The sequence below is a fragment of the Rhinolophus sinicus genome, chromosome 2 (genome assembly GCF_057876585.1).
Source record: "Rhinolophus sinicus isolate RSI-liver-muscle chromosome 2, RSI-T2T, whole genome shotgun sequence".
Taxonomy (NCBI): domain Eukaryota; kingdom Metazoa; phylum Chordata; class Mammalia; order Chiroptera; family Rhinolophidae; genus Rhinolophus; species Rhinolophus sinicus.
This window is the reverse complement of record NC_142502.1, coordinates 157,826,766-157,970,944: the sequence shown is the minus strand read 5'-3', so window position 1 is coordinate 157,970,944 and position 144,179 is coordinate 157,826,766. Positions and strand designations below refer to the sequence as shown.

Sequence of the window (144,179 nt, the reverse complement as noted above, 5' to 3'; positions counted from 1 at the left end):
ATGGATCTCTCCTTTTGTCATGTTCTCCCTCCTTATTTTCTCCTTTCTCCTGTAATTGCCATAATAAGGGACTGAACCTTTGGAGGGTTTTAAACTTTGTTTGTTAAAGGAAAAAACTTTTCTTTCAAATGAAATTATTATGCATCATTTTATTGCATCCTGTGAATGGAACAACCTGACCCATTTCCCCTATAGTCTTGGCTGCCAGAACACTCAGTGCTAATTTTGGGGACCAATTAGAGTAGGTAATTCATCCCAGGTTCATCTGGTGCTCCTAGCAGGTGTCTGCCCTGGTGTTCATTTTTATGTTTTGTATCTTGTTGGATCCCCAGTTTAAAGATCATAAGCAATCTTTGTGCTGGGCAAAAAACTTTCATTGACCTGGAGTAGTCGGGAAATCTAAATATTATTTCCGGTTCTACCTGACTGACCAGTTCTAGCTTGAGCAAGATATCCTCTTTCTCTAGTCCTCGATTTCCTCATTTGTGAAACATGAGGCTGTACCTCTCCCTGTCTCTCAAGCTTTGCCTGTTACATCATCACCTGGGGCTCTCATTAATTATACAGATTCGTTGGAATGGAGGAGGGAGCTGGAATCTGTATCTTTAAACCCCAGTGGATTCTTCTGGCAAATATGAAAAACACTAGCACCATATGGCTGCCAACGTTCTATGCTATGATCTATATAATTTACGTAAATAATTCTTTAGAAAGAAGATGCAGTGTGATGATTTTGCAATTATATGTCTTGTATTTACTGCATATCATTTATTATGATCCTCAGTTTTCATTGATAAACATGCAAGGGCACACTTTGTATTTCCCTTTGCAAAATCAACACCCCACCCCCACCCCGGGTGCTTGCTCCTCATGGGGCTTTCTGTTGGATTTTCACAGGCTTGGGCCCTCCCCACTCCTGCTTGTGGAGGCGATGCTTCTTTGGGAGCTCAACAAATGTTTCATCAGACACTTGCGTGCCTCTCTCCCTGGCCACCCTCCCTTGGTTGTTTACTCAACTGCCACCAATCAGTGAGAACGTCCATGGGGCAAATACCATAGCTATCTTCCTTTTCTCCCACTTTTTCTCCTCAACACTCATCACTATCTACCTACCAAATATTTTCCTTATTTGTCTTGTTTGTCGTTGTCTCCCCTACTAGAATACAGCTCCTAAGGGCAGGGATTTTTGTCTGTTTTATTCCCTGCTATAGTGCCTGGGCTAGTATATATTAGATGCTCAATCAATATTTTTGGAATCAATGAATGAAATGCTTGCTGAGTGAATAAAATGAATAAATGAACTTCCAGAAAAGGTCCCAGTGTTTGACCCCAAGAAACAGCCCCTCCAACTCCATGCCAGGCTCCAGGCTTCTCGCAACTGTGTTCCTGGCCTCTTGGTTCATGCACACACTAGGCACATCAGAATCCTATGACTGAGTCACCTCTTGGGTGACTGGACATTGCTCAGGCCTGCCTTGCTCCTGTGGGATTAGCCCCTGGGCACACCAGCCTCCACAGGCCCTTGTCCATCTAGCTCATAGCTCACTTCTTAATGCCTGACCCTGACTGCGTCCTTTCACACAGCTCTTCCTCCTCCCTATCTTTCTGTCCCTTTCCACCAGGACCCAATGAGACCTTTGTCACCTTTGCTCCAGTCTGGGATTGTCCAACTCCAAGCCACACCCTCGAACCTTGCTCTAAAAACAGAGTGTTCTTATTAAAAAGAGGGGAAATAATGCATGCTGGGATCCATTTCTCACCTAGAGGGGTGAAACGAATGGAGTCACAGGACCGTGAGGCAGGTAAGATTCATCAGGGGCCTTTAATTTGGGGCGCTTGCGTTGAGGCCCAGAGAAACTGGTTCAGGTGCTTGGCGTTATTCTATTATAATCTACCTCTGTGATGTTTAATATAAGTGAGTCTTTGAACAGGGGGAAATAGCTATGCATGCTTACTACAGAAAGTTTAGAATAAACACATACACAAAAAATAGAACAGCTATATCTCACGCAAAATGCTTAATGGTGCCAGGTATTGTTCTAAGTGTCTTTATACTGATTTTCACAACCTGTAGAAGCCGCCTCCCATGCTGGGGTTCCCTGCTTGGCTGGCCATCCCTGGCCACACCCATCTGCTCACAGGTGCAGGCTTCTTCAGTTGCTCCATACTCACCAGCTGCAGTAGCAGTATATTTGCATGTGGCCCCATGGGGGCTACTACAGAGAATGGACAGAACTCTCACTGGCAGGGCTGCTGACAGAAGAACCACCTGAGGTCCTGACCCATCACTACCTTTAGAATGACTTTGGACAAGTCCTTTGAGACAAGTCCTGTCTCTCATGGGAATACTAGTTTTTCCTGTGATTCTAAAGGAGTGGTATACAAAACCGCCCGGATAGTTTACATGCCATATAACAGACAGTTCCTGAGATGACCAAAGGCAAGAATAGTCTATGTAGAACATGTTTACAATGTTCAAAGGGCATTTGATGGCTCGCGATTAGGAGAACACACACAGGCAGACCAGCTGATACCAAAGGTGCCTCAGTCATGGAACAAGAATAGGCCAAACGCATACTGATCAGAGAATTTACCTGACATGCAAACTCTGAGTAGGTAGGTTCTATGTGACATTGGATGGGGGAAAGCCGGAACCCTGAGCGTGAGGCTGAGACTGGGCTGCAGTCAGGAGAGTCTGGGCTGAGAGCAGAATCCCCATTCTCATCTGATCCAAGGGAACTCAGTTCCATGATCCTAATCTGTCTAAAACCTGGGAGACACACCCGTCCCTAGTCTTGTCTCTTTAAACCTCAGAATAAGAAGACCAAACTGAGAAATAAGAGAAAAGGGTAGGCCAAGGCTGGGGTGCTCAAAACCAGGCTGTGGGTCCTGCCAATTTCCGCATCTGAACCTGGTCAGCCCAACCAGCCCAGGGTGCTCAGATCAAGCCACTCACTGGTCAGCCTCATGGCTTTTTCTTGGTCTAATGCCCTGTGGTTTTAAACTGCCAGCTTCTGCAACAGGAAGAAGAAAGTACTGTATTTCTCCTGAGCTTCAATAAGCTCTTAAAACAATGTTGTTTCTGTTTCCAATGATGATACCCTGAAATGACCTGCCTATCCCTGCAGCTTCTCAGCTTCTTATCTCTGAGTCAATAATTAATTGACCAACTAACCTTCTTGGAGACACCCCTGAAGACTCAGCGCTATGTTGGGAGTATGAGGATACCCAGAGATTTACAACCCTGTCTGTCCCTGATCTCAAGGAGTGTAGCATCCAGACGGTGTTTGAGTCACCTTGAAGCTCACCAGGGACATGGGGGGAAAAAATGGGACAGGAAATGCCTTCCTCAGAGCAAAATACCACCCCTGATGACATTTGCCTGTATCTGGAAATGTTTACACAGGGATTGCCACATAAACTTGCCTGTTCAGGTTGTATTGTCCTTGCACATTTCCAAGGGCTGAGAAAGGGAAAGTGAGGAACTTGAATGAGTTCCTACTATGGGTCAGCCCAGTGCCAGCCGCTTCACAGGTGTAATTTCATCCTCACAACCAGCTGGTGGGAAGTATTATTATTCCCACTCTGCAGTGGGATTACTGCAGTTCTGAGGAGCGCTGACGTGCTGTGGCTGATGGGGCTGAAGCTGAAAGTTCAGGTTTGTGAGCAAGTGTGTGTGTGTGTGTGTGTGTGTGTGTGTGTGTGTGTGTAGGCAGGGAGTAATTAAAGTAGCAAGGCAGAGTCCAGCTCATGAAGGACGTTGGGTGCTGGCTAAGGAGTGGGACTTTCTCCTGGAAGCTACAAGGCGCCACTGAAGGACAACAGTGAGAGTCAGCTGATCAAATCTGCAGGAAAGCTCTCTGGCAGCATTTTCAGGGCTGGTGGGATGGAGGAGGAGGGATTGCAGAATGAGACCAGAAGAGAAGGCTCTGGAAGGGCAAATCTGTTGTTCCTCTCCTCCCCTCCCGCTCCTCCTCATAATAGTGGTCTCTGGGTTCAAATAAATTATTTTAATAACCCAATTTTAAATGTTAGACCCAAGTCAGTGGCCCCTATATTAATTTAGATAATTAAAATCGTCTAAGTTGAGCCAGCTGACAGAGAAGCTTATGCTGTGGCCAACTGTCCTGGTAGGTGGCTGCATGAGATCTTGAAAACGTCTTAATCTCTACGATCCTCTTTACATCATCTGTAAAACAGATTTCATCATCCCTCTCCGCGTGATTATAGCATTAGAGTATTCAAAGTGCCTAACACACCATTGGCACTCAGGAAATGCCGGCTGCTGTCATCACTTGCACCTGGTAGCTCCGTGTTGATGGCTCACTCCAGCCTGGCTCTTCTCTATGGAACAATAGTGCCCTTTAGTGGCTAAATGGGGAATGACAAGTCTGCCAGGTGCCAGAGCCCTGCTTCTGCCCCAGTGCCACCCCACATCACACAGGTTAGCAGTCTCCTTCCTCCTACACAGGCAGAGCTGACAACAACTCAGACCCACCCAAATACACCTCTTAGGAGACCCTCAAGCCCCTTCTCTGATTAGCCGGTGACAGGTTCCTGCATCCCTGTACTGGAGGACCTCAAATCCAGTGGGTTCTGAACCTTGGGCCAGGAAGACAGCACAACCTTGAGTAGCCTGGGAACAGTTTTCTAGACATGGCTATGACCTCCAACCCCCTCCTACCCCACCCTCTAGAATAAGGTGAGTTGAAAGCAAAATGCCAGCGGCACAGCCAGGCAGACCTCAGCAAAACAAGGAAGGAAGCCATTCAACAAACACCTACCGGGCACCACCCAGGCCCCTGGCTCCATAGATGGCAGATATGATGGCCAGCAAAAACAAAGCCCTGCCCTCAGGTCGCTGACTAGTGGAAAAAGGATATTAACCAGACAATCCCAGATGCATAATTACAGACTATAACAAATATATGAAGGTAAGGTTCAAGGTACTAACACCACCCAGGACAATATAACATTGCCCTTGGTGTTCCTATGAGCCTCAGAAGCACTGGTTGAGGTGCTGCCCCTCGGCTCTGTGCACATAGCATACACTTAAATGTTCATTGCTTTTGGAGGTGGGCCGATGTGGCTCTGGGCTGTCTAACCCTGTAGCTGGTAGATAGGAGTCAGGGAAGTCACCAAGGCATAGGGGTCAGGAAATCACTAAACAATGAATAGGCATTAGAAGTGCTGGTTTAAAAAGAAAAAGAAAAAAGCATTCCCAGAAGCAAGCATAGCATGTTCAAAGGTCCTGAGGTTGGATCCCATGGGGCACACAGAAATTGAGAATAGTGGAGGTAACATTACAGCAGTAGGCAGGGGCCAAGCCATTAGTTACTGGGGGCCATAATCAGGAGTGTATCCTTGATTCTAAGAACAGCAGGAAGCTATATTTAGTGCTCCTGCCTCCCTGCACTCACCCACACCCCTCCCCCCACACACACAGAAGCTCCCTCTTGCTGCCTTCCTCCTCTCCTCACTGACCAGGGTGCCTCTGCAATGACTTTTCTGACTTGAACCTTTTTCCCCCCCTCCCAGTAGCACCCTATCAAATTGTGTCTGAGATTTTTTTTCTCCCTCCCTCCCTTCTTTCCATAGTAAAATCCTGTTAAATACAAACTGGCATTTAAAACCATACTCCCATAATAAGCTGCAAGAATTTCTTGCCAGCCCTGTATGCCCAGCCCTGTGCTAAGCTGGGCCTGATAGAAGAGAAAATATGCTCCTTCTGTACCCCTAAGGGGCTTCTCATCTTGTCCTAAAGCCAGAGACTAGCTCTCAGCTAGCTGAACTATTCCATTCTAAGCCCTATAGATGGGAAAAAAACCACTTAAATGCTCCCTCTCTTTCTGAATGTTCAGGTCCTCACGCAGGATTCAGTCTGGTGGCCAGTTCATTTGGTGAATGGCGTAAAATACCCAAGAAAAGGCCACTAGACCTGGTTTGTAAACTGATCTGGCCCTTTTTTATACTGTGTGTTCTTAAACAAATTTATTGACTTCTCTGGGCTTTAGTTTCTTTATTAATAAAGTGGGGATTACAAGACTTCTCTGCCCATCTTGCAGAGGATTTGTGAGGATCAAAAGAGACCAGGTGTGGTCCTGAGACAGGTGCCACCCGTGGGGACATTTTCATCAGCCCACAGTGAGATGTAAAAAGTAAGGACAATGGAAGGAGGCTTTTACAAATGTAGATTTCTTCAACTTGAAGGACTGGCCTTTATTCTGAGACTGTGTCCTTTCTTTGCCTTGAAATTACTTTTACTTTATTTTATTTATTTTATGAAATGACACTGGGAGATTTTTTTTAAATGTTTTTACTTGACAAAAATTCAAAAGGTTACTATTCAGTTTGGGGGGAGCTTATTGGTCTGTAAAACTTCCAAATCCTTCTGAGTAAGTGAACCAGAAGGCCCTCTGCAAACCACAGCTGCTACTCTTACTGTTTTCCTTCGCTGTCCCACCTCCTAGACTCCTGGCCACAGCTGGTATCCCTGAGGATGGGCTTCTCTTCTGGCATTAAAAGCACAAATTCTAGAATCAGACTGTAGGGCTTCAATACTGGTTATGCTACTTTCTAGCTATGTAGGATTTTGGACACATTGCTTATGCTCTCTTGTGCTTGAGTTTCCATGTCAATAACATGTGTGTAATAACAGTGAAGATTAAATGTAGGGCACATAAGCAGCACGTGGCACATACATGTAGACGCTTAATGAATGGGAGCCATGATTGTTATATAATTTTTCTTCCCAGCTCCAGTTCACCAGGTCACTGCTGCCTGGGCCAAGTCTTAAGCCTTATGCCCTCTGCTTCTTTTTCTCTATGTTTAAAAGACTTTCCAGATCTGCATTTAGGGGCCAAGAAGGCATTGGCTTCTGGAAAGTTCTTGAAGGGGAAACATATAGGAGTGTCCTTAATAAGCAGAAAGAAGAAAGGGGATTTTAACTGCCTTTTCTTTTTCATCTGAAAATCTGCCCACAGACTTGCAAAGGAGGAATTACTTGCAGGTTCTCAGCAATCATTTGCCACAGCTAAGCCAGGAAGTGAACTTGAAAGCCAAGAACTTGGGAGAAGTGCCTGTTTGGCAGAGGCCAGGCGTTTTGGGTTGTTTGTTTAAGGGAAACGTTCTACTTCAGTCTTCCTTTTTCAGGACACAGACTCACAAACCTTTCCCCTCCTGCACATATGTGTGCTCTCGGCTGTTTGCTGAGATGACATGGCGGCATTTATCTCTCTTGTGATTGTGCTGGAAAGTGCACGCACCTCGACGGCTTTCATTCCAATAAGAGAGAACTCGCAGCTGGCCCTGCGCTGGGGCCAGCCCATCCAAATTTCAGCAGGAGAAGACAAAGAGGCACAGCCCTGGGCTTCTGCAACAAGCTGAAAATCTCAGCTGGTTCCCAACTCCACACACCTAAGAATCAGTGCCCAGAGCCATCTGGAGAGACAGGAAGAGGTAACGTGCTTTTGTTCTTGCTTAGAGCTTATGGTATCTGTCATAATGGGAAACTGGAAGTCTGTAAGCAAAGGAGTTTCCATATTTCTTTTATAATTTGAACAAGATAAGTAATGAACATCTTAGTTGGGGCTTTGCTTTTTGTTGTTGTTAGACTATATTCTCATCCCTAAGTGCTCTAAAATCATGCAGAGGGTTTTGCCTACCAGGGTTGCTTTAATCCAGGTCTGGCACCCTTCATCCATGGTACCCTAGGTTCTACCATCCTCCCTGCAATGCCTGCAACCCCAGCTCAGTGGCCAGAAGGCTCAGTCAGACCATAAATGTCCCCAGGAAAAAAGAGGAAACAGGTGTAGCACAACATTATATGCAGGAGTCCTGAGAGGCACCCTAATTGGACTGCTCTTCCCACCTGCAATTTTCTTCCTGCAGTCTCTTCATAATCAACTGCTACCCTTAAAGCTGAGCCCACCTGAAGACCCCACAAAGAGGGGGTCCCAACCTCCTCTGAAGCACATAGCTCCTTCCTTTAGGGCCCCTTCTGAGTGCCATGCTCTGGTTTATGGAACAAAACGCATCTCCAGCTTGTTCAACGCAGAAAACAGGCCTCCTCATTCCCTGATTCTTTCTCAATTCCATCAGGAGATTGTTACGTGGTTATGGAAAGAGAACAAATTAGCAAAAGTTGGCATGTGCATAACTCCCTCCTCTCTTGGTTTGTCTCTGTTTTCTCTGTGCCCTGGCTGGACTGTGGAGCTGAGCCAACTGCCATGACCCACACAGGGAGGGGACATATGACTCTGGCCTCCCCAGTGGAGGCCCTAATAGATGATCTAATAGGGCCTGGAGCATGTAAGAGCAGTGGTCGTGCTGCGCACGGATATTTATTTCTCTCCAGGAGTTGAGATACATAGCCAATTGAATTAATTATTAGATAGAAATGATTCCCTATCCCCCAAGTTACTCTCTTATTCTTTCTGACCCTGTCAGGGAAGCAGCCTTCAAGAGCCACAAACCAGGCAGTGGGACTTCAACTGCAATGAATAAGAAACTGTTGAACATGTTCTTTGTTGAATTCAACACATTGTTTGAGACTGTACTATGTGCCAGGGAATGTTCTAGATGTATCTGTGAACAAACAGATGAAATCACCATCCTTATGGAATGACCTTTCTAGAGGAGAAAGGCAGACAATAAACAAATAAATGAGTATATGATTTAGAATGCCTGATAGTACTTTGGAGGAAAATAAGGTTGGGAAATGGAATGAAGGGAGTAAGAGAAGGTTTGGAATGTCCAACAGGGTGGTCAGGAAATGATTCATTGACGAAGTGACACTTGAGCAAAGGCCTGAAAGACAGGAGAGATCAAGCCCTGCAGATAGCTGGGGGTAGGGCTTTCCAGGCAGGGAGAGAGCAGGTGCAAAGGCCCAAGGGTAGGGGCAGGTCCCGGTGATAGAGAAACAATGGGGAGAACTGAGTCAAAGTACTTGGTGCCCAGGCCTGTGCTTGGCCTTCAGAGTAATTCAACAATCCAGTCTGTGGCCTCAAAGAGGCAATGAGCATCTAAAGGCCACAGAGCTAAACTAAACTAAAAATAAACTAAAATAATAGCACACCTGGAAAGACGGCGTCCCCATGCATGCTGTGTGAATTCAGAAGAGAAAACTCGGTGCTGGAGCAGGCAGAGAGGGCTTCAAGGAAGAGACCAACTGGAGAGGCATTGACAGGCCGGCAGGAAGGAAGTGTGGACACAGTGCATGTGGCAGGGCATTCTGATTAAGTATCAGCCACATTCTCTATGCCCCGGGCAACTTGGAATCATTGCAGCTTTTGGAGACAAATTAACACAGGTTCACAATGTGCAGGCGTTTCCTCTTAGGAGGACAAATTCTGTATCAAGCCTTCTGTCTTTCCTCATTACCAAGGTCCTGGACAGTTGGAACATATTCTAAATATCAGCATGAAAGCAGTGAGTGGGAGTTGTGGGAGACAGGAAAGACTGACCAGCAGAGGAGACTGGACTGCCCAGGGCAGCCTCTGAGTGAGATTCAGAAGCTGCCCACCCCACCCCCACCCAGAACACTCAAGGACTCTCTAAGCCACAAATTTTTCCTGCTTAGGCTTTGCTTCCTTGTCCTAAGGCAAACAACCCTAGGAGGATCATATTTTGAGCCCATCACACACTATGCCCTGTGGGTTTTCTTAGTTTGTTGTTGTCTGCATTTATGCATGTATCCATCAATTCATTCAGCAAATATTTGTTGTCAGTAGCTACCTGTGTGACCCTCCCACCCCACCCCAGAGAAGTTCATCTGTTCCTAGGAAAACTTAATAAATCATCTTTAATAAGAACCAGTAACTTGAGATGCCATATAGACAGAACCAGAAAGAAGATCCCTCCCCTTTACTATTGCCAAGGCTAGCTCCTTGATTTATGAATGTCAGTGCAAAATTAAAATACAGGGTCCCTTTCAAAAAGGAGGGGGCAAGTGCCATTAAAAGCACTAACATATGAATTTTTTTCCTTTCTTCCATGGTCTCACCCTCTCTTGGTGTTTCTCATTTGCTATTTAATATTATGCTTCGTCGGGCCCAGTGATATTTGTAGGATGAGCACACACCCTCACAGGCATTAGGGTGAGGGTGGGCTGCCCCTTGACTGCACAGCCCACCAGCGCCAGGGTTCCCCTTCTGGCCAGCCACCAAACTGACATGCCATGCTCCAGGCAGAACCCGGAGTGGATGGGAGAGCCCTGAAGGATGAAACCTCTGTGCCAGGACATTCTCAGGATCTGGATCAGGGGTGGGTGAGAAGCTCAGCTCTGCTGCCACCCACCAAATGCTCTGTGGCACTGATGACGCAGCAGAGGGACGGCTGCTACCATGCCTCTCCCTGAGGTCCTGCTGGACATAATGCTCAATGGCAATTCTCCCTGTGCCCTTACCCAGACCCCTAGTAGGGGTGGAAGAGGCAGCAGTGCAGGGCAAGGGCAGGGAAGGGGAAGCCAGCTGGAGCCAGGGAGCAGGGACCCATCCCAAGGATGCCAGGAGATGGTGAGAGGCAAGACCATGCATGAGCGAGGCCCCAAGGCCCCAGGGCCTGCTTCATCGTCCCATCAGACTTCACTTAGGAAACAAATTCAAAGATAACATTATTAAGAATGGTGAAAATATTCTTAAAATTCTCTTCAATAATTCTTAAAATGATTAAAGGTAAAAGTATCAAGGTAGTGATCCCAGAGCGTTAACCCCCGGTGCAGGACCCTTTCGAGAACGGAGCCCTTCTGAGTATGGGGCCCTGTGTGACCGCAGTGATTGCATACGTGTGGCTACAACTTCCAACGCACACGTCGTCCTCCTTAGGTCCTTGGCAGTCTCTGGCTCCCAGTTTCTCCTATCAGAGCTGAGATGGGTCCTCAGACAGCATTAGGGGAGGCCTGGGGATCCCCACTGTGGTGATAAAAACATCAAAGAAGGCCTAAGGAGTAATGGTTGAGCATCTTCAGATACAGAAGACTGCCTCTTTATCAGCTTCTTCCAGATGGTAAAAAAAAACCTCAGAGTCTTGGGGTCTGGTTTGTTTCTGTCAGAAATAACAATTTGCATTTTATTTTGCTTTGTAAAACTGGATATGCTGCCATTTACCAGCCTCTGAAATCAGACCCATGTTTCATGTTTCCCAGTGTGCTTTGAGAAAGGTCCATAAACCTATAAACACTATTTTTTTCTCCCCAAGATGAAGTACAACCCTAATACTTAATACCACTGATTACTGGAGAGTCATGTTGAGAATATCTTCACTTTTAGGCTCCATTTCTCATCCTAAGGGACTTGGATATGCACCCACACTTCGTTATGGAAGGTTTTGAAGGCCTCCGAAGAAAATGAAAACAGATTTTGAGTTCATCATTAGAAAGGAATCGAGAGAATATACTAGCAAAGTTTTCACTTTGATTTCAGAATCAGTTTGTAGAGCTCCAGAGTCACAGAAATGAAAAACAAAATCCCCTAAGCATGGTAGCTTGTTTTGATAACCAAACACAACACCAGGCAACAGAGAGCATTTAATTTGAGTTATTTGGTCATACAAGCGTAACTGAATAAATAGCAAATCTCTGCTGGGCCCCTTTTTCCTATGTCTGCACAGAAACTGGCATCAGCAGGGCTTGCAACTGTAACAGAGTCGAGAATCAGCAGGGCCAGGGACACCGCCAACAGTGTAGCAAGAATGTTCCTTCAAAGGGCGTTTTGGACAAGAGACATTGTAGGGCCAGGAGCCAGCAAGAAGAGCATGACCAACTCTCCCTGGTGCCCACAGCCCCAGACCACGCGCCTCCACCTGAGAGCACTGCAATCTCTGTGACGGATGCTTTGGGAGGGGGCCAAGGTCCTGTGGTCAGGTGGGTGGGACTCAGAACCATTGTTCATTGAACATTTATGCCAAGGTGACCTAATTTGCTAAGCACAGGCTAGAGAAGCTAGATATACCTGTTTAAATTCAAAGCTCTAGACACTAAGGGATGTTTTCTGAGGGGACAAGGTAGGTTGAAAATCATTCCATCTTTGATTTGCCTCCCACCTCATGCTGAGAGTCAATGCCTCAGTCTTTCCCAGATGTGGGATAGGACTTGGGAATCATTCTTGTCTTTGAGGAGCTATACCACGCTATAGCCAGCAGAGGGCAGTACTGCGGTTCAGAGGGGGGCAGTTTGAGAACTAGAGAATTTGAGCCCTCTTGGGACTCCCTACCCTCTTCATTTCCTTAGTGACTTGCCCAGAAGAAAGGCCTTGTTGTCTTCTGTTTCCTAATTCTGGGAAACCATAAAGCCATTCTGAAATCATTCTGTTGCTGTTGTGAGGAAAGTAAAACCGATTTCCTCATTGAGATAGCTTTCAGCAAAATTATACCGTCCTAGATGCTCCACCCAGGCCAAGGGAACTCGACTTGCTTTGTCTCCTTCAATGTCATGTTTACATATTCTCCCCCTACTTCTCTCTCTCTCTCTCAATCTCTCTCTCTCTCTCTCTCCCCTTCCCTCCCTCCCTCCCTCCCTCCCTCTCCTCATTGGTCATTTTAGGCTTGCTCTTCAGTTCTGTAATGCAAGGCTTTGCTCCCATTAAAAGGAATGTCAGGCATCAGTGAGCAAGTGGGGAAAACTTTTCAAGAGGTAGAGAGCCTTCCCAGCATACCTGACATGAATTGTACCTTGAAGGCAGGTCAAACCAGTAGGCAGAGTCTGAACCTCAGCCCCTGAAACACAAGCGGCTTTCACCAGCAGCTCTGCCTCTTAGCCTTGGACGCAGATCTCCATGGTAGTGACAGTCGTGGCTTCCAAACTCTGCTAATCATGCCTGTAACTAAGCGCAATGTAAATTTGCCTTATGAGTGCCAGAGAATTTCTTCTGTAGGACATGTCTTCCTTCACCCTAACCCAATCCACAACACGCCAAATCTTGGCCGAAGCTCCGTGCTGGTGTCTGCCTCTTCCTCTGCCTCTGGGCTCCTCCGGGCACCAGTGCCCTGTCACAGGCTCAGACAGAATCGTAAGGTGTGCTTTTTCCCAGTGTGCCTTCCTCAGATTTCACCTCTGCATCTCTCATCTGGGAGGGTACGGATATCTAGAAGCCCTACTAAGGAAAAGGAAAACTCACCGTTCGTGACACGGTATTCACATTTAGCAAGGGAAAAACAACCCAAAGGAATTGAGTTCTGAAGGTGGGACTCCTATCTTTGAAGGGAGACATATTTAAGTGGAGGGGACTAGACCACCATCATCGCATAAATAGCTGCCTCTTCACCCCTCGCTGAAGCCAGCCTTGACTCTAACCAGAAAATACAGAGCCAAACACACCCAGGCAGTTTTGGTAAGCAACGACCTCTGCCAAGCACTGTTTCTTTCCCCAGAGGCCCAGGTGATCTCATCGCAGAGGCCACATTCTCTGCCATCTGTTTCAAGTACAGAATCACCTCTGATAATCTTTGTAGGTGAAAACCAGTCTATCCTGAGCAGCTCCTATATACATGTATTCCATACTGGGTGAAGCTCTGAAGAGGACACTATTAAAGAATCCACAATCACTCATGGAGCTTTCACCTACCTCCTCCCAGGAGCTAGCTTTCCTCTCCACGTTTTTCTCATGGACTTTTTACGGGTCATTTTAATGGTCCCACTCCATTGAGCAACACTGCATGCCTAGAATGATGATGTCAGACTTCATTACACACTCCCATTACAAACTCTGGCATGTAATATTTACCTACGCACTGGCTCTCACCAAGGAACTCAAAGCCATTTTTGGGCCCCGTCTCATTAGCTCCCACAGGAGCCCTGAAGGTAGAGGAGAAGATGTGGGGCCCATCATTCTCTCTGGGAACAAACAGACTGGAAGAAACTTCCAGGCCTTCTCTGGTATAAGAGAAGAGTTTCCCAAATTTAGTCATGGCCACCGATCTGTGCTTTATAGACAATATTTTGAGTTGATAATCCTTGAGCCATTTTGTGAAATTTGCATGTGCCAGATGACAGTCCTCACTCAGGAACCAGTGTTTTCCTACTGAGTTAAGGCAAATTAAAACTGAATTCTGTGGCAAGAAGTCACAGAGGGAAAACAACAGATTTCCTCCTTCGGATGGCTTTGAGCGAAATTATGCCATCCTAGACAATCCCCTGCCCTTCAGCTATTAAAAGCATGCCTGAATGGTCATCCAGACCCCAGCCTTCGTAAGCCCCAGGGAATTATAGGGCTTACGTTAATTCCCCATAGGGTCTCATGTTAAACATAGAAATTAGAAGAACTTAAAAAAAAAGAAGAAGAAAAGAAATTAGAAGAACCTAGGCATTTTTATTAAAATGGCAATTCATTATCATCCAGACACATTAGGAAAGGTAAGAACCCAGATGTTGTCACTGCATATTTGGGGAAACAAAACAAGACATGAGTGGCTGGGAGACTAAGGGCAAGCACATTGTGAGTCACACATGCTCAAGTTGTACCAACGGCTGTGGGAATGAAGCTCTTTTATCCCTGCAGTGGGTGGAATTGTCCCTCAAAAGGTACGTCCTAACACCCTGTAACTGTATATGTGACTAATTTTGAAATAGAGTTTTTGCTGGTGTGATCTAGTTAAGATGAGGTCGTACTGGAGTAGGAGGGCCCTAATGCAGTGGCTGGTATTCTTAGAGAAAGAGGGAAATACAGAAACAGAGAGAGAAGACTCACAGGGGAAATGCCATATCACAATGGTGGCAGTGATTGGAGTAATACAGCTATAAGCCAAGGAACACCCAGGATTGCCACAGTCACGGGAAGATGGAAGAGACAAGGAAGGATCCTCCCCTGGGGCCCTCTGGGAGCATGGCCCTGCTAAGACCTTGATTTGGGACTTCTAGCTCCCACAACCGTGAGAAAATAAATGTCCATTACTTTAAATCACCAAGTTTGTGGTACTTTGTTACAGCAGCCCTAGGAAACTAATCCAATTCCTAAAACTTCCTGATGTCCCCAGTCTTGACAAGTAAAAACAAAAACAAACAAAGAAAGAAAATGTCTAGGGCCCAGTGTGAAGTGAATGGCTGACTGCAAGGCTGTACGTTTACAAAATAAAGCAGCCTCGGGATCTAAGCGCCATGAAAGCAGGAACTGGTTGGACTGGTTTTTCTCACGGTGGCCTTAATCCCAACCAGGTCAAATTTTAAAGTTAATTGATTCAGTGAGTAAGCCTGAGACAGAGGCCCTGTGCTAGGCCCACTGGGGAAAGTCAGATGAGTCAGAGGTCCTCTGTCTTTGAGGAGCTCTTTGGAAGAGGACTCGCCTCAGTATAAGGTGTAATAGAATAGGTGGTTAGTTAGGCTGCCAGTAACAGGTTGTAGGGGCTCAAAATCAAGAGAGTGATTCATTCTATTAATACCTAGAGGAGAATCAGCACAGAGGAGGGGGAGACATTCACCAAATAATGCCCAGAGGAGAAGCTGGTTTTATGTGTTGATTATAGAGATACGCAGAGGAAAGCAAATCCGCAAGGAATGCTGATGTTTTGCTGGGCAGTGTTTCACCAGTAATTACGGAGCAGGGCTCCCTGCTCTGTGGAGAGATATAAAGCTGGGTAGCCCCTGCTTGAGCAGGGAGCAGTTCTCTAGAATTTTCTCAGAATCTCCTCTTTTTCCTTCCGGTTCTCCAGTTGGGGCTGGTGTTCACTACCACTTGCTGCAGAGGTGGAGGAAGGTGGAAAAGGTCAGAGAGGATGAGGAACTGCTAAAGATCTTTTTATCAACCAGTAAGCTGATGCTATAAGAAGGAAGAGAAGGCCCATGTTTAACATTTGCCGGATTCAGGGTGAGAGGATATAGCCTGCATGTGCAAGCTCCATCCATTTGCAAAAAAGGACACCCCTGGCTCCACTTGGGCCTCTCCAGTGGCAGAACCCACAGTCTGGAAAAGGGACCCAGAGGAGAGGCTATGTCAGCACTGAAATCAGACATGACTTTTGAGAAAGGAATTTTGGTGACTGAGTACCCAGAATGGGGTCTAGAAAGGAGTTGCAGGCTCCAGTGGGCATATTCTCTTGGCCCTGTTGACCCTTAGCCCAGGGGAAGGGACATGGCTGGAACAGGCCTAGAGCAGGACCTGCTAAAGCCTGGGACCCTGAGCTGACTGACCCTTAGATTTATCTGAGTCTAAGGTAGAACTGAGAGGGAATGCTCTTAAACTCAACATGAAGTGGTATTGTCTTCCTTGGTTTTGTTCTGGTAACTTGATCAACTAATATGAATCATCACAAAAGCCTGTGTGAAGAATTTCAGGGAAGGTAACTTGTCTAAGGCAGTGGTTCTCAACTGGGGCAATTTTGCCATCCAGGGACATGTGGCAATGTCTAGAGACATTTTGGTTTTCCCAAATGAGTGATGCTACTGGCATGTAGTGGGTAGAGGATGTCGCAAAATATCCTGTGATGCTGTCCTACAGGGCAGCCCCCTGCCACAGACAATGATCTGGCCCAAATATCACTAGTGTGGAGGTGTGATAAGGGAATTTTTAGTGTCTTGAGCATGCGCCTCTGGACTTGCCTGCTGCAGGATGCTGAGTCTGGAAAGTATAAACATCACAAACAGTCAGGGCTCCTAAAGGAAGACTGAGAGTGACTGCTTTCAGAAAAATGGGCATCAGTAGAAAAGCAACTTGATTGTGAACTTGGGTCTATACTCTTTGCTTCAACAAAGCACTTGGGGCCCAGCAATTGGCCGTACCAAGCTCCTTCCAGACCAGCCTGCACCATCTATCCCTTTTTCTTGTGCGACTTTGTTGCCCACCACACCCACCGTCCCTGTGTTTTTAGTTTTCACAGGGGCAAAATCTCCAATGCTTAAACTCATTGTCTGAGTTTCTTTGCAGCTGAATATTATGCCTCATAGTGTCTGGTTTTCTTTTATCAGTCTCCATGCCTCAGGACAGAGTTTGGACTTGGGTCTGTGTGGTCAACTGAGCAGCCAATATCATCTTCCCAGAGCCACCAGGGGGTCTTGGAGGGATGCTTTGGGCAACATTTTCCCAAATGTTTCTGGCCTCCCTCTAGCCCAGAGTAGAAAGTACCGGTCAGGACGTCCTAAACACCAACCCCCTCTACCCTTTCCCCAGGTTCATGACAACTTTGTAAGCTGAGCATACCATAATCACTTAATTCTTCTAGATATAAAATAACCAGTAGTTGTGTCTACTATGAGCCCGTGAGTGAGAAGAGTTATTTACCTGTATATTACCCAAGCTGACTCCAAGATTTAACATCTCAGTCAGGAAAGGGAGAAAAGTGATAATGAAATATTTGCCGTGCAATTTTGATGTAGGTGATGTTGGATCTGCTGGTGGTTTCTGAGTGTGGGCCGGGATCGTGTCTCATGAAGCAGAAGAATGGAAACACACACCAGGAAGAGGCAAAAAGTTTTTTTGTTTTTTTTTTAAAGATTTTATTGGGGAAGGGGAACAGGACTTTATTGGGGAACAGTGTGCACTTTCAGGACTTTTCTCCAAGTCAAATTGTTGTCCTTTCAGTCTTAGTTGTGGAGGGCGCAGCTCAGCTCCAGGTCCAGTTGCCGTTGCTAGTTGCAGGGGGCACAGCCCACCATCCCTTGTGGGAGTTGAGGAATTGAACTGGCAACCTTGTGGTTGGGAGCCCACTGGCCCATGTGGGAATCGAACCGGCAGCCTTCGGAGTTAGGAGCATGGAGCTCTAACCGCCTGAGCCACTGGGCCGGTCCGAGGCAAAAAGTTTTAAAAAGAGGATAGTTTATTAGAGGCAGGAGAAGAGGTTGCAGCTCCAGAGCAGGAGGGGGTCCCGAATGGGAGGTGCCCCATTACTGAGGCAAAAACTCTTACATTTATACCTTCCCTTGCCTGCTTGGGGAAGGGGAGCTGTTTGGAGAAGGGAACTTGTTTGAAGAAGGGAATTGGCGCCTTCTAATGAAATTCGCCTATGATGTTTGTTCTGCTTGCCCATCCGAAAGGAATTAGCAAACTAACCCACTCTTCATCAGATCTGCTCCATTTGTCAGGCCAAAATGAATTTTATGATTAACCTCAAGGCCTTGTTACATTATGTCCTGGAGCAAAAGATTTCAAAACATGAAGTTTTAGGATATGGCTGTCTTTCTTTATTCCATCAGGGACCTCCCTGTCTACCTAGGGACACGCTAACGCTCCTGTATCAATTTCACCAGAGTAAAAACCATGTCCCAGGGAAGTAACTCTTTATACTTAAGTTATTTGGGTGGTGTGTGAAGGAGACTTTAAGAAGGTAGTATCATCAGAGAAAGGGAAGGAAAGGATTCAAGTGACTGGTTGTTTTTAAAAATACCTCGATCTTGTGTGTTTTCTACAAATAATTGGTAAGCCTATCTTTCAAGATCTGAGAAGTACTACTGAGCATCAGTTTTAGGGAGAAATAGAATAAAGCTTGCTTTATGCAGTAAGACTATATTAGCTGAATGTCACTTTTTTAAAAAGTTTCCACTGACCTTAAAAACGTTGAAATCTAAGAAACTAGATTCTGGAGTTCGAGGTTGGAGAAGTCCCAGGGTTGCGGACACACAGCCCCATCAACAACGTAAACGGGAGGAGAAAGAAAAAATTAGGACAACTGCCTGAAGTACTATGAATCCTGATCCAGGCAGGGAGTCCAGGAGACTGCCAGGAACAAGGTCCCCTCTGGGCCACGTGATCTTTCTCTGGCCTTCCCAGAGGCTTGGAGACAAAGGAGAGGGGTGGAGACTTGGGGACAAAGAGCAAGAGCAGCAGAAATTAGCCCTGGGGTGAGAATGCTACCGGGTCTGAGTTTCTGTCTTTGTTTTTTGATCTCGCCCCAGGGAAGTTAAAAATTAACCCAAGCTCATAAAAGGACTCCCCAGTAAGTAAAGGAACCTATGAGGACCTTTAAGAGCCTGTGCTCTTCCAGTTTACTCTCCATACTGAGATCGGAGAGCAGAGGAAAAGGTTTTCACGAGAAGATTGAGCCCCCAGCCTGTCCTTTCAGGTCTCTTTCCTTCCTTTCAGGGTTTCCCCTTCCACTCCCCACTTGGACCTCTGGGCCAGCCTCCTCTCCCTGCTTCTGTGTTGGCATTTATGCCTTAAGTTGCTGTGCCTATGTCTGGGCTATACGCCTTGTGGAGGAGAAAACTGCTCATTGGAAAATGAGTGTCACCAAGTAGCCAAATGGTGGGAAAGATCTTTTGTTGTTGTTACTTGATTGTTTACAAAAATGCAAATACCATAGTAATGAGGCCAGTCTACACACGTGAAAAGCAGGATAGAGATTCAGGTCCCTGCATAGTCATGGAACCCATTTTCTCTGGGTACAAAAAACTATATTCTCTAGCTTCACATTTTTGATGATTTCCATCATTTGGAATGTTTGAGTTTCTCTCTCTGGCATACACACACACAGAGCTAGATGCAGTTTAAAATCAAATCTCTCTTGAACAGTCTATGAATATAAATTTTGGAGAAAACGAATAAAAATCCCCATTCTATAGTTCAATGCGAGTTTATTTGCCTCGTCGTTTTACTAGTGGTTTCATCTTGGCTCCTACCTCCTTCTCTCTCCCTCCAATATCTCTTCTGGATGAAGGAGAGGAATCTTGGAGTGGCAGCCTCTTCTGATCCTTTTCCAGTCTTAGAGTGGGGACGCCCATGGATGAGGCCAGTCTCTTAAAAGTGGCCCGGTAGGCAGATACAAGGGAACAGCATATCATATGTGTTCCTTAATTGTTTATTAGTTTGTCATTAGCTCTAAAGGCACCAGTTTGCTTTTCATTTTTTTCAAATTGAGATATAATTCACGCACAATGAAATGCACAGATCTTAGGGGTACAGTTCAAGAACTTTTGACAAATGTGTATACGTGTGTAACTCACACCTATATGAAAATAACATTTTCATTACCCAGCCCCCGCCCCCCCAATTTCCTGTGCTCTTCCCTGGTCACTCCTCTCACAACGCAACCCTTGTCCTAGGCAACTTTGTTCTGATTTTTATCACTTTAGACTAGCTTTGCCTGTTCTGCGATTCCATACAAATGGAATCATCCAGTATGTACTTTCAATCTGCCTTTTATTGCTGAGCATAATGTTCTTGAGATTCACCTCTCTGTAGTTTGTTTTTGAAAGGAACCAAAATTTTGCCACCCTGAAGCTGCTTTTTGGGATATTAACTTTAAACTGTTTATTAAGAAACAAGCTTCCGAAAGAACCTTTGACCATCTCCCCCCGCATCCACCCGCCCCCTTCTCCCCCTTTCCTGCCCATGAGATTCAGATCGAGAAACCTGTTTCAGGAAGGAAATCCTAGAATGCTGCCCAATTTGAATTAAATATGGTAAATAAGAGGACCTCAGGCAGGTGCCTGTTAGCTAGATACCCACTGTGTCCTATTGTTTTTGAGTTGCCTCGCAAGAATTTGCCGGCCCTGGCTGTTCGGCTCGCCTCACCTACCTGCAAATCACCCATTCTCACTTCCGAAATCTAATACCCCTCCCCCACTTTCTCCTTTGTCCAAAGGTCTTATATCTCCAATGTTGCCTCATTGTCTTTGGAATTTTCATTCTTATGTGAATTTCCCATGCACATGTATTACGCACTTGATTTTCTCTTGTTAATCTGTCTCTGTTAATTTGATTATTAGCCCAGCTAGAAGAATTTAGAAGGTGGGAGGAAAAGGATTAACTACTTTTTTAGCCCCCACATTTTAAAGGGAGTTTTGACAACAAAACCCCACAACTTACTGGGTACCCTCTATAGAGAGTCTGATGTTTGGCTCTGTGCTTGGTGTTGGAAGCTTGTGGTGGCTTAGTTCTGTGTCAGCTTAGCTGAGCTGTCTATTCCATGTAAATGTTGGTTACAAGAGAAATTTGCATGGCATTTGGAAGATGTAAATATAGCAGCCACCATGTTTTTAATGCTCAGAGGGTCCACCAGGCACTGAGGCAGTTTACAAGCTCTGCTAGTGCACTGCGGAGGCAACACCCAGAACTGCAGTTCTTCTAGCTCCCACCATAACTCCTTTAGCTTCACCAGCTGGGTCCAGTGCATGTGGCTCCAGGTGAAGGGTGCCAGCGTCTCCTTCAGGGCCCTCAGAGCATCAAGGTTGGAAAATCAGACCTGGGTTTTAGTTTGTCCTCATGAGTTCCCGTTTGTCCTATCTCTCATTCAAGCCCAGCTTTCTTTTCTGATTGCCACTATGGTGACTTCTGGTGACTGAAGGCTAGACAGTAGTTCAGAGGCAACGGTCTTGCTGTCTTCCACCAGTCCCCAAAATTGCATCATTCTATATAATCCCTATAATAAATTCTTTACTGTATATCCTTCATAAAGTTTCTGCTTCTCTGGTCAAAGCCTGACTGATTCAGGAAGGACTAGAAATCAACATCCATCTGGGCAATGCATCCCACATGAAACCGAGCCTCCTACCTCCTTAGATTTGGAACCCAGCGGTCCCCTTTGGTGATCCTGCTGCAGCTACATCCTGGACAATCAGAACCCCTGGGATTGCTCCCCTTTATCTCCCAGTACAAATTCTTGTTCTTCCAATGTTCTTACTCCCTTTCCCTTCGTGCACCTGCTCCTGGACCTCATCTAGACTGCCTACCTTTGACTTCTCCCTTTTATGTCAGTCCATCGCCTCCTTCTGGCTTCTATGTATCTCTTCTCGCGTCTACATCTCATAGAATATCACCTGCCAGCAGTTTCAGTGCTGTTTAAAAATTCTCCAAACTTGGAAACAAAGCAAGAGAATGAATGCGTATAATTTCTTTCTCTTTTTTTGTATTTATTTTTGTTTTTATTTTTCAATTACAGTTGACATTCAGTATTATTTTATATTAGTTTCAGGTGTACAGCATAGTGGTTACACATTTACATAATTTACGAAATGATCCCCCCCATAAGTCTAGTACCCACCTGACACAATACATAGGTGTTGCTACATTATTGACTATATTCCCTATGCTGTGGTTTACATCCCTTTGACTGTTTTATAACCACCAATTTGTACTTCCTAGTCCATTCACCGTTTTCACCCAACCCCAACTGCATGTACTTTCAATGTTTAGCGTGGCTTAACAGGCTTACCCAAGATTATTTTGTTACCTAGAAGAAAGAATCCAAGTTTGACTTTGCTGTTTGCTATTGATTGCAGCCCAGACACTCTGAAGTCACGTTAGCTTACAGTTTTTTGTTCAATAGAGATGCAAGTGACTTCTGTCCAGTGGCAAAGACAAACTATGGTTTTGTTGCCCTATAGGACATCATCTAGTTTTATATCTAACTTAGAAAATGTATTCTAACATTGCCTTTTATTCTTTTTTTGCCTCTAAATACCCAATTTCTTGATGCTCTTGGGACAATCTTCACCATTTTACTGGTTCACTCATTAGCTGATGAATCTTTGACACACTCACTTTATATTTGTATCAGAATCACATTTACATTTTTGAAAATAAGATTGGACAGTATTGTCCATTTGAACATCAGCTCTGCAAACCATGAACCCTATATGCCTCCAGCTATTTGACTGAACTGTGCTTTGATGTGATTTTCCTCCAACAGCCAGATTTGGATAAGGTTACTTATGGTTGCTCTGCAGAAGCTTCGTCAACTACCTCTCTTTCCTATATCTTCATTTTCTTCCTTGTCTTCTTCCCTCAACCACCAAGTGCGCTCAAATTTTGCCCATTTTGAAAATATATCACTCTTGAGCTGAGAACATCCAAGCATAGGGGCAAACACTGTGGTTATTGCTTGGGCTATCGCACTCTCAAAACACTGGCCTTGCTTCTCTGGAGTGAGAAGAGCCAAGATTTAGGTAACAAATTAGCAGAGAAAGAGGAAAGACAGGTCTGTTTTGGTTTTTGATTTTAGTCACCCCTAGCACAAGTAAAAGTAGTTCCTCATATTTTTTATCTTTGCTTACTGGATCCTTCTAGAACCTGAGTTTTGAGGCCAAAGCCTCACTTATAGCATTGCGTTCCTTTGCTAGCCATACACCCCTGGGTATGATTTCTTATGAGGACCTTGTATTGCCTTAAAATGCCCCTGGTCATTCGTGGAAAGTGGAGGAATTTCTGAGACTCAGAAAAGTAAAGAAGCTGAAAGGTTTTATTAGAGACAGGATGCCAGTGGCAGTGTCTCGATTAAGACAGCTGCCCCTACTTCAGGTGAGCTTTTTCTTCCATAGGAATGGGGGAGCCGGTCAGGCCGGTTTGAGGGCTGACATCGTGACATCGTTTCCTGGGGTCTGGTCTGTTTGAAGGTAATGTTACCTCCAGATTCTGAATTCAGACTCGGCCTGGGGCTTTATGTGTCACCAGTAAAAACTGCAAGGGAGTTGCAAATTGGATTCTGGTCAGATGCCTGGGGATTAAGAAATTGCTCTTTTTTTCACTCATCGAACCTTCATTCATTCAATAATTTATTCATGCATCACATATTTATTGCGTACATAAACAACGAATTGCATTAATTGCTGAAGATATAATGGACAACAAAGATCTAGTCCTTGCTTCACGGGATTCACAGTCTGGTATGAGAGATGGACATTATTCAAATCATCTTCAAACACTAAATTGCATGTGTACAAAGCATGGCAACAGAGAGCTGCTTAGAACTCTAGATGGATCTGACCTTCCTGTAGGGTCAGTAAAGTCTTCTTTGAAGAGACAACGGTCATGCGGAAGTTTGCAGGATGAGTAGGTATTAATTAGACAAAATTGAAGGGGCAGAACATTTCGGACAGCGGGGAGAACATGGGCAAAGTTCTGCAGGGGTGGGGAGGAGCGAGGGAGAGCACAGTGAGCGTGCAGGAGGAGGACGAACAAGACTAGAGTGGCAAGGATTTGGTGAGGCTGGTCAGGCTGCAGGGATCACACCATGCAGAGCCTTGGAAGTGTTAGAAATCAGGGTTTCATCCTTAGAACAACAGGAAGCCACTGGAATGGGGGTAGGGTAACAGATTTGTGTTTTGGAACGTACCTCTAGATGTTGTGTAAAGAATGAGTTGGGAAGGGTACATGAGCGGATGTAGGAAGGGGAGGCTAGTTGAGACCAGGATTCAGGTGTTCCTGGGTGCCCTCATTAAGTATACTTTCATCTCACACCATTCATCCCCATACTCCTTCATCCATTTCTCTGTTCCTCCTTGGTGGTCTCAGAATCCCCTGTTTCTACCTCTACTCCAGCATTCATTTTAGCGTATTATTATTGTCTCTTTTATTAACATAAACACTTCTCAATGGCAATGACTATGTCTCCTTCACTTCTCTCCCTTTCTCACCTTCTTTCCCCCTTCCCCCAGTATTTTTAGCCTAATGCTTGATACATAGTAGGTTCTCAATTAAATGTAGACCTGAAGTGTATCTTCCTCCAGTTTTTACTCCAAGGTCAGGGAAAGTCTGTACACATTGCCTCTACCTCTTTATCTCCCATTCATTCTCACCTACTGTATATTCTGCCCCACAACACTCCACTAAAACTTCTCTTGCAAAAATTGCTACAACCTTCTAGTGGCCAACCACGATGGACAATTTCAGTTCTTGCTTTAGCTTAAACACTGCTCATTAGTTTCTTTGAACTGTTCTCTCCTTTTTGACAACTTCTCTGCCCTAGTTTCTGTAACCCCACTCTCCACCGTTACTTTAACCCTTTAATTGTTTCTTCTCAATATCATTTAAAGACTCTAGTTCCTCTATCTATCCTTTAAATATAGGTGTTCCCAGAAATCCAGTCTCAGCTTTCTTTTCTTCTCTTCTTGGATGATTAATTCATACATAACTTACAATTTCAATTGTGACCTTAAATACTAATAACTCTAATATCTGTCCATATATTCATCTGAAAACTTTTTTCTTCGCTTTGGATATGTGACTTCAACAGTGTACTAAATATGTGTACTGAGATGTACAACAAGCACCTCAGACTCAAATACAGACTCATCCTCTCCTTAGACTCTACTGCCCAACCAGCTCCCTCCCCTTCAATCCTCATTTCTGTAAATGGTACAACAATTTACCTTGTCACCATGTCCAGAAAACTAGAGTCCTCCTAAATTGCTCTCTTTTCTTATCTCCAACATCCTGTTGACTCTACATCCCAAGTGCCTCATAGGTCTCTGTCCTCTTCTGCAAGACCTCCGCCCCAGCAACGTCAGTTGAGGCCCTTGTTTACTCTCTGCTTTTATATGGTCTCCCTAGCTCAGTCTTCTGTCCCTCTTATCAGTCCTCTATATCACTACCAAAGGAAGTTATCCACATGCCTGACCACGTCACTTCCTGGATTAGTCATCACTTAGATAAAATCCAAACTCCTTTATCATCTGGCCTTTACTTTCAGCCTCATCTCCCTATATGTACCCTATACTCTCACTATATTCAACTACAATACTTGTAGTTTCCCAAACTTGTCACACAGTTTCTCCGTCTTTAGACCTTTATATAAGCTGTACCTTCTGCTCCACATGCTCTTTCCCCACCTATTGGCCTGACAAATTCCTGTTCATTTTCAGGACAATTTGGGCAGCCCTCCTCTGTAGTCCTCTCTGTGCTCTCATAGCACCTGGACATTTCTGTACCATACCACGTATGTTCTGTTGCAGTCATCTTGACCTGCCTGAGTCCTGGACTGTGAATTATTTAAGCAGACTGACCCTGTCTCTTTTGTCTTAAGATCTTCAGTGCCCAACACTGTGGATAATCCAGTAAATGTTGATGATGGATGATTAGGTGAAAAGAAAGCCTCTTCAGTCAAGAAATTGACTATTGGGTAAATAAAGCTAGTATGTAAATAAAAATGGAAAAGGAATATAGAGCTATGTGCAAGTGAATGGAAATTAATAAAATGCCATTAGACTAAGATCAGGACTTAACTGATATGACAGGCATCATGAGTCTATTGATAAAAGGTGGATGATTCATTGAATGATATTGAAAAATTAATTATTTTTAATGTATTAATTTAAAATCCTGACCTCATGCCATGCCTCAAGATTAAGTCCAGATGAATTAAAGAATTACTGTAAATAATAAAATCATTTTTTAAAACTAGAAGAAAAGTGTATCAAATAGTTATTTGCCTTCTGGATGGGAAATCTCTTTCTAAGCATAACAACAATGGAAGAAAAAAACCTAAAAAAGACTAATACACATGACTATATAAAAATATAAATCTCCTGCAAATAAAAAATATAAAATTAAAAGTCAAGCAACAAACTGGGGGAAAAAACTTACGGTTTATAAATATGACAAAGGATTTCACATAAGTGCTTATAAAAATTGATTTTAAAAACCGCTGAGATTTCAATAGAAAATAAGCAAAGGACGCCTATACGTAATTTAAAGAAAATAAATTATAATGGTTAATAAACAAATTACCATAATTTGTTATCAAAGAAATGCAAATTAAAACAATGGTTAAATACTGGGTTTTTTGCCCATCAAATTGTCAAAAATTTTAAAGATAATGATAGTCAGTGAAAATAAAATTCCAATGAGCCACACACTCATGGGCAGCAGAAGTTTAAACAATAAGTTTCAGGGAAGCAATTTGTAAATAAGTATCAACAGGCTAAAAATGCTCACATCCTCTTACCAATTAATTCCATTTCAAGAATCTACTCTATGAAGAAAAAAGAGGTGTAAGTAAAGGTTTATTTGTAAATGCAGTTATCTTATTATCTCATATAATAGTGGAAAAATAGAAGCAATCTAAATGTCCAACAATAAAGAAATTACAGCTTAATTATAGCATATTCATACAAGGAATACTATGGAATAATTTTTTAAAAAATCATGTTTCTGACAAATAATTAATGACATGGAAAATATTTATGACATAATGTACATTAAATAATCGGTGTATAAAACTATATACCGGGCCGGCCCGGTGGCTCAGGCGGTTAGAGCTCCATGCTCCTAACTCCGAAGGCTGCCAGTTCGATTCCCACATGGGCCAGTGGGCTCTCAACCACAAGGTTGCCAGTTCAATTCCTCTAGTCCCGCAAGGAATGGTGGGCTCTGCCCCCTGCAACTAAGATTGAACACGGCACCTTGAGCTGAGCTGCCTCCTGGATGGCTCAGTTGGTTGGAGCGTGGGCTCTCAACCACAAGGTTGCCGGCTCGACTCCGGCAAGGGATGGTGGGCTGCGCCCCCTGCAACTAGCAACGGCAACTGGACCTGGAGCTGAGCTGCGCCCTCCACAACTAAGACTGAAAGGACAACAACTTGAAGCTGAACAGCACCCTCCACAACTGAGATTGAAAGGACAACAACTTGACTTGGAAAAAAAGGCCTGGAAGTACACAGTGTTCCCCAATAAAGTCCTGTTCCCCTTCCCCAATAAAATCTTTAAAAAAACAAACAAACAAACAAACAAAAACTATATACCATGTGATCCAACTTTTTAAAAACATAAATGTTCTATAATTTCTAAATATGAATATAAACAAATATTCTAGAAAACTAAATAAATATATATGTGGAATCATGGTTGATTATGGTTTTCTTCTTTTTTTTATGGTTTTCTTCTTTATGCTTCTAGATAGTCCTCTGAGCATATGTTATTTTTATCCTTGCAAATCAGTTTTGTTCTTTTTTTGACAATGTAGGTTTGAAGGGAAGCTAACGTCCATATGAAGATGAGGTCCATCAAGTAAATCTGACTGCTCCACAGGTACTTGTGGGTAATGCCATGTTCACTTCTAGCCTTTCCATCCACTGCAGATTCGTAAGTTACCAGCATCAGTTAGAAAACTATGCTTCTGCCAACTGGGCATGTATCTTTGGGAGAGCTAGCTCATGGAGAAGTGGTATAGTACCACTTCCAGCTGGCTCTGCCACTCTCTATCACTCTCTCTACTCTTGGGAAGCTAGCTTACCTGACTGCTATACATGTATTTATAATATAAAATGGAGGCAGTAGTGGTAACACTTGACCCCAATTTCAAAGAATGAAGATCCCCTGCAAAGATGAGTCCCCAATTACAGTAAGTCCTCATTTAACATTGTCAATAGGTTCCGTGATTTTAAGGAAAATGATGTATAATGAAACCAACTTGACCATAGACGAATTGATATAAACAATTCATTGCAATTGATACTGCATCTCATCAATGTTATAATGAAACAGCTCTATTCAAACACCTGGTATACAAGTCTTTTGGAATCACATCAGAAGTTATTAAGTGCCAGAGTTATCTGATAACACAAGTAAACGTTTTTCTCAGTTTTCATGACTTGGATGTAAATTTTAGGGTTGATAAAGCATTCAATAAGTTAATGCTAGCTATGATGTCACAAATTATTGAAATTTTGTAAGTTGAGATCCAAATGGTTGCAATTTGTTAAAACTGGACTTGCATGAGAAATTATAATACAAATGATGCTTAATTATTAGTCAAAGTGTTCTCTCCACTGAAATACTTACTCATTGGTCTACCACGAATGTGTTCAAATAATAATTACTTTCTTTGATGTTTAGATCTGTATCCAGACTGAACTCTGGAGCCCTGAAAAAATTAAGTTCTCCTGAAAGATTCTTCTGGAGATTAATTTATGGACTCCCTAGACCCCAGTCTCAAAATGGATTTGAACTCCATGGTGTATCTTTCTCCTAAAAAGCTCAATGTTGTATTGTACCCTTGTAGTATTGTCTAGTGTTAATATACAGCCCTTTAATTTTTTTTTAACTTTTATTTATTTCAGTGTGTTTTTCTAGGACCCATCAGCTCCAAGTCAAGTAGTTGTTTCAGTCTAGTTGTGGGGGACGCAGCTCACAGTGGCCCATGTGGGGATTGAACTGGCAACCTTGTTGTTAAGAGCACTGCGTTCTAACCAACTGAGGTATCTGGCTGCCCCCAGCTCTTTAATTTTTAACTTCACCTGTATGTCTGATCTCTCCCAACTGGACTGGAGGTTCTTGAGGGCCTATGTCTTTTACTTCCTAGACGCCATTAAAGCTTAGCACAGAGTTGCGTAACTTAAGTTAAGTAACTTAAGTGCTTAGTAAAGATGTATTAAATAAACATGGTATAAATTAATCCCATGCCAGCCAGCCCTGGGCTTCCGTGGAATGATTTGATACCCCACTGCCTCAAATACCTCCCTCAGTGACATGCTTCTGTGCCTAAGATTCCCACCATCACTTGGCTCTTTTGGGTGAAACATTGTCTCCAGAAGGTCTACATTAAAATGTAAATATCTAACCTGGGAAGTGTCACTGGTTAGCACATTGTCTTTAACAGGTTCCTGGCAGAGAGCTTGGGCCCAGGATTGTGTCCAGGGAAATAGCCAGAGAACCTAGGCTCCCACTTTGGGGTGTGGATTAGGTAGAGCACCCCAATGACAGCTGTGGCAGATGAGGGGTGGAGTATGGAGCATGAGTCCACTGGGCTAGGCACCTGTGGGGTGGGGCAGGGGAATGCCTACCTGGGCTAGCAAGCATCTTGATACAACCAGAATTGATATGTAGCATAGAGCTTTCACAGGCTAACCAAGTGCTGTTGGTTATGAACCAAATATTCAAGTGAATGGATTCCCTTTTGACCAAGGTGGACAAATGACTGATCCAAGGTTACGCTCAGAGCATTGTCTGAGTGGTGACTAAGAGCCAGGCTAGCACTCTTTGCAACCTGTTCTACTTTCAGAAATAACTGTTAATCTCATTGTAATTGCAATGAAAACCAAAGCAGCGGAGCAGAGAGAAACAATTTCTGGTGTAAGTAGAGGGCTTCATTAACTCAAGTTCTCATCTGGAATTGCCCCCCAAAATCATGGGGGGATGGATTGATGTTGTATGGCCCTTGACCCACAATCAATATAGGTTCTGAATCCTCAGTGATCTGTACATAAACACACCTACGCCCACATGTGATATACCTATGCCTAAGTGCCTCTGGGCATATAATTCCAGGATTTGTTTCTATAAATTTCTTGCTAGCATGATGGGCAGGAGTCAGAAGTCAGCAGCGTCCCAAAGTAAGTGGACAGTTCATGGCCACCACGCTGGGTCCTCTCTCCTCTACCAACCCCCAGCAGGAAGTAGACAGCGAAGTTCCCTATGGTTACAAGGGCTTGGCCACTTTATTACTTTCATTCTATGAATGTTTTTACAAGTCATAAGCAAAGTACAAAATATTTTATAGCCTTTCAGATAGAAAGTATGACACATTTCAAAGAATAAAGGCCCCCTACAAAGATGAGCATCTAATTACGAGCTCCTTTGGGAATCAATAGAAAGTTATTAAGTTCCAGAGCTTATCTGACACACAAACATTTCTTTAAGTTTTGACTATTAAGATACAAATTTTCGAGTTAATAGCCCTGCAGCTATGTGGTGTGAGAGAGTTTAGGTCTTGCAGTTAGTTGCACAGACCTAGTGTCAGCTATTCACCTAGGATCTGAGGTGTTGCCTAACTTTGCCTAATAGTTCTCTCGTTTGTAAAATGGAAATAAGTGATATAGTCTCTGTGAAGATGAAATACGATAATGTGAAGAAAGCACATTGTGAGTGCTTACAAAGTATTCATTTTCCCTTCTCTTCCATTCTAAATGATCAGCTGAATTAACTACTAAGGAAGATTTCTGACCACTAGCCAAATAGGGCTTTGAAAATCCTCAAGGTAGAGAGTCTGAAAAATAAGTTTCAAAAAAGAAAGCAGTCTGTTTCATGAACATTTACAATGGTCTAGAACTGGATGGTATCCAGACCGATCCTTGTTTTGTTGATTCTATGGACTGGGGTTATCTGTGTCGGTATTTATCTTACCACTGACATTAGAAACTCCTAGAGGGAATGTATGGGGACCGAGAATGCTAAGAACCTGTCTTGCTGAACCCGAATCTCCACAGGGCTACCCTGGTTTGATTGTTGATGAAAACGGAATCATTTTACCCCTCACCTCCACCAATTAGTCCTGAAATACCATTCTCCTTAGCTAATTTTGGATTCCCTCGGGCTTACTCAGGCCAACTTTCACATTTTTGCCCCCATGTTATGCCCAACAACACACATCACACGAACTTACCTGTCCTTTCCGACAGACTGTTTCTATAGGAGTGAACCAGCTTGGGCGACAAGCCAAGATATGCCTGTGTCCTTATCTATACTTGACACAATTCCACTGGTTAGCAATCTCCATTCAATGGACCCTCTGTTTTCTCCTACAAAACCTTCTTTACTTAAGGACAGAAGCAAACCGTAATATCCTCATGTCAAGATGGCTCTCTAACCCTTCACCAGTCTGATATGCTCTGAGCTACTTTTAGCATTTAAACCCACATGCTATGTTTTTCTGGGCTGTCTTTTGGACCACATTGGAGATAGAAACTTGGTCCCTGACAGTGCTCCAACTGTGTAAGTGACTCAACTCACCACCCAGTCGCTGCTAGCTATATTCCAGCAAGTTCTGTCAGCTGCAGACCATGGAGGGAAACGCTAATGGTAGATTTGCTTTCTGTAGGACTTTATATCATCATCACTATTGCCACTGGTACCACCGCTGTTATAACCTGCTGCTAGTTCACCTAATGCGTCCTGCACGGAAATGGAAATGTGGTCATTCTCAGTTCACAAGACTTCCCTACAGACTCCTGGAAAGTTCCCCTCCCCCCCCCCCCCCCGCCTTTTTTTTTTTTTTTTTTTCACAAACAAGGAACCAACAAAGAAGTGACATATCTCCCACCCCACTTCCCGTATCCATATTCTTTAGTTCCTTCTTCTTTCAGTTCCTCCTACCCATTCACAACAATCGTTCTCCCTCTTACTCACTCACTCCTCAGTGAATGCTGATCCTTAGCACTAGGACAGGGGACAACCCAGATTCCCAGGAGCATTATCAAGTTCCGTACATTCTGAGTCAGTATTGTACACAGTAATGTGCATTGCTCATGGCTCAGCTGGACTGTGACACTTGATAACTAACTCATCCTGAGTAAGAGTACCAATGATACTAAGTTTGTGACATTTAGTTCATTCTTATCACACACTCTGATTTTCTAGAGACATCTCAAGCGTCCCTATGGGGACACACAGATAATTCCAGAAAGGAAAGCGATCTAAGTATGTATTTTTCCTTTGTCGTTTCCTTATCATGCCTTGCAAGGCACCAATGCAGTAGTTCCCAACAAGCAACATGAGAACCCATGTAGACAGCCCTGTCTGGCTCTGTCCAGTGACCAGGAGAAGGAGTTTCCTCACAGTTGTATAGCATAATCGGTTGCTTCGGAGATGTCATTAAAAAAACAACACTGAAAAAAGCTCTCAGAGTTCATCAGAGCTATTGTATACACTGTAAATGACCCATCATAAAGACCCACCCCTCTCTGATCCTGATAAGGCAAAGGTTAAGGTCCGGATCTATTTACCACATTCTATTTCCTTCTGTCTAAGACAGAACACAATCTTTGGAACCAACTGGTTCTTCTCTCTGCTGGCTCTAAGAACAATATTCTTTTTACCGTGTTGAATGGTTAAGTCATGCACAAAGTAGATGCCCACTAGATTGAAGAAGACTTGGAACTGATGGGTCCTGGAAAAAAGCACACTGACACCCACCCCACCCCCAAAGAAAAATAGATGCCCAACAAATATTAATGATCATGATTCAACCATTCAGGTAGTCATTAAGCTAAACACATCACCCCCAGCCCCTACTTTACTATATCCTCCCAGAGAATGTACTTCTGCCCCTCTCTACAAAGTCTGCTACCAGCTCTACACTGTGCAGGGGAAGGTAGTCATCCTGGAGCTCCTGGACCTTCCTACTAACTCTTCAAAACCCACAGAGCTCAGTGTCATATCCCATCTCTCTCCAAGGGCCTATGTGCCTCATATTCCCATTTACCTCAGTCACTGACAGGATGAGCCTTCTAGGTCACCCGAAATCAACACTGGATACTCATCCCAGTTCCCCTGAGTTCATCATCTAGTCTGAAGAAACCCCTCCCTGCCCTCCCCAAACTCTTCCACTGTGCCCTTTGCAACTCCAGGTCTGTCACCATCAAAAGTCCTGGTAACCCCTCCAACTCCCGGCAGTAAGTGAACCTGGCTGCCCCTGAGTACCCCATTTTCTGAGTATTCCTCTCAGGTAGAAGCTGGTTTTACTTTTTGCCTCATATCCTAGGCACCTCAGGGCCTGGGGGGGGGGGGGTAGTAGGTGTTCTGCTTGCCATTTCTAAACGATTTCTTTTTTTTTTTTTTTAATTAAATTTATTGGGGTGACAATTGTTAGTAAAATTACATAGATTTCAGGTTTAAACGATTTCTTTACGTTCCTCCTTCTAAATATCTGGCTCCTTTGCAGCCCTGAAGCCCTTCCGCTTTCAACCACCACATTTTGCTCCCAATGACCTCCTTTCTGTTCTTCTAGTTTGTATATAGTCCACATTTTTCTATCTTATCTACAGCACTATTGAATTAGGTCAAAAATCAAGGTAAGGTATGCTATTATTTAAGGCAAAGCTTTTAATCAGAAGTGGTACTGTGTTCCCTGAAGGGTTGGAAATGTATGGAGGCCTTTTGGGGGTTTTTCCAAATGACTGAGGGGATTGAGTGGGTAGAGGTAATCTCCTTGAAACATTTTGAAGAATAGTCTATCCAAAATTCCAATAGTGCCCCATGTTGAGATATCTACTCTAATGTATTCTTGTGTCCGTAAAAAGACTTGTGCAAGACTGTACATGGCAACTTTACTCATAACAGACAAAACCTGGAAATATCCCAGGTGTTCATCAATAGGAGCATAGATAAACTGTGGCATATTCATACAATTAAATACTGTTCAGCAATAAAACAGAAAAAATTATCAACACATGCAACATGATGAATCTCAAAAACAGTATTAAACATTAAGAACATTATGCTGAATGAAAGAAGCTTTACAGGAAAAATTACATACGGTTTGATTCCATTTATATGGAAGTGCTAGCAGGACATGCTACATAATTTCCAGGGCCTAGTACAAAATGAAAAGGTGGGCCCCTTGTTAAAATATTATGAATTTCAAAAAAAAAATTATGAATTTCAAAATTATTACAGCAGAGCATTGTACCAAGTGTGAGTCCTTTCTAAGCATGTGGTCCCATGTGACTGCACAGGTTGCATGCCCAAGAAGCTGGCCTTGAGTGCTAGAAGAGTCAAACTGACTTATGGTGGAAAAAAATCAGAATTAGCATTGCATCTGAACAGAGCAGGTATTGAAAGGAAAGGGAAAGGGGCTGGCCCGGTGGCTCAGGCGGTTAGAGCTCCATGCTCCTAACTCCGAAGGCTGCCGGTTCAATTCCCACATGGCCCAGTGGGCTCTCAACCACAAGGTTGCTGTTTCAACCCGCAAGGGATGGTGGGCTCTGCCCCCTGCAACTATGAACACGGCACCTTGAGCTGAGCTGCCTCCCGGATGGCTCAGTTTGTTGGAGCGCGGGCTCTCAACCACAAGGTTGCCAGTTCAATTCCTTGACTCCCGCAAGAGATGGTGGGCAGCGCCCCCTGCAACTAAAATTGAACATGGCACCTTGAGCTGAGCTGCCGCTGAGCTCCTGGTTGGAGTGCGTCCTCTCAACCACAAGGTTGCGGGTTCGATTCCTGCAAGGGATGGTGGGCTGTGCCCCCTGCAACTAGAAAACGGCAACTGGACCTGGAGCTGAGCTGCGCCCTGCACAACTAAGACTGAAAGGACAACAACTTGAAGCTGAATGGCACCCTCCACAACTAAGATTGAAAGGACAACAACTTGACTTGGAAAAAAGGCCTGGAAGAACACACTGTTCCCCAATTAAAAAAAAAAAAAAAAGAAAGGAAAGGGAAAAATAGAACTTTCTAGAAATGATGGTTATATTTGTCTTGATAAGAGTCTAGATCATAGATGTATGCATTTGCCAAACTCATTTAATGTTACACTTAAAATTTTTTTTATTTTTATTGTTTTACTGCAAAAGGAAAAAAAACGCTAAAAAACACAGATCTCTAGTTAATGATATACATGCTGAAATAGAGAAAAGTGTGTACTGAAATTTGCAATTGACTTAGAAGTGTATCAAAATAGTAAGATAGATGGGTAAATAGATGGATAGGTATGTGGGAAAGCAACCACAGTAAAATGTTAGTGGTATTATATAGCTGGTGGGCATACAGGTGTTCACTGTAAAATTCTTTTGATTTTTCTTTATGTTTGAACACTTTTATTATATAATATTGAAAATAAAAGCTGTGTACATCTAATAACAGAGTTTCAACATACATGAAGCAAATCTGATAGACCTAAAAGAAAAAATAACTTATTCACAATAGATTTGTCTATAATATCTACCACTATAGTTGCATATTTCAATATTCTTCTCTCAATAATTGATAGAAGAGATGCAAGGAGGATTGGGGGGGTGGGTGAAAAAGGTGAAGGGATTAAGAAGTACAAATTGGCAGTTACAAAATAGTCACGGGGATGTATAGTATAGGGAATATAGTCAATAACATTGTAATAACTATGTATGGTGCCAGGTAGCTACTAGATTTATTGGGGGGATCACTTCATAAGTTATATAAATGTCTAACCACTATGCTATACACCTATAATATAGAATGTCAATTGTAATTGAAAAATTAAAAATTAAAAAAAAGAAATAGACACAAAATCAGAAGGAATATACATGACCTGAACAACACCATCAACCAAGTAAACACTCCACCTAACAAAATACTTATTCTTTACAAATGCACATAGAACATTCACTAAGATAGACCATATGCTGTGTCATAAAACAAGTCTTAATGAATTTCATATTGAAGTCACCCACAATTTGTTCTCTGGCACCAGTGAAATTAAATTAGAAATAAATAACAAAAAGATATCTGGAAAATCCCTAAATATTTGGAAATTAAACAACAAACTGCTTAATAACCTATGAATTAATGAAAATCATAAGGGAAACTAGAAATTATTTTTAATTGAATGAGGATTATAGTATAACAAATAAAAATTTGTGGGCTGCAGCTAAAGTTGTTCTTAGAGCAGATGTTACAGGTTTAAATGCTTATAAGAGAAGAAAGGTCTAAAAATCATTGATCTAAGCTTTTAACTTAGGAAGTAAAAAAGGGGAGAGCAAATTAAATCTAAAAGAAGCAAATAGAATCAGAATTTATAACAAAAATAGCATAGTTTGACCAAGTGAATTTTCCCAGGAATGCCAGCTTAGTTTAACATTCAAAAATCAATGTAATTTGCCATATAAACAGAATAAAGAAGAAAACCAATATGATTATCTCAATAGAGGGAGAAAAAGCATTTGACAAAATTTAACACACCTATTTGTGATAAAAACAAAACAAAACACAAAACTCTCAGGAAACTAGAAATAGAAAAAAATTTCAACCGGTAAAGGGCAGCCACAACAAAACCTGCAGCTAACACAATATTTAGTAGTAAATAATTGAATGTTTTCACCCTAAGGTCAGGAATAGGACAAGGGTATGTATTTTAATCACTTCTATTCGATATTATACTGGAGATTCTAGTCAATGCAATAAACAAAATTTTAAAAAAAGAAGGAAAAATTTCTTTGAAGATGACATGATTGTGTACATATCAAATCCTAAGGAATCCACCAAAAAAACAAAAACGAAAAACCTACTAGAATTAATAAATTTAGCAAGGTTGCGGGATACTCACTCGTATAAGTCAATATATAAAAATAAATTGTATATGTGTATATACTAGTAATGACCTATTGGAAAATAAATTTACAGTAACATCAAAAGACAAAATGTTGGGCCGGCCCGGTGGCTCAGGAGGTTAGAGCTCCATGCTCCTAACTCCGAAGGCTGCCGATTTGATTCCCACATGGTCCAGTGGGCTCTCAACCACAAGGTTGCCAGTTCAATTCCTCGAGTCCCGCAAGGGATGGTGGGCTGTGCCCCCTGCAACTAGCAACGGCAACCGGACCTGGAGCTGAGCTGAGCCCTCCACAACTAAGACTGAAAGGACAACAACTTGAAGCTGAACGGCACCCTCCACAATTAAGATTGAAAGGACAACAACTTGACTTGGAAAAAAGGCCTGGAAGTACACACTGTTCCCCAATAAAGTCCTGTTCCCCTTCCCCAATAAAATCTTTAAAAAAAAAAAAAAAGACAAAATGTTTATGGTTAAATTTAACAAAACGTGTAAGATCTTTACACTGAAATGACAAGACATTTTGAGAGAAGTTAAAGTGAGATCTAAATAACTGGAGACATAGGCCATGAACATGAACTAGAAAACTCAATATTACTAAAATATCCTCCCAAAATTGATATATAGACTCAATGTGATCCCAATCAAAATCCCAGCAGACTTTTTTGGTAGAAATTAGTAAGCCTATTCTAAAATTTATATGTAAATACAAAGGACCATGAATAACCAAGACAACTTTGAAAAACACCCACAACACTGGAGAACTCCTACTACATGATTTCACGACTACTGCAATCAAGACAGTATAGTAATGTTGATTGAAAGGACAACAACTTGACTTGGAAAAAATCCTGGAAGTACACACTGTTCCCCAATAAAAGTCCTGTTCCCTTTCCCCAACAAAATCTTAAAAAAAAAAAAAAAGACAGTATAGTAATGTAACAAGGATAGACATATAGATCAATGAACAGTAGAGTCAGAAATAAAACCCACACATATATAATTAACTGATTTTTGATAGATATGTTGACCTTTAACAAATAGCCAGATATTTCTCCAGCAAAATGGATTTATTAAGAAACAGCAAAGAATTGCAATTCCAGGCATGCTGTCTAATGGTGAACCACGAGCAAGTCCAGAGAAACAAAGGAAAACCTCTTTTATGGACTTGCAAAGGGGAGTCCACTGAAGGAAACTGGAAGTTTGATGTACAGCAACTTTTCATTGACTGAGTTATGGCAATCTCCCATTGGTTCAGCTGTTATTGGGGAAGGAAGGTAGTAATGTAGTACCTTTCACTTCCCGTCCAAGATACAAGGTATGTCTCTTCCTGTTGGGGTCAGTAGTGTGTGTTGAATGACCAGTGTGTGAGACTTTTCTCTTTTAACCTCCCAACTCCATTTTAAATGAGGTTTCTGTGTATTAATTTTCACAGGTGGCAAGGTAATTCAACGGAGAAAAGGTAGTCTTTTCATCGTATGGTGCTGTAACAACTAGTCAGAAATATGGGTTAACCCCCCCCCCGGGAAACTTTGACTCTTATATCATACATAAAAATTAACTTGAAATAGATCATAGATCTAAAAAGCTAAAACTATAAAAAGTTCTAGAAGAAAACAGTGAGGAGGAGCCAAATAAGAAGTGGGATGATTTCCACATAAGCAATAATATGGAGAGATGTGGGGAAGGGAACTTTGTAAGAGAAAAATAATTGCCTTCCATGGTAGGAAATGGATTGATACCATGTGAAATTGGGGGGAAAACAGCTGAAGAAAGCGGTTACCTCTGGAGGAAGAGCAATCAGGAATGGGAAAGGAGCTCCCATTTTTTATTTTAAAACTTGTAGTATTATTTGACTTTTACACTATGTACGTGCATTTGATAAAAGTAAAATTTTCCTGTATTATTTTTAATTATAATACATATTAATAATACATGTTAATCTTTTAAACAGAATACTAAGTGTTTATTATGCACTGCTTTATATTTTATAAAAGAATTTCAAGTGTAGAAAGATGAAAAAGGGTTTTCTCATGATTGAGGGGTTAGAACTTTTGCTTTTGGAGACAAAGTTAATTTTTAATGACAAAATGACACTTGAAAAAATTATACATACATGTGTGTATATATGTATATGCATATATAATATGTTGCATACATATATATAATATGTACATACATACATATATATTAAGGTGGATTCTGAATATATAAAAGTGAACCATTTTATAAACCTGAAACAAAGTCATAATAACCCCCAGAGAGTGCATCCTATGAAACCAGGTTCTTTAGAATATGAGAAGAGTTGATGAACAAGTAGAATAAATATCAAACTCTTAACAGTGATTTCTAGGAGAGGAATTTGCTGGGTAGTGGTCAAGAAGAGCTTTCATGCTTCATTCTGTATAAAGTACTTTTATTTTCTACTTCATGTATTACTTATGAAATAACAAAAATTTTAAGAATTAGTAGCCCCTTATAGTAAATGTTTACACATTACACTTTCCATTAGCCATCTGCAAGAATAACATTCATCCCACTTAAATTTTCATTAAATTTTACCTATTTTTTCCTCCCTATGTCTGTCTCTCTATCTCTCTCAAATCTATGTGGAAACTATACTATAGGATATTGACTAAGTAATTTTCTTTTTTAAATTTTATTGGGGAATATTCGGGAACAGTGTGTTTCTCCAGGACCCATCAGTCATTGTCCTTCAATCTAGTTGTGGAGGGTGCAGCTCTGCTCCAAGTCCAGTCGCTGTTTTCAATCTTTAGTTGCAGGAGGCATAGCCCACCATCCCATGCAGGAATTGAACCAGCAACCTTGTTGTTGAGGGCTCGTGCGTGCTCTAACCAACTGAGCCATCCAGCCGCCCCAACTAAGTAATTTTCTTAAATAGCATCCCTAATTGTTTAAGACACATAATACTAACTTTTGTCCAGTACTGTTTACATTTAACGTTATGATTTAGATTTAGAAGTATTCCTTAACACTCAAGAGAAAGGTCATAACCAAAATCCCTATTGTCAAATTTTGACTGTCAAAATTAAAAAGCAACATCTATAAAATTTGGTGATAATTATAGGAATATACTTGAGTATGAAATCTTCCAAAAATATTAAGAAATGGTCTTAAATATAGCACTGGAACTACAAAAGATTCACAATCATAGCATAAAATGAGTAATTTTGAGCAATGAGTGACAAATTGAGAAGGTGTTAAAAAGAGCTATAAAAATAAATGTCGTGGATGTATACTCAGATACTATGAGTCAGAACTTAGTGTGGCATTTTGTCATTTATTTAATAATCATGTTTACTCAATTCACTTTATTACAATGAATAATTTAATAATTAAACAGCTGTCAAATTTATAAGATGAGGTTCTTCTTAATTAGGTAACAGATTTAGATGCAATGGAATATCTTGCAAGAAAAGCCACAATAACCAGTTAGATTTTTCTTGGAAAAAGTATGCATAGTTTTAGGCTGGCTGTGTGCAACTTCCTGAAAGCAACCCAAACGCAGAAAGCAACAGAAAATTTGGTTGATAACCTGTTCCTGATTTGATGGTACTATTCTTTTCACTTAAACACATTGCTGAACAGATCACAAAGTTCCAAAACTAGGTCTAGCAACTCAGATTTACAGATTTAAATGTGATAGAATTTCCTTAACATGTCAGTAATAAAATAGCTTATTTAATGTCCAAGTAAAATTCAAATTATACAAGTACTTACTGTAACAATTTACATTAATCAATATTGCAAGAGGAGAGTACAATACACTTAAATGATTGCTCAATAAAAGCATAACTTTTGACTAGATATATATACTTGTAAAAATTAATCAAATTTAGTTCAATCTTAAAATTGCTTTTTCATCCTTCCTCTTTTGAACTTACTCCAATGGTTTCTTAACGCAGACAAGGTTTTTAAAGACATTATAATGATATTACAGCTAACAAAAAATTAGACACTAAATACTGTAAGTTATTAAATACTTTTAGTCACTAGTTATTTTAAGACTGTAATAATAGCGTGTTGTGATTTGAATTCATTTACACTAATATAAATTGTCCTCCGTTTCTACTTTCCTGTCTTTTCAAAACCAATATTGTTCTCTAACATTAATCAAAACCAGAAGAATCTCAGTTCCCAGTATTTGGCTCAGTGAAAATACCTTACATCTTCAGGGGCTAAAAATGCTTATTTTCAAAAGGGGGAAATAATAGAGAATAATTATAAAGAACACATGAATTTGTCATCCCCGAAGAGCGAGGGAGATTTTTTGTTCTAGTTTCAATGGAGTACAATTAAATTGCCAGGTAAAGCTCAAAGGTCGTCTTTTTTATTGTGGTTCGATGGTGCTCCGCTTCTCTTTGTATTCCCTTTTAGCTTCCACGTTCCTTTTCCTAGCCGCCCCACTCTTTCCTCCAGGCCCCCCTTCTTGAAGGTTTCACAGTCGTGCTCCCTGGGTAAAAGGAAGTTGCAGTATTTTCAAACCTTCTTCGGGCCACCAAGGGTGCCCGCAGGCTCTCACCGGAGGAGCCCACCTCCTTTGTGCCCCCACCAGACACAGCAGGAAGAAGAACCAGGTAGCCGCGCGGGGCGGGGCGCACACCTGGGCAGTGGGTGGCGCCCCGACAGCAGCGCTGGGGTGGGAGGAGGGGAGCCTGCTCCCTCTCTACCCTCCGCCCCTAAGGCGGTGACTCATCGCGCAGAACCCGCGGGCAGAGGTGAGCAGCCCCCCGCCTGCGCCGGGAGGCGGGGCCTCAGGTCCGGCAGGTCCGCGCCGCCCCGCCCCGCTCCCAGAGTGCGCAGTCCCTCGGCGAGCTCGCGTCGTCTGCCTGGTACGGGGAGCATCCTGCCACAGTCCCCTCGACGAGGACTCGCGCGTCCCACACCTCGCCCCTCCCGGCCTGCTAGTGGGCTCCCGAGGCCCCACTCTTCCCGCGCGTTCTCCCGTGAGCTGTGGCCCGCCTCGCGACCCCCTCCTCGGCGCGCGCGCTTGGCATGGCGCCCCCTCAGGTCCTCGCGTTCGGGCTCCTGCTCGCGGCGGCGACGGCGACTGTGGCCATCGCTGAGAAAGGTGCGGAGCAGAATTGTGGGGTTGGCCCCCGGCGCATGGGACGAAGACTGGGGAAGGGGCGGGCGGCCGCGTTTTCCCGCCTGGAGACTGGACGGCGCCCGGGAGGCGGCGGGAAGGCGCCCACTCTTGCCGGCGGGAGGGAGCATCCTCGCTTGGTCGCTTTGCACTCCTCTCTAGGGAAATGGCCCGAGGTAGGGGCAGAGGGGCAGACTAGGGACGGAGTGGCCACGTACTGGGATTCTTCGGCCTCTGAGTGTGCGACAAGGTCCGGGGCGCACTTGGGGATCTGGAGTGGCCGAAACCAGCTCGGGCCAGGGCGGGAGTCTGCGACGTCGGCCTGACGGCCTGCTCCTCCTGGGGTATCTGCGGCGGGCCCCGCTTGTCCGTCTTAGGTGGGGACTTGTGGTTGCGGGGAGGCCGCCGGGCCCGCGACGCATCTGCGCCGGCGAGAATCTCCTCCTGGACCTTGACTTCGGGGCGTGTAGATGTCTTCCTTTTTCTAAAGATCATATAAGTAATGCCAGTTTTATTGTAGGGAACCTGGAAATACTTATAACCTTAAAGAGTAAAAAAACTATAATCCCGCCACTTCAACAGAATCCCGTAGTTAATAATTCGGTATATTTTTCTTTCGTATATTGCTCTAAACATTGTCCTAAACCTAAACACGTAGTTTTTTTTTAATATCTCGATCCCTCCTCCCATCCAGATTTTTCCCGTTTTCTTTTAGTCGTGAAAAACACGATTTAAGTGGTGACAGAAGGAATCTGTTGCTTGGAAAATCACACCATTATTCAAAAGTCAGACATGTAGTTTGATTCCAGTTTTTCTTACTCTGGGATAAACATCTTGGTTGCTATCTCTTATTTATAAATTTGTAAGATGGTGGCTAGAAGTGACATGGCAGTTGGCCAAAGCTTTCTGGAAAGGCTTTTTATATCTTCACCAGCAGGGCAAGCCTAATTCATTACACTTTCAAAATAATGCAGTTTAACCAATTCATGATGTTCTAGTTTCAGTCGGGGGCTGTATACTTAAATTGCTTTCAAATGATGATAGCTGCTATAGCCATGCATTCAGAGAAAGTCTGTACCTGATTGGCCTGTTTTAAATTTCACATTGGGCAGGAAAAGTGTGCTTTGAGCAGGTGCAGTGTAGTGCTGCTTAAGCTTTTAACTCCTTGAGGACAGCCACTGTAGGGACAAAGAGTTAGTCAGGCTCCCTCCCCCGGACAGCTACTGACCCTGACCAGCCCGCTGCTCCTATAAGATAGGTCATAGGTCGCACAGGCACCCTGGGGATGGGATATCGATGTGACAGCCACTATACTTTCCCCTTTTGTGAACCCAATATTGAGTTTAGTGCTGGTCAGATTATATAGATGGTCCCTATTGATTATATAATTTAAATGGAAAAATTAAAGCCAACTTGGGACAAGGGATCAATATTAAAATTCTTAGCTAGACAAATAAAAGGAATTAGGTGGACTTGCCATTTTGAAGTTAAAGTGAACTTTTGAGATAGTTAAGGATATAATTTCTACTGACATCAATACTCAGGATGGGCAGCTTAGTATCACTTTCAAAATTGGGTGCCAGGGTTTAGTTTAATTAGGAAACCCACATACAGAGGTGCCCCCTAATTCGAGAAACCATAAGTTTTCTAAGATACAGTCCGAGGGTTAAATATGTTCCCATTAAGCCCAAAAGTAAGCCTCTTTATTAAGAAGATGGGGATGGGGGTGTGAAGGAGGGAATGTGAGCTATTCACAGATCCTAGAATTGGAATTGTTGATTTGGGGAAAAGAGTAACTGACAGGCAAGGGTTTTTCTTCATAGGAAGGAGGGAAGCATCTGACACTGGGCGTATCATAAAGGCAAAGCTGAATATGATGTTTTGAGGGCTGTATTCTTGGTTTTAAAAAATCAAAATGGGAAAGCATGCAAATTAAACTGTATATAATACATACAAACTATTTAGCATAGTGTCAGCCACTCAAATTATAGAAAAAATACTCAGGACCACTTTTTTAAGGCTTTGTATCCCTGTAACTTGGGCATTATTGTCAAAATATAATTTAGCTGGGACCCACGGTTGATAGTTGGATTCACATTTTAAAGTGAATTTTTAAAAAAATTTTTTCTAGAATGTATCTGTGAAAATTACAAATTGACCACAAACTGCTCTGAGAACATGCATGGAGAATGCCAGTGTACTGCAATTGGTACACAAAATTCTGTCATTTGCACAAAACGTGAGTAGAATATCCTCATTGCCTTTAAACTTTATTTTGAATTATATTTCTTTAATGGATGTGTTTTGAGTTGGGAAGCCGTTAATTGGGCTCAAGTCTGAATTTTGTCAAAATTATCTCATACCTGAAGCTTCATGAATCTTTAGAAACTGACTGTGGAACATGTAAGTCTACAATAACCTTTGGCCCTGGGAGTTTAGAGTTAAATTAAAATTATTTTTCCTTAAGCATAAAACTGCAGTTATTTTTCAGTTTGACATTACGCTTTCTTTGCAGTGGCTAGCAAATGTTTGGTGATGAAGGCAGAAATGAGTCACTCAAAGTCTGGGAGAAGACCGAAACCTGAAGATGCTATCCAGAATAACGACGGACTCTATGATCCTGAGTGTGATGAGAACGGGCTCTTTAAAGCCAAGCAGTGCAATGGCACCACCACGTGCTGGTGTGTGAACACTGCTGGCGTCAGAAGAACGGATAAGGACACTGAAAAATCTTGCTCCGAACGAGTGAGGACCTAGTGAGTTGAGCTGCCTGTATTACTTGTTTTCAAATTTGTTTAATTAAACTTACTTTTGAATATGTAATTCAATTTCATGATTTGGAATTCGAAAGATAGAAAAGGGTGTACAGTAAAAAGTCTCCATCCATCTCAATCCCACCGCTACCCAGTTTACCTCCATAGAACTGATGTCGCCAGTTTATTCCATAACCTTCCAGAGATATTTTATGAATTTACTGGCAATGTATTTTTTCTTATGGTAGCATACTAAACACAATTTTCCTTTTTATATTTTTATTTAACACTGTGCAGTATTTTACAGTTGGATTAGTATGAAATGTATATGAATGATTTAATCTACTTGCTCATTTATTGTGTTTTAAAGGGAAATAGGGTTGTCTTAGGGATTATGTAATGAAAAGGAACAGAAACACACTCTCAAGCTAGCATAAGACTAAAGGACTAAAAACTGGAAAGGCATCAAGACCAAGGCAGGCACACTTTGCACTTCTGTCTTCTGGAACCTTGAGGTGATTTTTCTGTTTCTCAGTGCCTTTCTGTGTCTTCACTTGAATGTGGCCCAACATGATCAGCTAAGCCTTGATTTGACATGACTTTGTGTGTTGTGGCCAGAGGCCAGCGGGTCAGTGTTAGAAAGGGTGTTTCCTCCTGGATGAGTTCTTTATGAAAGATGTGTGAGGGCCAAGGAAGAAATTAAAGGCATATCTATTGCATAAATCTTTCGCTGTTTACTGTAATTTCACTTGGGAGTTTTATTATTAGCTTATTAGGAAAATAATATAAAAGTCTGAGTTTTTATAGTCAGTCAACACAGTCTTTTTACTTTACAGCTGGATCATCATTGAACTAAAACACAGAACAAGAGAAAAACCTTATGATACTAAAAGTTTGCAGATGTAAGTGCTGTTCAATGTGTTATATTTACACAGTTGGTGCTCAACTCTTCCATCCCACACCATTAGAAAACTAAAACAAGTCTCAATGCTTTTTAGTATTTCTGAAAAATAAGATACTATACAAAATATTTTTAACCTTATTTTGAAATGGGATTACAAGAATAGTATAGATTTCTGTAATATCCTTCACTTAGATTCACAAATGAACATTTGCCATATTTTCCTTTTTTATATGTGTATGCATATGTGTATACTTTCTATATTTAAGCAGTATAAATATTTTTTTGCCAGAACCATTTGAGACCAAATTGTAGACACCATGCATGCCCCTTGACCCCTAAAGACTTTTGTGTATTTTTCTTAGAAACAAAGGGCATTCTCTTACATAACTAGTATACACTTAATCAAATTCAGGAAATTTATTGTTATACCATATTGTGCCAGTTTTCCCAATATTGTCCTTTGTAACAATTTTTTATTGTCTAATCCAGGACCCAGTCTAAAATCATGTATTGGCATTTAGTCATCATGACTGTTTAGTCTGTTTTAATATGGAACACTGTTTTGGCCTTTCTTTGTCTTGTTTTATTGAATGTCCCTCAGATTTGGATTTGTCTGGTGTTTTGTCATAATTAAGTACAGGTTATGCGTTTTTGACAGAAAAACCACTTAGGTGATGTTATGTCCTCTGAAGTACTTCACATCAGGAGGCACATGTCAGCTTATCCCTTTACTAGTGATGTTAACTGTGGTTAAGGTAGTGTCTGCCAGGTTTCTCCACTGTAGAGTTACCATTTTCCTTTTTTTTAAATTAATAAATATATAATCTGTGGGCAGATACTTGATACCCTGTTTCTAATCAAAGTCTAGCATCAATGGGTGATTCTAGCCTGAATCAATTATTAAGATTGTTGAAAAATGGCATACCATTTTAAACAAGTTTGGTTAATGATGATTCCAGACATTGAGCTATCTGCTTAAAAAGTAGTGCTTAATGTTGTGTAGTACAACCACTTTTTTTAAAAACATGATTTTTAATTATTTATAGTGCACTCAAGGAGGTAATCACAACTCGTTATCAACTGGATCCAAAATATATCACAAATATTCTGGTAAGTTCTCTCTTTTTTTAATTTAGTAAATGAGCTTTAGCAGAAAGTTGGTGGAACAGCAGTATAGTTTGGGTCTGATTTTTGGTGGTAAAGATTAAACTGCATTTGAGTAATAGTTTCAGTTTTGGGCACTTGATAAAGCAAATTCCCTATTTTGTTTTCCTTCCATACCCTTTGAAAACTTCAGTTTATCCTTAAAGAAACCATAGTATCTTTTAGTATCCTTAACACATGCCAGTCTTACGTGGAAACCGCTCTCTATGATTGCTTTTGACACATACATACTTTAGGGTGCTACCTAGCCCCCGTCTTCTCGTTTTAAGGAGCTAGCTAGTCCTTAACCAATTAGTCCTTCCTTTTTCAACTCTGGTTGAAACATGCTTGAATAGTGTGATGGAACGCTTTCAAGGCAGTAGGAATTTATTCTTAAATTCTTCTAGATTAAAACTGATGTCATTTTTTAAAAGACTTTGGAAGGAATATACTTTTTGTTTTCTAAAAGCGGAACATGGTAAATGGATACTGCATTTCGGATTGCATTTTAGTTTTGAAGTAGTTCCAACTAAATGTGGTGTTTTAATAGTTTGTTTTAAAATCTTTTCAGGAAAAAAAAATTCTTGAAAAAATATGCAGTGTAATTGTCTTTGTTTGCATTGCTGTCTTATTTTCTTTGGATAGATTTAAAGACCTTCCAAAGATTTTTAAATTATTAGTGATAAACTCAATTATCTACTAACGGAAAGGAACACTGACACATGTAGATTACAGAAAATTACACTGAATATTCTGCTTATTGAACAAAGATATTTTCATACAAATTTGGTTATGTTACTATTAATTTATATTTTTCAATTCCCTCCCCAACCAGTATGAAAATGATATTATCACTATTGATCTGATGCAAAATTCTTCTCAGAAAACTGAGAATGATGTGGACATAGCTGATGTAGCTTATTATTTTGAAAAAGATGTGAGTATAATCTTCCTCATTTTATTCCTGTGTTTAGAAATGTAATACCTAACATGCCTCAATGGATTCAAGATCTTTCATCATCTATTTCTCTAGATCAACCATATCTCTATTCCCCAAGTGGTTCTTGTGCTGCAATTAATGTCTTCCCTATCACTGACATGTACCTTTCTTACACGTCTTTCTTGTTTGTATATTTATGCCTTTAATCAAATTGTTCTGCCTAGAATATCTTCTCGTAATTCTTATCTATTACCTCCTTGGTAGTTACTTAGTTTGTATGTATAGCCTTTCCCTATTAACTGTTTCCATGAATAAGAGGCTGTGTGAGAAATGCTATGTAACTGCTGTGATAAAATAGTTTGTTTAATCTTTAATATATTATGGGGTGGGACAGAAGGAAGAATAAGTAAAATAAGATTTGCCATGTGTTTGTATTGTTGAATCTAGTGATAGGTACATGGGACTTCATTATAGTAGTCTTTTTACTTTTGTATATGTGTGGAAATTTCCCAGTATGTTTTTACAAGTTTCAGTGTATGAGATTGTTATCACTAAAACCGTAAAGATTCTTGGCAACAGTTCTTTTGGTTTGTAATTGGCGTGTAATTCTGTGTGGCCAGGTTTTCTTAAATATTTTAAATTGTTTTCCTTTTTCTCAATATAGGTTAAAGATGAATCCTTGTTCTATTCCAAGAGAATGGACCTGAGAGTAGATGGGGAACAACTGGATCTGGATCCTGGTCGAACTGCAATTTACTATGTTGATGAAAAGCCACCTGAATTTTCAATGCAAGGTCTAAAAGCTGGTATTATTGCTGTCATTGTGGTTGTGACAATAGCAATTATTGCTGGAATCGTTGTGCTGGTGAGTTAGAACAAGTGAAATTTTATTTAAGGGTGTTATACATTTGCAAGAAAAGGTGACAATATGAAAAGGCTACATTCATTTTCCAAAACATACTAATAAAACAAAAACCTTCATTTTTTTTTTATAATTCTCTATAGTGAGTGAATCTATTGGTTTTCTGGCCTCTTTTTATAAAACAGCCATGAAGGAAGGAAGGATACTAATCTGAGAAAACCTTGTAGCTGAGCCCTTCACATATTTTAAAACAAGATATGTTGCCATCAAGTTGAATTGAAACAACAGAACACAGATTAGCATAGAAAGGAGTTAAAAGTGATAAATGTGAAGCAGCAGTTCTAAATAAAAGATTAGCAAATTACATTTAGCAGCGCTTCAGAAGAAGAATATCACCTGAGTAAGAAGGGTTTATTCTAGAAATGTAAGGATGCTGCAGCATCAGAAACTCTTACCAACATAACAGAATTCAGAAATAGATTTGAGGATATGTGGGAACTCATATTTTCAGTTCAATGGAGTTACCACACTTGGCTATTCATCTGGAAGAAAACAAGAGTTGAATTCCTATGTCATCCCACCAGGGCTGACCATATTGCCTAACTGTGTGTGAACTGCACGTCCTGGAGCACAGTGATGTGAAAGGAGTTGGGCAGTGCACCTGTGTTGAAATACAAATTCCAGATGAAGTATCATTAAAAATGTAAAAAAAAAATAAATCTCACAATTAATTTAGGAAATATTTATATAACCTTGGGTAAAGGAAACCAAGTAAAGCAAGAAATCTGAAATCTGAAGGAAAAGATAATGTATTTGATGTCATTGAAATTAAACCTTTTGTATGGCAAAGATACTGTAGAGTAAGAAATATCATTGATAGGCTGGGGGAAAATACTTAACATGTATAAAACAAAAAAGGGTATCATATATAATACTGTGTTTACCAGAAAATAAGACCTAGCCAAACCATCAGCTCTAATGTGTCTTTTGGAGCAAAAATTAATATTAATATATTATACCCGGTCTTATTTTAATATAATATACCGGATCTTATTGTACTATAATATAAGACTGGGTCTTATATTAATTTTTACTCCAAGAGACACATTAGAGCTGATTGTCTGGCTAGGCCTTATTTTCAGGGAAACATGGTATATGAGTATAAAGAATTCTTAACAAATTGATGAGGAAAGTAAAGAAAAAATGGTAACAGGTATGGACAGGCAATTTATAGAAGAGGAATTCCAGATGGCAAATGAACACATGAAAGATTAATCGTAGAAATCTAATTGTCCTGTATAAATGAAAGCACAACTACATAAAGAAGCATGGTCAAGGTTATATATTGCAGTGTTGCTAGTGAGGGTGAATCTGGAAACAATCTGAGTGTACATCAGGAGAATGGATGAGTAAGTTGTGGTACATCCATGCTATGGAATAATGTAGCTATTAAAAAGGATGAATTCAGTGTATAGCTTTTGAGCTGGTAGAGTTCCTATGACGATACAGGTTGTCCAAAAAATATTGCATGATCCCGTATGTTTATATATGCTTGCATTGGGATGGAACAAGATGTGGAAGAATGCACACCAAGCAGTTAAATTTCATTCAAGATAATTCATTTTTTTCTCAGTAAATTTTTTTCTTTTTGGTTTGTTTCACTAGTTGTGGTAGACTTTTTTTTTTTTTTTTAGTTTAGTAGTGGATTTTAATTTAGTCAATAATGTCTGTAGATAGATTTTAAAATTAAATTTGTTTAGATAGGAATTAGGTCCATTAAAAGCATATATGTCAGTTTAGACCAACTTTTTGTTTGGGTAGCAATCCTAAAATAGTAATCTTTTTCCTTCCATTTAGGTTCTTTCCAGAAAGAACAGAACGGCAAAGTATAAGAAGGCTGAGGTAAATGGATTACTTAGTAAAAAGGCCCTTGTTTAATCTCTTACTCCTGATAATCACTGTAAATTCCTAGGTACTGGGGTACATTTTTAGTATGGTCCTTAGGGTGCACCCTTGCCTAAGTTCTTTTAGAGGCATACTCTAGTGGAGTCACATTAGAGAAGAAAGTGTGACTAATGACCTGATTTATTTATTGTGTCTGCCAGTGAAATCATAATAATTAAAAACGAATTTATTTGTGTCTTAGTAAATCTGTTGCATACTAACTAGTCACGTCCACTAGAGTGAAATTAAAGTGTGAGATTGCTAGTGTGTTTCAGTCACTTGGAATTTGATATGAACACACTTGTCCTTGAACCCTATCAATAATATTTTCAGTATATTCTCCACTTACTGTATATTTATGTGTTTATTTATAACTGTATATGTGCTATTTACTGATGTTTTACCAAAGAACACAGAAATATAAAAGAATATTGAAAAAAATCTAGAAAATTTTAACATCTTGCATTACATAGTTGATCATCTAGCTTACCTGGATTGGTGACCACACGTCTAGGGGACTATCCCTGAACTGAATCATAACAAAGTCAGAATGACAATGTAGTGTTGTGGGTAAGAGCAATATAGACCCGGGTTTGACTACTTTTTAGTGGGGCAAGTTATCTAACTTCTTTAAGCCTCCATGTTTCCTTATCTGTAAAATGGGGATAGTAGTACAGACCCATTGTGAAGGTTGAACAAAGTAATCTTTGTCAAGTGTTGGTCCTATGCCTGCCACAGACAAAATGTTTGCAAACTGGTAGTTGTCACCATGTCTCAGTTCTACCTATAACTAACTGTGATCTGGAACTAGTCACTTAATTCTTCAATTTCCTCATCTATAAAATACAAGATTGATAATAGAAAACGAATTGGTTCCTCCTAAATGTAAAAATGGTATGCATTTAATAAAAATTTTATCCATTTTTAAAGATCCAGTTTACCTGCTACCTTCCCGTCTCTTTAGCCATCTTATCTCTAAATAGCAGTTTAGATCGAGCGCTCAATGTGTGCTTCCTTGTAATATAACTTTTTAAAGAAAAGTTTAAATAAGTCTCATAGATGTGGAAGAGAATCATCTTGCTTTCCTCATTAATGTTTTTTTTTTTTTTAACTTTACAGAATGAGCAAACGATTGGGAAATTATTTAAATTTTTTTTCTCTTTTCTCCTCCATTTCAGATAAAGGAGATGGGTGAGATGCACAGGGAGCTCCATGGATAACTACTGTAATTTGAATAGTAACTACAAGAAGGGAAATTAGCAAACGGACTCAGATTACAAATATATGAGCATGGGACAAAGAAATCTCTGAGGACTAATATTTTGTTAGTTAACATATATTTGTAATAGTGAAACCTGCACTCAAAATATAAGCAGCTGAAATTGACTTTACCAATCTTAAAATTTGACCACAAGTGTCATATATATATAGATCTGATATCCCAGAATCTGATTGTCCTAGAACTTGGACGGAATAGTTAAAATTATTTATACATAACATTGAAGAGTGTGCATTAAATATGCTTTTACAGTAGAGTTTGAGTGACTACTGTCTCATCCATTTGTGATTGAAAGCTGCCTTCCTATTTACGTTGAGTTGTGTATATATATGCCTTTTTTATGAACTATGAAATAAAAATTTTAAACCTGAATTTCCTAACTTTATTTGAATTATATTGAATCAACTTTCATAGTATACATGTAAGATATTAGGTTAAGAAATGCTCTGAATGCTAACTACAAATTAGAGTTTTGCATAAGTACTAATCATGTATATTTAATATAGTGTGTATAACCTATAATATGTAACTTCAACGCAGAAAATTCAGTTTTATTCTAAATGAATCTAAGGTTCTGTTTTAGACAAATGGGCATTTTGGGAAACCTTAAGGCAGAATTGATGGAGAACGTTGTAAACCATGAATTCTGTGGTTGGCTGAGTTAGAAACACCAGTTTTTCAACATCTTATGTGATGAATAGTTACGGTGCAAATAACATTTTATATGAAGTTAAAGAAATGATTTCCTTTTGATAGGAATATTTTGAAGACACTATGAAAAGAACACTAAAGAAAATATAAAAATAAAATATAAAAAGATTTAAATATGATTTTTATCTCTACTGTAGTAGGTAGAATTCTAGGATGGCCCCCAAGATTTCATATCCTTTCATACCATATTAATATATATGCCATATGTAAACCCCTCCCTGAGAGTATGGGCAAGGCCTGTGAATATGGGCTGTCACAAGATTAAATTACGTTATATGGCAAAGGATTTTGCAGATGTAATTAAGAACCCTAATCAGTTAAAAAGATCTCTGTGGGTGGGCCTGGCCTAATCAGTGAGTCTTCTCAGCATGTCTAAAGGTAACAGACAAGCAGCAGAAACCACAGATGTACTATTAGCCTTAAAGCAGACTACCATGTTGTGGAGAGGGGCCTATCAGCAAACAGCCCCAGAACAACAGGAACTGAATTCTGCCGAATACCAATGAGCCTGGAAGAGGACCCCAAGTCCAGATGCCATGACAGCCATGGCAGATATCACTGCAGTCTTGAGACCCTGACAAAAGGACCCAGTTATATGCTTGGACTCTTGACCCATGGAAACAAATATTAAATGTTTATTAAGATGCTAAATTTGTGGTAATTTGTTACACAGTGATAAAAAATACTAGCTAGTAGTAAGTAATGAGAACTTTAAAGACAACAGGAATAGTGGCTATAAAGGGGCAGCCACTCCCTCTAGGACAGAGCACCCAAAGAAGAGACCTCTACTGCCCCCAAAGCCCACACGCTGAGCCCCAGACCTTGAAGGAGAGGCATTGTGCCTCTGAAGAGCAGAGAAGTTCTGCCCGTGTGGTCCGAGGAGCACAGCACTTGGGTGAGTGGTGTAGTCCTGTTTCACAACACGAGATGAGCTGGTCCCCAGTCTTGAGACTGGAGGACATATCCTATATATTCTTTTATCTTCTCAGTACCTGGTTGCTGAGACAAAAACTATACAGGGCACAATCTCACAAAATTAGGCTTTAAGACGTGTATTTAAAAAGTTTTGTGATGAATTATTTCTTGTAGGTTGAAACTTTCTGGTGTCTATAAGAAGCTCATGGGCAAGGATGTTAATTTTGAATTCCCAGTTTCAGTTGTAGACAAAAATGACAAAATATTCACAATAAAAAGCAGAGAAGTTGCTGTGGTGCGGCACTGGCAGAACTTGGAAATCAGCCCTCTAGGGCAGGAGTCATCAAATGACAGCCTGCAGGCTGGCCCATCACCACCTGTTTATACAGCTAGTGACCTAAGGATGGTGTTTGCATTTTTAAATGGTTGGAAAAAATCAGAATTATTTGTGATATTGTGAAAATTATATGGAATAAAAATTTCAGTGTCCATAAAGTTTTATTTTTTACATGAGGTGTGTGGCTTTTTCCAACAACAATGGCAGCGTTGATGGATGGCTGGCAAAAACCTGAAATATTTACTGTTCTTTATAGAAGAAGTTTGCTGTCAGGTGCTCTAGGGTGCTGGGAGAAGCTACTCATACGGAGGTGCCTCACCAGACACCAAAGCCACTCTATAAAACTGCCTTTTAGAGTTGGGGTGTGGGGCAGGTGCTCAGGGAAGCTGCGGGCTGCTGTCCTTTGCAGGAGCAGCGTTGTGCTGGAGAAGCCACCCAGGAGATGATGGAGAAGCCCTAGGTCTGCAGGAATTGGGCACTGGGGAAGCCACCGGAGCTGCAAGAGAACACTCTCCTCTTCCAGTGTCTCTCCAGCGCCCTCTACTGACAAAGCTTCAGATTCATTTTCACAGAGTGGGCAAAAGGCGAATTTGGAGCTAATGGGTACGTCAATAACTAACTTGCACACTTCAACCCAATGCCCTCTAGTTTCTGTCCTATATCTTCTAAAGTTACTTTTGTTGGGGAGCATTTGAGATCTTGCTTCCTGGTGTGTCATCAGCTTGGCTTAAATAAACTATTATAACAATTCAAAAAAATAAAGTTATTCTTTTTAAGGGCGACACTGACCTGCTAATTGCCAGTGGCCGTTTTCACCGAGTGTTTTCAACATTTGATCTCTCCACAGCTTATTACCATATTGACTACCCCATTTCCTACCCCAGTATGTTGCTTAAAATTTTCTTTGGCTTTATTGGCATTAGTCTTTCCCGGCTGTTTTCCTCTTCTCCTGACTGAATTAGCAATGTTCTCAGGATTTGTCCTCTTTTTCTTCCTGGAGGATTTCATCCATTCCCTCGCCTTAGTTACCATCTAGGCCTAGATGATAATAGAAATACCATCACCATTTTTGCCCTTCATCCTGAGTTATACACTATACTATGTTTCACTTCACTAGCCTGGAATGGTCTGATTACCTTCCTTCACAAACCTAGTTTGTCTCTTGTATTCTCAGAATCAGTTAATGACATCACTACCATCTAACAAGCCCAAAATTCTTTTCTTTCTGTTACCTTCTCTGTTCCTTTAGTCATCAGATCCTGTAATTCTCCCTCAGAAATAATTCCCTTCTGCCTTCTCTTACACATTTTCACTGGTCTCTTTGCCAACAATCTATTCTATCCCAAACCATACATTGCTTCCAGAATTATTTGCCAAAAGCTGATCAGACCATTTTATAAAACATGAAATCTACTCCTCTCCCCTGCCAGAGGGGCATACAAGGCCTTGCACAGTCTGGCCCTGTAGCGGGTGTTCTTTCCCCTTCTGGCTGTCCCTTTTCAATTTGGGGAGAATTCTCCTGTGTGTGGTATTGGTGAGAGACACTTCTCTACTTCCCTCTGTAGATGTTTAAGAGTGGAGATCGTCCCTCTGTTCTGAGTATCCAGGGCACAGTCACATCCATGTAAGACTTGGAATCTTGTGATAAAAAGAAGGAAGAACAGTTGAGAAAACACTCATGGACACCAATGGGGTGAGACCAATGGCAGCCATAGGAGTGTCCCAGGGGTGACATCCTAGCCCTGGTTGCTCTGTGTGGCCTCCCTTGGTCCTCCTTCCTCTCTACTGCCAATATCCCGCTCCCAAACTTTACCTAAATTGCCTGGATTAATGTAATTTTTGCCTTTCCCACAACCAACCTCTTCCCACTCTCAATCCCTCTGTATATCATCCTCCAGAACAACTATAATCTGATCACAATCTACCTTATTTCCCACTATACCCTCTACTTAGTCGAAGCCCGGCTTAAGATCCCCTTCTTTCCCGAAGCCTTTCTTAACACTTTCGCTTCAGCTCTTTCTACTTCTTTCAACATGAAGAGGATCACGATATGCCCCCCTGAAATATGCCACTTTGGCATAAGGATTATTTTGAGCTGAAAGCAATTGAGAATCAGCAGGTGCAGGAAGGGTTCTCTGCCCTCCCCTTATCTGTCTAAAAGCAGGGCATAAATTTCCCTCGTGAAGGTGTTTCCCCTTGTACCAAGGGCGGGAAGAGCAATTTATCACCAGAGATGGTGAGTCCACACGGAGACGAATTTACATAAGCAGACCTTACTAAAATAGCCCTATCTTCCATTAATTCTGCCATGTATTTCTAGTTACTTCCCCACAATTTATCATCCCTTGAACTCTAAATCCTCTTCCCTTTGTTAAAAAGGTTATATAAGCCCCTGAGTTAACTGCTTCTTTGAGATTTACTTCTTTTCTGTGAACTCCTGTGCACATATTAATAAAAATTATATGATTTTTCTCCTCTTAATCTGTCTTATCAGTTTAATTCACAAGTTCCTAGTCACCGAACCTAAGAAGGTAAAGTTTTTTCCTCTCCAACAAATGCAACAGTTTCAGTAGATACAACATAATCTCACAAATCTTTCCCACCACCCTAAAACGTCCCTTCCACCACTTTATAAATTCCCACTGACCTATGGCCCAAAACTGTATAAATATTCTGAAGAGGGGTGTCTAGCTCACAACCTAAAGTGGATTTTTTTCAACGTTGTTCATTTTTAAAGACCAGAATAAAATCCACTGCCCTCACCTAGATTAACACAAATCCCTTCCCATAAGGCCCTCCCCTGTAAACCCTGTCTTTCTTAAACTGCCTTAAGAGGCTTATGTTTTGACATTCTCTATAGCTCTTCACATTACTTTGAATTGTCCGATAGTGTTGTGTGTCTGGGTACTGACTCTCCAGACAGATCAGGGCAAGTGTGGGCATTCTCTTTATTTTTAGAATTAATAGACTCAATTGATACATAAATGAATAAGTAAATGAGAGACAGATATAGTCTGGGTGGGGGTAACTGTGATGATAAACAGTATAAAGGTTGTTTACAAGATTAAAAAATACTTTCAAAATTATTACCTCATTTGCTCCCCACATGAACCCTGGAGGTAGATATTCTCATTACCATGTTGTTTCCCTTTGAATTCACTATTTAGAATGTGAACTAGGAAAGGGGAGAGATGGAATTGATGTAGGATGTTGCTTAGTGAATGCGCGGTTGGTTTGTAGTCTCGTGGAGCCAAAGACTGGAGACATGGACCAGGAAGCGGCAAAGAGATGCACAGGAAGATAATTTATTATAGCAAGCAAAGAGTTACAGCTCCTGGGGCCAGCCAGTGGCTCAGGTGGTTAAAGCTCCGTGCTCCTAACTCCGAAGGCCGCTGGTTCGATTCTCACATGGGCCAGTGGGCTCTCAACCACAAGGTTGCCAATTCAATTCCTCGAGTCCTGCCAAGGGATGGTGGGCTGTGCTTCCTGCAACTAGCAACTAGCAACTAGCAACGGCAACTGGACCTGGAGCTGAGCTGTGCCCTCCACAACTAAGATTGAAAGGACAGCAACTCGACTTGGAAAAAAAAGGTACCGGAACCTGGGATGCCCACTAGCTAAGGCAAAAGCTTGTGTTTATATACCTTTATTCTACCTGGGAGAGGGATGTTGGGTTGTGGGTGCCTATGGATACAATGTTTCCCAGACTCGCTCTATTGTTTAGGTTGGGGGAGGCCTTTGAAACAAACCTATTTGTCCCAGAGGGTGATTGATGACATTTTTGTCTTGGTACGGTTGTCGTGGTACCGTTGCCCTGGGTTCTGTTTTTGTTCTGTTTTTGCTCAGTCTACCAAGGAATTTCTAACTGCTTGATTTCATAGTAACTTACCTCTCTCAGAATGACACCGAAGGTCAGGTTATCATATAGAAGTGGTTATTATGAGGTACAGCTTATTTGTTTACATATTTTTTGCACACCTATATGTGCCAGGCCCAATGGCACAGAGGGTTAAGCATACAGAATCTGGAACAAGACTGAACCTCTAGTTCTATTACTTACTAGCTCTGTGATGTTAGGCAAGCTACTTTACATCTCTGAGTTTTAGTTTCCTTACTGTAAAATAAGAGTACTAGTTCCCAACACTTAAGAGCCGCAAAGCTTAAAACAGTAAATACATGTGAAAATAACGAAAACTTCCAAGAGTCAATAAATATTGATGAACATTAGCCATTATTAACTATAAATAAATATCCATCCATGTCCTTTCCAGGTAGGATAGGTGAATAGTTATTTCTAAAACAAAGCAACATTATAATAGAGATATGAATAAGGTTGGACCCCAGAAGATAATGCAACTAATTACACTTGGGGAGACTGGGCAGGTTTCTCTGAGGAAATCTATGAGGAAGGATGACTAGGAGTTTGCCTATTCATCCGGAAGGGCCATTCCAGAGCTAAGGGACAAGTTACTTTGTATTTGAGTCACACGTGTCGAGGGGGAAGGGGAACTTCCCCTAGATCAAAGAGTTTGGGTGAGAGGAGGGAGCGCGGCTGGATGTAGGAGATGTTGCTGGAAAATGATCAGAGGATCCAAACTTTCTCTACTCCCCAAGGGATTTGAATTTAACCTGCAGGCCAAAGTTTCTAAATTGAGCTGATTATCAGACTTACCCATGAAGCTTTTAAAAGATCCGGAGGCTCCACCTTCAGAAATTCCAACCCATTGTATATGGGTGGGGCCCGGGAATTAGTTTGAAAACCCCGGAGGGTAATTCTGCTTGCTAAAGCGGGGTTTGGGGTCGTTTCCATGGGGGAAGGGTGAGCCAAACGGGAAGCGTGATACTTTTCTAAGGCAGGTAACGATGCAGGGCCTCTTACAGGTCTTTGCTCAACATTTTAAAAAATTTCATCCCCCCTTCCCCATCTTTATTTTTTTTAATCTAAACGCTTAATTTCTAAAACATCATTTATTTTACTTACTACGTGTATTATCTGAATCCGGTCATTAGAAGGTAAGCTGAGCAAAGGCATTGGTTTTTCTTTTCTAGTGATCCTTAGATCCTAGAAGAGTCTGGCATAGAGCAGGCCATATAAATATTTTTGAATGAATGAATCAAGGAGTGGACTAAATGAGAGATAATTTGTCTAGTACGGAGCAGTAAGGAGGTTGTGAAGAATAAACCTGTAATCTCGATGTTGGCAGTTTGCTTAAAAAGGAAAAGGGAGGCAGTTGGAGGAGAGGGGTGCAGGTTTAAAAATACTGTGATGGGGAAGAAGGCTACTTTTCCCGTGTTTTCAAGTTTCTTTCTGATTCCACTCTCACGCTTCCGGGTACGTAATAATCGCAAAATCTTCCTGAACGTCCCACCTGACTGCCTAACCTTGTTATTTCTGGTATCGGTTCACCTGGGTTTCTAGTCTGTGCAGCGGAGAAAACGCGGAGAACTGAATCCTTTTAAGGACCGGCATCCGTCAGGGTCGATGCGCGACCTAGGCTCAAGCATGCGCAGTTGATAGTAACCAGCGTGCGCGGGAAGCTGGGCCGCGTCCGTTTATGATTGGCTGCGGCGGCGGACTCCCACCCACCCAAACGCAAAGCTGGATGCTGATTGGGCGGATCGCAGAGGCCGGACGCCACGCGGGGGGTGAGGGAGGGGAGGCGGGAAACAGCTCGGTGGGTGCGGGGTCGCGCAGTTCCCTCCGCTAGGCTGTGGAGAGGTTCCGAAATGGCGGTGCAGCCGAAGGAGACGCTGCAGCTGGATAGCGTTGCCGAGTATGGCTTCGTGCGGTTCTTCCAGGGCATGCCAGAGAAGCCGACCACCACGGTGCGCCTCTTCGACCGGGGCGACTTCTATACAGCGCACCGCGAGGACGCGCTGCTGGCCGCCCGGGAGGTGTTCAAGACCCAAGGGGTGGTCAAGTACATGGGACCCGCAGGTGAGGACCGGGACGGCGCGGGCTCTGGAGAGATCCTGCGGAGTGGCCTCCGGCGTGGAGGCGAGGGGGAGCGGGGGCGGGGACGTGGGTGCCCTGTGGGGAATCGCGCTTTCCCCGCCCCTGCCTGGCCAGGTGAGGCGCTGCCAGCTCGCCCCCTGCCCTGCCTCCGCCTTGAGTCTGTTCCTCTGCAGCTGTCGGAGTCGAACTAATAACGAACACGTAGGGGACCGTTTACTGCGTGCCAGATGTTGTGCGAGGCGTTTTAATAGATTGTTCTATTTAATTTTCCAGCAGTCGTGTGGGTCTCTGCTCCACGGCCTTGCCTGGGCCCTGTAAATCTCATCACGAACAACACCAAATCTCTCTATTACAAACGCCAGTTCAGAAGTGCGATTTAGACTAGAAGGGTGTTTGGAGACCATTTTATGTCACTAACATCATCTTGCCCACTCGATTTGGACCGCTGGGCCAGCGCCGGGACCTGTAATGAACTATTAGGAGGTGTGGCCAAGTGGTCAGGACCGCGTACTCTGAGCGAGATTGCTTTGATGAAAGTTGCGGTGCCTCCTCTTACTAGTTGTGTGACCGTGGGCTAGTAATGTATGTTTGTGCCTCAGCTCAGCATTCTGTGCCCTCTGTAATACAGCCCCATCTTCAACATCATGGAAAGCTACAAATTTCTCACCCTACGTGGTTTAGGTGTTCTAGATGTTGTATTGTATGTTGATCTCTTTCCTTCCTGGCTCCATTGTGATAGAGGAAAGAGTATTTTAGGGGGAGTAAGGAGTTACGGGGTTTCTAGTCTTGCCTCTGCCACGTGTAGATGGGATGTTATTGACAAAAGATGTTTAGTTCATTAGATAGAAGTTTATTGAATGCTGCTGTGTCAGGCAGGGTTATGGACACTGGGAGTCCATAGATGAAAAGGCGATATTCACATCTTCACAGAGCTCATTCTGGTGGAGAGCAAGGCAGAAAAAATTACAATTCAAGGTGAAGAACTATGGAGGTATACGCCATAAAAAGTTGTTGAAGAGGCGTAGAGGCAGGATCACCAAAGACTGGAGACATCAGGGAAGGCATTATATTAGAGGTTCCATTCCGCTGGAGTCTTGAAGGGCTAGGAGTTTCCTGAGGTTTGGGCCTGAAAAGAAGTAGGTTGGTATTGTTGAAGCAGGAGATAATGAGTGAGGCGAGTGGCCCAGGTAGGTGGAGTGAGAGGATGAAAGGCTTTTTATGTTGTGCTGAGATGCTAGAATTTTATGCTGTAGGCAGTAAGAGGTCTGAAGACTTAATTTAAGCAAAGATGGAATGGTGTGTTGGATCATTTCTGCTGTAATGTGGAGGATGGGGTAAAAGAGGCAAGAGGAGAGATATGGGGACCAGTTAAGACCAGCCAGAGATAGTTATGGGTGGCTTCATAGTTAATGAGGGTCTAAATTGCTTTCCAGTTTTAAAGTGATTATATGACTCTTGTTATTCTAAGCTAGTAAGCACACTTTCTTCTTTTGTCTTTGTACTGTGCGGTTTAGAATAGTTTAAGCATTTAAAATGGTGTAAAAGTGCTAAACATACTTGTGTATTTGTATAAATTGGATCACTGATTTAGATTGAAAGGAATAATGGATGGATGCTAAGCATTACATCCATTTATTGGGAAGGGAATTTAATATGAACATCCACGAATCTTTTATATAGGAGTGTAGATTTTTATTTAAAAAAAAAGCAAAACAGAATTTTTCCTTTTGTTGCCCATGAAAGTTAAAATATGGGTTTAGCCAGGGACATTCCTAGGAATAGAGTAACCTAGATGTCACCTCATGTTAATCATATTGAAAATGTGGCTAAAGGCAATTAGCAAGTAAATGTTATTCCCAAGGATCTGTTTCTTAATTAGAGATTTATGCCAAAGGCACATTTTAGGTGAAGAATTGTCCTAACATTTATTTGGGTAGGATATGAAGAGTTATAAAAAGATGGATGGGTGATTTGTCACTAGAAATATGCTTGAGTAATGAAAAAGGGAGGAGCTCAAAAACAAAAAAGTACCTTGGATCCCAAAAGCTAATGCATTGCAGTTTCTTCTGTTCTAGGTGATCTGTGACTGAGGATATGTTTTATAATGTATGTTGATGTAAGGCTGCCAATACTTGTTTCTTGGGAGGAATTTCCTTCACTTTAATATTATGCCATCTGGGGAAAAGGTTAAAACCTTTTTCTTTGCTGCTCTGTTTCCATTGTTTTCTAGGCATTATTATTGCAAAAATGACCCCAGATTGTAAATTACGTCTGGACTTGAACTATAAATACCTGATGAGGATCCTGTGCATCCCAGTCTTAACAAATCTTGGACCCTGTCCCTTTTCCCTACGTTCTTTAGCAGTCTTGAAAATAGAAATCATTAGAGGACTCCCTCAATTTCCTGCTCTCAAACCGATACTTTTTTTTAATATAACGGGTTTGTTGAGATATCATTTACATATAATGCTATTCACCCACTTAAAGTGTACAGTTCACTGTTTTTAGTATATTCACAGTTAAGCAGCTGTTACCTCAATAAATTTTAGAACATTTTCATCACTGGCAAAACACCATGTATCCATTAGCACATCCTCTGGTATACTTTAAATAATCTCTAGATTATTAGTACAATGTAAATAGTTGTTATGTTGTGTTTAGGGAATAATGACAAGAAAAAAGTCTGTACATGTTCAGTATAGACATAACCATTATATGCGTAACCACATAGTAAACATCAGCAACAACTTTTTGTCTGAATATTTTCTCCCCCCCTTCTTTCCGCCCCCCACCCCCTACTCCTGTTCAAGCCGTTGTTTCTCAGTTTAGTTGTGTAGGACACAGTTCCCTGGCCCATGCTGGTTATTATGAGCCTTGCGCCCCCTCCCCCCCAGCTGAGGCAGTGGGTCGCCAGTTTTCCGTCCGCCTTTCAGCAGCTCACGGCTGCCGGCTGCTCTCGGCAGCCCACGGTAGCCCACGATGGTTGCCGGCCACTCACGCTGGCCGCTGGCTGCACACGGCAGCCCACGGGCAGCACACAGCAACCCGTGGCAGCTCTTCTGGCTGCTTACAGCAGCACAGCTCCCGGGAGAGCTGTTGTTCACAATCTTAGCTGTAGAGGGCGCAGCTCACTGGCCCATATGGGAATCGAACTGGCAATCTTGGCGTTAGTAGCGCAGTGCTCCAACCACCTGAACCACGGGGCTGACCCCCCTGAATATTTTTGATCCTGAGGATGTGGTACGCAGATACAGACAGAGGGCTTGACTAAGTGGAACCATACAATATGTGGTCTTCTACTGGTTTCTTTTACTTAACAATATTTTCAGGGTTCATTAAGGTAATCAGTACTTCATTCCTTTTTGCCAAATATCCCATTGTATGGATATACCGTATTTGTTAATCCATTTGGCAGTTGATGGACATTTGAGTTATTTCTTGAACCTGTACTTCTAATTTCTCCTGTATCCAGTCTTTCCCTATTGTGCCAGTGAAAAAATATGCTGTAGATCCCATCCTCTCCTCTCAGAGATAACTTTCTGTTGATCATTTTCTCCCTTTTCTCCGTCTGCTTTATTCTATTGGCATTTATACTTACCTCCTTTTAACTACTTTTAATCTAGTGATACTTTTTTTTTAAATGCAACATACAAACTTTGTTTAACAAAAGTAACAGGTAAAATCAAATAGGCACTTACATTAAGAGAAAAACTGACTAGAAGAAATTTTATCTTAAAGACCTTACAGTAAACCTTGTAGCTGCATTTAACTGAGCTCTGTTGCTGTGAAGAATACTGCTCATGCACAGGTATAGATGAATGATTTGTACATTTTTCAAGTATTTATTGACTACTTCCTTATATCCACATATACGTTAAACTTGAAAAAGATTTAATTGACGATCCCCAGATGCACTTCATTTTTGTTGACCTTTTGGAAGAGGTTGTCCAAAGAAGCCTGTGTGGTTCTAGCTCATGAATCATGTAATGAACCCAGCCAGACTCTGTTGGACACCAAGTCTCCTCCACTCTTCAGAGGGTGCTTTTTTGGAAAGTTCCCTGGATAACATCACATGTGGGTGCTCGTGCACATGGAAGTACTTGTCTGAGCAGTAGAGCTGCTTGTGGGCCGTCCTGCCGGCGGGCGGGTGGTGCGGAGGGTGCACCCGCGTTTGGCTGGTGCAGCCACGTCCGGCCGAGGCAACGACTGGACTGCAACCAACCCTGGTGATAGGTTTTTATAATAAAGCCCTGTGAGATGGGTTAGTACCCAGCTCCAATTTATAGATAAGGAATCTGAGTCACAGAAAAAGAAAGTTACTTCGTTTTGCCTCTTGGTTCAGAGCTTAGAAGGCAGTTAAGAAAGGCTTCCAAGAGATGTCTTCTATCTCCTCTTGGAAGCCTGTCTTAACTCCCATGTTAAGGCTGCCCCTGTTAGGTGGTCCCCCCGACCGGACCTTATTCCTACCTTAGGCACTTATTATACTCTTGCCCATCATCCCAATAAACCGAAAGCCCCTGGAGGGCACGAACTTTGTCTTAACCAGTCTCCACCTCTGAACCTGGCACAATGCCCGCATGAAGCAGACACGGTAGTTGTCAGCTGAATGAAGAGGAAGCCTCCAAATTATTCTTAAAGAATAATGTACCAACCTGAGGTTATTCCTTGTGCTGTACCCCAGGTGGAGGCTGGGTAGCTTTCTCTTCCTGTTCCCCTTATTTCACACCAGGTCAGTCCTGCTTCCCAGTTCGTCTGCCTTAAGCATGTGGTCTAGCTCTTCACCAGGAAGTAGCTGCACTTCAGATGCTCCTTGGTAAATGTGACTTAAAATACACTGGCACCCAGTGTGTCACAAAAACTCCTTTGAGAGAGATGGATAGTGTCTTGTGAGGATGACCTTGGAGGTTGGGCAACTTCAGTGTAGGTTAGTGATGGAGGGAGGGGAGATGATGCGAGGGAGGGGTATCACCGCATTTGCCTCTTCTCCCCATCCACTGTTCAGACATCAGCACAGTTGTGAATCTGTTCTGGTATCTGTGTCAATAAAAAGAACTGTTGCTCTGGAAAGTTCTACTCAGGGCCAGGCAGGTAACATTGCTGTGCACAGTAGTCAGGTAGGGCTTGTAGATCTGAGCGTGCTCGTTCAGCCTGTGATAAGCATTCAAATGCCTCACAAACTGCTGGCCAGGCAGTTCCGCTGGCATCAACTACTGGATAATGATTTTAAGAGCTGTTTAAGAATTACACTAGAGCAATGTTTTTTTCCTTTCCCCAGAATGGTTTTTGCTGGGTTGGACTTTACATTTTGCCTTTTACATTGAAGGATGATATAAAAAGTGTTTTGAAACTCATTGCTGTACTTACTGGAAGTTGCTGACGATACCTTGGCATTTGTAAGTGTTTCTGGGAGAAATTCCTCATTTTTGTATTAACTCTGGTTCAGTGCTTTCCTTGAGCAAGTTGTTTGGTTTTTTTTGATGATGATGTTTCATCGTGAATGATGATACTGAGGTGGGATTTAGCTGGACGGGCTGATAAGGTTTGCAGTCATCCTGGTTTGCCTGGGACTTCAGTGCTAAACCTGGGAAAGTCGGGCAAACAAGCCAGCTTGGTTACCCTGTGTGCTAGGTACTAACGGGAAATAACTTAAATGGGGTCTACTCTTCCGCTCTGAGGTTCTGATCCTGAGTGAGTGTTAGTCAGGAGATGGGAGTCTGCTGTAGCCTAGATGCCTTAATTCCCACATGTGCCTGTGAGAACGTGAGTGAGTAGTGCCTTGCTGAATGGGATTCTTGGATAAACATAATTTTCATGTAACTTGCTTTTTAAATGCAAGCTAAAGAAAGCAATCTAGTCAAGTCTGTAAAAAAGTGTGGCTGTCTTGAACTTATAGAGTTGAAAATTGGTGGCTTAGCTGGTATTTTGATAAAAATTTGAATTGCCTACAATTTTAAGATTGGGAGATTTCATGAAAAAATTTAGATATTTGAGCTTCTTTCAAAAAATTCGTGTAGTTGGAGACTTTGGGCAAAAATATCCCAATTTTTGAAAGAAAAAAATTTGGGATTCACCAGTGTGTTGGAGCTGAGGAGCTTGCTTCCTTAGACCTAGTGAATCTAGATTCCTCCTTTGCCTGATGTACTTTACTCATTTTGTCAGTTCCCCGCATTCCATATGGTTTCTTATGAAGCCATTTGTTATCCTATCCGTTAACTCTTCTGTTAGTCTTCTTTTGGTGTCCTTTGCTCATTTGTTACACCTGATCCCAGTAGGTATTTGCCAGTCCTACGTTAGATCATAAGGAATGTTCTAGGGAAGAACCTCAGGCAAGATTTGAACCAGTTTTCAGTGTCTGTTACATGGGGATTCCTGTCTAATACTTATAATTAACTGCTATTGGAAGTATCAGCTGTATCTCAAGTGCTGTATAAAACAAACCTTATGTAATACAATCTTTATGCTTATTTGTATTTGGTATGTGTCCTTGGCATGATCTACTGTTAAATTGAGGTTACATCATAAGATCCAGAATTGTCAGAATAATATACAGGTATATTCTGGATTGCCTTTAAGTGAATAACTGGTATTGTATGAAAACTGAGTTTTGATTCCATTTGATGGTGTGGGTGATTTTATTTACTTATGTAAAGAAATTGGAATTTGCAAATCACAGCTAAACTGAGATACTGTTTTCCATCTAAGATGGTCTGAACTTTGGCAGTATTGATATTTTGGACTGAATAATTAATGTTTTTTCCAGGGGCTGTCCTATGTATTTTTAACAGCATCTCTGCCTCTACCTGTTAGATTCCATTAGTGTCTCCCCCAGTTGTGACAACTCAAATGTCCCCAGGCATTGCCAAATGTCTGCTAGGGGAGCAAAATCACCCCCAGTTGAGGACCTTTGATCTAAGATGAAGACCAGAAAGTTTGAAAACTGTTGACTGGCTATGGGAAATGAAGTGTAGGCACTCATACTTTATGGGTGGTCGTGTTAACTGACATAGCCAACCAGAGGGATAGTCTGGTAATAATTTATCAAAATCATACGTACCCTTTGACAAAACCCAGTTTTAGGACTTCTAACTCACTAATATACTCACATGTTCGGAGAATGAAGCACAGGCAAGGCTCTTTATATAGCACTGTTACAATAACGGACTAAAAAACAACCTATATGTCCATCAGTTAGAGATTAAATTATCGAACATCCTTAAAACCATTGGATTGATTGTAGCTATAAACTGAAAGAAGCTGATTAAGTACTAATGGAACAATCTCCAAAATTAATATTAAAGTTAAAAACATGAAGATACAGAACAGTGTGAATATTATGCAACTATAATACATGTAAAAGGGAAAAATGATGCTTTATATTTGTTGTATGTACATAGACTATGTTCAGGAATGTATTTTATGAACTGGTAATACTATAGGGGAGAACTGGATATGTAAGGGACAGCAGTGAAAGGGAGACTTTGCTGTGCCTTTTTGAACCTTTGAACTTTAAACTATGTGAATATATTACCTGGAACATGTTGCAATGACTAAGTGATATTTTTTTTGGACCTTTGGAAAAAGTTAATTCTGTTCTATATAAAATACTATATAGTTATGACATAAGACTTGTATTCAAACTTATAAAAAATATCAGAAAGAACAAGTAAGATTACCTATATAGCTTTACTCACTTTCTTGTCTTTGTATCTTTTCAATTTTTAGTTTTGATTCACAGGCTCCACGGGAACAGGGGGGCTATGTTTATTCATTCACCATTTTAGGTTTCTCTTCTACCAAAGTCCCTAGGACATATAATAGGTGTTTGGTAAGTGTTGAATGAATGAATTACTGAGAGAACAGCTTGGCTGGGGGAAGAGGAGGCATTGTATTACTACTTGGAATGTATTTAAATCCTCAAATCTGTAACACATATTTTTAATATTTTTTAGGAGCAAAGACTCTGGAGAGTGTTGTGCTTAGTAAAATGAATTTTGAATCTTTTGTAAAAGATCTTCTTCTAGTTCGTCAGTATAGAGTTGAAGTTTATAAGAATAGAGCTGGAAATAAGGCTTCCAAGGAGAATGATTGGTATTTGGCATTTAAGGTAATTCTCTTCCTTTATAATTTATTAAGAATAGATAAAAATTAAAATGTAAGAGAATTCTTCTGTGTGTTTTAGTATTTTAACCAGGTGTGATAGCAAAATGCTTTGGGAAGCTTTAATATTCTTTAGCATGTTATTTTTAAAAATTACGATTTAATAACAACTCAGAAATTTGGTGGATCTTTATTAAGACTATGAACATTTTGACCATTGTCACTGTCCCTGAAACAAATAATACATAGCTGTTACGTAAAGTTGAATACAGCATTAAACAAGGATTTGATTTTACTGTTTTTGAACTAGTTTTACACAAATTTACAGTATTCCAGATAGCATGTATACACATTTGTAATGTATATCTTTTTATGTGCCTTTCTCTTCCATTCGATTGTAATTTTTTTATAAGTGGAACTTTAATGGTGATCATATTTGGTGGTGTGCCTAGAGGGTGATTGACATGCGTGCTTCTAATGCCTTCAAGGAGATAGTGCTATTTTTATTTATTTAATAGCTGTCATCCTTATTATTCTTTGAAATCGTCCTTTTGTTTGTTCACACAATACCCTCATAGAATAGGTTCTCAGTAAATACTAGAATAAATTAGTGGTGAAAATGTTGAGGGTGTGAGATTTCCCCTTGGAATAAGTGTGTGGTAAGAGGGACAATGTTCTGGGCTCCCAGTTGGCATTTTTCATTTCTTTTCTGTCTCCTGAGTGACGTTGCAAATTTCCCAACCTTCTCCTGCATCTTTTTCTTCATAAACAGAAATTAGAAGGTTTTAAAGATGTTTTCCCACTTGAAAGTCCTGTGAGTTTTTTCTTTCTTGCAGAGTTTAATACAATAAACATTTGATGTTGGTGCTGCTTCAGATATAATATTCGTCAGTCTTCATTCTCTATCCTCCCACCCCAATTTGTAAATATAGACGTTTACTGAAGATTATGTTTGGGAGAATTTAGCATTCTACATTATGGAGATTTCTGGAAATTTCATTACTGTTATCCTGAGAAAGTGGGGTCTTTTACTTAAGAGTTTTAGCCCATGTCTTGTTTGACAGAAAATTGAGGGTACCACTAAGTGATAGTTTCTGTCTCATTCCTGACAACTCAGTAACAACGGAATGTGGAATCATAAGTTCAGGTTATTACCACGGTTATCAGTCTGTCAAACGGCATTCCTTTATGTCACATCAGAATCTTTCACAATGAATTCTTTTTAACTCCTTTTAGGTCATGGGGAAGAAAATGTTAAAATACGTATCTTTATCAGGTTAAAAGGTGGCATCTTCATCCTGACATTTGAAGAAGTTCAGATCTAAAACTGCTAGAAACTAATTTACATTATTTTGTATTTCTTTTTTCCTTTTTTTAAATTAGTTTCAGGTGTATAAAACAACATAATGATAAGACATTTACACCCCTCACAAAGTGAAAACCCCCAAGTCTACTACCCTTTGACGTCGTACACAGCTATAACAATACCATTGACTATATTCCCTATGCTGTACTTTCCATCCCATGACTATATATATATTTAAGTGTAGTTGACATTCAGTATTATTTTATATTAGTTTCAGGTGTACAGCACAGTGGTTAGGCACTTATATAATCTATGAAGTGATCCCCCTAACAAGTCCAGTGCCCATCTGACACCCTACATAGTCTTTACAACATTATCGATTATATTCCCCATATCACAGCCCCGTGACTGTTTTGTGACTACTAATTTGTACTTTGCAATCCCTTCACCTTCTCCCACATCTCCTAACCCCCTTCCCATCTAGCAACCATCAGTTTTTTTCTCTGTATCTATGAGTGTATTTCTGTTTTACATTTTTTAGCTTATTGATTCTATTGTAAAGTATTAATGATATTTGAAATAGTGGATCTCTATGATTGATTTCTTTGTATGTTTGAAGTAGGAAAGGACCTTACATACCATCTAGTTCAGAGATTACCAGTCATTTCATTTTCACGGACCCCCAAGAACCCAATTTTACTAGCTACTGGTTCACTTTTGAGAGTTTTTTTTTAAGGTGTGCTCCATAACCTTTGTGTGTAAATCCAAAGCATGTATGTGAAAACATGACATTTATACTTATGATTGAATCATTGTTTTTTTATTTGAATATCAAATAATTATTTCCATTTCATTTTTGATCCAGATTGTAATTAACAGTCCATAGTTATAGGAGATTCAGAATCATATTGTGAAAAAGTAAATAATTATGACTATGCCGCTAATGACATTTAAGAACTATTGATAGCTATTGGTTGCTTAAATTTGGCTGTCACTGTGCTCATCTGGATTATTTGTTACTATCTCTTGTTTCATACCATGGTTACCAATCGCCCCGGGATGCCTCGTGTTAATGTCAGCTTGTCAGTTGAAATATTCAGTGTCACCCACCAATGTGTCCAGCCCAAAGCAAAGAAACTTAACCCTTAAGTTATTTTATGCAATCTTAAAGAGATACTTCTAACCTTTTTGAAATATTGAAAATAGGTCAAGGACCCTTTATTTGGAAATCACTGATTTAAAACAATCTGCATTTCACAGGTAAATATACTGATACAGAGAGATGACTTTCCAAGGTCAATATTTAAGCTAATAATACTGTTCTCCTATGAGGTATAGCTACTTGATGAAAATATTTGTATGTGCCACCAATGGATAGTTTGGCAGAATGTAAAAATTTAAGTATCGCATTGGCAGTATTATCACTGGGTTCCTTAATGATTGTGTGTGTATAAACCCAGCTGCCAAATTTCAAACTGAAAAATCACTTAATAAAACTATTTTTAGATATGCCCAAGTATTCTGAAAATAATTGGAAAAACAGGGAGGATACTTTATAGAAACTTGGTAATAATTATTGGAAATATATGGTTATAAGCAATTATTTTTTTTGTAAGGAAACATCTTGTTAATAAAATTCATCCAGGTTGAATAATTCTTGTTTGCTAGTAAAATTTTAAAGTACATACAACAGTTTCTTATACTTTTTCTTTACTTTTGCTTAGGCTTCTCCAGGTAATCTTTCTCAGTTTGAAGACATTCTCTTTGGTAACAGTGATTTGTCAACTTCCATTGGTGTTGTGGGTGTTAAAATGTCTACGGTTGATGGCCAAAGACAGGTCGGAGTTGGGTATGTTGACTCCGTGCAGAGGAAACTAGGACTGTGTGAGTTCCCTGATAACGATCAGTTCTCCACTCTGGAGGCGCTCCTGATTCAGATTGGACCAAAGGAATGTGTTTTACCAGGAGGAGAGACTGCTGGCGACATGGGAAAACTGAGGCAGGTAAGGGAATAAGTCCAGCAATAGAGGAGAAACCAAGCCTAGGAAAGGCTCTAATTAACATGATACTGTTTTATTTAAGGAAAAAATAATTTAGAAGTCAAACTTTTAAAAATCTAGTTATCATAATGTTTTATTTTTGACATAAACTTTGTATCTTGAATAGGACTTTAGAATAAACTGTTTCTTATTTAAAACTTTTTCTACTCAGATCATTTCCCCCGCCATCCCTCCCTTCCAAAAGAGTAACAGAATGCCAACCACAAAGGGTTCAAATCAACTCACAATTGATACAAGGAATGCTTTCACAGTTCAGGGGGAAAAAGAGGTGATTTAGGGACATAAAAAAACCAAAACTATTTATTACTCTATTTAGCATGGGTATTTATCAAATAAATAAGATGCAATTCTTCAGGATTATTTTTTGATAGTTCGAGTGGAATGTTAGCCTCTTATTTTACTGATTCTTTTAACAAAATTCTGATTGTGCCATTTGTATAAGTGTATGGTTTATTATTTAGATATATCTTAAGGGATCTTTTATTCCCCAAGGATTCTTTTGTTTTGGTGGGCCTCAAATACCATAGGGACTGCTTGTTAGCAAATCTGTGATGGGCACTATTAGCATAGGTAGTATCTAAACAACTTTCCAAGACTATTCTGTTAAGATTTTCTAACTATTGGGTCTATTTTTTGAAAGCTTTATGTGAACATTATTTTAAATATCCATGAAAATTTAGTTTATAGGTTTTGAAAATGTGTGTTAATACATATATGTTTTACCAATGTGTTGCATGTTGTATAAAAACTTAAGGTGGGTTAATAATTTGTTAGCTGTTGTCACTTTACATTCGTCAGTGTTATCATTTCCTTTTCTCATAATAATTTAAAATGTTTCTTGTAAAATAGATTATTCAGAGAGGAGGCATACTGATCACAGAAAGAAAAAGAACTGACTTTTCCACAAAAGATATTTATCAGGACCTCAACCGGTTGTTGAAAGGCAAAAAGGGAGAACAGGTGAATAGTGCTGTCTTGCCAGAAATGGAGAATCAGGTATGTGGATTACAAATGTGAATTTATCTTAAATTATAATAGTGACTTTTTAAGAATGTTACATCTGTCACATATATCTCAAACCTAAAACTGAATCGCTGATATAGTAAGCTTATTTTATCTATAATGAAGCTTGTGGAAATGACTAGAAAAATTTAAACATAACGTTAAATATACTTTCATAATATTTATACAACAACATATGTCCCTGGGGTGAAGAAGACTTTGGTTTTGTGTGAAAGAGCCTGATTACTGTCACTTAAAGTATGTGAGATAGCATGGTGACTAGAGGGGAAACAAGACCTGTCAAAGTTTTATAATGTACAAGCTATGGGGTCTTTTATAAATTACATCACCTTTCTGAGAGGCAGTTTCATTATTTGTTAAATAAGGTTAAAAATACCTGTCTTAAGGATTGTTACCGAGATTAGGAAGTAAAAGGTGAAAGTATATACAGCACGTAATTGCATAATAAATGCTACATTTAAACAGTTTGGCTAAAAAATGGGCACTGGTTATTTACATTCAGTGGTAGAAAATGAATATGCAAAAAATGTAACTGGGATTTTCAGTGTTTAAAGGTTATCTTACTGTTCAACTCTTTGAGGTGGGTATGACTTGAGAGGTATTTTTATGGTAAAATATTGGAAGCTCTTGATGAAATATTTGTGGATCACTTAAGTAAAATGAAAAATTCTATTGTATATTTAAATAAGACAACAAACTTTATAACTTATAATTTTCAAAGTAGATTTCAGACTAGAATGAGCTGAGACTTTTATGACAATTATGATTTTGCAGTGAATGCTTATCACATAATAGTTTGATCCTTATAAACTGAGTTTATCTGTTTTACCTTTTTTTGTGACATAATCAAAAGCCAATATGGATGAGCAGTAATTCCAATAGTAGAGAAACGTATCTCTCTATTGAAAATAGGAAGAAGCTTTTAGGGGTACTGAAAGGTGTTTTTATCTGTGCCTCCTGGTGACACAGGAGCAGATGCTTGTGACAGCCTCAAATTTGTTAGTCTGGCAAGGACAGATAGATTACTATGTTATCACTTAGGAAAAATATGTACATTTACAGTGAATCTAGTATCGGGTATAGTTTAATAAGTAGAATTTGTTATTGGGCTGTCAGTTTGATGTCCTGAGCTGCTTATTTTATATTCCGTACAGGTATGCTTAGGAGATACTGCAGGTTCATTTCAGACCACCACAATAAAGCGTGTGTCTCAGTAAAGCAAGTCATAAATTTTTTTTGTTTCCTGGTGTATATAAAAGTTATGTTTACACTATATTGTAGTGCAATAGCATTATGTCAAAATTTACATACCTTAATTAAAAGTGCTTTATTGCTAAAATGCTAACCATCATGTGCGCCTGCAGCGAGTCATAATCTTTTTGCTGGTGGAGGGTCTGGTTCTGATGTTGATAGCTGCTCACTATGTCTGTGGCGATTTCTTAAAATAAGAACATAATGAAGTTGCCAAATTGATTGACTTTTTCTTTCATGAACAACTTCTCTGTACCATGTGATAGTGTTTGATAGCATTTTATCCACAGAACTACCTTCAAAATTGGAGTCAATCCTCTCAAACCCTACTGCTTTATTAACTAAGTTTACGTAATATCCTAAATATCCTTTGTTGTCATTTCAGCAAGTTGAACAGCATCTTCACAAGTAGATTCCATTTCGAGAAACCACTTTCTTTGCTCATCCGTAAGAAGCAATTCCTCACCCATTAAAAATTTTATCATGAAATTTCAGCAATTTAGTCATGTCTTCAGGCTCCACTTCTAATTCTAGTTCTCTTGCTGTTTCCATGACATCTGCAGTTACTTCCCCCACTGAAGTCTTGAACTTCTCAGTCATCCATGAGAGTTGGAATCAGCTTCTTCCAAACTCCTGTTAATGTTGATATTTCGACCCCTTCCTGTGAATTAGAAATGTTTTTAATGACATCTAGATTGGTGAATCCATTCCAGAAGATTTTCAATTTACTTTGCCCAGATCCATCAGAGGAATACTATCTATGGCAGTATAGTGTTATGAAATGTATTTCTTAAATAATAAGATTTGAACGTCAAAATTACTCTGATCCATGGGCTGCAGAGTGGATGTTGTGTTAGCAGGCATGAAACAACATTAATCTGGTCAGTATAGCTCCATCAGAGCTCTTGGATGAATGACCAGGTACATTGTCAATGAGCAGTCGTATTTGGAAAGGAATCTTTTTTTTCCCTGAGCACTAGGTCCCAATAGTGGGCTTAAAAATTCAGAAAACCGTCTTGTAAACAGATGTGCTGTAATCCAGGCTTTGTTCCATGTATAGAGCACAGGCAGAATAGATTTCACATGATTCTTTATGGGCCCTAGGAGTTTTGGAATGGTAAATGAGCATTGGCTTCAACTTAGTCACCTGCTGCTTTAGCCCCTAAGGAGAATCAGTCTGTCCTTTGAAGCTTTGAAGCAAGGCATTGACTTCTCTCTAGCTATGAAACTCTTAGATGGGATCTTTTTCCTATATAAGGCTGTTTCATTTACATTGAAATTTCCTTTTTTAGTATAGCTACCTTCATTAATTAGCTAGACCTTCTGGATAACTTATAGCGTCTATATCATCAGCACTTGCTGCTTCACTTTGCACTTGTATGTTGTAAAGATGGCTTTTTCCTGTAAACCTCACGAACCAACAACCCCTGTTAGCTGCAAACGTTTCTTCTTTCAACACCTAGAGGCCATTGTGGAGTTATTTATTTTTTAAAATTTATTAACTTTATTGTGGTGGCATTGGCTAATAACATGTAAGTTTCAAGTGTACACTTCCGTAATGCATCATCTGTATATTGCATTATAGGGTTATTAATTGGCTTAATTTCAATATCATTGTGTCTCAGGATATAGTCTCGAGGAGAGGGCGAGAGACCAGGGAAACGGATGATCGGTGGAGCAGTCAGACCACACACAATAATAATTTATTTAAACTTACTTAAATATACATATAGCAAAGTGCATATATCATAAGTGCGTAACTGGGTTTTCATAACATGCACATACCCACATAATCAGCATCCATGAAACAAAATTGTACTAGCACCTTAAAGACCCTTTTATGCTTCCTTCAGTCATTATCCCCACCCAGGGTAACCCTTGTTCTTACCTCTGACAGTGTAGATTAATTTGGCCTATTTTGTAGTTTATGTAAATGGAACCATATAGCATATACTCATTTGTGTCTGGTTTCTTTTGTTCAGTATTATGTTTGGGAGACGTATCCATATTGTGTGAAGTTGTGGATTGTTTGTTTCTATATCTGTTGTTATGTTTTATTCCATAGTGTGAACATGCCAGATTTTATCCATTTTGCTCTTAATAGGCATTTGAGTATTTTCTACTTTTGGCTACTATAGGTAGTACTGCTATTACAGTAAATTTTCCCTTTCTAAAAATCATTTTCCAATCTTAAGGGATTTATTTAAACTTTGATTTTCTTGGTTTGGATTGGAAAGGAACACTAAGGAAAATGTTTGGAATTTACTTTTATTTTGCCATTTGTTTTTTAAAAAAATCTCTAGAATTCTACTAATAGCAGCTTTTTATTTTAAATTCTTAATTTTAGGTTGCAGTTTCATCATTGTCGGCAGTAATCAAGTATTTAGAACTCTTATCAGATGATTCAAACTTTGGACAGTTTGAAATGACTACTTTTGACTTCAGCCAGTACATGAAATTGGATATTGCAGCAGTCAGAGCCCTTAATCTTTTTCAGGTAAAAAAACCGCCCAAAAAACATAGAATGGTTAAAAAAGTGTTTCCTCTGATATATCCTGAAGAATCTTACTAAGGAGCTTAAACATTTTGAAATATTATACTTACATAAGTAGTTTTGAAGTACTATATTTTTCTAGTTGTAAGCTATGTAAATAGTATTTGTCCTGGCTTTATTAATAATTTTTTTATATTATGGCAGTCTAAAAAAATTACATCCTGATAAATTTTATGTCTAAAACGTAATAATTGTGAAGTGGTTTTGGTTTGGGGAAAAATGTATAACAGAAAATACAAATTAAGAGGATGAAAATTTGGTTTTAGGAAGAAGTTTTGTGCAAATTTCTCATTTAATACTTAAAGAATATTAAGTGTTCTTGTTCCAAAAATTATTTTTCATGGCATAGTAAGATTTTTAATAATCACCATGCCATTCTATTTTATTTTTTGTTTACTAGGGTTCTGTTGAAGACACCACTGGCTCTCAGTCTCTGGCTGCATTGCTGAATAAATGCAAAACTCCTCAAGGACAAAGACTGGTTAACCAGTGGATTAAGCAACCTCTCATGGATAAGAACAGAATAGAAGAGAGGTATATTACTAGTATATACTTTTGGAAGCTTTGAGTAATACACAGTTACTCCATTTAATTATACCACTTATCCTGATAAGCAGTTTTGTACCTATATTTTAACATCTAACTGCACAGAGAGCTACATAGTAATAGAGTGGTAATTATTTAGATTGATTAAATAACTTATTTTCTTAACTGTTTTTTGCACTATAAAAAGGTAAAATTGTTTTGGAGACATGGTATGGGTAATGTTTCAGAGCATGAACTTGGGAGCCAGAGTACTTTGGTTGAAATTATAGCTTTGCCCCTTATTTGTTATCTTGGGCAAGTTATTCAACCTCTGTGTCACAGTTTCTTTACTTTTATAATGACAGTAATAACATATCAGATTCATAGGGTTGTTATGAGGATTAGGTGATTTTAATATGTATTAAGTACTTTGAACAGGATTTAGTACATAGGAAGCACTTACTCTTCATTATTCTAGAAAGGATTTAAGGCAGCCTAAACATACATTTCAGAGAATCTTTAAAATTGAAGAAATAAAAAAGAAAAAGTTATAATCCTGCTACTTTAATATGATTAGCATTCGATTATACTTAGTTTTTATCTTTGTTTTAGATGAGTTTGAAAACTTTCAAATGAAGTATAATGTGCATCCAAGCACAAATTCTAAGTGTGCAGCTTGATGGATTTTCACAAAGTGAATAGACACATCAGTGTAACAACACATTATGTCAAGAAACAACATGACTAGCATCTCAGAAACTCCTCTTGGTTCTCCTGCTACTTCCTACCCCTCCTCACTCCAAGAGTAATCACTGCCCTGACAGCACAGATTAGTTTTTGAACTGATGTAAAAATAATCATTTTATATAGTCAGTTCTTAGGTTAGCCAGTCTTTTTAAACATAGTTGTAATCCTAATAAAAAAATCCCATTTTTTCCTCAATTATGCTTATATTTTTTAGTGTTGCTGTTTTATTGTCAGATTCAAAGTATGTAATATTTTTTTTATTGATTGAATACCCTTTACTGTACCTTTTTCAATAATTAGATTATTTCTAATGACCTTATTGTGTACTTAGTATTTTCTATTTGGCAAATTAAGATATTGCCGGAATGGGTAAAAGATTCAGTATTTTTATAGTTTTGATGTTGTCTAATCATTTAAGAATTTGTTGGATGCCTACTGAATACTGATGGTATACAAGTGCATAATGATCTCTTGACCCTTTCGTAAGATGCCAGCAAACATAAAATAGTTGATCAGTATCATAAGACACCCTACAAATAATTACCAGGCTAAGTGTTGATCCTGTGGATTCCCAAAATCCTTTAAATAAAAATAACTCATGAGGTTAACGAATGTGAGTATGCTGATATTTTATTGAAAATGCAGAAGTTGAAATGCTAAGGTAACTTTCTGAAGCTACATTTGTTGGGGAAGAGTGAGGTTTAATGACGTAAAATAAGAAATAGGAAGGATTAGATATTTGCAAGTAATTAAGGCAGTTTACAATTTTTATTTTTTCAGTGTACAATTTTTAATTTTAATTATTTATAAGTAACTACATTTATATGTGTCAAAATACAGTGATAAGTCTCCTAGGCTTCCAGCTCCCGAGGACCCTTCCTTAGGGCCTCTGTGTTGTATAGCTCCAGCCGGCTGCCGGCCTCTCACGCTGGCCACCGGCCGCTCCTGGCAGCACACTGTAGCCCACAGCAGCACACAGCAGCCCGTGGCAACTCACGCCAACCTCCGGCTCCTCATGGCAGCCCAGCTCCAGAGAGAGCCATTGTTCACAATCTTAGCTGTAGAGGGCACAGCTTACTGGTCCTGTGGGAATCGAACCGGAGACCTTGGCATTAGAAGCTCCGCACTCCAACCACTTGAGCCACCGGGCCAGCAGGGATACATTTCTTATTGTACTTTATGTGAATTGCCACCACTGCCCTGGGGACAACCAGTCTTAATCAGTTTCTTTAGTGTCCTCCCATGGAAAGTCTGGCTAAACAAGCAAAAATTTATGTCTCTTCTCTCACCTTTTTGTTTTTAAAGAAATTAGCTAATTTAAATAAGTCTCACGTTCTGGGACATTGGTTATATTTTTAATTTTGGGCTGTGGGAACAGCAAGTGTGAGTGGTCCCCTTACATACAGCTTAATAACTAGAGCATGCATGTACTTATATTTAGACCCTTTAGAAACCTGAGATGTCGCTTACATATTAATATCAGAGTAACATTATTTATAAAGCACGATACCAAATTAGATTTTCTTTTAGAGGGTAAATAAAAGTTACTTTCACAGGACATAGCAGTAATTTCCAAAATCTGGTGGTCTCATTAGACTTATGTATTAGAAATTATATTTGTCAGGATGGCTTTATGAGTCAGAATATCATCTGCTTATCCTGGTAGGGTAAGAGGAAATATTTTCTTCTTTTATTTTGGTGAGTTCCTTTTTTTGGAATCAGTAAGTAGGAAGGAAGGTTTGGCCTTGGTTTTCAAGGCCAAATACTAAAATTCCACAGTAGGAAGGGAAATTTATTATCCTTATGCAGGCTTTTGTTTGGGCAGTCTCCTTATTTTTATCATCCTTTCTCAACTCTGCCTGCTGTGATACCTCATGCTGCCTTTCTGGGGTTCTCGGCAAATCTGATTTTCTTCTGAGCACTTAGGATTGATCTTCAGGGTTACATATCAAATCAAGTTTTTCTGTTTCTTACTGTCATTACTGTTTTGGGATGATTTTCTGTAAGAGAAGATAATGGAAATCTCTTTACCCTGTTGGAACCAGAAATGAGGATTTAATTTTAAAATATGTGGCTGTGGGGTAAACTCCATTAAGGGAAGCAAAGATTTCTCTTTTTTCTTCTATTTTTATAAGAGCAGACATCGGTACAGGTGTTACTAGATCTTTTCGGTTCATACATCTTATCAAGGACTATAGGCCAGTGATAAGTTGAGGAATGATGAAAATGGGATTACTTATAAATGATTGTCAAGCTATTAGCAGGAGCAGGGTGATAAGATTGGTATTTACTGTATGCCTGGCACTTTGCTAAGCATCTCGTGTTTATCACCTGTAATGTGGTGGGGACTGGATTTCAAGCCAAGGCCAGCGTGACTCCAGAGCCCATGCCCTTTATTGCTGTACCATTTGTTATGTCTATCAATTGTATTTAATTTGATCCAAATTGGATTTTATCATCAGAAATGAAATGTATTATTTTGGTTTTTATTTAAGTTATATCCATGGAATCACTTTGGTGTTCATTTTTCCGTTCATTAAACCCTGCTTGCACCGAGACTACAAATACTTTTTAGTAATGGCTTAAATGCTTTTATCTCCAGTGAGAATGTTATTATCTTTTATGAGTGAATTTCTAGGTACTTCTTCCTTTTTGTACTTTATCTAACAATCAAACGAGAAATTATAAGAACTCTGTCCATATTACTATGTTTTCACTTATTTTCTGATAGGTTCCAAGAGTCCTCATGTTAGCATATGCACTAGAACTGTTGCTTTTAATCTTGTAGGGGTTTTTTTGTTTTTGTCTTTTCATAGATTCGTTTGAAGCCTTGGTAATTTTCCCAGTTTTTCAAAGAATTATCTAAAGAACATTGAATATGTTTTAGCATGGGAAATATTTTACTCTTACGAAATTGCTAATGAAATAATTTGCTTATGTAGAATTTGGTATTCTTAGTGCCTTCTATTTTAAAACTGAATTAAAAAAAATTCAAGCAAAAATTTTTTTTTGTCTCTGGTACTTAGATTGGGTAAACTCAAAATCACTGGACAGGTTTTGATGTTAATGTGACTGATTTTGGCAAAACTTGAATAGCTTTCAAGTTTTTTAAACTGTGGGTGGAATATAGTAAGATTGAAACATACTTATTAAAATCACAGCAAATTATGGCTGTTTTAATATGTGGCTAGATAATCAGCATTATGAACGAACTCTATTGGGTGTGTATTCCTGGATTTGTTCTAAAAATCAGCATAAGGATGGGGTGGCCGGATGGCTCAGTTAGTTAGAATGCGAGCCCTGAACAACAGGGTTGCCGGTTTGATTCCCACACAGACCAGTGAGCTGCACCCTCCACAACTAAATTGAAGACAACGAACTGCCGCTGAGCTTCCGCTGGGGCGGCCAGATGGCTCAGCTGGTTAGAGCACAAGCTCTCAACAACGAGGTTGCCGGTTCAATTCCCGCCTGGGAGGGTGGCCTGCGCCCCCTGCAACTAAAGATGGAAAACAGCCACTGGACTTGGAGCTGAGCTGCGCCCTCCACAACTAGACTGAAGGACAGCGACTTGGAGCTGATGGGCCCTGGAGAAACACACTGTTCCCCAATATTCCCCAATAAAATTAAAAAAAAAATTGTTTTTAAAAAACAAACAGCGTTAAGGAGATCTTGGAGAAAATTCTCATCTATTATAGAATGGTGAGCCACAGTCAGTGCTTCAAACACTGGACAAATTTAGAGCACGTTAGAGGGAGGAGAATCATGCTATGAGCTGTGTGTTCATTGTTAGTTGTTTTGAGGTTTTTAAGTTAAATATTGAGTAACATTTCTTATGAAGTATGTAGAAGGTATAAAGAACATTACTATTACTGTTCTTATGTGCCCCTCCCTGATTTTATTACCTTTTCCCTTAGAGAGAGCACTATCCTGGATTTTGTATTTTGCTTTTCTTTTTAGCTTTATCATATATTTGAATGATTTTGCTTTTTTTTTTTTTAAAGATTTTATTGGGGAAGGGGAACAGGACTTTATTGGGGAACAGTGTGTACTTCCAGGCCTTTTTTTTTTTTTCCAAGTCAAGTTGTTGTCCTTTCAATCTTAGTTGTGGAGGGTGCTGTTCAGCTTCAAGTTGTTGTCCTTTCAGTGTTAGTTGTGGAGGGCACGCTCCAACCAACTGAGCCATCTGGGAGCTCAGCGGCAGCTCAGCTCAAGGTGCCGTGTTCAATTATAGTTGCAGGGAGCGCTGTCCACCATCCCTTGCGGGACTCGAGGAATTGAACTGGCAACCTTGTGGTTGAGAGCCCACTGGCCCATGTGGGAATCGAACAGGCAGCCTTCGGAGTTAGGAGCATGGAGCTCTAACCACCTGAGCCACCGGGCCGGCCCGATTTTGCATGTTTTTAGACTAGCGTGTGGAATTTTATTATGTCTTCTTTCATGACTGACTTTTTCAATATTGTACTCCGGTGATTTACATGTATTATTGTTTGTAGATGTATTTCATTGATTTTTATTGCTGAATATATTCCATTATATTAACATACGATAATTTTCAATATCATTTTACTATTGATAAGCATTTGGGTTGTTTCCATTATTATACACAGTATGATTACTTTCTGTTGCTGGTTTATAGAAATTTAATTTTGATTTAGTTAATGTCTTAAGGAATATTATCCGTGTTGAGTGTATTTGGCCTATAATTTTCCTATTTTTAGATGGCATTTTGCTATCAATGTTATTCTTCATAAAATGAGTTAGTGTTCCCCTCTCTTTTTTTATTTCTATAATCTGGGATAGTTTATGTAGGACTGGAATTGAATTTTTGATATTTGGTGGAATTTGCCTATGAAACCATCTTAGCTTAGTTTTCCTTTTATGGGAAGATTTCAAATTACTGACTTAGATTTTTAAACTATCATAGGATTACATAGTTTTTCTATTTCTTACGAACATTTTTTAATATAAAATTAATGTAATTAATATAGCAGTCTTGTGAGAAACATAAGTCTCCAAATAGAAATATGGCTCCTGTAAATTTAGAGATGGTGGTGGTGCTTATGTGATTGTATATCATGCTTTTTGAGGCAGTGTACTCGTAGGGTCCCCGGACTTCTTTTCAGGTTACATTATTCTTTTGTGCAAGAATATCTTTAGTAATCTTTAGTGATTCATATTCTGTAGAAACAGGTCTGGAGGTCATGCAGTGAGTGTAGTTTCTAGAAAACAAGCATTGCTCTGGCCTCTGAAGAACAGGAGAGCTTCCAATCCATTGCTTTCCAACCACTGTTGTCTCTACTTCTAAATCAAGTTTACGGGAGACTTCTTTATTCTGGTCTCTGGGTTGATCTGCTAGCTTCTTTGAATTTCATTTGCCTTCCTGCCCAGCATGTACCACAAAGGCATCTGTTTTTCTAGTGTTTTCATGGGGACCATAGAATTTCTTGCCCCATTTGTCCTTTGTTATACTGGCCCCTCTCTTCTTAGCTTTCTTTCTCAAAAGTTGCTAGAGAAGGTCACACAATGCTGATTGGACCTATTGTATTTTCAATCTGTCTAGCTCTCATTGATACCTGGTATTATGATACTTTCTTTTTTGACTCATTACAGTGACGAGTCTAAAACTTTTTACTTCCCCTGAAAGCCTTCAGCTGCGTCCTGCATCTAAGTACATGATGACCTCCTTAATCCTTACAATCTCAAAATGTATCTATATTTTCAGTCTTTCACTCTGACTCTTTCTCAGAAGAAGAAATAATGCTTTTTGCTTCCAAAGCCAACAGTCTTTCCATTTTACCTCTGATTATAGTTTTTTCCTATTCCTTCTCTGCTTCAGTTTTCTTCCAGTGCACCCTCTATTTTTCTCCCTTCAAGTTTTTGCTGCTGCCTCTTCTTCCATCCCAAGTGTATGCCCTAGAATCCTATCTCTGTAAATCACAACTATCCAGAATATAGGCAAATGAAGTTCCCCAGAATGGAGTTTCCCAGCTCCCATGCAATTCCTTATTTCTTATCCCGACCCCATTTCATTGCATTTGCATCTCATTGTCACTCATTACCTCAGCACTAGCTGTGACAAGAAGCCTCCTTGTCCTCTGTTAGACTGAATATTCCTTAAAAGCGTGTTCCTCTCTTTTATGTCTTGCCATACTTTATTTTTCTTTTTTAATCTTAGGCCTAGCAGAATATTTCCCACTTAATGTATTAAATAAGTGGTTCTGATTACATTAAACTATGTAAAGAACAGAAAAAAAGAGACTCAGAAAGTTGTAATTGCAATTCTTTAAATACCAGATTTGTTCTTAGCTATATAAATACACTGTCATGAAATTCCCGTCAACTGTTCTAACAATGAGAGATCAGAAATTTTAGTTTTAAAGAAAGGACACAATGTTGATTTTAAACATACCAAATATTTCATGGTTAATTTCATGATTTAATCTGTTGGAATTTTAGAGATTAACTGACCCTAAAACATTATTTTCTATTCCAGTCAATATGCAAATTAATGTATCAAATTGTGTACAGCTGAATAATTTTATTGGATAGGAATGACAGGTATACTATGTTATGCCAATAGTAACTTTGGTACTTCTAAAACTGTGATGGAAAAGTGTCATTGTCATGGAAACAGTAGCAGAACAATCTTTTTAAAAAAGTCGGTTAACCATCACGTAAACTTGACACTGTAATTAATTCTGAAAAGGCATACTGAATAGACTTGTGAAACTAGCAATTTATTAGGCTTTTAATGATACCTACACCAAAGACTGAGGGCGTTTTGTATATTGCCTTGTCCTATGTGTTTTAGGAGCTTTTTCCTTCCTTTGATGTTTTCTTAATACTCTTATTGGAACTTTATGCACTTGAACAGAGTTGATTACTTCTGATTCATTTTCTGGTCAGTTTGAGAGGAAACAGTACTGAGATACTTGGAACTGGGAAGACGTAGGAAGATTCTTGATCAGAAATATCTTCTCTATGGATTCTTACCATTTATCTGAGAGTGGCCTAAGATTTTGGGATTTTAGGGAAAGAAGAAAAAAAAATGAAGAGGTATATCAGCCAACGTCAGGTTTCTTCCTTTCTTCACCCCTTACGCCTCTCTTCCCTCTTTATCATGAGAGCTCAGGATTTTCTTGTATGCGTAGGAGTCTTGGAAAGCTCATTGAAATTTCACAGCTGGGGCCCTCCCCCAGGGATTCTGTATTATTATCCACCTACTAGTGATTTTGATGCTGGTGATCTTGGACCAAACTTGGAAAAGCCCAAGTAGAGCCATAGGCTTAGCTAGAAAGACCCACATTTGCTTTATTGGATTTGTGACTTAGCTGCATCCGTTCCTCATTGTTTCGTTTTTTTCAAATGCAGAGTACATGCCATAGAAATCTTTTCTGGAGCAGTAAGTCCGTGAATAATTTTTGTTTGTTTATAGCCCCAGTGACTGGTTCATAATACAAGCTTGGTAGTAGAATATTTTCCCAATAATTTGGCATTCGCTACAACAAATAAGTCTGCTGCCAGCTGCCTAGATATTGACATTGTATAGAGTTTTAGTTATTTTTCTCTTTTCATCTTTTGAAAAGTGAATTTTTATTCAGATTCCTTTAAACCAGTGGTTCTCAACCTGGGGCAATTTATAAGACCTGATAGAATAAGTACTGGATTTGGCGATCTTCTTGAATTGTAATTCTGTTTCATTAAAGATTATAGTTTACATGTGTAGTATGTATCAGTAACAATGGTGTCCCAATAATGAAATTCTTCTATTTAAGAAATATCAGTTTGATGAAAGTCGAAAAATATTGGGTATATTTCAGTATCTTAAGATAGTACTTAACATTAATTTGGTTATTAACTAGTTAGAAAGTGCTTACTTACATCAGTGTTACAGAGCTTTCCATCCTCTATAAAAAGCTGACATTTCAGAATAGATTCAAGCTTCTTACTGGAAATTTTTAGTTCATTTAGCTGGGTTATGTACCTGGTTGACAAATTTTAATTTTATACTAAAATATATTTATGATTAACTCTAGTGTAATTTATTTCAGATTAAATTTAGTGGAAGCTTTTGTAGAAGATGCAGAATTGAGGCAAAGTTTACAAGAAGATTTACTTCGTCGATTCCCAGATCTTAACAGACTTGCCAAGAAATTTCAAAGACAAGCAGCCAACTTACAAGATTGTTACCGACTCTATCAGGGTATAAATCAACTCCCTCATGTTATTGGGGCTCTGGAAAAATATGAAGGTAAAATGATGTTGTTTTTATTTTTCTTCACTCGATGTACTTAGCAAATGTACTGCCCTTACATATAGCACATGTGGTTCTGGTGACTCATTCTAAGTTTTTCTAACAACAGGTTTGTATTGAACTATAGCTACATCGCAGAAGTCATGGGACAACTTAGAAAATTGCCCTTTAGAAATGAATGTTAGGGTTACTGGGTTTATTAATAGTAACAATGACAGTTGAACGGGGTTCAGTTGCTAAAGAAGACTCACAGGATCCCGAATGAGGGTGCTTACAAATCTACAGTTTTTTATAGGACAAGGATACAGTCCAGCAGCAGCACTGAAGTAAGGATAAGCATCCCTCACGGCAAGGGAGCCAGAGGGCAGGTATAGGTTTCCACCTAGTGTCCTTCCTTTGAAAGCGCGGTGGTGAGGTGCACTTCTCAGGTCAGGGACCAGTGTGTGCAGAGCGCCTTGGAACCGGGGAGCCTAAAATGGAGTTTTGGCTGGGTTTTTTAATACTTATTTTACTGGCCTCATGGCCGCATTTCTGACCTGTAACTAGGTTCTACAGTAGAGCCCTCTGGGGTTCTCACTGACAAATGAGCAATCATAATAAATAATGCTAAAAAGATGAACAAGCCACCCTGAATATCTTACAAAACAACGCAATTAGTATGTTTCATGCCTTGACCAGGGGTTATTGCCATGCAGGAACTTGAAGAAAACGGGCACAGGCTAATTCCAAGCTTGTTGGAATGAACCTTTCCCGCACACCTATGAAAAAAGTTAAGACAGGGTCTTCATGCTCTCTGACAGGTGAAGTCAAAGTGAATTTATCAGAATAAAGTGAGCAGAGTCACATATAGTTAATGATAGTTATTGCATAGTTCTTAACATAAATTTCTACAGTAAATATTTTAGTAATTATAGAGCCATATGCCTAATACATAAAGCATTTTAAGTTTGAGTTAGAAAGCAACATCTCTTAGAACTATGAAAACAAACCTTTCAATATTATGAGAAAGCTTTATTCTTCTTTTGCAGATAGACTTATAGAAACAACTTGATGATGACAGGATACAAAATAAGTATAGATTCAAGATATATTTTATGGTAGTAACCTTTTCCCTTATTTATCTAGCAAAGTGTAAAAAGATAACTAAGTGCTTATCTTTTCAAGGTACCAGTGTATAAAAACTATTCCCATTCTAGTCAAGGCTCCTTATTAGACTGATGAGACTTGAATACCTGCATTTAGTTCCACGAAAGTGGAATTAAAGAAAATGAGGGTTTTTTTCCAATTCCCACACTTGTTTAGTGTGGCTTAGCAACGATTTATCCTTGTGCCTCAATTTCCTCATTTTTAAAATTATCTTATACTTCTATGCTTTTCTGATTCCATAACTTCCAGCCCCATTCCAACAGTACCAACTGGAAGCAAGGGCATTGACCACTCTTAGGGTTATAATCAGGATACAGTTATAGACATAGGCTCTCTAATTCACTCTTACCACTTACACCAGCTCTTTTGAACCTTTTCTCATGTCGCTTCCCTTTCAGAGTAAATAAATATCCTTTTATTTCCCCGAGAAAGTACTGACCTTGAGTTAGGGACTCCCTTAATTTTCTGTCTCCCACGTCCCCATCCCCACCGCTTTACTTCTTATTTCTCATTTCCCTTTCATCTCTACTGGCTCTTTACCACAGAAAGCATTGTAAAAATAGTTCACATCTATCCTGTTTTTTGAAAAAAGCATCCTTGTGTCTGTGTCCTCTTGTGCCACCTGTCTCTCTTTCCATTCCCAGGCAGGTTTCTGAAAGCCTGCATTTCTGTCTTTCATTCACTCAGCTGGCTTCCTGCCCTGACCACAGTGCTGAAAGGGCATTTGCTAAGTGACGGCTGCTTGCTAAATTCAGTGAAAGTGGTCCATTTCTCATCTTACCAGGTTTCACTGTTGACAATCTTTTATTCTTCAATTTTATTGAAATGTAATGAACATATGACATCTTATTTATTTAAGGTGTACCACAAAAAATTTAGTTAACATCCATCACCCACAGCTGCAATTTTTGTTTTTTCTTGTGATGAGAACTTTTAAGATCTACTCTTTTAGTTCACCCACTTTTTCCTCTGGCAACCAGCAGTCTGTTCTGTTTTTATGAGTTGTTTTATTACATTCCACATATGAGTGAGATCATACAGTATTTGATTTCCTTTTTTATAACTGAGTGATATTCCTCTGTGTGTGAGTGTGTGTGTGTGTGTATGTGTGTATGTGTATGTATACATCTCTTGTTCTTTATCCACGTATTCATTGATGGACAACTAGGTTGTTTCCATTTCTTGGCTGTTTTTGGACACGCGTGCGCGCAAACACACCCCGAATGAGAATTGCTGGATCGGGGGCGGCTGGTAGCTCAGTTGGTTAGAGGGCGGTGCTCTTAACAAGGTTGCCAGTTCGATCCCCACATGGGCCACTGTGAGCTGCGCCCTCCATGATGAGATTGAAACAATACTTGACTTGGAGCTGATGGATCCTGGAGTAACACACTTAAAATAAATTTTTAAAAAGTTAAAAAAAAGAATTGCTGGATCATATTTTTTTACATTTTGCTTGAGTTCTCCCCCCAATTTGCCCCCCCGTTCTATTTTTGGCCCTTTTTTCACTCAATATCAGGAACTTTACAACTGGGATTCTGAATGAGTTCTTAGAAGTGTCCTGAAATTTTATGCAAAATTTTGCATGTATGTATTTTTTCTGGAGAAAAGATCTGTAACTTTCAGATATTCAAAAGCATATGTTAACCCCTCTCCCCCCCCCCCCCCCCATTAAAAAGGTAAATACTTCACTGCACATTCCTTGGGTAATCTTTCCCAGTCCCTGGGATAAGCATGGAAGTCCGGAGTTGGGGTTGAGAGTAGCTTGGCTCTCTTCTTCAACTCCCCTGCTAATGTGTGACATAATGAATTTGATGAGTTTTGCAACACCAGCAGTTCACTGCTTTTGTACCCGTAAATTACATAGACCTGTGAGAGATCATAACAGTATCTAAATCAAATGCTTCACATGGCCTGTTTGGCAACTGATGTCCAGTGAAGGTATTTGAAGTCACTTATCCTAGAAAATATTAGAGGAGGGAGACTGTTCCAGGTGGTGTGGTGCTGAGAGCTGTGTTCATCTCTTTCTCAAACAGAACATAGGGTACCCTACGTGTACCATAGTCGTTGGGAACCGGTCTGACCTCTGGAATTTCAACAAAACAATGGAATGGCATTTTGCAGAGTTTAGCATACCCTCTTAGCCTACTGAATCATGGAGAAAGCCAAAAGTAGGGCTAATATATGAAGAAAATAAACCAAATGCCTGTCTTTAGAAGCAAAATCATGACAAGTTTTAAAAATATATTAGTATATTGCTAGAAATTCTGACATCTTGTGATGTTTTTGGTTTTTGGTTAACTTTAGATTTAGTGATGATGTTATTGAAAAAAAATAAATTCAGAGTCAGCAGAGGGCAGCAACAGGATGGAAAGTAGATTTGCACTGTGTGATAAAAGCTCTAAATCATCTTTAGCCTATCAGAAATAGCTATTTGAAAAATACACTTGGCCTCCTTATTTCTCATTTCTCTTAAAATGGAAAAGTTGAGGTAAAACCTTAAGCAATGGTATTATACATTTCGGGCAAATTTCTGATAGTGCTTGAAACAACTCTTAAGTATGCAGATTATTTTGTTGATGTATTTTATTGTAACGAGTATCATCCTGAGGTTCATAACTCTTCCCTCTCCCCGTATGCAATTAATTAATCATCTGTTGCTGTTTAATATACTTCTCAAACACCTCACATTTGCTAGTTTCCCTTTCCTGGTCTGTGCATCCTCCTCAGTGAACTCATAGTAATCTTATTAGCACATCTGATCATGACATCCCCCCTCCTTCACTTCAGAGCACTTTGTTTCCCATAACCTACAGGAAAAGGTCCTTGTTCCTTCACACAGCTTTGCTGCTGCTTCCTCTCCAGCCTCCCCTGCGCTTCCTCACCTGCACCCTCTGCCTCAGTACAGTAGTTTCAGTCTCGAGACATGCTGTGCCCTGTTACGCTTTTGTGTGTGTTTGTTCCCGTCTTAAATGTTCTTTATTACTGCGTCCACGTGATGAGCCCCTACTAGTATTTTCAACAATGAGCTCGGGCCTTCTACAGAGCTGAAAGTTTCTTTCTCTGGTTTCTATAGCACCTTGTGCTTTATTTCCATTGCTCTTTTAACACAAGTTACATGGTAAGCAAATCTTATAAGTAATCACATTTTTTTATTTGATTGCTTAGTTTCCTTCTGAATGGAAGAGAATATAAGATCAATTTATTTGGCATTTCTGGAAAGGAATCTGCTTTACTAATTTAGCACTTTTTAAACTTCAGCCTTTGAAGCCACTGTTTAAGATTTGGTTGGATTTTGTATTTTGGAGATATTGTCTTTGATTTTCATCTTTATCAGTTTATAAAAGCAACATAAATTCTTTGCAGGTAATTATCATGCCTTCCAAAGATGATAATCATTCACATTTTGGTATATGTCGTTTCAGGCTTTACACAAAATTATATGTAGTCAGTTCTGCTGTAACACTTGTTTTCAAAGCATAGATTTGTTCCAGTGTGGTTAATATATTAGGGAATTATTTGAGTTTAATGTGAATTTTGCATTGCTTATGCACAGTTTTGTCTGTGGATAACACTAGGTGAAAGCAGAAAGTTGCATCCAGTTTTGCCTTTTGGTCTGCATTTTAGTGGCAAATATTTATATATTCACAAATTGTTTTTCCAGGAAGGTCGTACTAATTTATAGTTCCTATCGTAAAGTTCACAGGAAAATTTCTTTGCATCCTCACCAACATTGACCATTTGCTTTTTGTTATGGTGATTAGTTAGTGCATTTTGTTGGAAATGTTTAGTGGGATCTGGGTCATTTGAATGGAGTGACAGAGACACAGGGATAAATATGACTTTTAGCCCAAGAATATAATTGTCATGTGAAAGCTTTTATCATTGGAGATGGACACTGACGATAGTGCAGGTGATTATCTAACTAATAATGGGAAGAGAGGAAAGTAGACGTTAAAACTGCTCTATCAAAAAAAGATGAGAAAATTGTAAGTGATGGGTGAGAGGAAGGAAAAATAATCTCACAAAGTTGGGACTAACACGAATATAAAATGATACTCAAATAATCAATGGCATCAGAAGAAAAAGTTAGCATAGAAAAGAAAAGTACTATTTTGTCAGAATGACTAGCAGTAAAGGAAAAAGTATTACAGAGAAAGTATTACTTACAAATGGGGGAACCGGGTCGAGTGGCTGTGCCTAACAGAAGGGGATGACAGGACCATAGAATTGGAAAAGAAGACGCGTAAAGGAAGAGGGCAGGGGCTGTGAGGAAGGGTAACAGGCCAAGACAGTGACACCAGAAAAAGAACAGAGACAGCCTTATGTTGAAGGTCATTATTTAGAGCGATGGAATTAGTTTGATATTTTGCTGTGATTCACCTGCATTTCTGTTGTTGGCTTCTTTGCTAATTTGATAATTTATTGGATCCAGCTTCATCTTTGTGTGAATACTGAAAACTTTCATTAGTGGTATCTTAACCAGCCCTTTTCCCACTTACATGGATTTTTAAAATCCACTTCATAAATATATTAAAAGGGTCAGATAAAGTTTAATTATACTTAATAAAATGTCTGGATTGAAATTAATATTACAAAGAATTTGTGTAAAATTAGTCAAGGGAATGTGGGCATAGAACAAATTGTTTAAGTCTTTGGTAATTGGAACACGTCCTTTTATTACCTATTACCAAAATATTTAATAGAATAAAAAGTGTTAACATTAACTTTATGATTAATTTAGACTTTAGGTTGATTTTTCTCAGTCATATAGACTATTTTGAAAAGTCAGATTCAACAGACCTGTGACTAGTACTAGGCCTTGGATCTGAGGTGTCAGGAGGGCACCTGTAAGGATGTACTTCATATGTGCTACCAGAACTAGTGCTACTTGCTCGTTTAACCTGATTAGAAAGTCTTAGTGTCTTTTCTTAATTATTTTGCCAGTCATTTCCAATTTATTTCTCAGTGATTTTAAATAAAATGTAAATGATTTGAGAAGACAGTTACCAGTAAATTAAATGCAGTTACATGAGTAGACAATCTGCTTAGCAACCTTAGTTTTGCCAGACACAGGTCTAGAAAAGGCTTCTTTGAGGTGGGAAAGTTTCTTTGAGGTTTCTTTAGAGGCCTGTGGCATAGTTGGTGGCTGTCTTGTGGATAAGACCAGGTATTGCAAGCACAGATGCCTAAAGGGGCCAAGCAAGTTGCAGATAAATGAAGCAGAATGGTTGGCTGATATTCTGATGAGCTAATGAACTCATGGTTGTGACTAAAGTGGACTGCTATTGGTTCGATTGTCCAGTACTGCTGTATGGGAATTCTGACCGAGCATTTCCCAGATGATCCTGTTTCATTGTCTAATCTGAATTCATCTCTCTAAACTCTACTTTTAGAGTTCTCTTTCTCAGTAAATGGCCCCATTATCTACCCAGTTACCTAAGCCTTGGGAACCAGCCTTTACCCCTTTCCTGCCTGTCACTGCATTCACTCAATCACCAAGTCCTCATGATAACATGTCATAAATATTCTTCACCTTGGACAACTTCCCATCCCCACTGCTAGCACCCCAGTTCAGGCTATAGTTGTTTCTTATCCGAACTACTGCCAGCCTTCTGTTCCTCTTGCTGTCCCTTGTCTTGGCTCCCTTTAACCCATTCTCTTTGCTCCAGCCAACGGTCTTTCTCAAATATAAATATGTCATTAATCTGCTTAAAGCCAGTTAGGTTTCTTTTGTTTTTTTAAACTGCCTTTAGGATTAAAGTCTAAACTGGCTTAAAAGGCCCCCTCATAAATTGTTGCCCTTGCCTCTCTCTTTCTCCTTTCCCTCCTAGTACTCATTGCTGGTGTTTCTGACTTGGTTGTATTTTCATTGTGACTCAGTGCATACCTGTGTGTGTGTGTGTGTGTGTGTGTGTGTGTGTGTGTGTGTGTACGTACACACATTGTATATATAAAAACAAATAATTACATAGTAAATTGTAGAAAACTGAAACAAACAACCCTACTATGTACTTGGACACACTTAATTTCATTGAAAAAATGCTAAATATTTACTAAATTTTATGACGGAGGAAGGTCTGCACTTTGAAAAAACAAATTGCATTTGTGTTTTGCATCAGTCCAAATGAACTTGAACATCCATCCGATGTCACATATGCTGCACAGTTTCTTCTGCAGGCCTTTTGTGTGCTGTTCCTTTAGATGCAGACATCGGTCCTTTCTGTCTTACCTGGCTTTGTTCTCATCTTTGGATTTCACTTTAAAACATTTATTTATTTATTTATTAAATTTATATTGGGGAACAGTGTGTTTCTCCAGGGTCCATCAGCTCCAAGTCATTGTCTTTCAATCTAGTTGTAGAGGGCGCAGCTCAGCTCCAAGTCCAGTCGCTTTTTTCAATCTTAGTTGAAGTGGGCACAGCCCACTGTCCCATGTGGGAATTGAACCGGCAACCTTGTTGAGATCTTGTGCTCTAACCAACTGAGCCATCTGGCTGCCCCTAAAACTTATTTCTTTGGGAAAGCTTCCCTTGTCCCTACTTTTGGGTACACTCCTGCCCTGGTTATGTGTTTTCAAAGGACCCTGCTTTTCCCTATCATTATACTTGCCACCCTTCTTTGTAATTAGTTGTTTGATGGCTGTGTCAGCTCTCCCATCCCCTACCCCATCTCCCTAAGAGTACACAGTATGTGCATGAGGAATGAGTGAGGATTCTAGCCCAGTTCCTTATATGCAGTAGGGACTCAGTAACTTCTTTGGGGAGAATGAAGGTACCATTTAATGTAGGGGAGAGAGTGTTAACATGTGAGAGGGGAAACTGAAAATTTAGCAGTGTGAGAATGGGAAACTACTTAATTATGAATGGTTTTGCCAGGATTTCAAGATGCTTTGTCTTCCCTTTGGTATTTAAGAGATTCTGAAAGCTTACAGTGTTATGTATGTTAATACTTTATAGTCTCTGTGCTGATAAAGGCAAAAATTAATTATTTGTTTACATCATAACAAAGAACTAGGATCCAGAGGCTGTTACAGAAGATAAGGAAATAGAAACAAATAACAAGAAGGTTCAGCAAACACTGGAGTACTCACCGCACTGCTGGTTGCTTAGGCTGTGCTCGGACGCCAAAACAGTCTTCTCTTTGCCTATAAACAGCAAGGGCAGCAGACATTCGACAACTAGTTACACAAACATAGAATTTAAAAAGTTGAGATGTAATTGACATATTAGATTCAGACGTACAACACAGTGATGCGATTTTTGTATATGTTGTGAAATGATCATCACGATAGTCTAGTTAACATCCATCATCATACTGAGTTACAGATTGTTTTCTTGTGATGGGAACTTCTAAGATGTACTCTCAGCAACTTTCAAATACACAATTAATATTATTAACTACTCAGCATGCTGTACATTGCATCTTCCAAAAATATAATTTTGATAGATGTTATAAAAGGGAAATGTTGAAGTGCTATAGCAAGAGAATGCAACACTTTTTTTTGATAATACACATGCCAAAGTAGTTTTCATTGGTGTTTTGCCACTTGCACGTTAACCGTTCTAAATTCATTAAAGGCAGTCTCCTTGGTATTTCTCTTGAGTCTATGAATAAGGCACGAACATAGGTAAGATGGAGAAAATAAGTCCCAGAATTAGTGTTGATACATCAGTAGGGTTTAGATTTAGAAGTTGGTCTGGGCAGCCTTCCAGGAGTATATTTTAGTGAACCACTTAACTCTTGATAGACTCACGGGCTTTCAGTTTATCCTGGAATATAATTTTTATCATTGTAAATGATGATGAAGCATTTAACAGTGATTAAATTATGCTTTAGGTTGTTACAGGAATGTAAGTAGTTAGGCTTATTGCAGCAATTGATGAGGTGAGGTACACAGCAACATTCTTAAAAGTGAAATCTTCCAGGAGTTATATATGAATCTGGCTGCTGACAGTGAATTTGGAGTTCTTAGCAAAAATTATGTAATGACTAGATTAAGAAACTAACAGTGTTTCTCCATGTGATCTTTGGTAACCTTGCTGGGATAGATTGTGTAGGGTTTTCTAGGCTGAGGTAACTACTGGAGAATGGAGTTTATCAGAACCCAGCTGGTGCTCATTAATTGATGAGTGGATAAATAAAATGTGGTATATCCATACAATGGAATATTTGTCAATAAAAAGGAATGAAATGCTGATGCATGGTGGTACAATATGTGTGAATGAACCTTGAAAACATTATAGAAAATGTTACACTAAGTGAAAGAAGGCTGTCACAATAATCATGATCCATTTATAGGAAATGTCCAGAATAGGCAAATCTGTAGATACAGAAAGTGCATTAGTGGTTACCTGGGCTTGGAGGAGGGACAGGAGGTTGGAGGGAAATGGAAAGTTACTTCCCCTAAATACAGGGCTCCTTATTACTTTTGGGAGTGATGACACTGTTCTAATAAAATAGATTGTGGCGATGGTTGCAAAATCTGTGAATATACCTGAAACCATTGAATCGTACACTTTAAAATGTAGGATTTTTTGGTATATGAATTATAGCCTGATGAAGCTGTTATTTTTAATTAAAAAACCATAATCAATTGGAAAAAAAAAACCCAGGTGGAAATTGGCAACTGGGGTTCAGTGCAAATTACAAACAGGAGAAAGAATTTAAGGTGCTAGTGAAAGCTTTCAGGATAAGGAGCAGGGAGTGCAGAAGGGGCTTTATCGAATCTGTCTGAGGGACCAGAGGACATGCTGAGGATGACAAGTTCTGAAGCTTCTTAACAGGTAGTTCTATAAAAATACAACGTGTATTCTTGGAAAACCTCACCTTCTTTAACATCATGTGGTAGAACCATAAACAGACCTTATAATAAAAATAGGGTTAAGGTAGATCTCAAAATATATGAATTTTGTTAAATGATTACTAATGAAAGCATTATAAACTTTAAGAAAAAGGTAGCCTACGTGAACCTCCATTGCATTTGCCCCCCCGCACCAGCGTCAGATGACTTTGCAACCTTCAAGTCTGGGGCTCTTGTTTCCTTCTTTGAGATGCCCTTCGAGGGCATTTGCTTCTAATAAAGATCAGCTTCATCAAAGTTAAAAATCTGAACCAGGGTGTAGAATTCAGTCAAAAAAAAATATTACACACCTCAAATGTTGTTGCACCCTTTATCTATACTCAGCTTTCCTGCATGTCTTAACATAGTGGAGTACATTAAGCCATCTACTCTGACGTCTTCATATATTGCTAAACTTACTCTTCAATTGTGTGGAAATTTGCTCTTGATCACTTCAAAATATTAGTGGGCTGGGGAAAAAAATTCGTGAATCAATGCTACCTTTGTGTTTTGCTGGTGTCGTTCCCCTATTTACTAATGGCGTATGAGCTAATTCAGAATAAAGAACCAGGCGTTGTAGCACAACAGACATTAGGTGGGCAGCGTGTTGTTTATCGGCTGTCTAAATAATGTTTCACACATATGTACTATTTTCTAAATATGTATAGATGCTGTTGTGATTAATAATGAAACAAATTCTTAAAACCATTTTGTTGAGTTCATAGTAGTTTTTCATCATTTTTTTCAATCAAGAGCTACTACTGATATTTCTGGAAGAGGTTGGGAACTATTGTTTACAGGTGAAACGCAGAGTGCTAGAGGTCAGTTACAGAATTCTTCTAAGAGAATTTATTGGAGCAGAAAAAAAATCCTTTGCAGTGTAAGAGTATAATAGTAATACATTGACACTTAAGCTCCTGCTAAGTGTTAAGCACTATACTAAATGTTGTGTAAAGTTATCTCATTTATTCATCTTCTTGGTAGTTATTTTTGTTACTCCCACCGTAATAGACAAGGAAAAGGGGGCTCAGAGGAACGTGCTTCAGTTCACAAAAGCCAGTAGCTAGCAGAGCTGGGGTTGACGCCTAGGTCTTGACTGGTGTTTTTTGCACAGTAGACTGTTACTTCACTTACTCCTCACATAATTCCCCAGCATGTACTCTTAAATGGCATCAAGCAAAGTTCCAGTGTAAATACTTGTCTTGATTTAATCTGTTATTGGAACACTGTAGTATTGTTAATGGAAATTAGGGATATAAGTAAGTTAAAGGTATTTTATTTTAATGACTTGAGTTACTAAAAGAGTTACTAAAACTACAAAGAAATGCAGTTTATTTAGTTACAGTTAATGTCACCTCTCATCTCTAGTACTCCTTCCGAGGGAGATTACAGACAGATGGGAGAGGCAGTGCTTTATTACTGTGGTAGGAAGCTTTGGGACAGATCGGCTCCCTTTCTGTAAAACAAGTACTGAACACATTTGAATTAAAATACCTGGGTAAATAGTAACTTTGGAGACCTACTGTGCTATCTGTGCTTTTGGATTAAATGATACTCATTATCTCAGGCAGATTTTTATGATCTGTAGTCTTATATTTTTAAAAATGGGACCTTTATATATTTTTTGATTTCTTTTAGGAAAACATCAGACATTGTTGTTGGCAGTTTTTGTGACTCCTCTTATTGATCTTCGCTCTGATTTCTCCAAGTTTCAGGAAATGATAGAGACAACTTTAGATATGGATCAGGTATGTAATATACTCTTTAATTCAAGCAGCAGAATATTTTTGAAAAGCAGAGGCATATCAGAAAACTTTTCATTTCTCTTTTTAGTATGTAATTTTGGCCCTTTTGTGAGGCACCTTTCAGATAGCAGATGTAAGGTTAAGGGATAGATGGGAAGAGGTTTTTGTTTTTTACATCATTGCAGTGGATAAAAATTAAGAAAGATTAAAAGAGAAAATGAATATTGGGCATAACTGGCCTGGTGAAAGGACACCTCATAAATAAAAGATTTCACATATGCAAGCTGAGTTTTGTTGAATTCTAAGAGAGAAGGAAAATTATAGTTACTGGAAAAGGAAAGAGGATAGAGGTAAAGACGGAATACGAGGATAACTTCTCCTTTGTTTACTTTCCACACAGGGAAGCTCTTTGGGTGAGGAGGGTAGAGTATGTGTGCGTCTCCTAAATGCTTGTTGATGTAACTAAAAAGTTAGCCATGACTCTAAATACCTTTTTGTTCCAAATTTCTCGTTAGTTGAGAAGAACACTTGGGGTTTAAGTTATTTATATCCTCAGATCTTTAACAATTTTAAACAGTGATTTATATGTAAATATAAAGTGGGAATAGTTTCTGAAATAGTTGAAAATACCCTTATTGAAAATGAATTTAAAGGCAAAATTTATGAAATAGTAAAAGTTCTGTTTTGTGTCTGCTAAAAGTTTGTTTATAGAACAAATTTAATAGGGGGCCATTGAATGTAGTCCTATTGTTAAATTACGTGACTTTAAAAATATTTTGAAAATTTCCCACACTAAATTTCCTGCTAAAAAATGATCATGCAGGAAATACTACTCACATTATTCAAACAAAGGTAACAGTTTGGCTTGCTAATTGTTAGGTGTTTTTTTTCTTCATTCTTCTTAATGACTGAATCTGAGTTAACATTTGTCCTATGTGAGTTGATTTGTTTTGGTTTTTCTGGATTATTAATTGAGGCTTAAAGAAGTTAAACCCCATTTACTCTGCTGTTTGGATTTTAGAAGTGCTTGAGTGTGTGTATGTATAGGTATAAATGCTTCACTTTTCTGGTGATATTTTGTCAGTGATAAGGCAATCTTCCATTTACCTGTAGGGTAAGCAACCAAAAAACGATTTGTTCACCACTTGTGTAGGAAAACATTCATTTTAGCTATTGTTTTCCTCTGTAATGTTGCTATTAGTGGAATGATTTTAGGTGCACAACTTTTATCAGTGGGAGGCCAAAAAAACTGTTTCAGAGACATCTGGAGGCTAAAACCATCACCACCTCCCTGCAGCTGAGGATGTGGCCTTTTCTGTGGGCAGAGTTGGATATTTGTAAACATTTCTTTAAATGAAAGCATGTAAAGGTGTAGTTCTCTGTGGTTAACAAAAACTCAGACTAAAATAAGGAGGTGGGATGGCAAGAATTGAGCTTTTCAATGTCTCTGCAGCTGTACACACATAAAGGAACCCAGAAGCCAGGCAAAGTCCTGCTGAAATGCTGCAGTTGGTTTTGCCCACGTGGCCACCTTTATTCTTCTAGTTTGCTATCTCCTTGCCCTAATACTGGGGGTCTCAAACTAAGCATGTATCAAACTAAGCAAACTAAACTTGTATTTCTAACATGTACCCAAATGGTGCTGCTTGTCTGGGGACCACACTTTGAATACTACTTGCTTAATACATTAGTGCATTCGACAATGCGTGTTTGATTTTCTTCCCAACAGTTTGTAGCCTAGCTGAAATGCTACACTCTTGGGCAATCACTGGGTAATATCTAGCCAAAAATTATTTTGGATGGTTGAAAATGGTTAAGAGTTTCTTAAAATGTGTGGCCCCTCTATCAGGGTACAGATCCTCATTCACAGCCGGCCCAAAGGATGCCCTGCCTTTTGGACAGTTAAAGCCATCTTCCTGCAATGAACAGTTTGTTTTTGTTACGCACAGGATATTAGCCACTACTATGATAATTTAAAAAAAGACAGCAATATAATAAAACCTTGGATACTCTTACTTTATATTATGCCTTTTCATTTCCTTCTTTTTCCCTCCCTCTCTCCCTCCCGCCTTGTTATGTAGTATTTTGACTGCATAGATCCGTCCTTTGGCATCTGTACCTGCTTGACAGCAAATAAGCTAAACTTCCCCTCACAAGCGATGATGTACCGTTAGTGATTTAATGGGCTCCCGTTTGTAGTTTTCATTTAGTATGCTTGTAGGTAGTTTTTCAAAATGATATTTAAAATGCCAGAATATAAGTTTTAAGTGTTCTTCTTTATTTGATGCTTGTCTACTTACAAACATAACGCATGGTATTAGAACAAATGATACAAACAAGTATAGAGAGGCAAAGGTAATCATCTTAATATTTCTTTCCCTTTTTCAGATGAACAAAGTTAAATTAACAACCTGGTGTGCTTCTCCCAATTCCGTTATACTAACTTACCGTATTGTGGGTTAAGGGTTTTTACTTTGACCTAAAATACTTGACACATACCTGTTTACTCTGATTATAAAATAGTAGTAGTCAGTCTTAATTCTTGATGCTGTGGGATTAGAGTGTGTCTGGATTTTGGGAAGGTAAGCAGTGCAATTAGATGAATATAGACTGGAAAAGAAGAGGTAATTTGTCCTAATTTTATTGCTGTCACTTTAGATGTGACAAACCCCAGTTTCTTAATCTGAAAGGAGAACATTAAGCAGTTAACATTATAGGGGAGGAAAAATTTTCCTTCTGCTCTCTTGGGTTCAGTGTTTGAGGGCCTACGAATTAAACTGACCAAAAAAACCCAAAAACAACAACAAAAAAATCCCACACAGATTAATAGGAGAACAGACAGATTTTTGAGTTCACAGAAGAATGTGACTCAAAGAAGCTTTTAGAGTTTAGGACTTCATACTGTCTAAATGGGGGAAAGGGGTGGGGAGAAAGGATACACATGGGAAAACAAATAATTTGTAGGAAAGATACATGAGCCCTTTGGAGACTAAATGGGACATACAGCTTCCACTTTCCTGGTTATAAAACGCCCTAGGAAGAGATTTATGACAATTGAGTTCTTTTGAGAGGCTCTGCTTATAGGCAGGTAAGAGAGCTCAGAAATAGTCCATTCTCAAATGCTTTTGTTTCAAAATAATTTTTATTCTCCAGTGGCGTATTGTGGGCCCTTCAACGTTAAGTACTATGCCATTAAGATGAGCGTTGTGGGTTTCCGTTTTTTTTTCCTGAGTAGAGTGAGGTTAAACTTAATACCAGCTAGGACTCTAATTTTGCAGGTAATCTAAAACTCAGTACACTGTGGGCATGAAATTAAAAGTCTAGAGATAGGGCAGGCTTTGTTTTACAGTTGCTTGATCCTGCAGCTCAGTGATGCCATCCAAAGGAGCTAATTTCTTGATCTGTTCTATCTTTTGTGATTGTAATTTCAACCTAAGTCTGGTTCTTCATTTGGCCCTAGTATCGTAACAGTATGTACAACATTCCAAGTAAGAGTCCTGCAGTTTGCCTTGATGGGGGACCATTTAAACACTGATTATGGCCCCAGAAATAGAGATTAGTGATCGTTGGCCTAAGATAACTCAGGCTGTGTTGTCCTTCTAGTTGGAGATACGCGAAAGGGGGAAGCAGGGGAACAACTGTTGCATAGATCACCGGGGCGTAACTAACTATAACGTCCTGTAACGATAGGCTTTCATGCTCTGTAGTATGATACTGTCTTTTAAATAAGTCAGATTCCTAGCTGAAACCTGTTCTAGAGTCTCGAGAGAGTTGACCTAATAAAAAATATCTTTATTCTCAATTATAAACCTTTAAACTTGTCTTAGGTTATAAGGTGAATTCAGTCTTTCACTGTTGTAGATATTTGTAATGAATTTCGGCATTTAAAATTACGTGACTCAGAGCCACTTTGAGAAAATCTCAAGAGGATAGCAATTGTTTCATGTATGATTTCTGAAAGCTTTGCTCATGTTTTCCAGCTGTGCACTTAGAGTTTGCGTGATGAAGGGAGCAGTCATTACACAAGTGGTTGGGTTAATTTTTTCTCTTTTTAGGCTTAGCTTTATATATAACACTTCAGGTATTTTTGTGGCTGCTTTCCATAAATCTTATAGAAAGATTTTCCATTTTTGAAGTAAATGTAGATAAAAACCACCCCACGACATGGTTCAAAAATAATGATTTTTCACTAAAAGGTGAATAATTTCAGTTAGATTGGGTGATTCAGTGAAATGTATTATTAGGTTGGTGCAAAAGTAATTGCAGTTTTTGCAGTTATTTTTAACCTTTTAAACTGCAGTTTTTGCGATTTTTAACCTTTCAAACCAGAATTACTTTTGCACCAACCTAATACATTTTTAAAACTTCCTATATATTTTAATATTAGTTTTCACATACACTTACTGATATTTAATTTATTATTGGAAAAGTAGTAACTTTAGATAAATTTTTACTAACTGCTCGGACAGAAAAAATTTAAAATAATTTTTTAAAATTGCATGATCCTGATAAAACTGTATCATTATTGTATGAGTATATGTAAGTTTTAAAGATAATGTATAATAAATGCTTTAAAATGTTCTTGGAAACAAAAAAGAAATTTAAAAAGAAGTATTCATATTTTTCCATCTAGAATTCTCAAAACATGTCAATATTTTTGTTTATAGTTACCCTTTAGAAAACAAAACAAAACACTGTTGTAAAACTGGTATTTATATAAAGCATTCAAACAACGCAGAAAGGTAAGAGATGAAAGTTTAAAGTTGTAGAAACATTTAGCCTGTTCTCAAGTAGGGGCAGTGTTTAAGGTTCTGAGGACTGGGGTTGAAGGTTTGCGTTTTATTCCCTTATAACAAAGCATTGTTCCAGTCAGAGTGCCAGTAACGCCCCTATTGAGAGACAGCTAATGGTGTTTTTATGGTTATATACAGACAGATGCATAGGAGGTTATACTGTAGTTTTAATTTTGAAAAGATTCAACTTAATGTTTTTCAGTGTAACAAAAAATATTATGGAATTATTGAACTTCAAATGAATGATTTTCACAGAGAGGGAAAATAATCTAAAAGATAGGTTTAGTTTCTTAAAGGAACTAAATTAGAAAAAAATGTGAAGAGATTGGAGATTTCTTTGAATGACATGTTTCAATTTTGGGCAGTATTATGAAAATTGAGCACTAACCACCCTTTTATGTGCTTCTACCTCTCCTCATACTTCTTCATTTTTAATGGTTATATTTTTACATCGTTCAGGTCTAAAACATGCACAATATGCCTGTAGCTATAATTGCAATTTCTAGTGTTGTTTAATGTTTATGTTTATATATAAATGGATTCAGTGCTCACCATCAGTCCTTTTTACCATTCCTGGGGTTAAAATTTTTGATTTTCACTTTTATTTGGCTGGATTTGTTTTTCAGGTATTTTGGGGTTTGTTTGGTTTTGTTTTTTTAAAGAAAGGTTGGTGGATATTATAGTCCTTGAATTATTTCATGCTTGATATATGGCTTTTAGCTTTATTTTCGAACAAATCTTGAGTATTTTATTTACAGCTTTCCCAAACGTTGAGGGTGATGCACTACAATCCTCCGACGTTCAGTATTAATAAAATGTCTGTTACCACTTTGATTTGCCACCACCCCTACCCACCCCACATTCGAGGTGATTTACTTTTTCTGCCTGGATGCCTGAAGAATTCCTCATACTTGTTGTTCACTCCTTTAATCTTTTCCCCTCTTTGTCTTTCTCCACTTTCACTGTCCCCCTTTTCCTCTGTCTGGCCCCTGAGCTTTTACAAAACGTTTGTTCCTTTCTTCCCCCTTCTTTCTTCCTACTCACATCCTTTCCCCCACTAATTTCTCCACCCACTTTTCTCCTTTATGAGGTATTTAAAAGTTTAAAATTTTGGTTGTAAAGTACTTGTCATACAATTACATTGTCTGGATATACCATGGGTTATTCACTTGTTGATGGGTATTTAGGTTGTTTCTATCTTTTGGTTATTATGAATGGTGCTCTTATGAACAGTTATGCACAGGTATTACCTTCATTCCAGCCAATGGAGAGGACAAAGGGAAAAGAGGACGACACAGTCTGGAAATGGCACAAATTTCTGCTCACATTCTATTGGCCAGAATTTCATCATGCTCACACCTAGCTGCAAGAGAAGCTGTAAAATGTATTCTTTGTTCTTAGTAGTAGTTATGTGTCCTGTGAAAGTTTGTCAGTTCCATCACTGTAGGAGGAGGAGATAATAGAAATGGCAACAACCAGCAGTCTTTTTCACTGCCAACACCAATAGTAGATGTTTGAAATACAAATCCCAGTGAAGGCAGGCCTTTAGTCACACATTGTCAGGGAGTAGACTCTGCCTTCCCTTTCCCAGGGGCCCAGGCTGACAGATGCAGGTTTCCCTATGGTTGCTGTTTGTCAAAAGGTGGGTTTTTTAAATGTCCCCCCCCCCCCCCCCCCCCGCCTGACTTTATGCTGAGGAGTCTCCACTTTGCAGGAGCTCATACCTCTGGTTTTCTCTTAATCTATACATTTTTTTTTTGGGGGGGAAGCTTATATTTTATTGAGTATTTCTAGGGTAGTGGAGCTTTTTTTAAAGATATATAGTATCCTTCATATTTTCTCCTCTCCAATTACTTTAATCTCTAGCTTTCATGTGAATTCTCTTAGGTTATATCAAGCCTTTCTATTATGTTAGTACAGGTAATATGATTCAATAGTATCTATTTTTTTCTTTGCAATGTTGTATTTATTTGTATTTTAATGCTATTGTTAGGACCTAACTTCCCTTCCTCATTCTTTTTGCTTCTTGGTTTCATTTTCCCATTTCAGAGTTTCAAGCCTGGGTTTATTTTGTTCTAGCTTCTTTGTGTAGTCTAATGCAATGGGTGCGTTGGATGGTATATTTTGTTTAGGGTTTCCAGGAAGGAATTCCTGCCCGTTCTCAGGAATATTTTTCACTTTCCCATTTCTGAATCCCAAGAAAAGTTGGTTGGGAAATCAGGAAAACCGGCTCCTTGAACCCAGTGATACCCACAATGGGAAATAAATGTACTAGCAGTGTATCTCTTAGACATTTTTCCTATTTATTGCTAGGGTTTCCAGGCAGGAATTCCCGCCTGTTCTCGGGATTTTTTTTTTTTTTGCTTTTCCGTTCCGAATCCCAAGAAAAGTTGGTCGGGAAATTGGGAAAATTGGCTCCTTGAACCCAGGTGGTTGGTAGTACCAGCCGTCACTTTGTGGGAATGATTCATCGTGGAGAACAGAAAACAGTTTATATCTCAGGGTTCAGGGACGGGAAAGCGAAAATTCCTGAGGATAGGCAGGAATTCCTGCCTGGAAACCCTAATTTTATTACCCCAAATTGTTTGGGAGGAGTGATGTAATCCTGAAGGATACTCAATTTGATATGTGACCCTTAGAATATTTACTTTAGTAAGTTAGAGACCAGTCATTCACTTTCCATTGTTCCACTTGGGTCTCCCCAGCAGTGCTTTCAAAACAGTATTCCCCCATCCAAGGGAGAAAAATGGAAGGATACCCACTCAACTTGCTTCTCTCTAGATCTAGGATTATTAGTGAGAATCTTTAGGCCTTTGTGGACTCACCATTGGGTTTCTGGAAGGTGAGGATGAGGATAGGAACTTGGCTGTGCTGCACTTTTTCTCTTAAGTTCATTGGAAAAGGCAAGTTCTGTAGTCATGTCAGTACACCATCGTAGTGTTATTTTTTCCCCCTGGATTTATAAGTCTTGCTCCTTGTTTCTAGATCATCTTCGTTGTCTGTTTAAATAACTTTAATATTTTATTGATACACCACTGTGCAAATATTGTGATATTTTATTATTTCTGGGTTTTACTATAACAAATCTGCAGAGGTTTTATTCATCCCTGTGTTGTTTTGCTTCTGTTGCATTATTTCCTTAGTTTGGATTTCTAGGAGAATTGCTGTGCCAAGGAGAATAACAAATATCTGAGTCTTGTTGTATATTGCTTTTTTCTTTTTCAAGGGTTATACCAACTTTTAGAGTCTCACTAGAAATGAATGAGTATACCAATTTCACTTAGCTTCATTAGTATTTGTTGGTGGGTTCTTTTTTTCTAAAAAAAAAAAAAAAAGCTGTAGAATAATATCTTAAATTATTCATATCTTTGGTGCTTAACTATTCATGTCTTTTATTATTATGGCACTTCTAACATTTTCCTTTGGGTTTGCTTACTACCTATTTTCTCATCTGAGTTGTATGTTTTTATACTTGCCCATTTAATGATCTTTCTGTTTTTCTTATACGTGCAAACAAGTGCTGTTAAAAAAATTGACCTTTATATTTTCATACTTTGCAAAACATTTTTTTAAAGTTAGGTTTATTCAAAAACTTAAATTTTAATATATAATTAAATCTGTCTTTGATTTTGTTAGTTTAAATTGAGAAAGTTATTGATAAATGTTTTATTTTCTTTTTTGCTAACTTTCTGTTATTTGATTTTACCTCCTTATTCTTGTGGTCACATGGTGTATGAAGGTATGATCTGATTAAGTGGATAATAATTGGGAATTTATATCAATTCCACTTACTGAATTTTTAAAAATCTCCTTGTGTTAGAAAACTGTTATATTATGCTTTTATATATAATTACGTCTTTTTAATAGTTCTTAATATCTGTAAGGATAGGCTTTATTTAAAAAAAATGTTTCATAATTTTGTGTTTAAACTTCAGTCATTTTGTTTTCTTTCAAAAAGCAATTCCTATTGGACAGTGGTTAGAAATCTTAATATTTGATTTAGTTTTCTCTTTTCATAGTTTGTCTCTTCACATCAATTATTTTAAATCTTCCTATATGCAGTTATCTTTATAAAAGTTCTATATAATTGACTTTGTTTTTCAATGTTTTGTATATATTTTTCCATTGTAAGTGAGGTCTGTTTTTCATTTTGATTTATTGGTTTTTCATTTTGATTTATTGTTGGTTATTACTGGTAAGAATTTAAGGAAACAAAGTATTAGGCGTATGTTTTTAAATTACGAGATTTTGATGAACTTTCAGTTTGAAGAAATAAAATTCTATAGTTTGGTTTAGAACTGACTTTTTGAGATTCCTAAGTTGGACCTTTGGTTTGGACAAAAACTACACATTCTGTTAATAGGCTTTGAACATTGAATATTGTTTTATAATATTTAGGGAAAATGTTTTGAACATTGTTTAGGGGGAAAAATGTAAATAAAAATAATGAATACTATTAGTGAATGCATCAATAGCACTCTGTCTGTTTCATATGAATACTTTTTGTACATCTAGAACTCTAAGCTAATAAACAACGTTACATCTCTTGATTAAATAGAAACTCCTTATGGTTGTGACTGAGTAAATTATGGGTATTGAATCATTTAACGTAAAATTTGAGTGAAATTTAAATTCAGTAAAAGAAAATGCTTGCTTCATGACTTCCATCTTTACCTATTGTTTATAAAATTTAGCTACTCTTTGGTCTGTAGGTGGAAAATCATGAATTCCTTGTAAAACCTTCATTTGATCCTAATTTGAGTGAACTAAGAGAAATAATGGATGATTTAGAAAAGAAGATGCAATCAACATTAATAAGTACAGCTAGAGATCTAGGTAAGAATGGGCTGTTGGAGGTTTGAATAATTGTTTTGTCTGCATAGTATCCATACTGGTGCCAGCATTACTTTCCCAGAAGATAGCTGATTATACCACTTCCTTGTTTAAAGTGCCAACCCCTTTTTCTACAGAATAAAATTACAAACACTTAGAGTTCACATATAGGGAACTTTACATTCAGATCCTTGCCTCCCCTTCCAGACTGTTCTCTTATTCCCTTCAAGCCCCAAATGACTCCACATTCCTGCCAAACAAATCACCCTACAGGTCCTTGCATCTTGCCTTTTTATAATAAGACCTGTTTTAAATGTCACCTCCTCTATAAGTCTAATTCTACTAGTAAAGTTAATTGATTTGGCTTTGGGGTACCAAAGCACTTCATTAATATCAAGTTGGTTTGTTTTTTTTAATGTCTGCCTTCCATATCAGGTTATTAATTCCCTAATTTGTCTCACACTGTTTATACTGTTTTGTTCTGTTTTCTGAGTTTGTAAACCTCTTTGTTCTGAGCATCTCTCACATGTGTGTTGAATGAATAAATGAATCTTAGCATTAGAACTAGAAGATCCCTCAGAGCAGTAAAACTTTTGGAGAATCTGATGGAAGTTATAGATCTTTTAACCAGAAATATGCCCATGTCTTCATATTTAAAAAAAATGCGCACGGTTTTCCATGGAGAGTCCATATATGGACTTGATCCTGGATTTAAGAATTTTGCTTTTGAAGAATAGTGAAGTTTACTGTCCTCACATCGTAGCTCTCTACAGTCCTTTCCCTCCTGTCAATGAGGTCTGTCTATAGTTGTTTGCTTCTACTAACATTCGAGAGTCACATTTCATCAAATAAATTTGTAGATACTATGGTTTGTGGTCTAAAGGTCACATTCATGAATAAGATTATGAGGAGGACAGACTTACAAAAACTCAAAAATCTTTGTTGCATAAAGTCTAGCTGATCAATCATTGCTTGTTTGTGACGTTTCCTACACTTAACAGAAAATATATGTCCTAGTTTTTCTAGAGTTTCATTGTCAGAGTCTCAAGTTTTTGTTTGGAAAGTGTATTTGTTCACTTTAATTTGCTCTGTTTTTCAGAGAAATACTTTGGTTAACTAAAAACCCTCGTCAGAATTTCTCAAGGCAGGGGCCATGCATGCCTTCTTCATCCTCATGCTCCGAGCATCTAGAACAGCCTGTGCTGCCCACTGCTGGTGCTCTGCAGCCGTGGATGGGTTTACCCAGAAAGCACTTCCACACCAGAAGCTAACATTAATAAGGGAGTTTAAGGATTTTATGGATACCCCTTAATCCATGTAATTTTTTAGTGAAGTGAAGTAGGATTTGTGTCCTTCCTAGTTAGATAATATTAATAATTTCCAGTATGCTGTCATGTAATAAAACTATGTTTTTCACCCTTTAGATTTAATTATTTTAAACATTTACATGGAAAAATGGCTGTGGATATCCATGACTAACTTATTCTTTTTTTTCCTGATCATTAAGGCTTGGATTCTGGCAAACAGATTAAACTGGATTCCAACTCACAGTTTGGATATTACTTTCGCGTAACGTGTAAGGAAGAAAAAGTCCTTCGTAACAATAAAAACTTCAGTACAGTAGATATACAGAAGAATGGTGTTAAATTTACCAATAGGTTTGTAAGCCTGTATTATATTGTTACGCCTTCAGTAGTTCCACAGAACTAAATTATTCTCTGATGTGAATGTTCGATGATAAAGAAGTTTTACCTGATTTAATGTTAATTGATATAAAACATAAGGTACGATTGAAGCTTTGTTTTCTTACAGGAGGCTAGTCAGGTGTCCCATCACCACTTGTTAAAACTATCCCTCTCTTCCTCATTGAGAGAAGTGGCACTTTGACCCTATGTTTTTAAGATTAGTTTTTCACCTGTCTCACCATTCTTTTGTCAATATGAAATAGATTGTATTACATTTATTTTATGTTTCCATATCCATTAGAGTTAGTTCCCGCTCATATCTCTGCTTTAGTTATTTTCACGTTTACTTTTTTCCTAAGAAAACTTTGTTATCATTTGTCAAGTAAAAACATTCTTCTGCTGTATTAAGTGGCCGTATACATTAGTTTAGGGAGATGTCTCCCCGCCTTAATGAGGCCACTCATTAGACTACAGCTTTTTAAAAAAATCATGTTCCATGTTGAAAAAAAACCTTCCCAGTTTTTTTTCCTACCTTTTCCCTTGCTGATGTTAGGAATCTCTAACATAAGCAAGTTATTCATAGGTGAAGAAAGAGAATTATTTTAAAATAAATATGTGGCTTTGGGAGTGGAGAGGGAGAGCATTTTTCCTTTCTCTTCTGTACTATGCTAGAACTTATGGCGAGCCTTGCTTTTCACCTCTCCTGAATATTCCCAGTATTTTACAGGTAGCTTTTATATAGATACGATTCCCTTTTATCCGTTTATTTAACAAGTATTTTGAGTGTCTATTATGTGCAGACATTATTAGGTGTTCAGAAACCCCAGTAATGAAAACAGTCAGTTTAGTTTGTTCCTCATAACAGTTCTCTGAAATAATAGCTTGGGGTATATTTTTCTAATTTCTTAGATGAAGAAGCTGAAACTCCCAATTCCCCAGGGTTAAACAGCTAGTAACGCTAGATACTCAAACCTAGATCTTCTCGCCAAATTTAATAGTTGTTGTTTTTCTATCACACTATATCCCTGATTGAAGAAATGTGTATATATTTTAGCTTAGACAAGATAGAACTTCGTGGGTGTTACAATCATCTTCAAGTAACCCGTTTGTTAGTTATAACATATAAAAGAGATTGAACTGAATAACTACAGTGATTCCAAAAGTTGTGAAAAATTCATTTTGTTGATCTTTTTTCCAACCATTGAATGCTTTTGTATCTGACTTTGCTCATTTAATTTTTCTTCTTAAATCTTCCAGTATCTGTCATCCAGAAAACTAAAATGTTTATAATGACCTATACAATCTGATTGCTGTCCACCTCTGCTTTTATCTCTTGCTTCCCTTTCTTTCACATAGTGGTCTCACTTTATAATGTCTTTACCTCTTGCTTTTTCTTCCTGTAATTCTTTCCATTTACCTGTTTCCTAGTAGTCTTTTTGTGCTGCCACTTGCCCATGTACTGTTCTTGAGTTGTAAGCTGTCTATGTGTTTTAGGTCATTAACTAATTCCATCAAGTTCACAATTATTGCCTTGGTTTACCGATACCCTTCTTCTGATAAGTACTTCCCCCTCTTTCTCTTTATGCCTCCTCACTTGTCTTTAATTTCAACCCCTTCCTTTGATACCAGTGAGTATTTTTCACTTTATTCTCATCTGCAGCATTTTTTATTTCTACCTTGTTTATTTTCTCTTTAAATTCCTCAATAAGATATAGTTTTCGAAACATTCTCCTTACTTTGACAGCCTTCAGTATCAAAAGATAATTACAGTAATGAGGGAAACTGTGTGTGTTTGTATATGTGTATATCTATGTGTGTGTATGCACGCCCGTGCACGTGTGTGTTTTAAAAGGGGGATGGCCTCTATCCTAACAGGATGAGGACTTACTCCATTTAAACATTTTAGAAAAGATCACAGATTATAATTTTATGTAACTGAATAACTGTTGTTACAGGAAGAATTATTCCAGTGAACTGTTGTGAATAGCATAAATATTGATACACTGAATTCCAGCCACATTTGCCCCTAATGAGTTGCTCATTTTCTAGTGATATTTTCATTTTAATTATTGGTTTGATGCTTTATAGGATCTAGATATATTTATGTAGTGCACATTACCTTTAGTAGATGTTTTAATCTTTTTAATAATATCATTACCTTGATTTGCAGCACATTGACATCTCTCAATGAAGAGTATACCAAAAATAAAACTGAGTATGAGGAAGCGCAGGATGCTATTGTTAAAGAAATTGTCAATATTTCTTCAGGTAAATTTAATGGAGTCAATATATTAAATATTCTAAATGTGACCTGATTTTCGATAATAGAAAAACATCAGGATGCTTGAAGAGTGGTTCTTTTAAAAAGCTTTTACACACTGTGACTGTTTGTTATGTTAGGTTACCTACCAAATAATGCCTGCTATATTGTGGTGGGAAAAGTAATTGGAAATTACTCTGGTACATAGAAAGAGAAGCTAGTGCAGCCTAAGGAATGAGAATACCCTGAAAAACAAGTGTAGAGAAAAGCACAAAACTTATTGTAGGTGTAACAAGGGCAAGAAACACCAGGCAGCAGCAGATTATCTGCGGGCTCATGCTCTGGGTTATGGAAACAAATACCACCAAAAAGCAAATAGAAATTACTCATGAGACATAGAACTTATATTGGTTATGAGATGAATGAGATTTGTAAAGGTTACATGTTTGCTTGGTGGTATCAGATAACTGTAGCATTATAATCTCCTTGTTGAATCATGTTCCTTAGCCTAGACTGCATTTTTAAGAACCCTGTAAACACTATATCTCCAAACTGAATCTTTCTCAAAAACTAATTAATATTCATTAAGCACCTAGTAGGTTAAAGCCGCTAGATTTAAACATTTAAATTGAAGGTTTTGTGTTTGGAGTCACCTTGAATTTAAATGAAATCTTGGTTTAGTACACACATTTACAACTATATTTAAAAATGTAATGGGTCATTTTTATAGTTTTCTATCTTGCTCTTAAACCAGAAGAGGTGCTGTTAACAGCGATTATAAACCTATGCTTATTGATTTGTTAGAAGTTTTGTAAGTTTTAAAGTAATTAGAAATGACTAATGTGTACGTAATTCTCACAGGGTCCTATTTGCTACATGATAGGGTAGCGTGAACTGTATTTCCTTTTTTTTTTTTTTAAAGTGGTGAAACACAATTATTTGTATTTGTCCAGTTATAGTTAATTTTTATTTTCAAAACGTTTTATCACTTATAAGGAGCAAGGGAATTAATGATGAGTCAAAATTACTATCATTTGACTACTCAAATTTTACTTTTCTAAAATTGAACACTATTCTCTTGAATGTCCCTTGAAGCTTTTGGCACATTGATGTCTATGTGACAGTTCTACATAAATGTGGGTCTGTTAAACCCCTCCAACCTATTAAAATTTTAGAATCTATTCTGAAATTTTGACAGTTTTATTGCCTAAACATGCTTTGCCCAGCGTGTGTCAGTGACTTTTTAATGTACATACTAGCCTTTAGGGTTTTTTGTTTTGTTTTGTTTTTCATTTTATATGTTAAGATTTTTTCTCTATGGAATAAAAATAGTTTTAGAGAAATGCTTAGAGTTTCAATCCAGACATTACTACCGTAAAAATCTTAGATCACATCTGGTTCTCAATTTTGTTTACCCATAACCATAAGACATGTTCTCTGATCTGCTTTTGTTTCTAATGAAAAGTCCCTTAAGCTTATAAGTGTCATACTGGTGTCCAGTATCAAACAAGAACTGTTAAATAGAAGCAGAGTTTTATTTACAAGTTCCTAAGAGGCAAATCATATTTTATCAAATGAGTATTTGAGGGAAGCCAAGAAACATATTGACTGTTACTATTCTAAGGGGCAACGATACCCCTCGATTAATTAACTTTTAGTTTTAGTGCTCTAGCAGAGTAGAATGCTGTTGGAAGTATTTTAAGTGACAGTTGTGGATCTAAATTTATGCTAAAATTCAATTGCATGTGATATCAATGGGGGAAAAAGGCTGAAGTAAAAGTCTGACAGTCAGGTTTTACATGTATAGACCTGAAGGTCACATTATATCTATTACTTGGTGTTTGTATGTTTTTTACGTTCATTGTGAAATGCCTTCCTGGTTTCAGACTCTTAAAAATTAGTAAAAGGTGTGTCTTAGAGTTGCAGGAATGCCTCAGATATTACTGCACCCTGCTTTTCTCACCTTACCAACATATTATGAAAGCTTCCTTGTTAGGTTTTTTTTTTTTTTTAATCTCTACCTCATTTCTTTATGGGCAGTGTGTGCTTTTATATTTTAATGGTTTTGGTAAGGGAGGGGTATAACTCTTTGTATTTTTGAAATCTGTTTATACTGGGGGAAGATTTAGCAACACATTTTAACCTCATGTGAGTTTTAGGTGTTACTTTCAAGTTTAGTTATGGCAAATGTCTATTAATTTTTTAAAATTATATAAATTAGGAGATAGAGTTTGAATTCCCAATGGGTAAGTTAAATTTATTCTTATAGCTGCCTGTATGTATTCTTTTATTCAACATTTCTGTGCACATTTTCTGTTTTATATAGGCTACGTAGAACCAATGCAGACGCTCAATGATGTGCTAGCTCAGCTAGATGCTGTTGTCAGCTTTGCTCATGTGTCAAATGGAGCACCTGTCCCGTATGTGCGGCCGGTCATTTTGGAGAAAGGACAAGGAAGAATTAAATTAAAAGCATCCAGACATGCTTGTGTTGAAGTTCAAGATGAAGTTGCATTTATTCCTAATGACGTTCACTTTGAAAAAGATAAACAGATGTTCCACATCATCACTGGTAAAAAACCTAGTTTATGGGCTTTTTTTGGATAATGTTTCCTTTTTTTTTTTAAATGTTGGAGAAGTATGTTTAAAGTTGATGAAGAAAATCATAGTCCTTGACATTAGAAAAAGAACATGTTATTCATACTAGTGAGTAATGTATTCACATTTGGGTTAGAGGGAAAATTTGGAAGACGAGGGAAAGCTTATAAGAGGATATTGTATTTATATGAAACTTCTGTTCCAGGGGTTCAGTGCATTTGAAAATGAATACTCTTTCACCCTCAAATCTTACCTTTGAGTCAGACCTTTCAATAGTGAGGTCATTGAAGGCCAAGCAGAATTGGCTGCTGGAATGACCTCAGCTTAGGGTAGCAGTTCTTTTAAAGACGTGGCACTAGATTTGTGTGAAACTCAAAAAAAGTAACCTGCTTATAGATGAGTGTAATGTGTCTCAAACTACTAATGTGTTTTAAGAGATCTTAACTAGATTCTTAAAAACAAAGGGGAGGGAATTAAGACTCTTTGGGCAAGTGTATTGGGGAAATCGTCAGTGATTGCGTTCTATTTCTCCAAATGGATTTTCAAGTTGCTCATATATCTAATCCAGACATGTAAATTGTACATTGTCCAAAAGTAGGGTCATGTCTTAGGGCTGTAGTGTGGAGTTTAACTGATTTGATGGACTTGACCATACTCATCCGTTCACTAAAAGCTCATTTATTAATGAGTTACAGTGTTTAGTTTAATTAGTCAATTAAGCCTTTAAGATGATGCTGCAAGCAGTTCTGTGAGCTATGGGAAAATGTCTATTGGGCTTTCTAGGTCGTGGTCAAATTACAGTTATGGTGTATTTTTTATGGGTCTTTTTCCATGAAGGGAGCAGTGTAGGTTTGTCAAAGAGAAAGTAGTGTTACTTCAGGGAGTAGTGTGGGCGGTGACTTTGTCCGTGTCTTTGGGCAGCTTATCGTTCTGCTTGTGTGCCATATCACGTGACCTAGGTGATTAGTCACCAATGTGTAATTTAGGACTCAAAGTTAATTTATTAGTAGCAGAAATAAATGAATAATCTTGCTTTTTTGATATAATTTGTTTCATAGGCCCCAATATGGGAGGTAAATCAACATATATTCGCCAAACTGGGGTGATAGTTCTCATGGCCCAAATTGGGTGTTTTGTGCCATGTGAGTCGGCAGAAGTGTCCATCGTGGACTGTATCTTGGCCCGGGTCGGGGCTGGTGACAGTCAGTTGAAAGGAGTCTCCACCTTCATGGCTGAAATGTTAGAAACTGCTTCTATTCTCAGGTGAGTGCATTTCTGAGTCCCCTGAAAATGGAAATAAATGTCCCTGTCCTATGAAGGTACATTTGCAGATTCATCTATAAATCATATGAGAACTTTTATGTAGTTTAATAGTTTTCCTGTGAACTTCATGTACTTTGTATGATCTTAAAAGGGTGATTGGTGATAGTTGTGGGATGCTTCTTTGATTTTTTAAAGTTGTCTTAAGATTTCTGGTAGTTGTTCACCTTGTAAACTTGCCCCACCGCCATGCTTTTGCCTGCGCTGTTCACACTACTCGCATGGTCCCTCCTTGTCTTTAACTCAAGTCCTTTCCCATGTGCACAGGTCCTAATGACAGAAATATTCTACTTCTCCAGTGATTTTCTCTGTCACATGAGCCTAAGGTCATGGGTGTTTCTTCATTGAACTCTGACATGCTTCTAATTTACTAGGTTTTTATTTTAGAGGTTACTGAAATCTCTTACTTGTATTTCACTTTTTGCGAGTTTCTTTGAAGGAAGGGAGGCCATGCCTTCTGATTCTTGGTGTCCTTAGTAAATTATGTATCTATTATTTGTTTGGTATAATAATTAGTCAACAAGTTAAAATTCAGTGGCAATTCACAGAAAAAAATAAATGACTAATAAGTACATGAAGAACTTTCAAATTCTCTAATTAAAAATAATTTCCCCCCTCTTACATTTGGTTAAAGATAGGAAAAAGAAAGACTGCTAATATCTCGCATTGTGGCAGGCACACAAATTTTCATGACAATCAGCTGTGTATCCCACTGTTCATGTCATCGTACTCTTGTTCCATCTTCAGGTGGTATTATTGTTTTTTAATTTTACTGATTTGATTGGTAAGAAATGAATGATAGCTGCTTTATTTGGAAATTCTTTATTACTAGTGAGATTGGTAATTTAAAAATAATGTATTCACCTTTTGTTTCTTCTTCCATCACTTTTCATGTCCATGCCCATTTTTCTACTGAAGTTTTAGTGCCCTTTATTGACTTTGTTGTGATTTTTTAAATATGTTAAGATAATGAATTTGTTAGGTTTGTTGCACATTTTTCCAATTGTGTTGTCTTATATATATATATTTTTGCATTACCACATACTGTGTCATGGGAAATTTTCATGTAACCATGTGTTTCAGGTCTGCGACCAAAGATTCTTTAATAATCATAGATGAATTGGGAAGAGGAACCTCTACCTATGATGGATTTGGGTTAGCATGGGCTATATCAGAGTACATTGCAACAAAGATCGGTGCTTTTTGCATGTTTGCAACCCACTTTCATGAACTTACTGCCTTGGCTAATCAGATACCAACTGTTAATAATCTACATGTCACAGCACTAACTACTGAAGAGACCTTAACTATGCTTTATCAGGTGAAGAAAGGTGAGTGTATACCGCTGGTGTACCGTGAATTCAGAGTGTGACAGTGGGAGACTTGAAATCATCACTAATGACCTTATTCTAGATTAGTATGAATTAATTGGTGTTTTTACAGAACGCATTTACTTTTAATTCGCAGTCTGGGGGCAGGGATGTGGTACATTATTTCTATTTCTGTGTCTCGTAATAGGACCATTCATTCTAAAACAATCACAGAAAGAATGATTTATACTCCTGAACATCGTCTCAGAGGGGTTTTATACTACCTCCCGTGGCAGTACATTTTCTTGTCAAGTTAGCTACTATAACAGATAGTAACAGTAAGCCTTGACGTTCTAAGGCTCCAGCTGTTAACTGTTTAATAAACTACTTATTGGGAGTATCTGATTGTTAGTGTGTGTTACCTAAACGGGTTCATTTAAAGCTGGGGTTTCCAGAAATCCTGAAATTGTTAGTAGTTAGCACATAAGGAATGACTTATTTGTTGGCATTTCATCTTTTCAGAAAAGTTTGTCATTTGTGGGTCTGGCAGCTAATCAGATTACTAAGTCAAGATCAACATACTATAAAGTACGTTATTAAACATTTCACCAGTCATCAGAATAACATTTAATATGGCTTTCTGATTTTCTATGAACATGTTTTTCTGCATCAGTTGGTTGCACATAAATGGTGCATTATTTTTGGTCTTTTATCATTTGTTATTTATGTTTTAATGAGAATCCTTTTGAGTTACTGTGTTTACATTATTATTGACACAAAAAATAGACACTTTTAGTTGGACTTGGCATTTAGCATGAAATTGAGGGTTTGCTTATAAATCATTGTGTTTTGTATGATACAGAAATGGGTTTAGAATATTTAAAAAAGGCCAGGTGAAGTACCGAGAAGGTAGGAAAAAGTTTGTCCTTCACTGTGGTTGTTTATCAAACACTGGCTTCTGTTTTATTTTTATTTGTTTGTCTTAGTTGTGCAAAGTATCCAGCTCAAGAATGCATGGAGTACATTACTAGGCACCCCCAAAATTTACAGTTGCTACATAATTGAGGCAAAAATGGAAGCTCCATAATAACTTCGCATCATTTGTATTAAATGTTTGGAAGTAATGTCTTAAGTCAGTTTATTTTCTGTGAATGGGGATGGAGATCACCTACCTAGTCTATAAGTTTATTAGTGATTTGGGTCAAAAATTCCATTGTCAGGGTCTGGTTGGCTCAGTTGGTTGGAGTGCAATGCTTGTAACACCATGGTTGCCGGTTCGATCCCCAGATGGGCCAGTGTGAGCTGTGCCCTCCACAACTAGATTGAAACAACTATTTGACTTGGAGCTGATGGATCCTGAAAAACACACTTAAATAAATGTTTAAAAAATAAAAGAAATTCCAATGTCATTTGTTTGCAGAATCAGAATGAGATTATGTAAGAATAGTAGGTAACTTTTCCAAGAAAAGTATTGTAAATATTTAAATAGATTTATCCAGCCAGTTTTCCGGAGTCAACATCTCTAGAAAATGCTGTAGGTAGATCCAGAGAACAGACCATTCACTAATAATAAGTCAGTATATTTTGAATTAAATGCACCTCCTAATTAGTGACACTCTTACATTTATTTATTTTTCTTAGTACTTTAGTTCCTCCCTTAGGAAATGAGAAAACCTTAGAGAGATATTGGGTTGATTAATTTTTTTGGATTTAGATATTTGCCTAGGCCTTTGAGGATTATCTGTCAAGCCTTTTTCTCTGCTATTTTTATTTTTCCTACTACATTTGTCAAGGATAAAATAATAGCACTATGTGCCAAGTCATAATCACTTTTCGCTGGAGGCTTAATTAAAATTCCTTTGTCTAAGTTACTCTGAAACAGTTGGCTAATATGTTTGAAATAATACAAAATTGAGTTTTCTAATGACAAGGTAAGAAGGAAAAGTGCCATTTGCATAAATTGTTGTTTCTTCCGACCCTACCCTTCACACTTGCCAATTTTGTTGTAGGTGTCTGTGATCAAAGTTTTGGGATTCATGTTGCAGAGCTTGCTAATTTCCCTAAGCATGTAATAGAGTGTGCTAAACAAAAAGCCCTGGAACTGGAGGAGTTTCAGAATATTGGAGAATCACAAGAAAATGACGAAATGGAACCAGCAGCAAAGAGGTGCTATCTGGAAAGAGAGGTTTGTCAGATTGCTTTTGTAGTTATTTAACCTCTGTTACAAGAGGTTACAAGAGGAGTTATTTTTGTTCCATATGATTGTAATATTTATTGTTCATTCATTATTGGCTTTCACTTAACATTTCTTGGCATGGCAAAGAATCTTTCATTTTGATTTCTGTACTACCGTGTTTCCCCGAGAATAAGACCTAGTCGGACAATCAGCTTTAATGTGTCTTTTGGAGCAAAAATTAATATAAAACCCGGTCTTATTTTACTAATAATATATAATTATATAATATAATATAGTATAATTATAATGTAATACAATACTGCATCTTATATTAATTTTTGCTCCAAAAGACACATGAGGGCTGATTGTCTGGCTAGGTCTTATTTTCAGGGAAACACGTCTGCATGACCGAAAGATAACATTCTTAAGTACCAGAGTTAAAAAGGAGGAGGATAGGAGTATTAGTCCAGGTTTAAAATAATTCCAGGGAGTTAATAGATGTCCAGCAGATCTTTGACTACTTCATAAATGAATAGATCAAGTTCACTTAGGTTGCATACTTGCTCAGTGTTCAGTTAAGAGAATACCAAAGAAATAAAAATAGTTCCTGCCCTCGCGTTGTCTGGAATCTAGTTGGAGAGATAAGAATAACGAATATGAGAAATGTTTACTGGGGAAAGCTCTGTGGGCAGGATGTTTCAGTTGTCATGGGAGAAGTGGGCCTTCTCTGCGTGATGGGTGAGATTTAGAGGTACAAGCCTATGCCCAATGTACTTTTTAAAAATTAAGGGATTATTAGTTCTCTGTAATAATGAAAATAAAAGGACCTTAGTTCACTGCTGGGTCCTGGTAACATTTACTGTGGTACTCATTGTGACAACTTCTTACTTGTCACACTTTTAGCTTTTACCAAGTGAACTTTTTGTTCTTACTTGAAGGATAGATAATTGATGTGGTAATCGCTGATGTGTATGGTTTTTGAGCTTTAAAGTGTGGTTTTATCTGTTGTACCCATATAAGCAGGAAAAATGGGTTATAGTTTTGTTAACAGTTTTAAATATGGAAGATTGCTATGTTCAGTTGGAAATGGTCGTGGTATCAGCACGACAGCTATCAGTGATCTGGGATTAGGAAGGTTCTTTTAGATAATCTGTAGTTTCCAGTTGGAACAGAAATGATGTACTTTTGATAATACTAATTACAAAGTATTTTGAAAAAAATTTAAGCTGGGGAGACAAAAGTGCACTTGTTTAATAGAGAACTGTTTTTCCTTTATCTTATTTTGATAGCTACCTTTCACCTTTAGGGTACTTATTACCAACTATTAGGTTGGTGCAAAAGTCATTGCAGTTTTTGCAATCATTTTTAACCTTTTAAACTGCAATTACTTTTGCACCAACCTAATAGCTTCCTGTGTGAAAGGCAGATATTTTAGTTCTGCTACATATGCAATAATAAACACTTACACCGTGCTTACCCATTACCCAGCACTGCGCTTTACACAGATTAACTCTTTAATTCTCACAACAGCCCGGTGAGGTTGGTAATAATACTGTTTTCCCCTTTTTATGGGTGAGGAATGTGGATAAGGTCATACAGCAAATAATAAACATTCTTTAGAATGACAATAACTGGGCAGTAAAATAAATAAAAACATCCTGTGTATGAGTATTAAATTTCAGTTACTGTTTATGCCTTATGGTATTCTTTTTTCCCGGAAGACTAAGCTTTTATCATTTGTAACACTGAGGGATCTAGGAACTGCTAATATGTGTTCAGCCCCTTTGTCATTAGCAGCTGAAAATACATTAGCAGCTGAATATCCTTTTAATGGTCTCCTATGAAGAAATATGGTCAACTAAGGGCTCTGCTATACAGTTGACCCTTAAACAGCATGGGTTTACATTTGCATGGGTTCACTTATACATGGGTTTCTTTCAATACTGTAAATGTATTTTCTCTTGCTTATGATAGTCTTAACATTTTTTTTCTCTAGTTTATTTTAGGAATACAGTATATAATAAATATAACATAACATATGTTAACATATGTGTTAATTGACTGTTTATGTTTTGGGTAGGGCTTCTGGTCACCAGTAGGCTAATAGTAAAGTTTTTGAGGAGTCAAAAGTTACACAAGGATTGGAGTCTACCCGGGGAGGTCAGCAGTCCTGACCTCCGCTTTGTTCAGGGGTCAACTGGATATTCTAGACAGTACACGCTTAAAATTTAAAGAATGTTCTTTAAATATTCGATGGCATTTTGAGATGGAAATTTAATGAAACAATGCATTACTATTTAATGTGACTTTTAGAAAAGGTATTTTAAGGACTAATGGAATGTTCACGTTTTTCAGGAAGGTGAAAAAATTATTCAGGAGTTTTTATGCAAGGTGAAGCAAATGCCTTTGACTGAAATGTCGGAAGAAGACATCACATTAAAGTTAAAACAGCTGAAAGCTGAGGTGATAGCAAAGAATAATGGGTTTGTAAATAAAATCATTTCGCGAATAAAGGTTTCTACGTGAGAAAATCCCACCAATGGAATGAACATAATACTGACAAGCTGTTGTTTGTAATCCTTTTGTATTGTTTTATATTAACCTCTTTTCCATAGTGTTGGCAATTGATGCCCATGGGATATCAACTTAATAAAATCTTTAGTAATACTTTGCTCTACTTGAGTGTGTTTTCAAAGATTTTTATTTTGACAAATGATAGTCGTAACTGAGGACTACTTCAATGGACATGGGCAATAGTAGGCAATATGTTGAGTTTTATAAATAAAATCATGTAGTTTGTGAAATTTGATGTGCATTGTATTTCTTTGTAACAGGACTCGTACACATATTTATTCCCACATGGTGGGGAAGAAATAAGTAGCCCAGAGGCTTTATAAAAGTGAAAGATCTTAAAGCCAGAAGAAACCATGAAAATTATTTCCAGTGATTTCTCTAGTGTCCTATAGAAAATAATACCGGGAAATAATTTTCTGTGTTGGCAGGAGTTGGCTGCATCCACATTAGCCAGGGTACTTACTATGAATCCAGAGGCCTAGTCATCCTCCATCCTGTCTGCTGCCCTTCTTCCATCCCCAATTTGTGGGGAGACTTAGAATCTGGATTTTAACAAAACATTTTATATTGGGAACCCTGACTTAGTCTAACTCCTCTTGTTTTAAAGGAAAGAGATGGAGAGGTTAAAAGTTAGTGACGAGCCCTGCTGAACATGGGAGGAAAGGGCAGTCTTTTCAATAAATAGTGATGGGATGATGGCGTTTCTATATAGAAACAATGAATTTGGATCCCTGCTCCATATCAAACAAAAATCAACTCCAGTGAATTTTTGACCCAAATGTACAAGGCAAAACTACTAAGCTTTTAGTGTTTAGTTTTATAGTTCTATAGTAAATAATAAGGGAAATATTTTTGTGACCTCGGCCTTGGGAAAGATTTCTTTCTTTTTTTCTTTTTTAAGGGGAACAGGACTTTATTGGGGAACAGTGTGTACTTCACGGACTTTTTTTCCAAGTCAAGTTGTCCTTTCAATCTTAGTTGTGGAGCGTGCCATTCAGCTTCAAGTTGTTGTCCTTTCAGTCTTAGTTGTGGAGGGTGCAGCTCAGCTCCAGGTCCAGTTGCCATTGCTAGTTGCAGGGGGCGCTGCCCACCATCCCATGCGGGAGTTGAACCGGCAACCTTGGTTGAGAGGCCGCGTTCCAACCAACTGAGCCATCAGGGAGCTTTGCGGCAGCTCAGCTTAAGGTGCCGTGTTCAATCTTCATTGCAGGGGGTGCTGCCCACCATCCCTTGCGGGCACTTGAGTTGAACTGGCAACCTTGTGGCTGAGCCCACTGGCCTATGTGGGAATAGAACCGGCAGCCTTCAGAGTTAGGAGCACAGAGCTCCAACCGCCTGAGCCACCAGGCCGGCCCTGGGAAAGATTTCTTAAGTCACAAACACCATCCATAAAATTTGAACACTTAGCTATATTGAAATTAACTTTTTTTTTCATTAAAAGACATCACAAAGTGAAAAGACTAGATCCATAATGGGAGAACATATTGGTACCACATAAAATATTAAAGGATTTATATCCAGACTACATAAAGAACTATAACGTTACTAAGAAAACAGATACTTCAGAGTCTTAATACAACTAAGTAACAAAAAGACAACCCAATTAAAAGGCAAAGGATCTGATTTTTCCAAGGAAGATATACAAATGGCTAATGAGCACATGGAAAGATGCAGGATGTCATCATGTAATGCAAAGCAAAACCACAATGAGCTGTCACTTCATACCCGTTAGGATATCTAAAATCAAAAGTGGGGTAACAAGTATTAAGGATGTGGAGAAACGAACTCGCATACACTACTTCTGGAAGAGTAAAATGGTGCAGTTGCTTTGGAAAACAGTCTAGCATTTCTTCAGTTTCCATATGACCCAGTATTTCCATTCTTAGGTATACAAGTATATCTAAGAGAAATAAACATGTCCACACAAAAACTTGTACACAAATTTTATAGCAGTATTATAATAGCAAAAAGTGGAACTAACCCTAATGTCAATGAATGAAGGGATATACAAGATGTGGGATATCCGTACAATGGAATATTACTCTGCCATAATAGAATGAGGTACTGATTACAGGTTACAACTTTGATGAACTTGGGAAACAATGAGGAAGCCAGTCCTGAGAGTATATGATTCCGTTCACGTGAGTCCAAATAGAGAAAGTACAGAAACAGTGGTTAGCAGTTGCATGGGGCTGGCAGGCAGGGATGAGGGTGGCTGGGGAGGTGATAGCTAACGGGTATGGGTTTTCTTTTTGAGATGAAAATGTTCCAAAATTGGTGATGGTTGCACGTATTTGCATGTACTAAAAGCCACTGAACCTTACACTTTAAATGGGTGCATTGTGTGGCATGTGAATTGTATCTCAAAGCTCGTTTTTCAAAAAATTCAGGGACTTTACCCAAGAGGAACTCTAAATGGTCCATACACATGAAAAGGTCTTCAAGCACTTGTCAGAAAAATGAAAACCATGCTAAGTTACCCCTCAGGACTCCCTTCCCAGGTTCACAGCCTTTCAAGTGTGACAATGCCCACTGCTGGTGAGGGTGTGCGACATCTCTGTTGGTGGGAATGATTAGTAAAGCTGAAAATACACACATGACCCCACAGCTCTGCTCCTAGGTGCATAGTCTAGATGCTTATACACATGTGCCACGTACGGCACATACAAGAATGTGATAGTATGGGAACAACCCAGCTACGAAAATGAACTACAGCTACACAGCATAGATGGGATCTTCAAAACAGTAAGCAAATGACAAGAAATAATACAAGTTTTTGTCATTCACAAGTCTGAGTGGTTTTATCTGCCCAGGGGTATGAAATGCTGGAAGGCTTCTGGGGCACTACAGCATGCTGTTTTTTGACCTGAGTGGTGGTTTTGCAGGTGCTTATAATGTTAAACTATGTAATTGTACTTAAAGTTTGGTATGACTACAAATGAAAATTTAAGACCAATGAGCCGTTTAAAATGCTCGTCTTCATTTACCGTGCTCTTTTTTTATCATTAGAGTGAGTTACATCAGTTTTTCTTTTCTAGATATCAAAAACTTGGGAACAAGACAAACTCAACAGGAAAAATTTAAATGCAGACATTTTTATTGGTTAACAAAATAATTTAGTCATTTATAAGTGAAACAGAGTCAAAAAGCAACTTTAAAATTCCAGTGAAATATCTCATCTCCTGGTTAGCTGTGAGAGAGTTTAGATTGCTGCAGAAAAGCATGTGTAAAATGGAAATCTGTCCACGGTTTCAGTTGTGAGGGCTACAACAATGGGGCAGGGGTGTTGATTCTGAGAACTAGTCTATGAAACTCTGATAAATCAGGCTGCATTCATTTCTCTAAAAGACACTTAGTGTTTAGTCCTAAGATGTTTTTGAAAATGAAAAAAACATAATAGACCTGTTTAAGATGTTTCAGACTGAAGCCGTGCTTATTACATGAATATGCTAATGAAGCAACCAGGCCTTCAGTGAATCTCCCTTTGGAGTGATAGATGTAAAGCAAAAGATGAACTAATTTCTGATCTGTGAAAAGACAGTTGCATATAAAATTTTTAATTGTAATGTGGCTTTTTTCTTCACTCGGACATGAACTTGGGTAACTCCAGAATAATGGCAAATATAGAAATATCCAAGATTGTGAACTCAACCATACTTTATCATGAAATCTGTTGGTCACATAACCTTTTTCTGAGAAAATACATGAGTTTTTGCATTTTTTTGAGGCAGAATATGTATTTGATATCTGTACAGGTTTCTCTGTCTTTCATGTCTGTTCTTATTGAACTGCATTAATTCCTAAAGAATGAGGCCTATATCTGCTTAACCCAGTTTGTACACTTAGTAGAGCATAAGTAATGGACATTTGAACATATTTCAATAATAAAATGGAAGAGAAAACAAATGTAAGTCAACAAGAGACATAAGAAAAAAGCAGATGGAAATACAAAAATTCTTACTTTGGAATTATGCTACACGTAATTCATAAACTCTACATCTAAATTTATACAGGAGATTATATTGGTTTGCATTTTTTTTTAAAGTGAGCACTAAGAATCCGTCCAAGATGCAATTGTTTTTGTAATTTGATTTTTTTCCTTAAAAATACTGTTTTGAGGGTAAAAATTGTAACAGAACAGAAGAAAGATGTTTTAGGATAGATATATATTTAAAGAATAACTTTTTCTTCTTAAAATCTCTATGTTCCACATACTAAGCACATCCTGTTAGACTTCTTGAGTATTCAATGCATCTTCTATCCTTGGTCTTTCTGTATTTAGCTTTTTTGGGAAGTTATGTTTGTACCCACAGCATATGGTATGAGCTGCTGATTCAGTACTGAGTGGCTCTTTAAGCTTGTTAGTTACATTCTGTTGATTAAAATGGTGTGCAGAAGAAAAACCAGTCCCTGGTCTGAAATAATGCTAATCAGCTTATGGGGAAAAACAAGCGAGTAAGGAGAGTTTTCATTTACAAAGGAAAGCTCTATTACTGCCTTCCTAGGCTCAGTGTGTTGGGTTAAGGTGACAGGGTGTGGCCAGGGAAGATGATAAAAATGCCCATAATGATACACATATTTTTAGACTAAAACTGGAAGTGGAACCCAACTTAAAATAATCGTTTTCTGACTGATGTTCTCTCCACTCTCCTTGATACATAGGCTGCTGCTTTCTCTCATTGTTCTGCTGCAGAATTTCCCTATTTTGCCAGTTTTCAGATGTCTGAACATTTTAGTGTGAGTGCGCAGGTATCAGAGGAAGGAGTCTCTTGTCAACAATGTCTCATTGCTGGTAGCAATGCCTCCTGTCCTCTCAGGAGGGCAGTGGGGAGCTCTCGCCTCGCGGCTCCCCCACCTCTGCATGCACAGCATTCATGGTGGCTGACAACGTTGAGAACATGGTCCAGACTCAATGGGCGTTAGCTTATTTTTGCTTTGGCTTGTAGTTTGTCCAAACAGAAGTGCCCACACACCTTTCATCCAGCTATGTGGGAAATTCAGCAGTGGCATGAACAGTATGGGATGTTGGCAGCCTTCACTGGACCAAACGGCTCTTATTTCTAGACTTGGTGAATAGAAGACTACACTGCTGCCGCCTTTGGTTCACCTCAAAGCGATAAAAACTATACGCTCCATTAAATGGTTAAATGAAGAAGGCAAAAGCTGTCAGTGGACAATTTCTTATTCTAACACAACAATGGGCTGAATTCAGAATCAATCAGTAAACAAAACCATAGCAATTAACCAGTATTATCACACTATTACTATTGTGTTTATTTCCTAGAATTTTATTGACAGTTCCCAGTTAAGATTATCAGTCACTTTCACTTTATGAATAATTTTGAATGGAGATAGCTTAAAACCAAATCAAGGGTAGTTAAATCTAAGACAATACAACTATTTTCAATTTAGCCACTGATCTGAAATTTTAATACACATCATCCATCCAGCAAGATGTATTTTATTCATTTTTTTCTTCACATAACAATGAGTACTCATATATTATCAATTTTAATGTGATGTTTTATTGCTCAATGTTGGCTCAGCCACGTCAATCATGGAAATAGACTTTCCACATTGAATCCTTGATATTACAATGTGGGTGAACAATTTGGCACGATTAAATACTTTGAAAAGGGTAAGGTAGTGTGCTGGGCTCCTCAAAAGGCTCCTCTTAAACAATACTGAAAGGTAGGTATGTACTTCTATTCTCTGTGCTTCATAGATTGACAACCCCTAGGCTCAGCTTCAGTCACTTGCCAAGGTCACAGAACCAAAATTAATAGAGCTGGGATTTGACCCCCAGCAATGCGTCTCCAAGACCTTTTTTTTTTTTTTTTTAAATTCAGAGGCTTAAAATATAGTTAGGAACCTGAGATGCACACATGATAAATTTAATCTTTCTAAATATTAATGTAAAAACGAGAGCTGTAGACAATGCAACAGGAGTTAAGGAAAGTAGAGGAAGGTGTGGTACAGATGTTACGCATTTCTAATTCTGTTGTGGAAGGCTTGTCTCTTGGCTGCCAAAGACACTGCAAGAGGCATCTACCTGGGCACGCACTGCCCACTTGGGAAACCCAGCCATGAAGAAGCTGCATTATTTCAGAAGTCCACCAGTCACCAAATGCTGACATCTAATCAAGGGATTGCAACGTACTGTGTTTGGGCAAAGGATTATATTTCAGTGAGGAGAGAGAAAGATGGCAGCCACATGCCTGGAAAATGAGTTAGAATTGAATGTCCACAGTGTTTGGAACAAGACACTGAAGATGGTGCACTCATCTTCTGGTCACGGGACTGGGAGGTTATGTATGTTCTGTCTTGAGCCAGGAATGTTTTATCCAGCGTATGGGGAATAACCCTAGAGATTCTCTCCATCACTCTGCTCTGAGTATGTGCTTAGGGAGCCTGCACAGACCTGGAAACATGGAGTTAAAGGGAGCAACAATGTGGTGTCTGAGGAAGGCTGAGTTGGATTTGTCCTTGCATTGCCATCTAGCTGGTGTCTTGAAACTACTCCTTGGATTTTTTCCCCCTCTTCTGTAATTTAAGGGGGTTAGATTATTAGAGTTGTCAAATGCCACATCTTCAGGTCCAGGCAGTTGCGAGGTGCAGAGAATAGTGGGGTTAAGGTAAACACCCCAACCCGAAAGCATTCAAAAATTTAAAAACACTGCTGATCAAGAAAAGGAGTGCAGGTCTGATTTTGTTCCCTGGGTTGGTATCTAATATTTCTTGATTATATGAAATGATTTTTCCATGCATGCTAGACAGAGCTGAAGCCTGTTTCAGTTAGTCTGTGCCAGCATCCAAATAGCCAGCCCAACATGGTCCTGCCCTCAGCCCTCCCCTTTTAAGTTCCATGTTAATAGTCTTAAGTTGCTATTCTCTAATCAGCAGCAGCATTTTGCTGCTTTCTATTTTTTGTTTTTTCTGTTTTTTTAAAATCTTTTCGTTGCTTTGTATTTTTTCTTTTTATTTCATTTCCTTTTTTTTTTTTCAGCTGCTTTATTTTTTATTAGCTGTGATCTAAGTACATTGAGGCTTGGAAATATTCATTGATAATGCTTTTCACTGAAACACTTTTGGTGGCCCCTTCACTAGAATCAGACATGGAGAAAAAAAGACCCAATGAATTCCAAGTAGATAGAAAGGGAGAGGACCTCTGAGAAAGGCAAGGCAAGGTGGTTAGATCAAAGCAGCTCCGTGCTTTTTCAGCTCCATGAGCTTAAGTCTAGGTTTTGGGAAGAGCCCATCTTAACGGGTCAGGAGATAAAGCAGGCTGTATCTGCCAGAATTGGAGGTGACTTAACCAACCTTCAAGACTGAAAACTAGTAGCTTGAAACAAATCTAAACATCAACTAGCTGGAGGACAGGAATCCCTGGAAGGATGGACAAGAAGAAAATGGAACGAGCGGACCTGCTGTGTCAGTACAATGAGACGAGTTTGGGGTTGAGTTAATAACAGCTACAGAGTAACAGCCACTGGGGGAAGGGAGTGGGATTAACTCCAGGAATATCGAAAGTTATTTTTAAACAGTAAATATCAAGAGAGTACACTGCCTACCTCAACTGCGAATTTTACTCATTTAATTATAATAATTTAAACACCAACAAGTGATTTAAGAAAAATAGTATAAAACGACTACAAATAATTGGGAGGAGGAGGGGTGTAAGAGTAAATCTGCCACTGTTTCTGTGAGACAATGTCTAAAATTAGAAATTAGGAAATAGCCGTATAAGCATGTTATTTAAAAATGTGGAAATAAATGCCAGAGGATTCTAAGAACTGAAAGTGGCTCCCTCTGGGCCAGGGAACAGGGCAGCACCGAAAAGGAGGCTGTTGTTTTTCATTAGAAACCTCATGATACTACAATTAGAATTTTAAAAATTACATTAATTACTTTGATAAAAAGCAATATTGAATTGAAATGAACACAGAAGAAAACTCAAAGTACATTTAAATAGTGATCTTTCTTATTTTGCATGTTAACAGCTAAAGAAAAATCCAACAAACACATGTCCATTGTGGTTGCATTACTGTATAATTAAGGTCCTTCTCTTGGAGACAATCTAAATTGACAGGAAAAATCTGTCTCAAATCAAGGAGTATCACAAAATATCTTCAAGTGCCCTTAAAATTGTGACTAAAGAGAATACTATTTAAAAAAAAAGACATATCAAGGGCTGGAGAGGAGGAAGGGGGAAATGGGGGGTGACTGCTAGAGAGTATGAGATTTCTTGGGGTGATGATAAAAATGTTCTAAAATTAGATTATGGTGATAATTGCAAATTTCTATAAGTATACTAGAAACCACCTTTTAAATGGGCAAACTATGTGGTATGTAAATAATATTTCAATAAAACTGTCCAAAATAGTAGCTTAAATAAGACATAATAATAACCAACACTTTTATTGTGCTATGTGTCTGGCACTCAGTTTCATCTCAACAATATATTAGGTAGATACTATTATTCTGTTTTACAAATAAGAAAACTGGGGTATAGAGAAGCTAAGTGACTTGCCTAAGATCATCATACATGAGGAGATTAGGACAGAAGTTACTTTTCTTTCACAAAAAAGAAATCTGGAGGTAGGAAGTCTAGGTAAGGTGGCTCCGTGAGCACTGGGGACCCTGGATCCTTTGAGCTTGTTCCTCTACTTGGTATGGTTTCTTTTTCCAAAGTCTCCTCATGGCCCCAAACCACTGCTGGGGCTCCAACCAATGCATCCACAGTTTAGGCCGCAGGAAGGAACAGCGTACAGGAGGCTCATTCCCACCCTGAAAGAAAACACGAAAGTTGTACACATTGCTTCCACTTGCATCTTCTTGGCCAGAATTGAGACACATGTCTACACTGAGAGAACTTGGGAAGTGGAGCCTTTTATCAGATCTCCCCACCTCGTAAGGGCAATTGACCAAGACTCATTTTGAAAACTATGCTTTGAGAATGGCCAGAGATTTTTAATTTAGTGCTTAGTAAATGCTTTCGTATGATAATGTTTCCTCTTCTACCCATTGTCTTCACAGCCCCACCTAGTCTTTAATTTTTATTTCCCCTTCAAAGCATCACTTGACTTCTATTCTTTCCTTCTCTTTCCCTCATAATTCTTTGGACTCCATTCTGTTCTGTGATCACTGTTTCCACTGAATCCAACTCAGGACATTGTCTGTCTTGCCCACAGTTCTGAGCACAGTAGACATGGAGTATGCGCTCAGGAAATACTTGTGTATAGTATCAGCTCCCTGTGGACCTGGATTATTGACACCTTTGAGCAGGGACTCTGATATGCCCCAACGTATATGCTTTTCCCTCTGGGCTGTCCTGAAGGGTAGTGGGGCATTGGAACATTGGCATGGCTGGAACGAAATGACCCTCCACAAAGCAGACTGGTAGAGGACTGAAGCCAGAATGCAGAGGTCAGGAGACATGTCCTAAGTCTCAGGGTTGGTTGGTGGCAGAGCTGAGCTGCAGAGCTGACCTGGTTGGTGGGCCTCCTGACCCCCAGCCACCTACCCTGTCTACAGAGCTTCTCAGTCAAGCACTGATTTCCAGGCAAAGCCTCATCACACAGTCATTAAATAAAATAGAAATGGGTAATAAATTTTTATGTATTCAGAAATTGTTTCTCTCCTCCCCTCCTCTTGGGATTGATTAACCCTGCTGGAAATAATGAAACTGAACTGATTTTTCTTTGAGCACTAGATCTAAGTGGTAATTACTTGTACCTTGTTTATAGACTTTAGAAAGACCATAATACTTATTAAGATGATCCTTTTCTCTCATCTACTCTCCCACCAGTTTTTCCTTTGGTGTGAGAACTGACAAGCCAGAAAATAAAGGTGCTGGAAGAAAGAACAGTTCCTTTTTTCTAGGAGTGTGTCAGATTTCTAAAGGGCAGTGCTGGAAGTACCATGCTCTCTTTGGGGACAAAATTGTGCTTCTAGGACACCTCACTGGAGAGCAAGCTCTGGGGAAGAATGGCCAGTTCAGGACATACACGGTCATTGGCCAAATGCTGTCCTTCCCAGAATCCTGCTGATAGAGAGTCACCTCAGAGGGTTCTTTGAGGCCATTTCTGCTTTCTTGTGACTCTCTTAACATTATCTCTCAGACCGTGGGAATCCATCCAGGTCTGTCTCTTCGTTCCTTCTTAGATGACGTAGACTCCTGTTTGTCCTCAACTGGCCTCACGCGTTTCAAAGGCAGCCCTTCCTCCAAGTCTCTCGGGTTAGTGAGCAATTTCATCTCTCTGGCTAAGGACACTTGGTGAGCGTGTGCAGGCCCCACAGTGTCCCTCGGAGCTAGTCCCATGGTGACTCCTGCCCAGATTCTATGGTCATCAGAGATCCCAGGTAACAGCTCAAGAGAGGGCAGCATCCCCTGGGAGCTCTGGGGACTTGGCCTCTTAAAACTTTAAGACATTCTCTTGTACATCCCAGCTGGGCCCTGGCAGCCCAACAATCTAGTAATGAAAGGACCACCCCCTTGGCTTGAAACTGAGTTGTTTTCATTCCACGTGTAGCTTTTACCCTCTCTGGTTCCTCTTCTAGGGCTTCCAGGCTTGAGCCATGCTTCTGCACACATCTCAGTTAACCTGCACACAAACCTGTAATCTATACAGACACGAAATAGAGGCTCAGGAAAGTGAAGTCACTTGCTCAAGGTTCCTGAGCTAATGAACGATGGAAGGCCTGGCTTCCCACCATGCCTTGCTCCTCCTGTGCTCCCAGAGAAAGCACGGTCACAATCAAACAAGCTGGCTAATGTGGGCGAGGCAGGTGATTTCCCCACTTACCGACTAGTAAATGGAGATTCAGAGAGGTGAAGGGCCTTGCCCAAACTCACACGGCTGGTCTTCTGTCTTTAAATCCACAGCACCAAACGACTCAGCTGGTGCAGCATCTGGCAGCATTTTCTTGGCAATGTGTTTGCAGGACTCTTGCGGTCAGATTCCTCCTGCAGGGGTAAGTAGAGGCCTGTGCAGACCGTTTCATTCCTCATGTTGCTGGGTTCTCGTTTCCCACTGTGGCAACAAAATGTGTGATATTTTCCTTTTCCATTTGCTGAGAAATGCAGCTCCATGCTGTTTATCAGGCACTTTCTGTAGGGAGATATTTATCCCTTAATTCTTGACTGAAGTGTGGGCAGAACTCAGGTAGTGGGGGAAGGTCTATAAGTAGCTGGAGGTTGGCTGCTGACACTGCAAAACCCTCCCTTCACTGACTCACCTGCACACTGTTGTGTGGGGAATGTCTAGTCTGAGGCAGCTGTCTTTAATGTATCCGTCATCTCTTTATTTAGCTCATTTTGTTGGCTTCATAATCCCTCATAGATAGGATGGTCCAATTAAAATCTTGGAAGGAAGCTGGCCTCTGTATGTGGTCCTTGGTGAAGCGACTAAGCTGAGCACAGTAAAATGAAAGGTGAGACAAAGCCATTGCCCAGGTTAGGATAATTAGAATCGGAGGCTTCTTCCTTGTGTAAAAGGAAAAAAAGAGTCCTGGTCGTTGATATTAGAGAAAAATGTTTTATCCAATAAAAAGTCATAGTCATCCTGACAATTTTCTTCTATTGGAGCTTGAGGAGAAGCCTGGGAGTGTTTAATCTCCCCACGCTTTCTCTGTACCTCCCTTAGGACACTTTTCACTTTTTGCCAAGTTATTTATATGCTGGTCATAATATTCAATTTTTGCTTGTAGATTGTATGTTTCTCTGTCCACGTCTGTGGACAGCTTGCAGCAGCTTGTACATAGAAGGTGCTCAATAAATGATGTAATATAAATGCTTGGATGGCTAGATGGCTAGATGAATGGATGGGTAGATGGTTGATTGGATGGCCCCTGGTAGTCGGGTTGGCACAGGAAAAGTAGAACTTGTGGAATGATGAGGGGAGGGAAGACGGGCACTGATAATCAGTGGTACACACTGTGCCCCCTTATAACCATCATTTCCGTTAATCCTCACACCGATGCGGAAGGTAGGTTTCTTTTCCTATTTCAAGATGTTGAAACTGATGCTCAGAGGGCTTCAAGAATTTGCTTACTGGGACCCTCATCTACTTCAGCCCCACTCTAAAAGTCAACCTGTCACCAAGTAGACACCGAAAGTTGATTTGTATGACGTGGTTTACCCAGAAAGTGTGTCGATGTTGGATTAAAGTGGCTTCAAGTAGAGAGGACTTGGGCATGACTGAGGGTCTGCAGTAGGGGCTGAGGAGAGAGCTGGCCTCCCCCAGGCCTGGGGATCTCAAGTGTCAGTCTCAGAAAACTGTTCCCCTCCTTGGTTAGACAGGAGTGTGAGGACAGGTGGGGCCTTGCTCTCAACGGACCTGTCCTAGAATGCTGTGTGCTGGGCCAGGTGGAGCCCGGGCCCAGACTAGCTGGCCCTGCCTATCTCAGCCCTCCTCCCCTCCCACAGCCTAGCCTTCCCCACAGGCAGCTGACTCGACCCTTCTCAATGCTTATTCCAGAGTGTAAAAGCTGAGAGAGGTGTCACCTGAATGGGCACGCCTCGGGGGAGGAGAGATGAGGCTTCATTGTGTGTGTGGGGGTGGCCCAGGAACAACCCAGGACTGGCCTCACGTTGATGTCACTATCAGAGGAGACAGAAGCCAATGGACAAAAGGGTTTGGAAGCCCCGACTGTGGATTTAATTCTAGAGACTGAATTCTGGGTGTGACAGCCCAGAGAGATCGTGGCCTGACCTGCTGAAGTGTCCTGGTCCCAAAGCCTATCCCCATCCTGGCTGTTGGCTGTACCTCCCAGAAGCCGTCTTGGTGACTTGGGGATTGAGGTTCCCGTCAGCAGGCCCACCCCTGATGAAACAAGCTGCTGTGGCTGCTCTGTCCTCCTCGAGGCTGGGCTTCTGAGCTTCTGACAAACGGGGAAGCTGCTTAGCCTTGTGCCCACTCCCCCCCCCCCCCCTCCAGCCCCTGGAGGTGCCAGTGAGGCCTGTTGTTTCTGCTTTTAGCTTTGCCATAAACAGTCCTATGTAGGGTTCTGTTATCAGTCATTTATTTATGGAAGTGTAAGTGGAAACCATAATATCTCCTTTCTCTCTTGTTATTTATACCGCAAATCATATTGTGGAGAAAAATGTTTCTGTCAGCAAAAAGAATAGTAATCTTCATGTCTATTCATATGGCCTTCAATAATAGACACTATCATTTCACATATGCCATCTTTTGGGCATGGATTGTTATAACCTTGTCTTACTGGTACCCCCGTGGGGGGCTCATTTGCTTACCTGACAACTCTGGGAGGCCCAGGTAGTATTGGCATCTATTTGTAAAGGGACTCTCAGGGGTTCTCGTGGCCTTTGGTGTAGGTGCTTGGTGCCTGGAACGCACCCCCCAAGATGGAGGAAAGAGATTGTTTCCTCCCATCCAGCAGGAAGTTGTCAAGGGAGAGAGGAAACTCCCTGTGAGGTTGCAAAGACTTAAGGCACTGGTACTGGATCTTGAAGTCCTGTGGGGAGAAGTACTTTTGGGTATGACACAGTGTAGTGCCACTGGGCAGAGGGGTTAGGGAGCCAGGTGGGCTGGGGTCACCTGGGGTTAGACCTTGAAGGCCTTGACATGAGTAATGGAAAGGAAATGTTAAAAGAGGGAACCCACAGCAGCGGCGTAGAGCATCCCCTTGGGAGTGAGGGCCACGTTCTCCTAGCTATGGCTGGTATGGTGGAAAAAGCAGAGGCTCTCTGTCAGAAGTGCCAGCTGTTCTGCTTCGAGTCCAGGCTTTCCCCACATATAACCAGGAGGCTTGAGCAAGTCGCTTCACTTCTCCCCCCCCCCCCCCCCCCCCCCCCCGTGCCTCATCTGCGACGTAAGAGGGTCAGAGTAAACCAGGGCTTAGGGCGGCCTGTGCAGGTATCTGCTTTCCAGGAGAGAGGGGCCGACCCAGGCTGCAATCTGGCCTCATCCATAGACAGCTCTTCTGTGCGGCTCTAGGTAGGTGCCCCAATGGACAGCAGGTGAGCCGAAGCAGGGAATGAGAGGCCAGTGACCCTCGGCTTGCTCCCCCTGGGGTCAGATGACTTGTTTTACCACTGCCTCTAAGAAGACACTGGGACCTGGTGGCAAATCTGTCTGGAGTTTCTGCAGCAGGAGCAAAGCTCCTAAATCACATCAATGGTGAAGCAGCTGGGCCTGAGCCCCGCCTGGCATCCCAGTGCAGCCCCCACAGTCATGGTGCAGGGAGGACGGGCGCCCACTGCACATGACGCTGTGAGAGGAAAGAGGGGTGCCTTGATGCCTTCAGGGAAAGGGGCTGAGGGGACAGCAACATCTAGAGAAGGTTGCATCCCAAGACGTCTCGGGGCCCAAAAACTTGATCTGCCTGTCATGCCTTTGCATCATTCTCATTAACCTGTTTACAGTGAATAAACTTTCCAGAGTAATATTCTTCTCCCTTTTTATTATTTTGAATTTTAACCAATGGAAATGGAAATCCCTTATTAGGGAGGGTGGGGTGCGGATAGGGGGACTAGAAGGGGCAAACATTCAAAGTTTCTGAAACAGAGATGTTCTCTGTCTCTCCTGTTAGTGGAAATCCCCCCCACCCCCCAATGGATGCTCCGAGAAGAATCTAGGGAAGTCAGAACACAGAAGAGGTAGACAGATTGACAGACTCCTGCAAATATCGGGGTGTTTGGTTAACAGTATTTGAAGCTGGGGGCAGGACGCAGAGACCCTGTCACATAAACATTAAGTCAACACTGGAGACCAAGCATTTGTTAGAAATGTATCCGGGAATGGCTAGAAAGTTGTTTTTTTTTTCTTTTTTTAAGATTTTATTGGGGAAGGGGAACAGGACTTTATTGGGGAACAGTGTGTACTTCCAGGACTTTTTTCCAAGTCAAGTTGTTGTCCTTTCAATCTTAGTTGTGGAGGGCGCAGCTCAGCTCCAGGTCCAGTTGCCGTTTTCTAGTTGCAGGGGGCACAGCCCACCATCCTTTGCGGGAGTTGAACTGGCAACCTTGTGGTTGAGAGGATTCGCTCCAACCAACTGAGCCATCCGGGAGCTCAGCCACAGCTCTGTTCAAGGTGCTGTGTTCAATTTTAATTGCAGGGGGCGCTACTCACCATCCCTTGCGGGACTCGAGGAATTGAACTGGCAACATTGTGGTTGAGAGCCCACTGGCCCATGTGGGAATCGAACTGGCAGCCTTCAGAGTTAGGAGCACGGAGCTCTAACCACCTGAGCCACCGGCCGGCCCCTAGAAATTTATTTTTTAAGGGAAAGAGTGTTAAGGCTTACACTCCGCTTAATTTCTCTGAAACTGGAAGTCAGCACAGTTGATTCACGAGGCTCAAATGGCCTTTCCTGTGGCCTGTATCTGATTAGTAGGGTTCCCGTCTCTATCTGCCAGGAGCCAAGGCTTTTCCCTCCCTCTACTCCTTCAGAACCTGGTCCTAGGAGAGGCTCCACTGCCAGTCATTTACACTTTAGTGTGACAGTGTCATTTGTATTCTCAGTCCCAGGGATGACTGCATTCCATGATTGAACATTCCCATGAAAGTTGCTATTGCTGTAAAAGGCATTTTGGCACTCCAGGGGCAAGGAAGGAGTTTATTTTGGGTAAAGAGACAGTGTTAGCCCCAATGTTTTCAGTTGCAAGGGAACCTAACTCACCCCATAGGCAAAGGGGGAAGTGACTGGCTCACACTGGTGGGAAGAAAGCTGAGGAGGCTCCAGATTTGGAGGAAAAACTGCAAGCGCCAGGCCTCTGGGACCACCGCTGGACTCAGGCACGCAGCTAGACTCGGCTGTCCTCTGCACAGTGGCCGCCTTCTCCCCTCCTGCAGCAGACACTCCACCTGGCAAAGGTCTGCTGTGACTTGGGTCTGAGGAGAACTTGATGAGCCTGGACCAATGTTAGATGGAGAAGCAGAGAGGACGGAGTATAGGCAGAAGAGGGCTATAAACTGGTGTTAACTGGTTGCTGAGATTTTGATAAACAAAGAATGTATCTATTCTTTGCCTGATGGAAGGTAGATGAGGAAGTGGGGGCAAAGGAGCAGAGCTGGGGGTGAAGTACAGAGCAACTCAGTGCTGGGTATGGGGCTCAGCCCTGAAGCAGCCTCTCTGATGTACCTGCTTCTGTACCTGCCTTGGATGTACCTGCTTCTATGGTCATCTGCCACCATGTCCTGGCTCCTAGACTATAGTGGGCCAGATTCATGTCTTATTGCCTGTAATCTCCATAGGGCCTAGCACAGATTGTGCACACAGTAGGTGCTCATGTGTATATGTTGAATGAATGAACTCAAGACCAAACAAACGGGCTGGACTGAGCTGTGAGCTGGAAGGAAGGATATCTGGCTTCTGCTGGAGATTAGTGAATTGCTATGTCAACTTCTTGCTGGGCCTCATTCATCTCCACCTGCAGAGTCAAGTGAATGCTCCTCTTTTGTTGCCCCTCTGCCAGAACATTCCACAATGAAAGTCTGAGTCTAAGGGAGCAGCTCCATAAAGGTTTTTTTTTAGAGATTTTATTGGGGAAGAGGAACAGGACTTTATTGGGGAACTTGGGGAACAGTGTGTCCTTCCAGGACTTTTTTCCAAGTCAAGTTGTTGTCTTTTCAATCTTAGTTGTGGAGGGTGCCATTCACCTTCAAGTTGTTGTCCTTTCAGTTTTAGTTGTGGAGGGCACAGCTCAGCTCCAGGTCCAGTTGCCGTTTTCTTGTTCAATTTTAGTTGCAGGGGGCGCTGCCCACCATCCCTTGTGGGACTTGAGGAGTTGAACTGGCAACCTTGTGGTTGAGAGCCTTCTGGCCCATGTGGGAATAGAACTGGCAGCCTTCGGAGTTAGGAGCACAGAGCTCCAACCTCCTGAGCCACCGGGCCGGCCTGTTCCATAAAGTTTTACTCCATGTCTTACTTGCAGCACTTCCTAGAACTAGGCTTTTAATATAAATGTTTGTGTGCCTGTGCATATATGTATTTGAAGCAATGGCTCTCATCTGTGTAGGTACATGTATCCCAAAGAAATGTACCCATAACCCCAACATCTGCAGTGGCCTTGGTGAGAGAGCCTCCCCCTTTATTGGGAGATGCCAATAGAGCATGGACGTTACCCACGCTGGTTTAAAGTCCTAAGGGAGGCCCTGGGGGTGGGGGGATGGGTGCCTCGTGGTGAACAGCAGCTGGGGGCTTTCCATAGAGGACAAGGAAGAAAGGCCACCTGGAGGCAGAGAAGACCACAATGCTGCTCTGTGGTTAGGGAAGGGCTTCCGCTTCTGCCACAGCGCCCCCGACCCATCCCAGGGCTGCCGTGGACTTCAAGCTTTCCGGTCTCAGAGATCTCTCTAGAGCAGGGGTGTCCAAACTGTTTTCAACATTTTTCACCAAGGGCCATATGCAGTAAAATACACAAACAGCCAGGCCACTCACTCGAGGTAAAGTACATATTGCCTCACCTGGTTTATTTAAGTAAATATAGTTTTGGAATTTGCTGCGGGCCAATTAAAAATCAATTGTGGGCCGCAGTTGGCCCGCAGGCCGCAGTTTGGACACCCCTGCTCTAGAGGGACACTATGTAAGAGACCTTGCTGCAATGACAGGAATGTTCTGTGTGCTGTCCAATATGGTAGCCGTTAACCACATGTAGCTGTTGAGCTCTTGAAGCGTGGTTAGTGCAACTGAAGAGCTAAACTTTTAATTTAATTTTAATTCATTGAAAATTAAATAGTTGTATATGGCTACTGCATTGGACAGCTCTAGAAAATGGACTGTAGTTGTCCTAGAGGAAGCAGAGACCAATGACAGCAGAGACCTGCAGCTCGGAAAGGTTCCTGCAGGGTTGGGTATGTGTGTTGAAGCTGCAGCTTTCAGCAGGAAGCCGGTCAGTCCTCAGCAGGACACATATCCTTCCATCCTGCATCCGGATGGCGGTCCTGCTCAGCCCAGTCCATGGAAAGAGAACTGGCACACATTGTTCACGTTGGTTCAGACACTTGGCAGGTGTTTGCTAAGGGTGGTTCTTGATAGGAATCCCCGTGGAACTCTTACAGTTCTCCTCCCCGCCCTCCCGAGCCTCAGAGCGACTGAGTAGAAAGGACAGCCCCGCATTTTGCTGACGGGGAAAAGGAGGTTAGTGAGGGAAAGGGATCTGCTCACAGTCAGCCAGAAGTGAGCAGAAGTGAGCTCTCATTACCGCGCGTTTGTTGCCTTATGGTTAAGCCTTTCTTTAGCGATTCCACCAACATCCCTTCTGTGAACATTTCCCACAGAATGGGGTAGGAAAAGGCCAGGAATGTAATTTTCTTGGCCCAGACTCCAGTTCTTATAGTCAAAAAAGTACTCTGCAGGCTCAGTCCTGTGGACCTGCATGCAGGTCCCTCTCTGATCTTCTCATCTCCTGTCCCTTCTGCCTGGACACCTCCTGCCCCCCTCAGCAGGCTCACTGAGGCTCCCTCTTGGGCTCAGCATGGACAGCCTGCCTCTGAGAGCCTTTCCTGACTGCCCAGGCAGGCTGGCTGGCTGTCCCTGGGTGCCCCTGACAGCCCAGACTACCCCGTGGCGTACAGCCCTCATCCTGCCGTGCTGGGTGCCCTGTCCTGTCTCCTGTTAGCCTCTCACGAGCCTGGGGTTCAGGAGAGCAAGGGCTGTGCTGCCTTTCTCACCCTTTTCTCTCCAGCTCCTCACCCTGGGAGGCAGGGGGTGGGCGGGTGGGGTGGTGGTGGCGGTGCTGCACCCAAACTAGACAAGTTACTTAACCTCTCTGACCCAGTACACAATGGGGGGAAAGTACCAAATTCCTAGGGTTGGTAGAGGATAGTGAGAGAAATAGGCAAATCTTTTTGTCCCAGGGTCTGATTGATAAATGTAAGTTCCTTTTTCTAATCTTCTCATTAGGAAAACAAATATATGCACAGAAAGGTAACGATCGTGGAAGAGAGAGGGTTGGCAGTCCATCCAGGGATGCTGGCTGGGAGTCTAGAATGTCATAGGAATCACAGGCCTTAGAACTTGGCAAGGGAAGGTCCACTCCATGCAGTCGAAACACCTATCTGAGCTGATTACACAGCTGGGGCAGGAGACCCAAAGAGAAGGGAGGGCTGATGGGTGGCCAGAGCCCAGACCCCTCCACTGAGAGCTAATGGGGCTTAGCTGGAAGCAGCATAAAAGGGAGGTTTCTTTTCAGAAACACTGTAGGCTAGTGTTTTTCAAACTGCTGGGGGGGAGTTCATAGGCAGGTCATGAAATCAATGTAGTAGCTTTGACCAGCATTAAAAAGACCAAAAGACCAGACTAGAAAATAGGACCCTGCATGTCACTACAGTTGAATGAAACTTGGGTGATTCTTGCAAATTGAGGTGGGTCGGGTGAGGACTTGAGGGATCTGCCAATTACGTCTCATCGTTAGGGCAACGTGAAGGTAAAGGACGTGCTGGGGCGGGGGCTGTGAAGGGGAGAGAGTCTCCGTAGGGTTTGCCCTGTTACGATGGTGTCAGAAAGGAAAGCTTCGCAAAAGCATCATGGGCAGAAGCAGTCACCTGGATGAAGCCGTCTTCCCCAGCTGGCAACACAGAAATGGACCCCTGCAGCAGCAACAGGAGCTGCCTGGGGCCTTATTATCACGAAATGCCTCTTATAATGGTGACACTTTGCATTTATGGAGTACTTTATACTTTTCAGAGTTCCCAGCCTCTCATTTACTTTTCATAAGACTCCTGGAAGGTGGAGGGGACCATATCATTATCCCACTGTAGAGATGGGGAAACTGAGGATCTGAGCAAGCAGAGTGACTGCCAGGTGCAGGACTTGGAGATGCAGACCTCTGAGCTTCTAAGCGGGTGCTCTTTCCACACCGCAGTGTGAATGTGTTGTGTTTAGGGTGTAGGTTCAAGACCCTGGTTGCCCATTAGAATCACCTCAGCAGCTTCCTCAAAATTCCCGTGCTTGGGGCCGGCCCGGTGGCTCAGGTGATTAGAGCTCCGTGCTCCTAACTCTGAAGGCTGCCGGTTCGATTCCCACATGGGCCAGTGGGCTCTCAACCACAAGGTTGCCAGTTCAATTCCTCGACTCCCGCAAGGGATGGTGGGCAGCGCCCCCTGCAACTAGCAATGGCAACTGGACCTGGAGCTGAGCTGCGCCCTCCACAACTAAGACTGAAAGAACAACAACTTGACTTGGAAAAAAGGCCTGGAAGCACACACTGTTCCCCATTAAAGTCCTGTTCCCCTTCCCCAATAAAATCTTAAAAAAAAAAAAAATCCCGTGCTTGCCTACACTCTTCCTCAGACCATTGAAATCACAATCTCAGGGGTGGGATGGTGGGGGAGAAGGGAGGTGGAACCCAGGCATCAGTATCTTGAAGCTTCCTTTGGAGAGCCCAGTGCACAATGTTGGAAATCACAGCCATAGTTGCCACCCATCTCCCGACTCCCCCTGTGCCAGTTGCCACTGTGCCTTCTTTCTGGCCCTGGCTATCAGTCACTGGCCTTGGCCCAGTCTGGCCACGCTGCCTGGGAGGTTCATTGTACTCCTGGCTTGGAGGGATGTCACTATTGTTTTGCAGAGTAACGCCTTTGGGGAGCTGCCACCCAGGTCCAATCCTTGAAGCTGAGGTGTCCAGGGAACCCCTGGGAAGAGGTGTGAGCAGGGAGATGGGGAGGCAGGCGGCTCTGACAGACAGAAAGCAAACAGCTCAGGGGGTGGCAGGCTGCATTTTATTCATCATTGATTTAAACACCCTTCAAGCCCTCTCTTAGTGCTTCTCAGAAAAATAAATGTATTGTTTAAGACACCCTGCTGGCCTGCCCCACATGCTCTACCCACCCCTCCTGAGAGAACACGTAGCATAGAAAATGATTTGTAAAGCCGGGGGAGGAAAAGAGGCTAGAAGAAAGGGGATGAGGGGCTTGGGCCAGGTTAGTGCAGAAATCTCATTGCTTCTCGATGAATAATGAGACTGGCTGGGCGAGGGGCTGCATGTGCCTGAAGGTGCCAGAGCTGCTCCAGGGCCAAGAGTCCAGGCCGCGAGTCCGTGCTGAGCCGTCCTGTGGTCTGGGATGGTTTCAGCAGCCCTTCTATGCCTTCCCACCCACAGAATGGAGCAAGCATGTTATACAACAACCATTGCAACAAAGAAGCCCTAGCGCCTCTTCTGGACTCAGAAGTGCCCTAAGCAATCTGTCTGGATGAGCTTTCCAGACAGTGTGCGTGTGGAATTGTGCTTTTTGTTTATTAAGAATGTAAAAAGTTACAGTAAGATGGAACCACCTGGCCCACAGCTCCTGCGGTCTCCACTTCTGTGGGCTGCCATCTGCCTTGGTTCCCCAGAAGCTTCTCCTTTGGCCATGAGGTCTCAGTCACCCCTCACGACAAAGCACTCAGGAAGAGGACATCTGCTAGGAGGCCTGACTGAGGGATGCAGGAGCCTGGGTAAATTTAGCAGCTATTTGCCAGGGCTTGGCTTGGGTTAGGATGCTGGCTTCTGTGTAAAACACAAATTCATGCAAAGTGTACATGAAACTCCCCCAAGGCAGAGAGGAATTTTCCAGGCTCTAGTAGATCTCCAGGGAGTTAAAAACAGGAAATCTTTCTTCTTACAGTGGCCCAGACAAGGATTTTTCCTTGGAGAAAGGGGTTGGTCGCTCTTTGTAAGGCCGGTGTGTGTGTGTGTGTGTGTGTGTGTGTGTGTGTGTGAGAGAGAGAGAGAGAGAGAGAGAGAGAGAGAGAGAGAGAGAGAGAGAGAGAGAGAGAGAGAGATACTGTAATATATAACGCTCATGCGAAATGCCCAGGACTGTCAGGCATTTTCCACAGGCTCAGGGCCCAACACTGAGTCTTCTGACTCCTTCATCAGACGTTCAGGCTCTGGCTACAGTCAGAGGACACAGAGGCCTGACCACCTGGCCTCACTAACTAGCAAGGACACTACGAGTGGCTTCTTTACCTGCCTGCTCAGCTGAGAAGGCCTGGCTGTTCACCAAGACCCTGGCCTCTGCATGGCCACAGCCGGGTGGCAAGCACTTCTTAAGAGCCCATGCCTTCTTTGCCCCACAGCCCCAGCGTCGGAGGGGTGAGTGTGGGCCTGAAGTTAGGAAGCGACTCCTGGAGCATGGGGGAGTGGTAGAATGCAGTGAGCAGACAGCTGTGGGTCAAACTGGGGACCCCTACATGATGGGAGAGGCCACAGCATCGAAGAGAATGGAGCCCTTAGCATGAGGTTTTGAAGAACCTGCACCAAAGAAAGGGGTCCCTATCGATGTCACTGTTTCTGAAATGATGGGAGGACCCCATCCCTGCTTGTCAAGGAGCTCTGGTTCTCAATGCCTGCTCTCAAGCAGCATGTCAAACAAGCCTTTAGAGTGGGTCTAGCCTCCATTAATCCCCTGACCTTGGGAGCCCAGCTTTTCCCAGGGAGCATCCTGGCATCTAGGGCACCGAGTCTTTGTCCTGAGGTGAAGGATGATGATGTTGTGAGATGGGGGGAGGGAACCAGGGGAACACGGGCAAAAATACACACGCGCCACTGGATCCTGAGCTACCATTGTACGTTGGAGGACTGGTGTTTCTCTGGGAGGTTGGTGAGAGGAAAGGGTCCTTCCCTGTTCCCTCAAACTATGCCTAGGATTTCTTCAAAAGCTGCCCACCATCACCTTCTTCCAAAGGCAAACCATAGGAAAAGAAGTCACAATAGCTAAGGCTGCAGCCTGAGTGATTTAGGACAGACTTTAGGAAGCACTGCTGACAGAAGACTGCCAAAGAAGGTACTGACTTTTTCTTCTCTGGAGGCAGGTCCTGTTCCCTCCTCTGGGGATGGAATTCTGTGCAGTTCTGTGTGCTGGTCAGCAGGGTCCTCTAGACACCTCTTTGGCCTGTCTAGCTCAAGGAGCCTCGATGGCTGGGTCTGAAGCCTCCTGTGCTGTTTCTGGGGTGCCCTTCCTTTAGGCTGCTGCTATTGTCCCTGCTATTAAGTCCTCACAGTGTAGATGCCTCTGTTATGGGGATCTCTACTTCCCCCTCTGGATGGTTCAGATCCCTAAGTTATTTCTCGTTGTCTAGGTGACACTTCTAATTGGATGCCTTTTCATCTTTCCTTCTTTGAAAGGGATAAATCTGACACTGTGAGAGGGCCCTGCCCTAGAGAACATGTGCCTCTCTGAGCGTGCAGTCCCTTCAGTGTGACGGCAGTCTTCACTCAGGCACCGGCGGGGGTGCTCACGAGCTGGCCTGACTGACAGTCACGGTGGATCCCGGGAGCAGGGCTCATCTGGAAGCCTACCCTCAGGACGCAGCAACACTCACCTCTCTCCTGGCCGCTCTGCCTCACTAGCTTTATCCCCAGATTAGGGCCTGTGTTTAATAACCAATCCCAAGTCAAATTAGAAATCACACAAAGTAGCTGGAGAGTCACTCAGATCCCAATGCATTTTTTCCTTCCTGCCATGAACTAGAAGGGGAAAGAGGAGGTGACAATCAAGCGTGACTCTTAATGCTGTGTGTGTGTGTGTGTGTGTGTGTGTGTGTGTGTGTGTGTGTGTGTTTTCCAGGCACATATGCTTCCCTCACTACCAGGGAGGGAGATTTCCCTGCTTTCAATGCCTCTCCAGCAGACGGTAT

General features: G+C 40.1%; 2 protein-coding genes and 1 pseudogene across 2 annotated transcripts; 2 read left to right on the top strand and 1 right to left on the bottom strand.

Moving 5' to 3' along the window:
* The first annotated feature begins 41,463 nt into the window (after positions 1–41,463).
* Positions 41,464–51,954, top strand: EPCAM (epithelial cell adhesion molecule). Its single transcript, XM_019748593.3, has 9 exons — positions 41,464–41,742; positions 43,889–43,996; positions 44,273–44,513; positions 45,347–45,412; positions 46,461–46,524; positions 47,393–47,494; positions 48,162–48,362; positions 50,217–50,261; positions 51,482–51,954. The coding sequence occupies exons 1-9, from the start codon at positions 41,667–41,669 to the stop codon at positions 51,521–51,523; spliced, it is 945 nt and encodes a 314-aa protein (XP_019604152.2). The 5' UTR covers positions 41,464–41,666; the 3' UTR covers positions 51,524–51,954.
* A 7,233-nt stretch (positions 51,955–59,187) lies between these two features.
* On the top strand, positions 59,188–120,689 carry MSH2 (mutS homolog 2). Its single transcript, XM_019748649.3, has 16 exons — positions 59,188–59,483; positions 67,451–67,605; positions 70,629–70,907; positions 71,814–71,960; positions 75,586–75,735; positions 76,193–76,326; positions 85,116–85,315; positions 96,941–97,050; positions 106,553–106,676; positions 108,181–108,331; positions 110,529–110,626; positions 112,945–113,190; positions 114,275–114,479; positions 115,620–115,867; positions 117,856–118,031; positions 120,378–120,689. Exons 1-16 carry the CDS (start codon positions 59,273–59,275, stop codon positions 120,546–120,548), a joined length of 2,805 nt encoding a protein of 934 aa, XP_019604208.1. The 5' UTR covers positions 59,188–59,272; the 3' UTR covers positions 120,549–120,689.
* On the bottom strand, positions 63,148–67,385 carry LOC141571752 (cyclin-dependent kinases regulatory subunit 2 pseudogene; annotated as a pseudogene).
* Positions 120,690–144,179: the final 23,490 nt, after the last annotated feature.

Coding starts and splice junctions, on each gene's coding strand:
- EPCAM (XM_019748593.3), top strand. CDS start 41,667: ATGGCGCCCCCTCAGGTCCTCGCGTTCGGGCTCCTGCTCGCGGCGGCG. Junction 47,495..48,161: donor CTTATTATTTTGAAAAAGAT/GTGAGTATAATC, acceptor TTCTCAATATAG/GTTAAAGATGAATCCTTGTT. Junction 50,262..51,481: donor CAAAGTATAAGAAGGCTGAG/GTAAATGGATTA, acceptor CCTCCATTTCAG/ATAAAGGAGATGGGTGAGAT.
- MSH2 (XM_019748649.3), top strand. CDS start 59,273: ATGGCGGTGCAGCCGAAGGAGACGCTGCAGCTGGATAGCGTTGCCGAG. Junction 75,736..76,192: donor GAGCCCTTAATCTTTTTCAG/GTAAAAAAACCG, acceptor TTTGTTTACTAG/GGTTCTGTTGAAGACACCAC. Junction 85,316..96,940: donor GGCTCTGGAAAAATATGAAG/GTAAAATGATGT, acceptor GATTTCTTTTAG/GAAAACATCAGACATTGTTG.